The sequence below is a fragment of the Melanerpes formicivorus genome, unplaced genomic scaffold (genome assembly GCF_026170545.1).
Source record: "Melanerpes formicivorus ecotype bairdi unplaced genomic scaffold, bMelFor1.0.p_v2 SCAF_28, whole genome shotgun sequence".
Classification (NCBI taxonomy): Eukaryota; Metazoa; Chordata; class Aves; order Piciformes; family Picidae; genus Melanerpes; species Melanerpes formicivorus.
Genome location: NW_027142380.1, coordinates 1,725,492 through 1,845,781, shown reverse-complemented (window position 1 = coordinate 1,845,781; position 120,290 = coordinate 1,725,492). Strand labels below are relative to the sequence as shown.

The following is a 120,290-nucleotide window of genomic DNA, read 5'->3' as shown; positions in this document are numbered from 1 at the left end:
GGTATCGGAGGCAAACTCTTCTGGCTCCTGGATCACTGAGTCCTGACCGTTGGCCAAACTATAAGATCAAAAGCAGTTCCTTTGAAACCACTTGCACCTGCTAAGCTACATCTCTAGACTAATGACTGAGTAATTCTAGGTAAGTGTTGATATTTCTATTGTGCATATTGTTAGCATAAAGGCAGGAGAGACAATGGTATCAGAAAAGCTGTGCCAGAGGGAGTACTCTCAGGTATTACTGAAAAATTATTCAGCCTTGAAGAACAATCTTCAATGTTTAATATAACTGTGCTTGGCACTGGTGAGGCCATACCTCAAACATTGTTCAGTTTTGGGACCCTCATTTCAAGAAACACAGTGAGTTGTTGGAGCGTGTCCAGAGAGGGGCAACAAAGCAAGTGAAGGATCTGGAGAACAAGTCTTATGACAGGTGGTTGAGGGAACTGGGAACTAGTCTGGAATAGGAGGGATGGAGGGAAGACCTTATTGCTCTCTACAGCTACCTGAAAGGAGGCTGCAGTGAGGTGGGTGTTTATCTCTCCTCCCAAGTATCAAGTGACAGAAAAGAGGAAATGGCCTCAATCTTACATTGAATATTAGGGAAAATTTCTTGACTGAAAGTGTGGTAGGACATTGGAATATACTGCCCAGGGAGGTGGTGGCACCCTGGAGGTGTTCAAAAACATGTGGACATGGTACTTATGGACATGGTTTAATGGCTGTAGTAGTGTCAGGCTGATGGCTAGACTCAATGATCTTAGAGGTCTTTTCCAAACAAAACAATTCTATGATTCTATGAAAAATGAGTTTAACAGCAGACCAGCTGACCAGAGGCAAGTACTACAAGAATCAGAGTTCTACCAACAACCTTGTTTTCACAAAAGCCTCATCCCACAAAGACACACTTAATAAAAACTTAAGCTATTCCTCAGAGTTTTGTTATGATATGGTCTAGTTATTTTACTGAAGACCAGTCTAGATGAAACTATGGAGGTGAAAGGTAAGTGGTGAAGTAAGGAGAGCACTGTCAATAAATCAGAAGAGAAAAATGTCTTTTTGGATGGTCAACAGTAACTCATGTTGAATTTTGTCCCTTGCAACCAGAGAAAATCAAAATACCTCTAACCTTTTTTCATCCAGGAAAAAAGCCCTTTCTTAAGGAAAGGTATTTTTTTGCACATAAAACCTGCAAGAAGTATAGTCAGCATTGACATGTGTAAGGTTAAGATCCTGACAATTATTATGATTCTCTGTGCAGCTGAAGACTTGGGTTCAAAAAATCCCATTCTTTTTAACTTAGAGATTTTCCAAGGTCCTTCCAGCATACAAGTATAGCACATCTTTTGAATTATCCTGTCTGGTCAAAGTAACAGAATGATGACCAGATTTAGAGGATCAAAAGTAGGACTTTGATGTTACTGTAACATTCAATGGAGCTGAAGGAATGCTTGGCAGAACTTCAATTTGGTACCCTTTGTCCTATAGCTGAACAGCCTTCTCTGCTGAAGTACAGGACAGAGTTTATTCTTTTTCAAGGCTTTAAATAAAAGTATGGGTATTAAAATTCTAAGAGATCAAGTGTCACACAACAGTTCCTTTGCATATGCATTTAAGTCCAGCCTCTGAAAAATAGAGCGGTTTTGCACATCCCCATGTGATGGAACAAGGGCTGTATAACTATGCAACATCTATAGTGCTGTGATTGCCATAAAAATAAAAGGAGGTAATGATGAGATACAGAAAAACAGAGCAGTGGAGTTTATAACTGGGCAAAATCTGAAATCTCTTGAGTTACTGAAAGAAATGAAGGAGACCTGCAGTGATGTGGGAAAAAAAACTACCTAATTTGACTACATCGTAGGGAACAAGAGGAATTTCTCATCAAGACAGGCAAGCCTGGTCAGCTTTTCTCCTAAGCTAAGTGTCTGCATTATTACAGCCTGTCATTTGTTCACAGGTAAACCAAAACAGCTGAATTTACTTTGAATATTCCCTCTCCCCATAACATCCTACCTATATTGCCTCTAAGCCTTGGCTAGGGCCCAAAGCCATTCCTGTTTTCCATGTGTGCAGAGATGCTGAGCATTCATTATAATTTAATATCTTCCTTCAACTGTTCATCATTTACTTGTACTAATGGTGTGGTTCTGTGATGTAAATGTGTGCAACTTTATCACAGCTGATGTTAGAAATTCAACACTCCCCCGTATTACCTGAGTCTGCAGCCACATGAGTGACAAAAGAATCCTCTTCCTTTTAGTTCCTCTAAATGGAGTGACTGTTACATGAGCCTCTTGCTATGCCTAGAAATACAAAACCAATAAATTATGTTGAGCTTTCACTATAAGTTAATGTATAATTTAAGCAAAAAGTTATCTACAAACAAACAAAAAAAACCCCAAACAAACACACCACACATTATCAGTGTTGGATGCTTTACTCAAGTGTCTCCTGAAGCCATCAAGCAGTTGATAATGTCTGCTGAAAATATAATGTAGGAAGAACTTCACCTCATATGGAGATTTAGTAACCATGCACTCCTTTCTAACATCTTTAAATGCTACTCTGGAACCAGTGCTGATTTAGCAGCTACACTTTGAGCTAACAGAACACCTTCTTAATGACTTGGTGGCCAAGATGGCCAATGGTATCCTGGCCTCCATCAGAAATAGCGTGGCCAGCGGGAGCAGGGAGGTCATTCTGCCCTGTACTCAGCACTGGTTAGACCACACCTTGAGTACTGTGTCCAGTTCTGGGCCCCTCAATGTCCAGAGAAGGGCAGTGAGGCTGGGGAGGGGTCTGGAGCAGAGCCATGTGAAGAGAGGCTGAGGGAGCAGGAGTTGTTTAATCTGGAGAAGAGGAAGCACAGGGGTGACCTTACTACTCTCTACAACTATCTGAAGGGAGGTTGTAGACAGGTGGGGGTTGGTCTCTTTTCCCAGGCAACTAGCACCAGAACAAGAGTACACAGTCTCAAACTGCACCAGGGGAAGTTTAGGCTTGAAGTGAGGAGAAAGTTTATCACAGAGAGAGTTGTTGGCTATTGGAATGGGCTGCCCAGGGAGGTGGTGGAGTCCCCATCCCTGGAGGTGTTCAAGAGAGGATTGGACATGGCACTTGAACCTGTGGTTTAGTTAATCATGAGGTGTTGGGTGACAGGTTGGACTTGATGATCTGTGAGGTCTTTTCCAACCATATTTATTCTATGATTCTATGACTTTATATACCTTGAAAGCATCTTCTCCAGAAGACATTATAAATAATCAAAAATAAGGTTTCCAATTGATTTCTCTGAAACTCTTCAGGGCTGTCCTGTAATAGCTGAAGGAACTTCCTGTGTTGCCCCAGTATCATAGAAACTCCAATGAGAAAGACTCTCAGCCAGATTCTCAACTGGTTTAAGAATCAAAACAAGAAGTTTGCTGCTCACTTGTAATTAAATAATACATTAAATGCTGAGAAACAATTTTCAGATGGGAAGATTTCAGGTCATAATGCTGCAGCTTTCTGTTTGAAAGATTCAGGATGCAAATGTGGTTAGCTTGGTATCAACCACCAATAACCTGGCACAGTTAATCACTGTCACAGTAACTGAAATGTTATTAAAATTATTACCATAATACCTAGGACTCACAGCCAGGCATTACAAGTCCTTGATATTAGACACTGAAAAGAACTCAAGATAGTAACTGCTTTGTGAAAAGCTTACAGCCTAGGTTATTATATGAGACAACAGAAGAACAGATAAAAAGAAGCAAGAAAAAACACACACTGAAAATGTGTAAAGCTTGAAGCAGAATCCTCTGCAGTGATCCCTAAGTTTGTTGCTAAGTTCACACAAGGAAATTAATCCAACTCCTGGTCTAGCAAAAGGGCTGTGATCCTTCCAGCTGGGTGTCTGCAGCTCTTGTGCAGTGCAGTGGGTATCACACACACATGAAGGCAGTGACTTAATCATATTGATTCACTGCACACTCTTAAACGCTTTCAAACTCCATGTGGTCTCACTGGGACAGTGCTTCTCTATGCCCAAAAACATCAGATAGCATTACACTTTCTTAAAGTTCATCCAAGATCTTGGCAGCAAAAGATGACATATCAAAAAGCAAACAATATTGTTCCATTCACAATAGAATGACCCAAGCCCTAACACTCAGGCTTATTAGCATAAAGGCCGCAAGCTGTGAATGAGGTCATACTGCTTGAGAACCTGAATGTCTGCACTCATGCAGGCTGAACAACTGCAGGTCAGTCAGTAGAAGCCAAGGCTCCAGCAGAAGCTAACAGTTCCCATTCCCTGGAGAACAACTCACTCAGAAATTGAAAGTCAGTTGAACTGCTGCCAGCAGTTCAAATCCAGCCCTCTTTCCTTTGATATGTATGCTACCACTGCCAGCGCATGCCATTGGCTGCCACCAATGAGTTAGGTCATTATGATTTGTTACCACAATCTATTTTTCAGAGACATTTTTAAACCCTTAAAAACCATTTTAATCCTAAAATCTGCCCCTTTCCTCCTTATATGCAATTTTGGGGGGCCTACTCTGAAATCATCATGTGGTAGAATACTACAGTGTATGCTGGTGATCAAAGATAAACAAACTCCATATGTGGTTTAAAAGTTCAGCTACAATTTGAACGCTTCAGAGTGGAAAGTGATAAAAGAGCAGATTAAAAACAGGGGAAAAATATAGGATGAAAAATGCAGTTGAGGAGAGGAAAAAGAAAGTTGTAAATGAGCATAGAAGCAATTTAATTACCATATACAGCACACTTGTCAAATGCTACATTTCCCTGCTTTGATGTCTGATCTACAGAGGAAAGCTGTTTGCTCTTCCTTCCAAGGCAGTTTGGTTTTGCTTTAGTGATTCAGCAGATACCATTGGATCTCCTGCTCTGGACTTCTGCCAAACATAGCCCAGAGAATTTCACCAGTGGATTCCTGCTCAGAGCTCAATAACTTCTTGTTGAACTGGGGCATGTATTTTAGGAAGACATCTGTTCCTGACTGGATCCACAGGTGAGTTGTTTCAATTATTAATTTCCCTTGCTGTTAAAAAATTTGCACTTTATTTCCCATTTGAATTTACCAACCTTTGTTCTAACAGTCACAGGTTTGTATTCTGATGACAGCTCATCTATCAGTTCAGCATTAGACAATTCATATGTGCTAATGCAGTTATTGGGCAGGGGACAATTCTGTCTTTGGAAACACTCCCCTTTGGAGAGGGCAAGAAAAACAGTCTTTAATAGCATCTCCTCTGTAACTAAAGAGTGAAACAAACTACAGGGAGAAATGATACAGGGAGTAATCAGTAATAGCATTAGAAGCTAGAGTGACAAGCTTGAATGTGTGCAGCCTGAAAGGCAGCTGCTGATGCAAAACTAGAACACCCTCCAAATGATTTTTTAATGACTCAGCTGTCCTGCATTGGACTCTGCAAATCATCCCTAAAATGAAAGGGACGAGGTGCCCAAAAATTGTCACTCTTTATCACATAGACAAAGTTACTGTGGCAAAAAGTCACCACAGCAAAAAGTCACCACAGCTGCTCCCCAATGACAGCAAAGGGAAGTTTCAGAGTCCACTGTTGCTATTTGTAAGTTTGTTGCTACTTGCAAATATAACAAACACCACTCTATTTCCAAAACCAGCTGCCCCAAACAAAAAGTTTGTTTTGCTCCTCGCCAGGAGCAAGGAAGTGACTACATAAGGAGTCAGCTGTCTGAGAAAACCATCTGTGTGATCTTTTTGAGGAGCACTGTCTTGCTAAAGCTGACTTTGCAGAACAAAGGGTTTGACCAAAATGGACAATCTCCAGGGACACAGATAACTGTTTTGTTTCATGCATCTTCTCTTTCTCGATCAATGAAGATAAAATGCAAATATTAGAGCAGTGATTCTGCCAAATGCCAAAGATGGGAAAGAATATGGAACTATCTGGGGGCAGAATCACAATTTTTATAAGATTTAAGTACATGAGGGCATAGTAATACTGGATAGAGAGAAATTTGTATCAGGATAGCAGAATCTTGCCTATACACTCTAGGGCTTCACCATCTTGATTTTCCCAGTTATCTGTTAAAATGCATGCTACATGCTTTCCTAAAACTCAACCTGAAATCCATTTGTCTCTTTACTCACTTGCAAGCTTCACATTCTATTACTCTACACAAATTCACACATATGCACATGCTAGTTTCATTGTAGTCAGTACAGGATTTATTTTTAATCTATTGATCATAGAATCAATAAGGTTGGAAAAGACCTCAAAGATCACCAAGTCCAACCCGTCACCCAACACCTCATGACTACTAAACCATGGCACCAAGTGCCACATCCAATCCCCTCTTGAATACCTCCAGGGATGGTGATTCAACTACCTCCCTGGGCAGCACATTCCAATGGCTAATTACTCTTTCCGGGAAGAACTTTCTCCTCACCTCGAGCCTAAACTTCCCCTGGTGCAGTTTGAGACTGTGTCCTCTTGTTCTGGTGCTGGTTGCCTGGGAGAAGAGACCAACCCCCTCCTGGTTACAACCTCCCTTCAGGTAGTTGTAGAGAGCAATAAGGTCTCCCCTGAGCCTCCTCTTCTCCAGGCTAAGCAATCCCAGCTCCCTCAGCCTCTCCTCATAGGGCTTGTGCTCGAGGCCTCTCCCCAGTCTGATTGCCCTTCTCTGGACACATTCAAGAGTCTCAATGTCCTTCTTAAATTGAGGGTCCCAGAACTGGACACAGTACTCAAGGTGTGGCCTAACCAGTTGAGATGACTGCACTCTTACACACACTCCTTTATCTGCTCTCCATTTGAGTTTTATTTCAAGTCCACCTATTTTTCTAGTTTACCATTGGTTCACATTTCATGGATGGAAATCTCTGAAGTAAACAGAAGGTCCAGTTTGTTGCTAGAATTGTACAGCAATCTAACCCAATGTCAACCAACACTCCCTATATATTCCCCAATTCCAACATTCTGAGTCTGAGACATGTACACATGAGGTGGAACACCACCTTTTGACCTTGCATGGAAAGTAGACACAGAAGTGATTTTCAGCCAAAATAGTTCTGTTTTCTACTCTGTGTATCAGGCATGAAATTAAAAATCACTAGAGCCATGTCTCAAGAACTAAGTTCAAGTTGTCCTGCATGCATCTACAGTTTTGTCTACGAGAGTCTGGCAGACACATCACTAAGCATTGGAAGGTTTCAAATGAATATGCGCTTCTAATTGACAGATGGTCAACCACATAGTACAAAACTACTCCACATCCAGCCCCCTGGATGTTTTACCATAGCAGCTAAGAAGCTATTCAGGTTGATGTGGAAAAACAAAGTGAAAAGGCCAAATGTGAAAAGCTGTATATGAGCCAGTTACTGCTGCCTTCTCTAGAAACCCTCTCCAGAAGGTATGGTAGACCATACAGGACATGTGCTGGATTGCAAGCAAACTGTTGACTTTCTATGTGGAGAACACCAAAGCAGGATGAATGGCTGTCATACTGCAATTCAGCTTCTGCTCAGAGCACTTGTCAGATTGTGCTGGCTCGCCCAGATTCAATTACATACAAGCTGGCTTCCAGGAAGATTCACTGTGAAGTCCAAATCAGTTATGTCAGATAAAGGGTCAGTAGTGAAAGCCAAGGCTGATGAATGGCAGGCAAATGCTGACAAGCACCATATGTACTTATTTTATGATGGGCTCAAGGGGGTTTATGGACCAAGACAGAACATGACAATGCAGATCATAACTAGGGAGAAAAATGCACTGATCACAGATTGCTGAGGCATAAGGGCCCAACACTTTCAGTATTTGTTTAGCAAAAGCACAACCACCAGTAGGAATGTGTTGGACTCACTTTTGAGAAGGTTTGGTTGAGCTACCAGTTCTAGCCAATTTAGTAATACAATAGCATCAATGCAAGATGGGAAATGAAATAATTTCTTGAAATGTAGACTGTGAGCTGTTAGGATCTGCCTAAGTGATCATACCATCTTTGTTGTTGTTGTCGTCATCACATTTAGGATGCAGGCATCATTCCACGTTATTTCAAAGGCAGATACACCACCTATGGATGGAAGGAGCAAAACCTCACACAGAGCAATACCACCACTAGCCTTCACTAGCCAGTATTTTTCTCCTCAATCATTTGTCCTTCTGTCTGTCAAAGAGGAAATTCTGGGCGACACAGTACATCTGAGGAAACCACAAAACATTTTACACATATTTTGTGGCTCAGCAAATGAAGTATTCAAGTTTTATTTAATCTAAAACGGGGAGGTCAGCTTCACTTCTATGACTATGAAACAAAAGTTTCAATTGTCTTTAAAATAACTCTAGCACAGCAGAAAATGTCTCACCTGCTCCCTGTGACAAGCAAGGGTGAAAAAGGATGTAGCATTTAGACCCTGTACTACTGGTATTATTTTAAATGGCAAGGATGGATCAAAGTGACCTAAACGTTATTATGAATATTAAGATTTGCTTTTGAGCTGACATAAATTTGTTTAATCTATCAGATTAACACAATGTTCAGATGGTGGAGAATTGCTGCTCAGTACTTGCCAGACAGAAATCCTCTTTTCTACCATTCCCATATGCAGACCTAAACATCTGCCTGCTTAACTGCTCATTTTTCTTGTGAGAGTTTTGAATATCTGTGCCAATTCTGAAAGTCTATTGCATCCAAATCAATTTTTTTCACCAGACTGAAGGTGTACAAAGCTCTTTTGCCTACCACATTTTAAGTTCTGATGTTATTTTAGAGCCAGATTTAAAAGCTGGGTAAATTCTGCTCCAGCTCAAGGAATACTCAAGGAATGCTTTTCTGAATACAGTGGTAAGATTAAGTGATGATTTCTTGCAACATGCTGGTCCTATGCTCACAAAAGCTCTAATAATAAAGATACAACTGATGGGTCAAGCACACTCTCCAGATGTGAATGCTTTACTGCCTCTTTTATAGATCACATTTCACACAGAAAGAGGAAGCATGTTTGCTGAAGTGCAGTAAATACACACAAAAGACATGCATGTGCAAGTACCACTTACTGGCTAACCCTCTCAAGATATTAACTGCAAACAGGTAGCAATGGAGTGGCAATATGAGGAAAGAAGTAGGATGTTTGAACAGAAAGGACATGTCCTTGGGTAGAAAAAGAGGTGTACAATAAAAGACACAGCAGCAAAACCAGAATGTTTCAAATAATGAGTTTGTTAAATGAAGAAATGCTTTGGAAAAGCTTAAAAATAGCCCCAGTGCTGTTAAGGATATCCTTTTGATTAGAACTTTAGGAGTATTGTATTAGGTGTGGATACTGTGCAATAAACTGCTATTTTTAAGAAACAGATGTTCTCTCCTCACTCAGCATGTTCCTGGTTGATAAGCCTCCACAACAATTGTGCAGTGCATCCTTATCAGCTAGCTTTTATTTTTTCCCAGACAAACACTGACCTGGCATCCCAGATCACAGAGGCAAATTCTCAGATACACTATGTACTGCTGTGTACCTACATATTTATTTAATGAATTATAAACTGGATTTAGAGAAGAAAACCAATTTGTGAAACCTATAATTTAGTTATCACAGACCAGAATCAAAACACAGGAGTTAATGGAGGGGTGCATTCTCAGTTTAGTAATCTATGCCTTTGTTTCAGCTGTCAGTTCTGTTAAGCAACAGAAGCTGTGAATACACTTCGGTTTTCTACACAACTGTCGCAGAGTCAGTTACTGATTTTCCAAGCTTTAGAAAACAGAAATATACAACAATGTACAAACTTGCTTAGTAAGCAGCATTACACCTCTTTAGCATTTGCTCTTTGTGTGGCTGCTTTTGCGTGAGGCTTTGCACATTCAAACTTTAGACAACAGCAGTTTACAGTCTAAATTAAAAGGCACAGCTGGTATAAGGTAATCATATATAATGAAGTTATCAACTCTGAATAGCTTGCCTACAGCAGGTCTGGAATGGGAATCCTCTCAAATACTTCCAAGTTCTACAGGAGTAGAAATTTATTATTAAAACCAATTTAGAGTAGTCCTGTTTCCATAGATGCTTTTCATAGCAATGGTGGTGAGTTTGACAGGGCCCACAGTTCTCTCTTCCTGACCTGATCATCTGCCCTAGAACTGCACTCACCAGTGAGAGCAACAAGGACCCTGATATCTATCACCTCAACAACAAGGACATCAGGAAATCAAGTCAAATTAGTTCTTAATTGAGATATCACCTGCCCTGATCAGTGTCATGACTGTATCCACCGGTAATGTGAGAAACGGTATTGGATGATGTTGAAAGCCTGGAAAACAAAGATAGCAATTCTATATGAAAAACAAGTAGCAGAAGAGACATTCAACAACATCTCATTGCAATCAGCCCATAAAGACAATGACTAAGCCAAAATTCAACGTATACCTCTTCCTGGCCAGTTTTCAATTTGGTACCCACTTCAAATATATATAATTTTTGACATTGCTTGCCATTCTGAGCTGTTCTCACCATGGCTATAATGATACCATACAGCCAATGCAATGCTATATTGAAGAGGAGTCAAAGAAGTCCTATGGCAAATCTTAAGTTTATAGCATATCTACAATTAATTCCCAGCTCATAGGTGCTGGGTGACTCTCACATTGATTTTACATAGCCGCATCCATGCAGATCCACGGAATCTAAGCACACGTCATAAATGAATTCAAAAGATACAAGGCAAGAGTAAAGCCTGGCAAGTTATGCAACTTAATAAATTTTTAATTGTTTCCTAGTGTGTACATTTATTACTATTACTATTATCACTGCTGTTGTTGCTGTAATTATTGTTGTTACTATTATTGCCTATCGCTACTAAATGCTGATACCATGGTAATATTTACAAGCTACATTCAAACAGAGCTGTGCTGTGCTGGCCTCTGTACACATTTGCAGGTAGCTCAGCCTGGCCCAAAGGACATTGAACCAGAATTCTGGATCTTTCAAGGTTTGTCCTTCTCCTCTATTACCTTGGTTTCACATTTCACTTTGTATTGGATATTCCATCATTTTTCAAATCTTTCTGGTTATTCTACCTGTCAAGGAAATGTGCATTAGCCTTCAGCAGAGAAAGGCCATGTACCTGTAAGTGAAAAGCAATTAAGTTAATAATGAAAATAGTCAAGGTTTGTGTAGCTCTGTCAGAAAAAATGAGAGATTTATTAATGGTACATTGGCTGGGAAAGAGAAATGTTAACTCTTGTTTAGTTAACTTGTATGTGCTTTGTAAGCATTTCCTTTTGTAAGAACTGGAGAATTGAACTGTGTTAATAGATGCCTATTAAAAGGGCAAGTCTCTGCTCTCAAAACCTTTGACCTACCAATCAATATTCACTAGTCCCAGCTACACATTGGAATAAATGGAGTGCAGGCTTTTCCTATTGCAACAAGAGAGCACTTACACTTATGAGCTGTGAAGGTTTAAACAGGTTTATGGTGGGTGGAGGAGAGAATATGAACAACTATGAGCAGCAGATGTTTGAATTTGTCAATCTTTGTCAAATAGGTCATAAAATACTCCTGCTGTGAACAAACTGAATACAATACTGGAAATTTGGGTGCTAAGACTAGCTTCTTAGGAACTGATGCGTCATTACCATTCCCAGACTATTTTGCCCAGCATCCTCACTACTCAGCAACTTTACAACATGTTCTCACTCCAGTTAGCTTAGGTATAGCTCTGTGCTAGCAAAGTTATACACCTTTTAGTTCTGGAAAGCATCTGCTGTGGTGACTCACAAGTGTCTGCGACACATTTTCATTGCAAAAACCTTTTGGCTAGCAAAGGAAATCTCAGATCTATTGGCTGCCCTTTTACTAGCTGCCTTTCAGGTTTAGCACAAGGCAACAGCTAAGGGCTTGCTAGGGACAGGGAGGAAAAGGTTGAAGTGCACCACTCACTGTATTTTTTTTTTACTACTTGAAAATCTCATGGAAGTTACAGGAATCCTGCATGCAAGTTGGAGCAGTCTTGAAATCAATCTGGCTCATTGCAAGTCTCATAAGTATTGAGCTATCTCAATAAAAAGCAGTGCAAATATGGCCTAGAGCCACCTCTCCCTTTCCGCACTTGATTTCCTTTCTGATTTCACTCTTGCACTGGCATAAAGAAACAGAGCCATGCTGCTGAAGTATTTATTACAATCCATAACCACTTGAAATTAGAACTGACTCATAAATAAAGTGGTACAAGCAGACTTGGGGTAAGCATATCTGATTTACAGACTGCATTGCTACGCACAGAAATAGCCTTGATTAGTAACCATCTCAATTTAGTAGCTGCCTACTTATAGCAGAGTTTATAATAGACTTTGCCTTCATTCATTAGCTGCTCTTGTTTAGCACAATATTTGCTCCTTTATCACACACACCTTTAAGCAAAGCTGCAGGGGAAAGCAATTAAATGCAATCGAAGCTGTACCTTCTAAACAAAGATATACAGGATGTTCCCTCTGCTAACATAGCTGAAGGCCATGATTATAATTTATAAGTAAGCAAATGCCCATATGTATGACATTACAAGCTCTGAACCATGATGTGCAGGTAATGAAACCGTACAATCCTTATTTATGCTACGAAACAAGCTGTTACTTTTATTGCAAGTAGATAAACCCTTCTTCTGGTGCTGTACGCAGGTGCAGCTCACAGGGAGTAAAGTAGGATTTGCAAATGCACCACAGTGGCAGGTAAGGGCTGCTGACTAAAGTATCTGCTTGGGTTTTAAAACCTCATACTCATGGGAGATATCAGATTGTTCTGATGCTTACAGCAAGCAGAGCAAACTGGCTGGAAAATATTTTATTAAAACCCCCATAGTCTTGCAATACATGTTTTTAACTTCATTTGCCCCATCTGGCCCACCACTAAACTGTGAAAGAAAATGTTCAGTCTCCTTTGCAAATCACTTTGTGTTCAAGGGATACCAGGTGCTACATACTGCAATATCTAAAAGTAGGTGTATTACCATGCATTCATTGTCATTAATAACCACACCAATTATTACCAAACAAAAAGCAGTACTAGAATTTTTAATTGGGTGGATCCCATTCTGCTGTAATGTCTCCTGAGAATCGCTATCAAAAGGCACTGAAAGTTCCCCAGAAGGTCACCCCAGCTACAAAATCAGAGAAAATGTAGGAAGATTTTTGTATCTGCATTGTAACCACAAAACAGTGGTGAAAAAAAAGAAGTGTCAGTGTAGTAAGGGTTTAGACTGCTTGGGAGTGCTAGCAGCTGCATGTTGGCCGAGCCCTGAGGTCTCTGGGTGGCAGGTGGGCTCCCTGTACACTGGGTAGGACTTCTGTTTTATGCTTGTTTTGCAAGGCTTCAGCCAGAGCTGCCTGTTTCCCCACAGCAGCTAACAATGTCATCTTGTGTTACCATCTTTTACTTTTAGCTTCATACCCTCTTATTACACCTCTGTCTGTCCCTATTTCTAGGGCAGGCACTTTAATAATAATTAGACTTCCTAATACTTCCCTGATGCTACCTTTAATTTTAGCTTCTGCAGAACAGGTGTCATGAGGAATTAATACCATTGCATTCATCAATTCAATTAATAAAAGAGTATTAAAATTATGATAGTGATGAGTAACAAACTATGTGAAACTTCAGCAGTGTCAGAAGTCCAAAATTTAAGCAAAAATATGCTACTCTAGTGAATTAATATTAACCTGAGGAACAACATTTTAATTGAACCAGTTACTAATAATTTCTCTGATGGTGATGAGGGCTATTTTCTAATTTCATTTCAGCAGTTTCTAGTGGAGCAAAGAGGACATGGAGTTTGGTTACATTTTTCATCTCTAAAGACATGGATAAATTATCTGTGGATGCAGAATTTGAGCTTATGACATCTAAATGAATAATTTTCCCCTGTAAAAGAGATAGTAAGCAAAAGCCAAACTCTTATTGATCTTCACCTCACATTCACCACACTGGATCAGAGAATTGGCATCCAGAATCTGAATGTAAAATACATATTACTTTTTCTAGCATTATGACTTGAATTTAGACAGTAACAAAGCATGTCACAGTTACCTGTCAGCATATGTGGACAGTTTGAATGAAGCTCTAGAGGTGTCAGCTGCTCTACTCTTCTCCCTGACAGCCAGGCAGACCCTACAACTCTGCAGCTATACCATGTGTCAATTATCAAACATGCGAAACGCACCATTTTTGCTATGAAAATTGCCCTTCTCCTGGCATGATGTGATATGACTTCCTGCTAGAAGTGCTTGTACTTGATTCAGCTTTCCATCTTTCAGGGAGAAAGGTTTAGACAACTTGAGGATCATCTGGGAGGCAATGGAGCAGCCAGGAAGATAGCTCATAAAGCAATCTACAAGTTATCACAGATCTAAGAAAAATGGGATTAGCTGGATTGCTCAAAGAGCAGAATTTTAGAAGAAAAATCATAAAGTTCTTTTTCAAACCTCTGCAAGCAACCCAATCTGAAAAAAAAAAAAAAATGTCTGATGGAAACAGTCCTTCATACATTTTATGTCAGCTGCTGTTCTCAAATACAGGACAGTAGATGTGCATGCTTTGGTGACAGCAAAAAAGAGTGAGCATGGTGAACGCACCCTCCTAAGAGGACAAAGAGTAAAACATACTGGAATTATTGATATCTAAGGTAACATTGAATTCTGCAGAATGAGTCAGTTTTGCCACAGAAGCTTTGCTGAACTAAGCAGCTGCAGATGAATGGATTACAGGGTCTGATTAATTTAGGTATTCACTTAAAGTTTGGGGTTTTTTTAATCTATTGAGTTAAAATGCCAAAATACAACCCATTACAAAGTCCTAGCAGTGGTAAATGCAAGTGGGAGGAAGTGTGTTTTGGAACATTACTCCATATCTTCACACTTTGGACTACATGTAGTAAAAATACATATTTGACACAAAACCAAATCAATAGGAAAAAGCTCAGCATTTCCAGAGTACAGGGAATGTTTCATACCCGATCATTAGGAAGAAGTTCTTCACAGAAAGAGTGATTGCCCATTGGAATGGGCTGCCCAGGGAGGTGGTGGAGTCACCATCTCATGGAGGTGTTTAGGAAGAGACTGGATGGGGTGCTTGGTGCCATGGTTTAGTTGATGAGATAGTGTTGGATGATAGGTTGAACTCGATCTCAAAGGTCTCTTCCAACCTGGTTCATTCTATTCTATTCATTTAGATTCCTTTCAGTAGGGAATTTCCCATTGGTAGTCATGGAATCAAGGCCGTATCCGGAATTATGCAGAATATTTGCATTTTTCGTTTTAGTAATTGTGCAAAGTTCAGTTGTTTGGCTAAGTGCCAACAAACAGCCATGAGAATGTGGTCACCAAACAGAACAGATGCCAGGGAAGACTGGCACAGTCATGGACAATTAGTATTACTATATTACACAGCCAGCAAAGTTTCCAGTTATTTCAGACTTCTTCCTCTCCTCCTTAGATGGAAAAAAAAATCCCATCTTAAATAATCAGGAAGGGAAAACAGGCTGGAAAGCCAAGCCAGTGGACTAAAAGGTCTCTGGAACCAGAGTTTTAGCTACATAAAACAGCTGTCATGGATCAAAGTCAAGATGTATTGAGGCAGAAACCACCCAAAGGGATAGTGTTTTAAGCACTGAAGAATGAAAGGTCCACAGACAACTAATGGCATGTGCAGCATATGTAATAGCATTTCTGAGCTGGGGGCATTGGATTCATGTACATGTAATTCATCAGTCTAAAATGTGAGCAATGCTTTGCTCAACATCTGAGGCACTGTACTTTCTCAGGGCTTTTTTTATGTGAAGATCTTGGACCTTCAGTGAGATTTCCAGGACACTAGTTCCCTCACAATTGTTCAATACTTCACCTACGCATCACCCAGGAATTAGTTTTCTTAAGCAGCTTTATAATAGCTGATGCCACGACCTGACTCCAATGAAATTAATTCTGTAGCCCTTTTTAACTTAATCCAACAAAAACCTCCTTATCCCAACATGGACCCATGGATCATTTTAATATACACATTTATGCTAGTATAATTAGTATTATTAATGTAAATTAAATGAGAAGCCTACCATCTATTTTACACAGACCAGTGATAGAATAATTAAAGCCAGCGAGCATTAAAACTGTACAAATTATCTTTTAATATTAAAACTAGGTCATAGGTGTTTTAAAAGTATATGACCAGAGACAATTTGTGGATGTAAAAAAAAAAATTGAAAAAAAAAAACCCTTTCTTTTTGTTTCATTTCACATCAGTAATTTTTTATTCTTAAATGCTTGCACATTACATGTTATACCACATTGTTAAACCCCTCAACTGGAAGCGAAAGTCCTTAACAACAGACATCATTTTAATTTCCTTAACCTGCACGTCTCTACTCAGCCACTACTTTTCCTGATAGGGACCAGTGTACGTTTTTACTACTGTGACAGAGACCTTTAGAGCAGACCACTGTATTTCTGTGTCACTAGAAACATCAAAGTGCTGGCCAAGCTGTCAGCCCGTGGCTTGGACCACTACACTCTGTGCTGGGTTAGGAACTGGCTGGAGGGCCGGGCCCAGAGAGTGGTAGTGAACGGTGTCACATCCAGCTGGCGGCCAGGCACCAGTGGTGTCCCCCAGGGATCAGTGCTGGGCCCTGTCCTCTTCAACATCTTCATTGATGATCTGGATGAGGGGGTTGAGTCAGTCATCAGCAAGTTTGCAGATGACACCAAGTTAGAAGCAGATGTTAGTCAGTTAGAGGGTAGAAAGGCTCTGCAGAGGGACCTCGACCGACTGGACAGATGGACAGAGTCCAATGGGATGGCATCCAACAAGTCCAAGTGCCGAGTGCTGCACTTTGGCTACGGCAATCCCATGCAGAGCTACAGGCTGGGGTCGGAGTGGCTGGACAGCTCCCAAACAGAGAGGGACCTGGGTGTGCTGATCGACAGCCACCTGAATATGAGCCAGCAGTGTGCCCAGGTGGCCAGGAGGGCCAATGGCATCCTGGCCTGCATTAAGAATAGTGTGGCCAGCAGGAGCAGGGAGGTCATTGTGCCCCTGTACTCTGCTTTGGTTAGGCCACACCTTGAGTACTGTGTCCAGTTCTGGGCCCCTCAGTTTAAGAAGGACATCGAAACACTTGAACGTGTCCAGAGAAGGGCAACAAGGCTGGTGTCATGGTCTAGTCATGGGGTCTGTGTTGATAGGTTGGACTCGATGATCCTCGAGGTCCTTTCCAACCTAAGTTATACTGTGATAAGATGCAGCCATTCTGACCTGCACTTAATATCTACTCAATTGTTGAGTCCTTTCCCAACTGTAGCCATCTTCTCTGGAGGAGCCGTATGACAGTTTTCCAGTGACTCCCCATCACATCTACAAATTATACTTATCTTGTTGTTTTTTTTCCCCCCTCGTTTTTAAGGGGTGACCATGCCTCCCTGGTATTTAACAAGTCCAAGTACCAGGTGCTGCACTTTGGTCACAACAACCCCATGCAGCACTACAGGCTGGGGATAGAGTGGCTGGAGAGCAGTCAAACAGAAAGGGACCTGGGGGTAGTGGTTGACAGCTGGCTGAACATGAGCCAGCAGTGTGCCCAGGTGGCCAAGAAGGCCAATGACATCCTGGCCTGCATCAGAAATAGTGTGGCCAGCAGAAGCAGGGAAGTCATTGTGCCCCTGTACTCAGCCCTGGTTAGGCCAGACCTTGAGTACTGTGTCCAGTTCTGGGCCCCTCAACTTAAGAAGGACATTGTGATACTTGAACATGTTCAGAGGAGGGCAATGAGGCTGGTGAGAGGCCTCGAGCACAAGCCCTATGAGGAGAGGCTGAGGGAGCTGAGGTTGCTTAGCCTGGAGAAGAGGAGGCTCAGGGGAGACCTTATTGCTCTCTATAACTACCTGAAAAGAGGTTGTAGCCAGGAGGGTCTTGGTCTCTTCTCCCAGGCAACCAGCAGCAGAACAAGAGGACACAGTCTCAAGCTGTGCCAGGGGAAGTTTAGGCTGGAGGTGAGGAGAAAGTTCTTCCCAGAAAGAGTAATTAGCCATTTGAATGTGCTGCCCAGGGAGGTGATGGAGTCACCATCCCTGGAGGTGTTCAAAAAAGGATTGGATGTGGCACTTGAAGCCATGGTTTAGTTAGCCATGAGGTGTTGGGTATTAGGTAATAGGTTGGACTTGGTCTTTTCCAGCCTTGTTGATTCTATGACTCTTCACCTGTACTTCCATTGAGCTCTCATTATACAAATCCTTCTTTCTCCAAAAGACTAGCTGAGGGCCACCTCCTACCTCAATACCAGTAAGAGCAGTAAGCCAGAAGCCATAGAAAAAAATGAGGCTTCTTTGTAACACAATATCATCAACCACTTTCAATTCAACAAGCACAGGAAACAATGTGGGGGATTACAGTTTAGTCTAAACAAAAACTCAGATGGATCCAAAAAGCAAGAATTCACTGGAGGTGTTCAGGAGGAGACTTGACAGGGTGCTTGGTTTCATGGTTTAGTTGATTAGGTGATGTTGGATGATAGGTTGGACGCGATGATCTTGAAGGTCTCTTCAAACCTGGTTTATTCTATTCTATTCTAATATTAATTCAGTAAGTTTATGCAGCTTGAGAAGTTTAAAGTGTTATTCTGTTCTGTCTGGCAAAAAGTCTAAAACTGGGCACTAAATTTTATTCAACACCTATTTTCATTTCATAATAATTCCTAAAATAATAATAATAGATTTATTTTAATGGGTTTTCACATAAATTAACACACTCAGAGATTTACTGCATTTTCTGAATAAGGTAAAGACTGAATACTTAATTTAAACTCAGGTGGAGACCCTAACTATAAAATCACCACTAGTGCTTCCAGAAATCTGCATGGACAGATTTACTGGTGTGGGAAAAAAAAACACATACTACCTCACCAAAACTAACAGGGCCAAGAAAATTCATACGCACTTGGAATAGCTTTCTGCATAAACTGTGGTATCTTTGTAAGAAGTGGCATTAGAACATTCCTTAATCTTAAAGCTGTGGCTGAGAGAAAGTGAGATGAAGAAGCATGATTTCTTTAAACCTAAAGGCAAGTACAAATATCTAATAAGAGATACACCACAAGTATGTGATGATAAAAATAAAAAGAGGGTTTTCCTTGTCACGTACCATAAAAATAATAGCTGTGCTTATATTGAGGACAGATACCTCTCAGCAAAAAGGTGGTACTTGATTAAATGAGTGGAGAACATACACCTGACAGATTAATTATTTTTGAAGCAAAAGTAACAAGGAACAGATTCACACACGCAGCTCTATCTCTGTGCTTCTATAACGGTCCCATTAAGTAAATTCCATTTCCCTGAAACAATTCAGACTTACTGAACGGTCTTAAAAGTGTCAACAAGAGACAGGGAGGTAAGGGTTTCTGAGAGGTATTACTGTAATGTATATTTGATAATGAAATTTGCTGGTTAAGTTATCCAAAGAAAAAGTATAGAGGTCTAATGGGCTTAGTCTATACCATTCAAACAAGAGCACAACACTCTGTGCTGGGTTAGGAACTGGCTGGAGGGCTGAGCCCAGAGAGTGGTGGTGAATGGTGCCACATCCAGCTGGCGGCCAGGCACAAGTGGCATCCCCCAGGGATCAGTACTGGGCCCCGTGCTCTTTAACATCTTCATTGATGATCTGGATGAGGGGGTTGAGTCAGTCATCAGCAAGTTTGCAGATGACACCAAGTTAGGAGCAGATGTTAGTCAGTTAGAGGGTAGAAAGGCTCTGCAGAGGGACCTCGACCGACTGGGCAGAATCCAGTGGAATGGCATTTAACAAGTCCAAGTGCCAGGTGCTGCACTTCGGCCACGGCAACCCCATGCCTGGCCTGCGTTAGGAATAGTGTGGCCAGCAGGAGCAGGGAGGTCATTGTGCCCCTGTACTCTGCATTGGTTAGGCCGCACCTTGAGTCCTGTGTCCAGTTCTGGGACCCTCAGTTTAAGAAGGACATCGAGACACTTGAACGTGTCCAGAGAAGGGCAACAAGGCTGGGGAGAGGCCTTGAACACAAGCCCTATGAGGAGAGGCTGAGGGAGTTGGGATTGTTTAGCCTGGAGAAGAGGAGGCTCAGGGGTGACCTCATTGCCCTCTACAACTACCTGAAAGGTGGTTGTAGCCAGGAAGGGGTTGGTCTCTTCTCCCAGGCAACTAGCACCAGAACAAGGGGACACAGTCTCAAGCTGCGCCAGGGGAGGTTTAGACTCAAGGTGAGGAGAAAGTTCTTCACCGAATGAGTCGTTCGTCATTGGAATGGGCTGCCCAGGGAGGTGGTGGAGTCACCGTCCCTGGAGGTGTTCAAGAGGAGATTGGACGTGGCACTTGGTGCCATGGTCTAGTCATAAGGTCTGTGGTGATAGGTTGGACTCGATGATCCTCAAGGTCTCTTCCAACCTTAGTTATACTGTGATACTGTGATACAAAGACAGCTGCAGCAAAGATATGGATGCTTTCTACAGCAAAGCACCATAGCCAGCAAGGACAGAGATTAATTTACATGTTTGCAAGTAAGGCAATTTTACAAATTATTTCGGCCACCAGCAGGAACTCTCTTTGACAAACCAATAGCATTTACCATAGCCACCAGTTGAAAAGAAATATAAAAATCTATCTTTTCTCTGCATCATTGCAAATTGTCCACTTCAGGGATCCCGTACTGGATATTCACAGATCTCTCAGATCAAAGTGTTGCTACTGTTCTCATCCCTAACTGCATTATTGAAAATGGTAAGTGAAAACAGCAAAATCCATGTCCATTCTGAACTTCTGGATGCTTTCAATTTGTACTGAAATTTATATGTTAAGATTTTCAATTAAAGTGGAGGGTTCATAGACTTCTGGGGCTGTTCAGAGTACACACATTGGGAATTCTATCTCCTCAAAATTAACATAAATCAGACTCAAACATTTTACTTAGCAAAATAACTTCAAATCAATCTTGTTAATAGTTGATTAGCCATACCAGCTAAACAGTTGCAATGCGGTACTACTTATTACACTGGAGAACAGAGTTGCCTGAAAGTGGAAACCAAAATCTCTAGGATTTAAAGATGCAGAACACTGGGGAAGCCACTGGACCAGCACGGATTCCTACACTCAGATTGCACAACTAGTGGTTTATAAGGAATGATTCAAGTGGCAAACATAGGTCACATGTTATCATGCCATGTTATTTAATGTTTACCACTTTTGTTACCACAAAACTCATTGTCTAAGGAAAGGGGGGAAAAACAAACTAGTGCAATGTAGTAGAATGGCAATGGTACATTTATGTAACTGCATCCTTCCCATGAAACTTCTCCTCAAACAAGATGAATTATAGTTGAGAATTAACTTGAGACAAACAAAATATCGGAGTATTTTACAGTTATGCAATTATTTTCACCTAGAATAAACTAATCTGGAGGGATGACAAAGTAGTGGAAGATTCTAGGAGAGGGTTTCATTAGGTAAATACATGCTGGATTTCAGGAGAAACTATTTCATAGTTCTATATTAATATGAAACTATTTTTTAAACTCTGAAACATTACTGGTGTGTAAATGGATTTTATCTTCCACATAGCGGCCACACTTATATTTCCTTTTATGAAATGCAACAAGTCCTTTCAGATTCCTTCTGAGGTGAAAAGAATTAATGTCCATATCTAGAAGTGTGAGAAGTTATGCTTTATCTGTAAATATAGTACCTTTACAGATTCTACCAGTACATAAAATGTATAATACCCACTCAGATGTAGGAGCCATGAAAACTGAGTCATCTGCAAATCATCAGCACACCTCTGGAAAGTAACTGATGTCAACATAAGGTGGAATGCTTTTTCTCTATAAACACCAAAAAAATGTTCACTACATCTACCCGTTACCTTCACAACATTTGGATTTAAAATTTGAGATAATAGCTAGAAAATAAGATACACAAACTTTTGAGAGCAACAAAAATCATTACTGTGTTTAAAGAGGATACAAATGAGTTGTTACAGGCTCTGCAAAACAAACAGATCTAAACCATGAATATAATTATGGCACTGTCTCATGAGAAATGGTAGGGGCATATATTTAAACAACGATGTAGCTTTTAAGTGTTGCTAAAAGCAGGATTTGGGAAGTTGACAGTGAAGAAATCAGGAGCTGGTGAGATTGAATATAGGCAGACTCTCACAAATTCACATTTACTTTAAGTCCTCCTTTATTGTGGACCAGAAAGTGAAGGGCAAAGGATCCTCCCCCTGCACATAGGGAGGTTATGAATCATAGATAGGGTCACCAAGGGCAGATTGCAGGGGTGGGAGAAGAGTGATCTGCTGGACATCTAGATACAAAGCACCAGCAGGAGCAGCAATATGGGCACTGTACTCTCTCTTTCTCTAATTTTTCAGACTTCACCTACATTGACAATTTCAAGGGTTGAGTGGGGGGGGCACTTCATGTTTGCCACTTTAGATCCTTAGCTTCCTTTTTTTAAAATTACTGAAATGTGCTTTTCTTAATGTCACATAGGATGAGGATTACTGTGCTGTGGGCAGCTGCTAGACAGAAGTTTGGGTAACATGGCTACCACATGCCAAATATATTTATTTGAATCAGCCCCATGCATTTACAGCACATCACGGTGGGAATTTTCATCCAATTATCCATTATTTTAATTATCATTCTGTACTAGGAATTCTTAATTATACATTGTGAATATTTTAAAAAAAAAGAAAGAATTTTTAAACAGAAAATAACTTTGATTATATATCTTAGGGTCTGCTGAATCTAAGGAATTCTTCTGTTTTAAACAAAAGGTCACAAAAATAAGACCTTTGCTCATTTCCACTTGTTGGTTAAGATTACTCAGTATTATAACTTTTTGTTAATGGGTTTTATGAAACTTCATCCCATGTATTCAAGTAGTTCTTATGACAAAATATTAAACTTCCATACATTTAAGTCATTTGCCTCCATTCCATACAAGTTTTTCTAATAATTCACTTAGATTTGTATATCTATCCTAATTCTCATGATTCTCTTAAGCTCTCCTCAGGCTCTTGTTTTTCATGGCAAGTGCTTCACTCTGCCAATGAGACTGAATAACCAGCACCCACAGATCTAGGAGCTAGGAAGGTAGAAGATATCCTGAATACAATGTTATAAACAAAAAGATATATATAACCAAAAAAATATCCAAACCAAGACAGAATCTGTACAATATGTTTACCTGGAGCAGGAACTGAGTGGATTGGAGAGGGCATAACAGGTGCTCACTGTCTGATGTAGAGAACATCACAGCCATAGACTGAAAATGAGAGAACAAAAATGCCTTGCATCTGGCCATGGCTGGAGTGCCCGTGTTTTAGTTTTAGAGATCACAGAAGGAGAAGCAGGAATAGCCAGGGCAAAATGTCTCTTGCTTTTGTAGCTCTTTACAATTTCTTTCACATTTCAGCTCAGTGCCAATGCCCCCACATAACCATTCAAATTATGGCCTGAAAGGCAATTGACTTTGTTGACTGACCCTCAGAGTGTTCCCCCAAAGCATTCCTTCACATCTTAGGGGAAAATGCTGATGATTTACAGCATCTTGTACAGAAACCACAGGAGATAGAAGCCTCATTCTCCTCTCAATCACCAAAGGCTATATCTAGAAAAACTCTTCTCACACCCATTGAGCCTGATCCTACTTTGCACGCCAGCTGTCATTCACCATTCTAATAACTCCAAGCAGCCCTAAAGCCTCTTAGCCACTCCCTGGCAAGAAGCCCTCCCTTGAAGATTTTCCACTGCCCCAGGAAACAGGATATTTCCAGTGCCCCCTGAATGTACTGCAGACCCAAGCTGTCAGCACAACCTCTACAGACACCGACAGGCAAACCATGGGAGATGAGTTTTCACTGGGAATTGCTGCAGAAGTTGGATGGCTTTGGGGTATTTGTGGCATAAAAGGCAGCCTTTATGCCACCTTCACATGTAGCCACAAATGAAGGCCTGGTTCTTGGCACAGGACTAAATCAGAAGAATAATGTTTTAAAAGCAGGATACAAGAGCAAAGAAGCATTTTGTACCAGCTTGTCCTGCTCTCCTTGCTGTGATCTCCATGCTGATTGGCATGCTGGCCTTGACAGATGTGAAGCACTTTTTTCTTCCCTCACTCTCATTTTGCAGTGGTGGCACACACTACAAAATCACTGTGAATATATTAATCAATTACTCTCAAATATCCAACTCCTCCTCCTACTTGTGGCAGGATGTCTTTGCAAAGAAAATGTTTTAATTGCTTTTATTTGTAGTAAATAAAGAATTAGCAGTGGAAGCTCCCTGTAAGGTTTCAAGAGCATGCAGGACTTCACACCTTTAGGTAAAAATAATTTACTAGATGCCTTTGGTATCTTTAATAAAAAGATTTCTATATAGTTCAAAACTTTCCCATTTTTTAATACCTATCTAAGACCAGGTGCTGGTCAGGTCTTAAGGTCTTAATCCCAAGAAATGAAGAGACAAATACACATGAAATTGAATATCAATTCAATCTAAGAAAAAAGACAGAATGGGAAATAATCCACTCCTCATTTATGGCACCATGTCACAATAACCTGTTTACATAGCTTTGTCTTAAAAGACATTAGATGTACTTTTGTCCCCACAACTCTCCCAGAAAAGCTGTTCCAGAATTTTAGTCCAATTAAAAATGTCCTTCTAATTTCCAGATTTAATTGTATTTATGATTGCTTTATACTGCTTTGTCCTTTTGCCAGCATTGCTCTTTAGCACTTCTTTTGCTTCCTCAGTCATTTTCCATACATGAGCTTGCAAGTTATTAGTCTCCAAATGCATGACCTTGCACTACATAACAATGAATTTCAGTTGTTTTGGACTCCTCCAGGATATAAGTTCATACACTTCTTACTATCCGACAGGCTGCTGCTGCCCAGTTTTCTGTTACCTGTGCATTGTACGAGTACACATCTCCTTTTAGGTGCAATGATATTAACAAAAATGCCAAAAACAGTGAGTCAGTTCTGTAACCTCCACCTCAAACTTTCCAGTGTCTCCTATAGTTCTAAGACCTTTACATCATTCTTAATTCACTCTGCAACTTTCTTTCTGATGAGCCTCATCTCTAATTTCCCTAAGAGTTGCCAAATCACATACACAACTACAGTCCAGCTAGAGTCCAATTGCATTTTGTTCTATAGAAAATGAGTTACCTTATCAAAGAGGTCTCCATGGATTTATCCTCAATGTATTCCATCAAATCAATGCTGAGAAGTGGCCAAAAAGACAAGTTGCTGGAAGATTGTTTGCAAAAATGCCAGGTGCTATATTTTTTATTCAGCCCAGTTCACCTTCATTGCTCATAATCCAAACCTCTATTAGTGGCAAATCAGTGCCAATGTTTGCCACTGCTGAGATAAACCAAATTCCATCATCACTTGGACCTGAGTAACCCTATTTATCTCAGCAGCTACCCAGGGGCTGAGAACCTCCCCATCTCCCCTGCCTTTAGATTCACATGGTATACAAGTGCAGCATATTCTGTTGTAGTCAGAAAATTACATCTTTACCAGTAAGCTCCAAAACCAACAGAAAGTTCAGTCAGGGAAGCAACAAGGTAAAAATGTGACCTCTTTTCCCAGGTCCATAATGACATTCATGAAGAACTGAGCCTATAAATACAGGGTTTCACATCAAAGTGTCCCTGGTCTGCAGGACTCCTGTGAGCAGTTATCCCCTGAACTGCGCCAGCCTGATTTGTCCCACATACAGTTGTTTCTTCAGGATATATTTTCTTGGGAAGATTATTGAAATATACAGGAAGGAGGTGATGATGAAATGTATTATTACTATAGACAATGATTGGCAAATTATTGCCAAATTATTCTACTCTGTGGCACAGCCCCCCGAGCCAAGCAGATGCTCCATCTCTAAAACCACTCTGACCTGTATCCCAAGCTTCTACATAAGCCAAGGGTAACACAATAGAAGTTGCAGAGACCAAAAAAAAATTCCTATTTTAGCAATCCCTTAAGCCTATTTGTCCATAATTACCTTGCATTTGGCTTTATTCCTTAACACCTAACACCAAAAGCACATAAACTGTATTAGTAGAGTTCTGTTAAAACCATGACAGCTCAAATCATCACTGTACACAAAAGCATGGTGTACTTGCACTTCAACAATGCATACTGGTAAGAGGTAAATAAGTGTACCTCTTGAGAAACTAGCCACTCTCTGAGGGTGGCTGATCCTCCACAGTAACCCACAGTACTTAGTCAATTAATTTAGACTGAAATTCAGAGTAATTCAAGTTATGCTGCCTTTTTTGTTTTTTCCTTTAAGAAGAATCAGTTAAAGTCATACAAAATCCATGCTTTGGAAGAGAGCAATGTATTTATGTCTCATTGCCTACTACAAAGTCCCTGCAAGTAAGCATACAAACTTATAAAGGGCACATCCCATTCATTTCAGTAGGTTTGAGTTTGTTCACAGTCTCCTTGTGGCAAAAGAATTTGTCAGTTGCCTCTTAGTGATTTATAGAAGCATTTGTTTTAACTCTTTTTTAAGAAAAGAATCTAATAAGAAATTATGTAAGTCATGGTCCCTGTCCCTTGCACTCTGCTTACAACAGGAAAAATAGCAGACTGTATCTGAAAAAGGAACACAGCTTTAATCTTACCCATGCTTGGGTTTTGGATAGCCAACTGCTCAGTCGTAACACAGTAAATACAGATTTCTATTTCAGGTTGAAGATAAGAACAAAAGGCCATAGACAGTCAACTTCCAGAATATCCTGTACTGCATAGAAATGTAAGACATTACCTCAAGTACTCCCTGCAACATTATTTTAGCCTTGCTTCACATGGAATATCCTAAGATCCTACATGCCTGCAAGTTTCATGAAAATCAGCCACAGGATGGATAACAGATGTTACAAATGGTGTCATTAGTGAAAGGTGGGAAGAATTAAGGCACTACTCATTTTCTTTGGCAGCAGGCAGGCTAACAGACAGTTACTGGCTGTTCACCCAGCAGTACATCTACTGTGTTGGATAAACCACAGCACACACTTTCTCTTCTGGCTCTGTAAGTTTATCTGTATTTCAAGTATGCAGAGTTTTATTTGAAAGTACTTGCATTTCTGCAAAGCCCAACATTAATTAAAAAAGAATAATTTAAGAGATACCACAACAGAGGCATTTATACGTGGTGCATACTGTGAGAAACCTTAAGCTCTAACAACACGAACAATACAGGAAAAAACAGTGAACAAAACACTGAACAAAAATCTGACAAGTTGGATGAGCAATGTCAAACCATACACTGACTTCTTTTTCTATCTTGTCAGTAAAAATAACATTAAAGGTAGAATGAAAGCAAAAACAGCCCCGCTGTAATCAGAATGAATAAAGGCTCTGTTTATCCTGTCTCAGCAAAAAAGAACACAGGAAATGTCAGAACAGAAGAGACCATTTTGTTCCATCTCAACCAATATCTTGCCTTCTAATACTTCATGCTGCTTGAGAAGAAATACTCTGGCATTCTCCTCATTGTATTGTATGGTAGAGAAACAAAGAAATTCCTTGATCACTCCAGACAGCTGTCCATTTTAACCCTGAATGATGAGGCTGCTTGTGAAATTGCAATTTTTAATGCTCATCTATGCAAGTTACTGAAACTTCTTAGTTGTCATAAACTAAGTGCCTTAATATCCCAATAACAGCAAATGATTTTATGGTATACATATATATCACATTCAAACTGGTAAAGACCACCCATACATTTCTTATGTGAAGACCTCTGCAGTATTGAGACTAGAGTGGAGATGCCTTCATTCTGAGAATAGTATGATGATGGGTTCATTCCAGACAGAGAACACTATTATCCCATTTGCAATAGATAATGTGCTGAGTGCATAACACAGAAAATGTGGAATGATTTCTTAAGAAATCTTTGGCAACTAAGTTGTATTATAAAAATCAATAGTTTATCATTTAATGGCTTTACTGGACAGAGAAGAGTATCTATGCTATTTAAAGTTCCCAGTGGTCATCCAGAGGCTGTTTTTCTTTATTTTTTTTTTTTTTTTAAATAAAAGAAGAAAAAAAATCTCTGAATCAAAGAAGCATGGGGAAAAAATGTAGGAGACATTACATAAAATCTCCTCCTACACTGTAAAGCTGAAACAACACAACTGATAGATTGGTATCATTTGGAGTGTTTGAAGAGTATAATTACTGTAAAGCACAGTGGCAGGTGCAAAGAGAAGTTTTCCCACTTTAAGTTGCCAAACTTAAGCACAGCTTGCTTCAAGACTGTAGGAAGCCATGGCAAGCCATTACTTTTCCTATAACTTTAATTTACTACTTTGAAGGAATGAAGGACATTAGCACATACACTTCATAGAGCTGGTGGGTCTTTCAAAGAATCATAGAATCAGGCAGGGTTGGAAGGGGCCACAAGGATCATCTAGTTCCAGCCCCCCTGCCATGGGCAGGGACACCCCACACTAGATCAGGCTGGACAGAGCCTCATCCAGCCTGGTCTTAAACACCTCCAGGCATGGGGCTTCAACCACCTCCCTGGACAACCCATTCCAGGGCTTCACCACTCTCATGGGGAAGAACTTCCTCCTCACATCTAGCCTGAATCTCCCCACCTCCAGCTTCATTCCATTCCCCCTAGTCCTATCACTACCTGATATCCTGAGTAGTCCCTCCCCAGCCTTCCTGTAGACCCCCTTCAGATACTGGAAGGCCACAATAAGGCCACCTTGGAGCCTTCTTTTCTCCAGACTGTACGGCCCCAACTCTTTCTGTCTATCCTCATAGGAGAGGTGCTCCAGCCCTCTGATCATCCTCGTGGTTATTTTATCTGCAAACAGGTACACCAGTTGCTCCATATTAAACCAAACAGTGAAGAAAGAAAAGAAAGAAAGAAAGAAAAATTTAAAAAATAAAAATAATAAAAAGGAACTAACTAATAACTTTTTAGCTCTGTTCTGATTGTCTTTCTACATCCAAGAATACTGACTAACCAGTTAAGCACTCTCCTTAAACACATCTTCAGGATTTTTAAGGATTAAACGCCTGCCCTGAACTGAAATTTGGCCAACTGATCACATGAGTGGATTCCTATAAAGCCTGACAAGACATAAGCAGCCAATTTTCCAGTTTCAAGTCTGAGTGCTTTCTGGAGTGGTGCAGTGCATTTATTTCACAGAAAGAATACAGGGGTTTTGCATGCTTCATGAACAGAATTCGTCTGGCAACAGCGGGATACTAATGTCTTTGCTCTTACATCAGCACTGTCCAGTGTGGTGTAAAGAAAAGACAGATGCAGAAGAAATGCCTCCACAGCTTTCCCATCCATACTGCAGCTCTGTCCAGCCCATTAACAGTTCCTTTGGCCACGGCCCCCTCCAGAGTCCCCTCTTCTTGTTGTTAGTTTGAGCAACATGACTGCATAGCAAGGCAAGTCTAATCTTGGAAGTACACACGACAGAAGTTGGCCCAATTATTACTGGATTTCTACTGATGAAGTATTTTTCAGTCTTAGGAAAATAGGCTGTGAACTGATTCTCAGTTTTAACATAATCACTCAAGAATTGTCTTCTTTAAATTGTGTTACTTCATCCTTCTGATAGAAAAGCCTCAAGCTAATGGAGAGATAATATGCATCTCTCAGAGAAATGATTCTGTTCTAGAAGATCAAATAGAGACCCCCCAGGGTAACTAATGAATTCCACTGTTTTATTTATTTGTATCAGAAGACCAGGGTACAAATAAAAATGAGACAAAATTCAAAGTTCATGCTGAAGGAAGAAGCATTCTGCTGGAAAATATTCAGAGATCCACAAATGGTAGTGGATACAATAGTGTCCATGCAGTTAAATTACCCTGCATGATTAATCTTGGCAAACACATTGTGGCCGGTTGACGTTGCCCCCTTAAGAAAGGGAATATGGTGGACGGAAGTTGGTAAACGGAAGGAATAGTCTAAACTAATTTCATTGGACGAGTGGGAGGAAGCACTTCTGAGCTGGGACTATACTGGACATTTCCAGCACTTCTCAGTCAGTCTTGCTTCCGCCTCTTCTTCAGGCAACAGCTTTCTGTCCTGGGCTTTCTGCCAAGGCCTCGGCCTTGAAAACCAGATAACAGGCCTGTATACTAACTCCCTTCCAATTAACACGAACTGCTTCTAACTTTTTTTTCCTCTCTTCTCTTTCTCTTTCTATCCCATTCTGGGGAAAGGGGGGGAAGAGAGGGGAGAGCGGAGGTGGGGGACCCCTCTCTGCCGAGGGGGGCACTCTCATTTCTGTGTTACTCTGTTGTATATCTTTGTATATATTGTAGATATTGTAAATTTGTAAATAATCCCCTGCAAACCCTACATCGCTTTGTAAATATAGCTCCACTGCTTTGCTAATTCAGCTTGCGAGGTTTTTTTTTTTTTTTCCTTTCCCTTCAATTTTTTTTCCCTTTTACTTTACAAGGGGGAAGGGAGGAGGCTTCTCGGCCTTACCCTTCCACCCACCACATTTTTTTTATTGGCGTACCCAACGTGCGGCAGATAAATAGTTTAATTTATTATTTGATTGATTTAGTGTTTTCCAGCTGAATTAGCAAACATGAAGGTATTGTGGTTTGTGGAGCGATTATTCTTTTCAATTTTTGGGGCTCTGGTTTACAGGTATTGTTTGGGTTTGATTCTGGATTACCTGGGTAAATATTTGGTGCGGACAATTTATATGTGGGTTATGTATAAAGTTAAATTATGGTATGGAAAATGTATTAATTTATTATGGCCAGTGAGATACAGGAATGTTACCTCCACCACTCTCCCAATTGAGATAAAGGGTTTTAAGATTCCGCCTGAGGAGACAGTAACTTTAGGTGATGCCTGGGATCCAAAGGTGATTTATTTCATGTCTATAATTCTGCTGCTGGTGATAATTATCGTGTATCTCCTGATTTCTTTACGGCGAGAGAGAAAGGTGTCCAGGGCGTGTTTTGTTATTAAAACTAGATCAAAAAGAAAACGCCGTGGCTCTCGATCAGTCCCAGAGTCATCTAGTGACGAGGACTGTGGAGAACCCGTGTCAGTCAAAAAGAAGGCTAAAAAGTTAATTGGTAAAGCAGCTCTAAATGACTTTGCTGATTCTAGCAAGCAGCCAAGGGCATCGGCTGGTATCAACATGGCACCTACTCCTTCTCCCACTCCTTCTCCTTCTTCTTCTTCTCCGTCGGCCATTAACGGAGCAACGTCACTTCCACCCACTCCCTCAGTGGGACCGGAAGTCACTGCCCCAGCAGCTGATTTATCTCAGGACCTGTCAGCTTCCATTAAGGTGGCTGTAAATTCAAACACAGCTCCAGTTAAGGTGGCTCCTTTAAAGACTAGAGCTGCAAAGGCCCAAGATGGAGAAGAAGAGGTGGAGACTGATCCTGGTGAGGGGCCCTCTACTCTAAAAGATCCTGCTCAGGAGGAAGAGAAGGTTTGTTTTAAAGATCTAGCTAACCTAGTGAGATCAAAGCAGGATAGAGATGAAGCTAGGAAAGCAGCTGGCAAAGGTGGTTCTCAGCTTAAAGAGATCCTTAGGAGAATGACAGCAGGATTTTATGGGCAAAGAATTCAGGGAGATGAAGATGAAGATGACATTACGGACTGTTCGTCACCACGGGAAGAATTGCGAAATGTCCGTAAAGATTTCACCAGGGCAGATAAGGAGCCAGTTCTAGCTTGGCTTAGTAGGTGTTATGATACAGGTGCTTCAGCTCTAACAGTTGGAGACAAGTCAGCAGCTCAGTTAGGAACTCTCTCAAGGGACAATGGAATAGATAGACATCTAGGCGAAGCTCTCGGTAAGGTTAATCTGTGGATGCGCCTCTTAATGGCGGTTGCCCTGAGATACCCTTCCCGAGATGATCTTCCATGGAATCCTAAACCCTGGACTACCATAGATGAGGGAATTAAGCGCTTGAGAGAATTTGCTGTTAGAGAGCTACTCTATGGTGAACATGAAACGCTGAATCCTGATGACATTCCAGTGGGTATTGGTCTTGCTAAAAAGATCATCAAACTTGCTCCTTCTAATTATGCAAACATTCTGGCAAGCAGAATTGTGTCAAGAAGTTATGGTGGAGCTTCTCCTACGGTTGGCCAATTCAGTGATCAAATGAGACAATTGGAGGATAGCATGACACGTGGTTCTTTGGTGTCGGCCATTAAAACTATGTCTGGTGATATTCAAAATTGCATAAGAGAGTTAAAAGATTCCATATACCAATTGGCACAGAAGGATAATTTCAATTCTTCCTCCAGGTGGGTACAAGTCTCATCTGTGAGGAATACACGTCCTCCAAGGAGGTCATTCCAAAACAGGACATTCCAAAACAGGTCATTCCAAAACAGACCACCAAGGCAATCACGTAGAACTATTTGGATAACTCTGCGTGATCAGTTTGGTGAGAACATGAACCGCTGGGATGGCCAACCAACTTCTAATCTTTTCAGGAGACTGAGGGAATTGCAAAGTGGCAGAACCCAAGGTAGCAATACCAGAAGGGTAGCTGTTACTTCCACAGTTCCCCAGAACGACTCTTATGGATCCAACAGTGGCTCTAGTTATAACATGCAAAGTTATAACCCTGCACAATATGTGCAATGCACATGTGCGCATGTTCCCCATAACTAGGGGTGCCCTGCCTCCCGCCAGGGGGAGGAGAGGGATAACAGAGATAATAGAATCTATTGGGATGTGTACATCCAGTGGCCTGGCACTTCACAATTTCGGAAGTACAGGGCCTTGGTTGACACAGGAGCTCAGTGCACCATAATACCATCAAATTATCAGGGATCGGAGTCCATAACTATTCTGGGAGTCACTGGTGGATCTCAAGAGTTAAGTAAGGTAGAGGTTAATATAAGTTTAACTGGTAAACAATGGAAGAAGCATACAGTTGTGACCGGACCTGACGCACCTTGTATTTTGGGAATTGATTTTCTGAGAGAAGGGCGTTTCAAAGACCCTAGAGGTTACAAATGGGCTTTTGGAGTAGCTTCAATAGAAATTGATGGACAAAAATTGAAGCTGTCTGATAGACCTGAACTTTCTGATGAATCTGCAGTTGTGGGACAACATAAGATACAGGACATTAAATTGCCGGTTGCTTCTCAGACTGTGCATCACAGACAATACAGAACCAACCGTGACTCTTTGTTGCCCATTCAGAATCTGATTCGTCAGTTGGAAAGTCAGAAAGTCGTCAGCAAAACTCATTCACCTTTCAACAGTCCAGTGTGGCCTGTGCGGAAGCAGAATGGAGACTGGCGTCTGACGGTAGACTACCGAGCCCTGAACGAAGTGACACCACCTATGAGTGCAGCAGTACCAGACATGATGGAACTACAGTATGAGCTGGAATCCAAAGAGGCCAAATGGTATGCTACCATAGACATTGCTAATGCATTTTTCTCTATTCCCATAGCAGAGGAATGCAGGCCTCAGTTTGCTTTCACCTGGAGAGGAATCCAGTACACTTTCAACAGGCTGCCAATGGGCTGGATCCACAGCTCAAGCATCTGTCATGCAGTGATCCACGATGCTCTGGAGAAAGGAGGTGCTCCAGAACACATCCAGTTCATCGATGATATCATCGTCTGGGGTAAAACTGCTGAGGAAGTCTTCGAGAAAGGTAACAAAATCATTGACATCCTTCTGAATGCAGGTTTTGCCATCAAGCGAGACAAAGTGAAAGGACCTACCACAGAGATTCAGTTTCTGGGAGTGCGGTGGCAGGATGGACGCCGACACATTCCAGTGGATGTGGTAAACAGAGTCTCCACCATGGCAAGTCCCACAAACAAGCAAGAGACCCTACGTTTCTTGGGGATAGTGGGATTTTGGAGACTGCACATTCCTGGATACAGTCAGATTGTGAAACCTCTGTATGATGTAACTCGAAAGAGAAACCATTTCCACTGGGGACCCGAACAACAAGCAGCCTTTGACCAGATAAAGCAAGAGGTAATTCAAGCAATGGGTCTGGGACCTGTTCGAGATGGTCCAGACATTAAGAACATTTTGTACACGGCTGCAAGTGACAATGGTCCAACCTGGTGCTTGTGGCAAAAAGCTCCAGGTGAGACACGTGGACGACCTCTTGGTTTCTGGAGTCGAGGTTACAGAGGTTCAGAGGCTAACTATACTCCAACAGAGAAAGAAATCTTAGCTGCCTATGAAGGAGTAAAAGCATCTTCTGAAGTGATTGGAACTGAGTCACAACTTCTCTTAGCTCCCAGATTACCAGTTTTGAATTGGATGTTCAAAGGCAAAGGATCCACACCACATCATGCCACAGACTCAACATGGTCTAAGTGGATGGCTCTGGTAACACAGAGAGCTCGAATGGGAAATCTTGAAAGACCTGGTCTAGTGGAGGTGATCTCAAGTTGGCCTGAAGGCATCAACTGTGCCAAACCTCCAGAGGAGAAAGTGACTCGTGCTGAGGAAGCTCCTCCTTACAATGACCTTTCTGATGATGAAAAGAAATATGCTTTGTTCACAGACGGTTCCTGTCGTCTTGTTGGAAACAAGCGAAGGTGGAAGTCTGCAGTGTGGAGTCCAACACGCCGAGTTGCAGAAGCGAAAGATGGAGAAGGAGAATCCAGTCAGTTCGCAGAGGTAAAAGCTGTCCAGCTAGCTCTTGACGTAGCTGAACGTGAGAGATGGCCAAAGCTTTATCTCTACACCGACTCATGGATGGTAGCCAATGCTCTATGGGGTTGGCTAAAGAACTGGAAGAAGAGTGGTTGGCAGAGAAAAGGAAAACCCATTTGGGCAGCCAACCTGTGGCAGGACATTGCTGATCGAATCGAGAGAATTCCAGTAAAAGTGAGACACATCGATGCTCACATTCCTAAGAGCAAAGCTACTGAGGAACAGCAACACAACCATCAGGCAGATCTAGCTGCAAGAGTTTCTCAAGTAGACATGGACTCTAATCTTGATCTCGACTGGAAACACCGAGGTGAGATATTCTTAGCTCGGTGGGCTCACGATTCGTCAGGACATCAAGGCAGAGATGCAACATACCAATGGGCTCGTGACAGATCCATAGACATTTCCATGGATGCTATCACACAAGTCATCCATGACTGTGACATTTGTGCTGCTATTAAGCAGGCAAAACGACTTAAGCCCTTGTGGTATGGTGACAGATGGTCCAAGTACAAGTATGGTGAAGCTTGGCAGATTGACTACATCACTCTACCACGTTCTCGTTCTGGTAAGCAGTACGTGCTTACTATGGTAGAGGCAAACACTGGATGGTTGGAAACTTATCCAGTTCCACATGCAACTGCACGCAACACCATTCTCGGTCTGGAGAGACAGATCCTGTGGAGACATGGAACTCCAGAGAGGATTGAGTCAGACAACGGAACTCATTTCAAGAACAACCTTGTAAAGAACTGGGCAAAAGAGCACGGTATTGAGTGGATATTCCACATTCCCTACTATGCACCAGCTTCAGGGAAGATTGAACGCTACAATGGTTTGTTGAAGACCACTCTCAAAGCCATGGGAGGTGGATCTTTGAAAAACTGGGAAAAACATTTAGCACAAGCAACCTGGCTGGTAAATAGTAGAGGTTCAGTGAATCGAGCTGGACCTGCACATTCAGATTTGCTACGGAAAGTAGAAGGTGATAGAGTTCCTGTTGTTAGAGAAAAGAATCTGTTAGGTAAAACTGTTCGGGTATTTTCACCCTCAGGAGAGGCTAAACCTGTCCGAGGGGTGGTTTCAGCTGAAGGTCCTGGTCACACTTATTGGGTAATGCAAGAGAATGGTGAAATTCAGTGTATTCCACAAAGAAATTTAACTTTAGCTGAAAGAGGCTAATTTCAAACTGCTGTACAGCTACATCGCGTCCAAAGGAAGAATCAACGAGGAAATCTACGGTGCACGAACCCTGAGATCCCTGAGAGCCCTGAGTCAACTAAGAGACCCTGAGAATCCCTGTTTCCCTTTTCTTCGCTTCATCAGTGAAGAAATGAACTGTTTTCCATTTTTCTCATTTTCTGATTTTCTTGGACTTTTGAATCATCTACATCTGAGCATAGCCGGAATGGACTATGAACTTTACTCACGAACTGTAAATATCATTTTGGATTGGATGGACAGTGTGAACAGCCAATGAAATTATTTAGAAGGGGTGGACTGTGGCCGGTTGACGTTGCCCCCTTAAGAAAGGGAATATGGTGGACGGAAGTTGGTAAACGGAAGGAATAGTCTAAACTAATTTCATTGGACGAGTGGGAGGAAGCACTTCTGAGCTGGGACTATACTGGACATTTCCAGCACTTCTCAGTCAGTCTTGCTTCCGCCTCTTCTTCAGGCAACAGCTTTCTGTCCTGGGCTTTCTGCCAAGGCCTCGGCCTTGAAAACCAGATAACAGGCCTGTATACTAACTCCCTTCCAATTAACACGAACTGCTTCTAACTTTTTTTTCCTCTCTTCTCTTTCTCTTTCTATCCCATTCTGGGGAAAGGGGGGGAAGAGAGGGGAGAGCGGAGGTGGGGGACCCCTCTCTGCCGAGGGGGGCACTCTCATTTCTGTGTTACTCTGTTGTATATCTTTGTATATATTGTAGATATTGTAAATTTGTAAATAATCCCCTGCAAACCCTACATCGCTTTGTAAATATAGCTCCACTGCTTTGCTAATTCAGCTTGCGAGTTTTTTTTTTTTTTTTCCTTTCCCTTCAATTTTTTTTCCCTTTTACTTTACAAGGGGGAAGGGAGGAGGCTTCTCGGCCTTACCCTTCCACCCACCACACACATTCATGGGAAGGTCACTGACAGAGAAGGAATGCTCAAAGGAAATGAAGGTCAGCCTGGCAAATAAGACTCAGTTCCATGGCAGCTGTTACCAAGTGAAGGCTAAGCAGGCAGCAACACACACCATGTCTCCCTTCCCTGTAAGTCAACAATGGCAAGAAGGATCTACAGAAAATGTCACAGAATGTCTGGAAGTCTTCTTTCTTAGCTTAACTAGTATTTATAATTTATATAGCTCTCATAACATGGCATTTTGCAAAACAGCACAAACTAGAAAGAAAATAGATTTCCAGACTACAGGAACTGGCAGTTTAAAAAGGCATACACCAAACCAGCTCAGAACAATACAATGGAGAACACACTGGTGAATAGTCATTAGAGCTGCAATGGAGTTTTACACAGACAGGAAGAGAAGCCACTTGCCATATATCAGCTGTCAGGATGCTCCAAGTTTGAGCAATAGTGTGCAATAAGGCAAAATAAGCAACGGGTGAAGGAAATTCCAGCACTATGGATATAACCCAAGCTAAGTCAGTAAAAGTCCTTTAAAAAATGTCTGTGTTTAATATCACACATCAAACACCTAATGCACATTGAATACTCTCTTACATTAAAACAATTCCGTTTCCAGCAGGATGCAAAGAGTACTTGTGAAGCCCAATGTTGCCCTGAGCAGGCAGGTAGCTGCTTCCACACATTACACAACTACCTGCTTCAGATGCTTATATAAATTTAGGCTCTTCAGTCTGAATCTCAGTTTCTAACGGGCATTTCTTAACTACTCAGGCCTTAGTATAACTACTGTGACAAAGGACTCAAGCTTTTTAGATAGTTATGTATCAAATTTCAAGACAATTCCCTGTTAAACCATACGTAATGAACCATGCAGTTTCTGCTGGCTATAGAACTCTGATAGTTTTTTAACCTTTCTTTTGCTATCAACATCTCTTTTGCACTTGATCTATTAACAGGTTTTACTTAATAACCCACAGCTTAGTTTTAGTGGTTTTGTTTTCCTTATCTTAGAGCCTAAGAAATCAAATCAGTGTAATACAGTGTCCAATAAAACTACAGTGAGATGTGTGTCCAGTTCTGGGCCCCTCAGTTTAAGAAGGACATCGAAACACTTGAGCGTGTCCAGAGAAGGGCAACAAGGCTGGAGAGAGGCCTTGAACACAAGCCCTATGAGGAGAGGCTGAGGGAGCTGGGATTGTTTAGCCTGGAGAAGAGGAGGCTCAGGGGTGACCTCATTGCCCTCTACAACTACCTGAAGGGTGGTTGTAGCCAGGAAGGGGTTGGCCTCTTCTCCCAGGCAACCAGCACCAGAACAAGAGGACACAGTCTCAAGCTGCACCAGGGGAGGTTTAGACTCGAGGTGAGGAGGAAGTTCTTCACTGAGCAAGTGATTCATCATTGGAACGGGTTGCCCAGGGAGGTGGTTGAGTCATTGACCCTGGAGGCGTTCAAGGGGAGATTGGACGAGGCACTTGGTGCCATGGTCTAGTCATGGGGTCTGTGTTGATAGGTTGGACTCGATGATCCCCGAGCTCCTTTCCAACCTAAGTGATACTGTGATTTCTTTGAAAATCCCAAGGTAAAATGAGAAAGCTAAACAAATCTTAAAACTGACTTAATTTCTCCTCCTTGAGAAAACCAGGAGAGTACTTTTCAGGAGCAAAAACAAGGAACAGGGTGATGATGGGCCAAGATGCATCAGAACCCATCAATGGCCCAGCACTTTTCAGTTCATGCATTGCACCATGCAGCGATGAGTTACAGGGTTCTTAATAACTGTTCTTTGTAAAAACATTAAGATGCACTTTGAGGAAAACAAAACTATTAAATTCTTTTCTCATGAAAAGGCTACATAGTTTCACAAAGAAATGCTGTGATCAAAAAAAGCTATCACTTCAAGGACAGATCTTCTTTCACTAATATCTCATTATAAAAACCAGGATCAAATTGGTTCTCCATGACCTTCTTCCCAGAGGCTTTTGAAGCTATCGGGAGGTGCTTGCTTATTCTTAACAGAGATGTTAAACTAATGGGGCTGTCCTTCTCATTTCCTTCTCTTTGAGAAAAATGGCAGACTTGCAAATACATTCTAATTCCTTAAAAACCAAGGATGCTGGTGTGGCTGCTATGGCTTATAGCTACCTGCATAAATCTCAAAAGAAAAGAAAGGGAAAAAGCCAAAAAAAAACCCACACCACCACTTTGCCCAACAAAGCCTTAAAGAGCAAATGGCAAATGCTCAGGAGTTGAGTTCTCAGCAACATCTGCACTTGAAATGCCTCCACAGACCCCGGGTGTCACACTGCCATTTCCCATGGCCACACATCAGCTTGGGTGCCCCATGGGACACCGTGCAAGGGGGCCAGCACTGCCATGTACGCCAGCTTTAGCCAGGTTTATTCACTCGGTGAGGGACAGGGATGCCTGCGAACAGTGCAGCCACAGCCAACACCCCTCTTACCCTCTGAAGAGCTACCGTCAGCGGAACCCGAATGGACAGACGAGGGCCCGGCTGCACGCAGGTAACGGCCACCTGCCGTGACTGATGGAAAGAGCCGTGCGCCGCCCGCTGCCATTTTAAACGGTCCCGCCGCTCGCCTCCCCCTACCCACCGCCCCACGGCGAGCCCTAGGCCCGCCCCCTGCGGAGGTGCGGCTTCGTCCACAGCCACTCTCGCCCAGGTGAGACCCGGTGGGGGGCTGAGCGGCCCCGATCCGCTGTGGCTTGCGGTGGGGGCATGGCGGAGCGGCAGAGCCCCGGCGGCCAGCCCAGCCCTGCCCAGCCCAGCCCAGCCCAGCCTCGGCGGCGGGGGGGCGGGGGAGCCGGGCCGGTGGTGCTGCCGGACGCGGCCTTGCCGCTCTATTGCGGCAGGGAGATGAGTCTGTAGGGATGCTGGTGCTTAAATCATGGGTCTTGTGACAAAACAGTGTATGGTCGAATTTTTATAAAAGTGAAAGGCTTGGGTTTTGGGTTTTTTTTTTTTCTTTTTCTCCTTAATCCTGCGAGTCGTGTTTAAAGCCTAGCTGTGCCGCTTTTCACATAGCAACACCAGTACGCTTGGTAGAGTTTATTAATGGCTTTTCTGCCCATTTGTTATGTTAACTCGTGTTTTGAGAAAATATATAGCAGTGTTACAAACTCGGCTTTAAATATTCAATATGTGGAATTCATTTGTCTGGTAGATACTAAAACCCTTCATCAGTGATGAACTGCTTTCTCTGGTGTGTCCCAGCTTGCCATAAATCAGTGCTGGCTTTGGGCCCATGATGGTGAGTTATATGTATTAACAATCTTGGGTCCTAGCCTATGTTCCCTGCCAAATGTAGTGTATTTGTGTCACTTTACAATGCAAATTAGCAGAGGTGCAAACTCACTTTATTTTGCTTCATACTTTTGACTTTGGAATAGAAAATGTTAAATAAACACATCGTTTTCCACACTGGGATGTTTATCAGAAGAATGTGTATGGGCATACTTACGTTAGCAATCGTTTTAAAGTCAACTAACTGTTACTACAAAGGTTTTTAGGACTCTGTGAGCCTGACCATCTCTGTCTCCCTCGAGGTTAGAACACCTCCTTAAAAAATGTCCATTTGCTTTTACTGTTTGTGAAATAGTCATCTGCTTGTAATTTACCAGGAACTAACTGTTTGAATTGTGGGGCTCCATAAACACAACATGTTATTGAAATATTTGACTATGAAACATTTTACTTTGAAGAAGAAATATCTCCATCCTGTGACAACTTGTTCTGTGTATTTTTGCAGAGTCCTGTTTGCTTTATGTGAATGGAAAGATTAGAGTGTGCTTTGGACTACTGCTACTTTATTTTTGGTATGGGAAACATTGGGAAAGTAATGATCAAAGTCAGTGCACAAATCAAGACCTCGCTATGTAAATCCTGATAGGAATCCATTCTCCCAAAGATAAATATCTTTCATTGTCACTTAACTTTATAAACGACATGCTTGATGGTTTGTCATTGACACATTATGCCTGTGTTTCCAGTTGGACAGAAGTACTAAAGTACATGGTTCAGGGCAATAATAAAGTAAGCTTGATCTGTGACTGAAAAAAAAATGAATGAAATGCTACTTTGTGGCATTCTATAAAGATGTCATAAAATACCTATGTATTTGACAAATATGCACAAAGTAGAGAACTTATAATTCAAGATGCCGTTGCTTTTTCTGAAATAATCCCTCTGGATTTTAAACACTCTTGGTTTGTAGAATTTCTGGAGAGGCTAGGAGGAGGAAAGATGAAAAGGGAAAAAATATTGTAACTATCCATTTTCCAGACCATTCCCTCTTTTGGTTTTAACCATAGGTTACTATACAACAAAAGACAATAATAGCTGCTGAATAATGAAAGCACCTTGTTATATTATCTCAATGACATGACAAATATGTCATTCACTTGGTGTTTTTACTAGCTAACAATCTTAATAGCAAAGGTACCTTCTAGTTAATTAACTTGATGGAGATTGGGGTTACAACTAAGTACATGAGCAAAAATGTATTGCAGTGTCACTCGCAGTATTTGTTTTGCTGTTATGAAAAGCAAACTGATATTTCACTGACGTGGGCGCAGTAATCAGTTTGGCTTTCACTGAGTTTAGGAAAAGCCATCAGTTAGGGAGAGATGTCTTAATAATTTGATAGTGAGAAGGGGCATCAGTTTTCGGAGTGTCTGAAATGTTCTGCAGATTAGTAAATAACCTAACTTGCTCATACATATGTCAGTTGAAAAAAAAACCAACACTGAACTGGTGATAAATTTTAAGCTAAATTTTAAGTGTGCTTTATCTGACTGTTTGAAATGTGAAGACTTCTAGTGATGGTATGCGATTTCTAGTCTTTCAGTAAGTGTTCATCATTCACAGTTCCTGTATTTCTTTTTGCTACCATATATTTCCTAGTAGCAGATTTTTGTGTGCATGTGTTATAGGCACATCTTCATGATATTTTACCAGTGCACATATGTTTGCTTGTTGCTCAGAGCTAACTAAGCTATTTCCGTACAATACAGCATGGAGATAAATTCATGATGTCAAGCCAAAGCTAATAAGCACTACTGAGAGGCAAAGTGTATTACCACAGTATTGAACTCAAGTTAATATATCAAGATGGATTCCATTTGCACTGCATGCAGAACTATTTGCATCTTCCTTCAGATTCCTGTGTGATCTGCCATTAGTGAAATGGAAAACTGGATGTCCTTTATGATAAAACAGTGAAGAAAGAAATAATACTTTATATGCCTTATGTGTAATTCTGGCTACAGTAATGTCTGCAAATACTGTTGCTGTCCAGCTTACTAGATATGGTAATGAATCACAGAATCACCAAGGTGGGAAGAGACCTCAAAGATCATCAAGTCCAACCTGTCACCACAGACCTCATGATTAAACCCTGGCACCAAGTGCCACATCCAATCCCCTCCTGAACACCTCCAGGGATGGTGACTCCACCACCTCCCTGGGCAGCCCATTCCAATGGCTAACAACTCTCTCAGTGAAGAACTTTCTCCTCACCTCGAGCCTAAATTTCCCCTGGCGCAGCTAACTTGATCTCTGCATACTACACACTAAATGCTTGTTGCAAAATACATGTTAATAGTCAGCATAAAACTTCAGACCAAAGCATTAGTAGTGGCCTCTGAAGAAGATGAGTTATTTTCAGTCTCAGAACTTTTGCCATTTTCATACAGTGACTTTCAGGTCAGGATCTCTTACATTTATTTAGTCCTAATATTTTTCCCTGAGATGTAGCGAGGCACAAACAGAACTGGAAAATGCGAGGGTTGTTAGGTGCATGATGCATGGCAAATCTGGGATTGAATTTTAAAGTAAAGGTACACGAGACGAATTTGCTCCAAGGGGAAAGTAGTGTCTTCCTTCACTTAAAAATAATAATAAAACCTGGATGATGGTGAAATACTTAGTGTATCAAGGACAAGTGCCTCACTGTGTGAGTTAGAGTAAACTACACATTTTAAAGGTATACTGTAAGAGGCCATGACTTCTGCCTCTTGCACTACCAGTCCTTCACATTTATCTCTGGCAAATGGAACAATAATAGGGCAGTCTGACTTGTTTTGCTTTTTACTAAGGCATAAATCTTGCAATTTTGAGTGTTTCTGGCTTATTTAAAGGCTGTAGATAATAGCAAAGACAGGTCTGCAGACAAAAGAAAAGGATGAAAGCGATTCCCAAAGCAAGTGCTCTGTATGTAAAATTAATATATACAGAAGGAAGAAAAATGCACTTCCTTCAGAAGTGCTTTCTTGAAAAGGCATTTTAAAATTTCTAGTTCATAATTTAGCACAGTTAAATACAGCTATTAATGTAGTCATTCTTTAAACACCCAAACCAATTATGCAGCCAAACAACTGGGAAATTTGTATAGGAAATGGTCTAAAATGCAGCATAATGCAACTAGTACTTTAGATATGCAGTGGCAGTAGTAAAGTAATATGATAAAAAATAATAGTGATGGGGCTTTATAGGCTTGTTACTGTGGTTTATAAATGTAATTTACCTTATAATTAGAGTTTAAAATGAACTAATCTTTCTGGCATTGCTATTTGTTATTATATATGCTTTATACATACAATTATTTAGTTACAACGGTGAGTGAAAAATTATTGTTGCTGATTAAAATAATTGTGATTCATTATCAACAGATTACAGAATGCTGCTCTAATCCTTTAAGTGTGTACACTCTTTAGGAAGTCATTCATATTGACACTGAATTTCTAGCTCATTCGCTGTCATAGAATCATAGAATTGTTAGGGTTGGAAGGGACCTCAAGGATCATCTAGTTCCAACCCCCCTGCCATGGGCAGGGACACCCCACACTAGATCAGGTTGCTCAGAGCCACATCCAGCCTGGCCTTAAAAACCTCCAGGGCTGAGGCTTCCACCACCTCCCTCATATCTTTTCATAAAAATTTTGAAACGTTTTTTTCATCTTCTGGCTGTGAGAGATGAAGTGTTCTTGATGAAAAGTTTTTCTTCTGTACTCCTGGTCAGTATATTGTTTGTAAGAAAATTGTTTCAGCCTAAAAAAAAAAAATAAATATTAAAAATCCAGTAATTAAAAGTAATTTAATTTAGGCTGGATGTTAGGAAGAAGTTCTTCACAGAAAGAGTGATTGGCCATTGGAATAGGCTGCCCAGGGAGGTGGTGGAGTCACCATCACTGGAGGTCTTTAGGAAGGGACTGGATGGGGTGCTTGGTGCCATGGTTTAGTTGATTAGATAGTGTTGGATGATAGGTTGGACTCGATGATCTTGAAGGTCTCTTCCAACCTAGATAATTCTATTCTATTCTATTCTATTCTATTCTATTCTATTCTATTCTATTCTAAAGTGGTTGGTGCCTGAACTGAAGCAATGAACACAGAGTGTATCAAGTAAGTGAGAAACAGACTTGTGAAAGGATTTCTTTGTGAGCTGACAAGCACTTTCAGTTTTCCCAGCAAAGGTGTATGTTATCTCTTGTGACTGGTTCTACCTGTCTGTGGAGACTGACAACTACCTTTTATGTTTAGGATCCCTTCACTTTCTGTTGACTTCAGGTAAAACTGCAGACACTCAGCATGATCAAAGAGGGATGTGGGAGGCTTCCAGCACCAGTCCCTTCGCTTTCTACTGTTCTGATTTTCCAACTGCGGGCATCTCTTAATTCACATTGATTTCAGCAGCCTTCAAATAATAAAGTGCTTAGTTTGAGTCTTATAATAGCCATCCTGAAAAAAAATAATATTGAATGTGAAAGAAGATAATCTGTCTCAGAAGTCCCTTCCAACTGCCTCTAGGTGAAATGGTTCCTTTTACAACTGTGCCATATGTTTTCCTGTCTATGTTGAATGTTAAGTTTGTCTGTAATGGAGTCTAATGCTTTCCAGTGGGCATTTGATAACATAGAATAATCTCCAAAAAGTGTATTGAAGATGATTTTTCAAGTACTTGTAAAGCATGAGAAAACCTTCCTTGTTAAAAATAAGGGCTAATACAAAGTTACTGTTTTTTACTGGGAATATAAGGAAAGGCAGCCCTGAGTACTTGATGCATAAAGAGAACATTTTCCAAGACAATGTCAACGTTAATCTTTTTTCTTATCTTAATTCCTTTGTGGTAGCACTGTAATGCAGTTGATATGCATTCTGTATTCCTGAAGAGTATGTCAAAATAGTATTCATATCTTTTAAAATATGTCAAATCCCAGACAAAGTTTTTTGTTTGTTTTGTTTCCGCACAGTTTGTGTCTTCGCTGATTGAGAAGCTGAAATTACTTTTTGCCAGCAAAAGCCAGAATATGTTCAAAAATCAGTATCAGGTAAAACAAAAGCAGTTTGAGTTTTTAACCCCTTTCATTTCACCTCTGAGAGAACTCAATTAAAGTGGCTTATTCTGAGGGGCAAAAAGTCCAGATACAGAAATGTTTGGTTATTCTGCATTTTTATAGAAATGTTATGAAAGAGTGGGTAGCTATAGATGCTCTGAGGTCTAGAATGGACACCATCATGGTGTTACTAATGGTTTTCTATCTGTCTTCACTGTTGTGGGCCAGGCCAGGCACACCATCTGGTCCCACCCAGTCATGGAAGCAGGCCCAACTCTTCAGGTGTAGTCAGAAAAGTGGGCTTGGTTTACTCTCCTGGTCTAGAACAGGGTTGTGATAACACCAGTCACATCTCCCACAAACCTTATTATCCCTGTTACTGTTTCCTGCTCTTGCTTTTCACCACACTTTGTCCCCCTTTCTCTGCACCAGTTCACTCCTGTGATACTGACCCACCTTTAATTACTTTTTCTCCACTAGTCCCAGATGTGCTACATCTCTACCCAAAACTGTATGTCTGATGCTGTTGCCCAAGTGCCAATGGCTTTGCAGGATTGTGCTCCCCAAAAGATGCCACATGCTCCCCTCCAGCTGACTGTGGATTTTGGGAGTTTGTTGCTTAACTCCCCCTTGGCTACCTGTGACATCCAGCCATCTTCCATGGCACTAAGGAACTTCAGTCAACTTCTCACATCAGTTTGTTCAGCATTTTCTCATGTATTTAGCAGTTTTCTGCATCCTGTTCAGTTAGCTTAACCTCAATTCAGGGCCTGCTCAAGGGCTGCTTAACAAAATGTGTTTGTAGAGTAGAGTAGAATAGAATAGACCAAACCAGACCAGACCAGGTTGGAAGAGACCTTCAAGATCATCGCGTCCAACCTATTATCCAACCCACCTATATATGGGAGAAAAAAACAGTGCTGCTAAGGTTTGCTACAAGCACATGCAGCTTGTCAGTTAAAAATCCTTTTTTTTGTTAGCCTTCTGGGGGCTTGATCCTGTAGCCTTTAAACTTTCAAACTGATACTGTGCCATATTTTAATACTTTTTGTCAATTACAGATGTAAAATATTCTTTATGAGAGCAGTTTGTGGAATGCCTTTTTGAATCTCCAGGTATGGGTGGGGCAAGGAAAATACCTAATTTATGGATGGTGCAGAGTTGATGCTTTCTGAAAAAATTATTTGAAGAGCATTTATTTTGCTGGCAAGACTGCTTGCCTCACTTGCTTAATCTGACTTATGTACAATTGTTTGGGCGGCTGAGCATTAAGAGGGGTGCAGGCACCTGGGAATGGGAAGAGAATAGTGGATTTGTAATGATTGATTAGGTCAACCATCCTGCTGAAAAAAATCCTTATCAAACTATAGGCTGAATACATCAGATGTCACCAAAACAGTGATATCAAATGGGAAAAATATTTGAAGCAAATACTTCCCTAGGCAGAGGTGCCGAAGCTTACCTCCCCAAGAGATTGTGCTTACATTCTTTGATGTCTAACAACACACATGCTCTGTGTAGGGAGTTTTCACTTGGCAGAGTCATTTATGATAACTTTCCAATATTAATTCTCTGGTACCTCATCAAGGCTGCAGCACTTAAGTAAGCCCAGAAAGGAAGTACATTTTTTGTGAGTTTTCCATACTGTTTGGTCAAATCATGCTGAGAAATGTCTTTGACATACTCACATGTGTAGACAGAGCCAAAAATATTCACATATGTAGACAGATTGTGTACACTTCTTTTCGATAGGAAATCAGACTGAACATCCAATCTGCAACAGTTTGGGGGTTTTAGCAGTATGTTTTACAACTCACTTCATTTGAGTTGTAGAAATAAACCATATCCAAATAAATCACTAAGAGTACTAAAAAACATGCCAGAGATGGAAATTTTTTGGGTTTTAAAGAATTAGATAGATAGATAGATAGATAGATAGATAGATAGATAGATAGATAGATAGATACTGACTGATGAGTAATACTGACTGTGGTAACAGTGGTACTGACTTTGGTAACTGATGTGGACAGGGTTAGTTTTTATGTGGTCATCTTGATTATTGATAACTTAATGCTGAATATTTGGTTGTGTGATGTATCCTTAAACCATTTTATCATAGGGTGGCCCATTTGTGGAAATATTCAGTGCTAAAGGCAAGAACCCAGTAGCAAAATGGAAGATTTATGGCAATCCATCAGCCATACGGAAAGTAAGTTTTTAAAGAAACTTATAAAATGTAGAGCATAAAACAGAAAAAATGTGAATGAAGCTTAAAATTAGGGGTTAATGAGGGCTTTGACCTGACAGTAGTGTTGTCACTTGCAGTTCTGTCATTATGACAGACTAAATGATTACTTAAATGAGTTCTTTAAGCCTGTTTGCTGACTAGGTTCATTGCAGTATGATTTTATGGTTTAAATATTTAGAAAGCAATTTTGCTGTTTTGGTAACTGATGGCTTGAATTGGGCCCACTGGGTCGTGAGTCCTGTTCATCTGCATTATTTGTTCATGAAACATGCAAGCAAAAGACATTTCTATGGATTATATTAGCATCATTTTGGAACTACTGTCATGTTTGCAGCGCTGTCTGCCATTTGTGGATTTCATTGTGTCACAAAAAATTAGCGTTTCAGATTATTGGCTTTGTTGGTAAGAAGGAGAATTCTATCAGGATGTTTATGTTTATTGTTCTTTTTTTGTAGGAATACGATAAAGAAATCAAAAGCTTTGTTTTTGTACTTGAAGGAAGCAGTCAAATCAACAAAATGGAGCTGCCAAAGGAAACTACACAAACTTGTAAGTCTCAAATAATTAAATGGTTGTGATGTTCTGACTTTTAAATCAATCTTACATTAGACTAGGAAATTTGGATTGTTCCCCCTTACTTTGGGTTTAGTTCAGCATTAGCAAAGTGGGTTTTCATTAGCGTATTAGAAGGTCAGTTGCAAATAAGTAAAATGTATAGAAATGCATTATTAAAGTAAGTGCTTTAGGGAAGGTCCCAGTTGGTACATGTCCTACTGCCGCTAGGTTTGTTTCTGTACCTGATCCTGCTACAGACCAGTATCTGACAAATTACTTCTGACTTGTTCAGTACTTTCTACTAAAGTCAGTAATTCTATTCACATCAGAGAATGCAGACTAGGTTCCTGTCCCCTTTCACCTTTTACTTTTCAAAGTATTTTTAATATTATGTATCAAATATCACAAGCAGTACAAGGAAGTTATACCCAAATGTCAGCTGTATTTATGCATAGAATGTTTTCCCAGATTGTCTATTACTAACACCAGAGTAAACCAGAATCAAAGCTATTTCTGGTTTCTGTTTCTTGGGGCATACAGCAATCATCACAATTTATGCCTTGAACTTCACTGCAGGTAATTGTACTTTATAAGGCTTGTAGTAATGAGCTGGTTTAGGAGTAACTGCTTACTTTTGAAGAAAAACTTGAATGTTGATTTTAGTCAAATGGAATAGGAATCTTCTGGTGTACTTCTTATGCAGGGTATATAATTGCAAATAGGCTTTTCCAAATGAACACAAAAGACCCAGGAAATTATATAGGCTTGCCATGCACTAAAGCCTTGAAGGTTAATCTCATTTTTATGTTTCACATGAAATTTACTGCTGTCTTCAGTATAATAAATATTAGTCTAATGTATCTTTCTAAGGCATCCAACTTGAATTTGTTTATTGCCAACATTACAATAAGCTATTACAGCCTAAAATGAGGACTGAATATTGGTGTTGTAGGTTATCACTGCTATGAACAGTTTGGTTCATAGTGTATCAATACTACAGTTAAATTTCCATCTGTTACTCTTCTGTCTCCCTCTGTTGAGGTGTATGTACCTCAAGTATTCCATTTATATCAAGTTTGCAGTCTCCTGGTTGTACTGTAATGTTTGAATTCTCTTCCAATATAAGATGGCAGATTGTGGTGGGTTGATCAAATATAATTTGGAAACTTAAAGTGTCATTTGACACACAAAAAAAGGGAGTTCTGAACTGACACTCTTTAGAAAAGGAGCTAACGTTGCTGTTAAGTCAATGAAGAGCAGCCCATACCCTCCCTGATAGAACAAATAAGAAAACCACATGTGGTTCAATTCAGACACTTTTGTACTATCTGTTTTCCCTTGATAGGGAGCTACTTGAATTATGAAAGATTTCTAGTGTTTGTTCCCTCAGTTAAGCTCCTTTGCCATTGCTCTGAACATCAGAATCCCCCATTGAGCATTGTTGTCCTGATCTGGATTGCATTTTTACCCAGCGGTTTTATGAAGTTGTTTAATATGGTGTACACTGTCACAAATGTGAGCACAAGTTTCATATGACTATAGGATAATCTTGATAGGAAAGTATTACTTTATTTTATAATTCCTATGGGATATTTGAGGTCTACATGCTCTTGGAACACAATGTAGAATTTTAAGAAGAGATTCCTTTTTGTTTTTCATGAGAATTATCCCAAAGCCACAGATGGGACTTTTAAAGCAACACTTTTATTGCAGTTTGAATTGGTTTTCTTCAGGTTTTTGCTGTGTTCATATGTTGTGTGAGCCTTGGGAAATAGTGTTGCAGGAGCATAGCTGTATGGTACAAAATTGAAATGCTTGTTGGTGAAATGTGCATCTGCACACACACAGCACACGTATTTAATTTGTTTTTCTCTTTCTAGTGGGACTGACTCAACCGTTTCTGACACTTCAGGTTTTTGTGCCATTGGGACAAGACTTCTCCACTGTGTTAATGTAAGATGCATAAAATTTGCTGGAATACTTAATGTAAAGAATGCCTGATTGCATCCATTAATTGTGGTGACAGATTTTACATTAAATCATGGTGGCTTGAGTCAATAAGAAGTAATTAAGCTAATGAGATCATTGTTTCTTGGGTGTTTTAAATACTGGCATTCATTTGAAGACAGAAAAACCTAACAATCACGAATGAAGATGGGGAAAAATCTGAAGAAACGAGACATGATATGGTTTTAATTGCTGCATTACAAAAGGGACAAAACAAACAGACCATGTCATGCAGGAAGCAAACTAACTACATAGATTTGCTTCTCATGGGGCTTCTATAGACAGATGACAGGGACAGGAATTCAGATTTTCTGTGGTGTCATTGATATAGTTTTGGATCAAATTGATAAGCCAGAAATATAAAATATGAATATGATTTATTACATATAAAAATTATTTTTCCAAGCCAATTTGATCCAGGTTCCTTTGCCCAGTCGATGATAGGTTAATTATGCACAATAGGATGCTAATAAGCAGTGGAATAACAGTCTAGGAAAATCAGAACTTGGAATATAGAGGAACAAATTGGAAACTTCTTATAAGCGCAAAAACAAACAGCAACGCCACCCCAGGTGGCAAGATGGACCTCCTCAGGTTGACAACAGAGCTAACCAACAGGTAAACAAGCTATAAACCTTAGGAATAACCAGGTAAATTAGTGTAAGTTACTCACTAACCGCCAAGCTATTAACTACCAAAACCTTTGCTGAATGAAGCAATGCTCTGAGTTTGTATTTGTAATCCAAAGGGCAGGAAGAATAGAATAGAATAGAATAGAATAGAATAGAATAGAATAGAATAGAATAGAATAGAATAGAATAGAATAGAATAGAATAGAATAGAATAGAATAGAATAGAATAGAATAGAATAGAATAGAATAGAATAGAATAGACCAGACCAGACCAGACCAGGTTGGAAAAGACCTTCAAGATCATCAAGTCCAACCTATCATCCAACTAAACCATGGGACCAAGTGCCCCATCCAATCTCTTCCTAAACACCTCCAGCAATGGTGATTCCACCACCTCCCTGGGCAGCCCATTACAATGGCCAATCACTTTTTCTGTGAAGAACTTCTTCCTAACATCCAGCCTAAACCTCCACTGGCACAGCTTGAGACTGTGTCCTCTTGTTCTGGTGCTGGTTGCCTGGGAGAAGAGACCAACCCCCACCTGGCTACAACCTCCCTCCAAAAGGTAGTATCCAAAATTAGAGGAAGTGAGAGAGAGAGTGCACACTGCTGTGGTGGAGATACATGACTCAAACACTATGCTGCCAGGACAAAAGAAGCTCATTATGGCACATTATCTGCTCATAATCCCGCCAATCAGTTCAAAACGTATGGCGGGCAAAACTGCACATGCCTTCTCTCATAGCCTCTGACATATGCAGTTGCCTCTCTGAAACATGAGGCTTGGGGTCTAGTTTACACCCTCTCCAGGCAGCCTTAATGGTGCCTGCCTATTGGCTCTTTGATCCCCAACTTGGACCCTGCAATGGGGAGGGAGGAGAAAGGGCAGTGGCCAAACAGGTTTAGCTGGCTTTTTAATGCCTTTTCCAGGACAGTCATATTGAGTTTGGTTCCACTTGGGATCTTTTCACCCATCTGTACCTCTTACTAAGAACCTCTCCTCCACTTCTTCTGCTCTTCTCTTTTTCAGCACTTGCTTTTTTTCCATAACTGAGAAACCACTTATTTTCTACCACCTCTCCCACCTTTCCTTGCCCTCTCCCTTTCCAGCTCATACTTAGACTTCATATTTCCTTCATCTTTTCTCACTACTTCCCATTCCTGCCATTACTATGTTCTTCTTACAACAATATATATTTATTTCTATAGTATTCATAAGTAGTTCTATAAATACATTTATTTTGTTTTTGCTGTATATAGTTTATAAAAGTTGTAACTGTTAATATTTCACTTTTTCCTTTTTGCCAACTTTCCTAAACTATCATTATCAGGGAGCCTGGTACAAAACCTGATTCTCTCTCCTCTTAGATACAGTGATTTCAGTGTCTGTGTAGATGAAGTAGTCTCACTGAATACATTTCCATGTAATTTGGGGGGAAATAATAGATGTTTAATTCAGTGTAACTGTTTCATTAATTATTTGTCATAATCAAATCATGCTTATTCTGAAAGTTGCAGAAGTTCTTCAATGCATTCAAAGTAACTGGAGATACTTGTACATGCCTAAAAAGTACAATCTCGTTTGTTCCACACTTAATGCAACTGTATGTAGAAGGTAGTACTGATTTTATTTTTCAAGAAGCTTTATTAAGTTATGTATTAGAAGTCAACTAACTTACTGATGTACCTATAAACTCCTTTAAGGCTTGCAAAATAAAGTGCATTTTACCCTAACAGACTCCTGATAATCCAGTAAATAATGAAGACAAGTCCTTCCTGCTTCCTGTGACTGCCATTCAGTTTGTTTCATTTTAGATATTTTTGAAAGGAATCTCCTGCTTGCTTGTGATTGCCCTGTTGCTTCCTGGGGCTTAACATTTGGTTTCTTACATAATCTGACTGTTTACTCCTACTGAATTTTTGAGTAGCTTCAACTGAAAATTGATAGCATACCAAGCCACCAAAAGTGCTTTATCTAAGAAAAAAAAAACAAACAACCACATAACAAACACTTCAGCAAGTTTTGTAAGAGCTGCACATGATGCTTTATGGTACCTTTTTTTCCCCTCTCAAGGCCATCCATCACTGCTGGCATCAGTGAGCTAAACCCTCGAACTTGCTGCTATCAAGCAGTCATGCAAGCCTCCTGTCATAAATACCAAACTTGCAAACAACTGTTTAAATTAGCTGGTTTGCTTTCTCTTTGCAAGAAATTTTAGTAGAATTTTAGATACTTTAAGTGGCATGATTAGATTAATATCACCAACAAACAATCAATATATTGATCTGCATGAAAAATATGTGATATAGATTGTGGATGAGAAATTGGGTGAAGAATAATAAAATCACAAGTAAGGTAGGGAGCATGTAATTTATGCAACCTTTTTGAAGCAAATAATAGTAAAGCTATTAGCAATGATGAATATAACTGTCTGTTGTGAATGTAGTAGCCAGTTGTTAAATCTCTGCATTATGTATTTTGCTATCTTTCTGAAAAAGAAAAAGTAGTTCAATGTTTGAAAAAAAAAATAGTGTAAAAGAAAACAGCATCTGGCTTGTGTTGGTATTGTTTCAGTATAGGGACATGACCAGTTAGTAACACTTCTGCTTGGCATTTTGACAACCACACTACCATTCATTTTTACTAAAATACTGTAATGCCAGTCATTGGCATACAGGGTTACAGGATGTCAGGGGTTGGAAGGGCCCCAAAGAGATCATGGAGTCCAACCCCCTTACCAGAGCAGAACAATACAATCTAGCTCAGGTCACAGAGGAACACATCCAGACGAGCCTTGAAAGTCTCCAGAGAAGGAGATTCCACAATCTCTCTGGGGAGCCTGTTCCAGTGGTCTGTGACCCTTACAGTATCACAGTATCGCTTAGGTTGGAAAGGACCTCGAGGATCATTGAGTCCAACCTATCAACACAGACCCCATGACTAGACCATGGCACCAAGTGCCACGTCCAATCCCCTCTTGAACACCTCCAGGGATGATGACTCAAACACCTCCCTGGGCAACCTGTTCCAATGACAAATGACTCGCTTGGTGAAGAACTTCCTCCTCATCTCGAGTCTAAATCTCCCCTGGTGCAGCTTGAGACTGTGTCCCCTTGTTCTGGTGCTGGTTGCCTGGGAGAAGAGACCAACCCCCTCCCAGCCACAACCACCCCTCAGGTAGTTGTAGAGGACAATGCAGTCACCCCTGAGCCTCCCTTCTCCAGGCTAAACAATCCCAGCTCCCTCAGCCTCTCCTCATAGGGCTTGTGTTCAAGGCCTCTCTCCAGCCTTGTTGCCCTTCTCTGGACACGTTCAAGTGTTTCGATGTCCTCCTTAAACTGAGGGGCCCAGAACTGGACGCAGTACTCAAGGCGCAGCCTAACCAAAGCAGAGTAAAGAAATGCCCCCTTGTGTTGAGGTGGAACCTCCTGTGCTGCAACTTACATCCATTGCTCCTTGTCCTATCACAGAGAGCAAGTGAGAAGAGCCTGTCCCCTCCCTCCTGACCCCCAGCCCTCAGTTATTTGTAAACATTTATTAAATGTCTACTTTGTATCTAATGTTTATTTTCAGTGTTAGGTATCACAGGAAATCAGTAGTCCATACATTAATAAATTCAATAGCAAATGAATTTGTGCACATTGCCTCTTTACCATTCTTCAGATACTGCTGAGGAGAGTTTAGCTCAGCCTTCTTTGCTGCTTCCCATTAGGTAGTTACACACATTAGTGAGATCTCCCTTTGAACCTACTCAAGGCTAAACAAACCCAACTCCCTCAACCTCTCCTTCTAAGTCAGATGCCCTAGTTTCTTAATCATCTTTGTTATCCTGTTTAGCATAGTAAGCTGATGAAACACTGTGTGCAGCCTGTACAGTTCCCTTTGTTTCCGCTATTCATTTCAGTCCAGAATCAGGAACACCAGCTTTCTGTCTTGCAGTATTACTGCTTAAATTTCAAAATACCCTGAAATTGTTTTAACCATTAACAACTTTGTTGAAATGTGTCTTGGATCTGTTGGAGCTGATGGCAGGGTTGCTCTAAGTTTTAACTTGCTAGATAGTAAATTTTAACACATCATTTGTTATGCTATTAAATGAATACCGTGGTATTATGTGTTGTCCTGGTGGTACTACAGAATAAATTATTACATTCTAGGACTTTAGCAAGTCATAGATCAATTGAAGTAGCACGAAGTAAACTGAATCCTGGTTGGTGGGTTGGTAGGGTTTGTTAGTCAGGATTTTCATGTGTCAGATAAAGTAAATGCATGCTCCAGTTTTAGCAAGAAAACAGGTTTGTCTTTTTAAAAGAAAGTCTTCTAGCAATGATAAGTAGTTAGAACAAATGGTTTAAATGTGAGAAATAGGCTGCACTTTAGTGAACTGTTAAACATAACAGGTGTGAGCGTAACCTTTGTCTTTGAATATAGAGGGGCAGATTGTATTTTTAAAACAGATACATTCAGGGAAAGAAAAACAAAGGAGAACGAATAACAACCAATAAACTAAAAAGCCAAGAGAATTAGTTCCAGACATAAATAACTGCATTATGAGGATAACTTGTTTAGACTCTTGAACAGTAGGCACTAAATTTCCACATATTAATACTCATTAGAGTACTTTGTACTAAAGAAAAACTATTTTCTAGGATTATGGCTTTCTAAATGATTTGGCACAGTTAGCCATGCTTCAGAGGAATGCATCACCATGCCTTAAAATACAATTTATTAAATACTTGAAACAAAGATAAAGATGAACTCATCTCAAAACCAGATATTGACAGAAGCTTCTAGAATACATGTTATGAATATCAATGACCAATTCCTGAATGATTTTGAAACATGAATTTCTGAGAGTAATAAAACCTTCACAACATATTATTCTTGATCAGTAAAAATACCAGGTCATTCTTTCAGTTGGAGGATTGATTGCAAATGTCAGTGTCTTGTGTGAAGAGGTCAAGAATCACCAGTTCTTTGTAATTGCTCATGTTTGGAAAGTTCTTCTGTTCTGGCAACCAGATTTGATGATTGTCTTTTTGCACTTGCCACCTGTATTACTGCCATTTTATGGATACTGTTTCAGGAGATTTTGGTGGGTTTTTCCCACCCCCTCTCTCTCCACACACCCCCCACACCACACCCCTTCACCTCCCCCAAAGAATTCTCTCAAGAAAAATATTATCCATAGAAAATTCCAGTGTATAAAAATAATGTCATTCTTCACAACTCATTCAGTAGGTCCAGGTGATGTATCAGTCTTTCCTGGCCTCTTATTGTGCAGAGATTTGATTGATTTCCGACATAAGCAAGTCTGGGTTTGTGAGAGCAGAATACAGTGCTCTGGATTTCTAATATCAGGCAGCCAGTTCAACAGCCTGTCTCCTATCAGACCAATTCACGGGTAGCACATAAAAGATAGGTGAAGTACAGACTGCTTCTGAATAAAGAAACATAAGATTATCTGCAAGTGTGGCAGATCAGCTGACCATTGCTATTGCTCTTGGTTTCTATTTTTAAAATGGAGATGATGATGTTATTTAATGTTTCTGAAGAACATATGTTTTGCAGAGAAAATGGCACTACAGTTGCTAAGTACTAATAACGTACCAATAGCTAAGCTTAGCAGAGGATTCTGTCTTGATTTTTGACCAGGATACAAAGAGATTTCCATGAATAATAAATTGTGTAGGAGTTGCTCTTCGCTTAGGAACATCAATGGCATACCTGCTTTTATGTTTGGTAAACTTGCAGTTTAAGTCATTTTTAAGGAGAAGATCACTTTCATTTTAAGAACAAGTAAGCTTGATAAGTGAAGCATCCTTTCAACAGTCCAGCATTTTTTCCAAGTTCATTTTAGGGTTTGAATTGAGCATTAACAATTGGTTATAAATTATTATGTACACAGAAGCACAGCGAATAGGTAATCTGAGAAGAAGACTTTATCTGTGCTCTTGGGTAGTTACTACCATTTACTTGCAATCTCACTATAGTTACCATTGTGAGGAGAATAGTCAATCAAAGCTGAAGATATAAAATAAAATCGAAAATTGAATTGGAAGGTAATTTTACTTTCAAATGGTCTGCAAATGTAGATGTTAAGTGTGAAATGAATGCAGTTAATGACCAGAGCTGGGAGAGTTATGCACCTGCTGATCACAGGAATATTATTATAAATGAGGTTGATTTTCCTGTTGACTACCTCATTTTTCTCAACCTGGTCTCATTACTTTTCTATCACGTCTGACCCTTGGATATAAATACTCAAGCACAGACATAATAAAAATATATTAACTGCTATATAGATTTTTTTCTTTTAAATGCATCTTTGGAAATCAAGATGTGCTGCAGATGTTTTTTGCACTTGTGGGTTGAACACAAGTCCTGCTTTTTGATAACAGAAAAAAGTATTTCATCACAAGTACTCATTTAACAAGTGAGAATTCGAACACTCTCACTCCTGTTGTCTGAATTACTTCAGAAAAGTTTCATCTAAGTCTGAAAGTTACACCGACTCTCAAGTATTTCTGCCAGAAAATAAATTACTTTACGCACTTTTAAGGCAATCTTCTTTCTCCAGCTTTGCCTATCCTTCAAATGCCTCACCTGCTTTTGCCTGCAGAACATAAATATTTTTATTCTTTACAATTTATTTACTGAAATAAATGTTAAGCTTCTTTAGGTGTGATTGTAACTATGTATCTAAGGCTGACTGCTTTTTTGCAGCGTAAATGCCATCACAAACCCCGTATTATTTTAGACTTATGCGACAGAGTCTGATATAAATGTGTGTATTTGTGTTTAAATGGATGTGTTTAGTATTGCACTTCAGAATGTAACTGAGCTGTACATTTACTAATGGCCTTTTTATAGGTGAGGTGCCTAATATTGTTCAGGAAAGAGAAAGATAAAACTATTCATATCAAAATAAATAGTAACTTTTAAACATTGAAGTACTAGAAGGTGAACTTAGGTTTTTATTGCCAACTGTTTGGAGATACGCATGACTTAAGTCCAGGCTTCTGCTGCTTTGTGATAGAATAATTTGAAGTAACATTCTCCATTGAGAATGATGCAGGAGTTTCTACCAATCACTACAATTCTTTGAACTTTATGAAGGATTAGAAGTGAAAAGTTTCTAAAAACTACATCCATAGGTTTTTTGTCAAAGCATTATAGGAGAAGCAAAGTGCTGGATGAACCTAAGCCTTGAACTGGGGCGCGCTTGCTTTGCATGACGGTCATAATGACTCTGGGGACACGAGAAGATGCTGCTGTGTTTTTATCATGTGTCTGCACAGCCTTCTGATGTTTACATACTTGCAGTATGTTTTGTACGCTTCTTGGCTGAGCTCTTGAGTTGACAAAAATATCTAAATTAACTTGCTCTGCAGTTAATGCCCTCTTAAGGTGACCTATGGAAACCTGAGAACATTTTAGACTGCTTATCTGGACATTTTGGGTGCCAACATTTCATTAGTTAAGTTGCAGGTAGCCCTTACTAATGAAAAAGTGTTTTCAGTAACAGAACCAAATCTGCAGGGCAGTCTCACAATTTTGAAGTAAAACCTAGCATTTAAAGATAAGTAATTACTTCTAACAACACTAATTGGTGACAGAGTTGTTTGTTGTCATTATTTGTCATCTTCTCAGAGGGGCTGCTAATCACAGAGAAATACTCATCTGTTAAAAATAGGTATATTCAAGGTAAATTAATCATCATTTCCTCATACATCCTTTAATGTCTCTTCTCTGGTATGATGAGGTAGGACTGCTGGGAAATGTCAAGGTTGTGCTGCCATTGCAGTTTAAACCCAGTAGGGAGCTAGGCCACACACAGCTGCTCTCTCACTCTTCCTGCAGTGGAATGGAGGAGAGAATTACAAGGGTAAAAGTGCAAAAGACTGAGGGTTGAGATAAAGACAGCTTAACAGGTAAAGCTAAAGCTACACACAAACAGAGCTAAATAATGCATCTGGTACTTCCCATTGACAGGCAGGTGTTGAGCCATCGCTAGGAGAGCAGGGCTTCACCATGCATTATAGCAACATGTGAAGACAAACACAATAACTCTGAACTTTTCCCCTTTATTCTCCCAGCTTTATATGCTGTGCATGACTTTATACAGTATGGGATATCCCTTTGGTCAGTTTGGGGCAGCTGTCCCAGCTGTGTCCACTCCCAACTGCTCGAGCACTCTCAGCCTACTCACTGGTAGAGTGATGAGAAGCAGAAATGGGCTTGATTCAGTGTAAGCAGTGCACAGCTATAATTAAAATGCCCCTATGGTATCAACATTTGTTCACAAATCTAAACCAGCACTGTGCAGGCTACTCTGGAGAAATTTAACTCTATTCCCACCAAAACCAGTACAGCTGGTCGCAAGACTTTAAGGAAACAGACCATAAAAATTAGTCTCTTTATCAGTGAAGGGAAACCTAATCTTTGTGATCACGGCTGTAGTCTGAATCCATTAGAAATGTTCAAATTCAGTGTCCTTGCTATCATTGTGAGATGACCTGAACAGTAAGCCATAAACTTATGTATTGTAATTCACATTTGATGAGTGCTCAGGAAGTAAAAGAGACAGAAAATGCCTTGTGTCTGTCTTTAAGGTGACAAAGAGTCTGTATAAAATGACAGAGGTGGTTTTAGGAAAAGAAAGTAAATAATGTTTTTCTAGTTAGCAGGTGACAATGTGTCCCAAGCCAACATAAGCTTAAGGGGCAGAAACAAGTGTGATTATTAAAGGCTACCAGGTTCTCAGTTCGTACAAATTGAATTCTTTTATAGTCTGAAGAGCTGTGGAAATCTAGCAAAGAGTGTAGACTGTTGAAATAAAATTAGCATGTAAAGTGATTTTCATATATGGGGGAATATAGCCACAGAGTTTGAATTTGAGGAAGAAATCTCATTACTCATCTTGTAAAAGAAGTAATTCTTAAATTCCACATTTGCTGTCACTGACACAAAGGTTCTGCATATGAATTGGTTTTTGGTGATTGCCCAAAGATACTGGATTATTGAATTGACAAAGATCTGTTCCATTCTCTCCTGCTTTTTTTTCTTGTAGAATAACTGATTTAGGAAATATTAAAAGAAGATTGTATTTATCAACAGTCCGCAAGAAGGTGTCTGTAACCCCTCTGCATGCAATAATTCCTCTGGTTATGATCAAGCGCAAAATAGTAGGTACCTTGAGAATATTCCTTGAACTGTGCTTGAGCACGCTTTTATATCAGAACCATTTTATCAGTTTATAGACCTGTTGAAATTACTGTTTGGTTTAGAATTCAGTTCCTGCTGATTAAAGATAAGTGTGTATGTCCCTGGATTGTATCAGAACCACTTAATAATGCTACTGTTCTACCCTTTTTCTAACATAAGGAGGGCATTCCCATTTTCCAAGATTAATGCTGTTCATGATGTGTTTATCTTTCACCACTGCTGTCTGTTCAGCCCCTGTAAAGTTCTGTGTCACTGATACTTCTTCATTGTAGCGCTGCTGTTCATATGTACCTTCTCCTTCATCGACCTGTTATTACATTCACTGGAGCTGCAAGTACACCCTGCCTGATGGCTACTTTCACATGCTTCAGAGTATTTCAGATTCTGGCATGTATAAAACAATATTTATGTCAAATTGATGAAAATAAAACATACTTTTCTCCTCTGAAGTTATGACTTCATCTAAGAAAGTTTAGGTGAAGGCAGCTGTGAAAATTTTAGATTTCAGGAATTTTCTGCTTTGTGGGAAGAAGCAGTTGGATATTTTTTTCAATTTCGTGTGCATCAGATCGTGCACCTGAATTCAAGAGCCACTGAAATGGAACCATTTTTCTCTAAGTATAATTTCAGTCAGTGCATCTCAATGTCAGGCTAGTACCAGTGGTTCAAGATTAAAGTATGCATTGACGTACACCAAGTTAAACTCAATTAGAATATGAACTTCAGCTGTGTATTTTAATCTAGATAATAAAACATTAATCAGAGATCTAAATGCTCTGATCAGTTTTAATTAGAAAACATTTTAATAACCTTACTGCTTGACCAACCTTACAGGGTAAGTCTATATTTCTTAGCATATCTGAATATTTCTCTGTCTTCTTATAAATGGTTTTCTGCCTTTCTATTGTTGCTTTTACTTGAAGGAGTGTGCTGCTTTCAGTGATTAGGTGAATCTTTTACATGGCACGGAGAGTTTCACTTATATTCACAAGCTGAGCGTTATTATCAGTATGATCTGTTGTGAGTAAGGGTATGATACGTTGTTTGTTCCATCAGGAGAATATAGTTTACATCTTCATATGCTGGCTTCTTATAAATGATGCTATTTTTTCAACCTCAGCAATTGTAATTAAATCCTGCATTTTCCATTCTGTTGCTTAATGTATTCAAAGCATTCCTTTCCTTCCAAAATATCAGACTTGGAAGCTGAACAGTTGTGTGTGCACCTGTATTTCTCTCAAGAAAATGCCGTTTGGCATTTAGAAACTAGTACTTTTACCTTGGCTTTATAAGGAAATGAGGCATGCATAATCATAATGTCTTAGTATTCTTCTCCCTTAATAAAACTTCAACCCATTGGTCAACTAAATTTTACACATGACTAGTCATATCAAATATATTAGCTCGGCAAATTTCTTGAAAATGGTTGCATTTCTGCTCAAGGCCATCTCTGTTTATTTCCTGGTAATAGAAGATGCATTAGCTTCAGCTCATCCCTCACTAGAGGGAACCAATCAGAACGAATGAGGGGAATTGTTAGGGACACCAGAACTATGAGTTTATGTGGTTTTAAACATCAGAGACTCTAAGTGGAAAACATAACGCCACAAGGAAACAATGTTCGGTTAGTTCTTCTGCTTGTGATATTAACCTGTTTTATATGAAACTGGGGTTTTTTTCTAGGATGATAACAGAATTGTAATGTGCTTCACTTGCAAAATAGATACCTGTAAATGGCCATGGTAAAACCCAGCAATATATTTTCTCCTAAATTAGCTGCAAAATTCAATATGGATATGCTAGGTAACAGAGCTCACTTGGGCTGGCAGTCACTGGGTCACATGTACTGATTTGTTTGTATAAATAATTGTTGTAAGTACAAATACAGGACTATCTTTTGTAATACAAACACTTTATGCATTGTGAAGTACAGCCTGTGAAAAGCTAATACTCCATGGAGATTTCATTTATAGAGAACTATACACTAATACTCTTCTGCAATGATTAGTGTTTGGCTTTTAATAAAGAGTATTGTCTCTCTTTTCTAGTGGTGCAATATGTGTATTGACTTGATAGCATTCACCAGTGAAATATTCAGAGGAGCTGTTTTCCAGTCTTTGGATGGAATTACTGTTTCAGCCAACTGTAAACTGAGAAAGATCTTCACTTTAAAATCCAAGCCTCATGATACATCTGAGGAAGATGGTATGTTATATTATTATGTAATCTTAATCATAACTCATCATAGTATGAAATCAAAAGCTTCTTATTCCTCAGATTAGCAATTTGAAAGATTACATCATTTTATTAAATGAGGTAGAGGTAGTACAGCATAAGTAGTCTACTAGGGTTGGATTTTAGATGACAAATTAGATATATATGTACTTCTGTTTTAACCATTTACTTCCTTAGAAATATTTTGTTGTTGAAATTCTGGCTAGATTTACCATGTAGAAAGCTTGTTTAATGAGGGTATCTTATGCTGATAGAAATAAGGTTTTGTCCAAGAAGAAAATGTCTGAAAGGAAAGAAGAATACTTGAACTTGGGTCACTTGCTGTTTGTTTTCTTAATTTTGGAAATCAGCAGCCAAAGTAATACAGCAAGAAAGCAAGCAAGAAAGAAAGAAGCAGAGCTATGAAACCATCAAAAAACCTCTCTGTGATCTTTAATCCATTTATCCTAAAGTACCCTTGCTCATTGGGAAAGTAATATTGGTGGTGAGCTGAAAAATGAGAGATTATATGTGAAATAGGGCGGGATACTGGCCAAAGGTTTAGCAGCATCCAAACTAGTCTCATAATCTGGAATCATTATTTTCCAAGGGAGACAACTTCAGACCTCACTGATATTTGCAGTAATAGAGGGGGATTTGAAAAAGCATAGCTGGCACTTTCTTATTGTAGAAAAAAATGTAAGCATAGTTCAGCTTCAGTGTCATCCAAGTTTTCATTTTGTTGCTTTTGAAGAAAGCATCTGAAAAAAAAGGGTTCTGGTTCCTGAAGAAGGAATAGTTAGCTGTAATGTAAGTATAACAATGTATTTTCCATTAGGAAACCTATACCAATAACTGTGATTATATGATCATTGAGATTACTTCTCTTTTTTATTGGTGAAGTTGGAGAAAAAAAGGTTAATTCAAAAAATTGCTACAGAGAAAATCTGGTACTTTCTCATCAGAAACTGCAGCTAAGGCCTCACTGGCTTTAATTTGGTTCATGCAATTTTTTTTCTGTCCTCCATTCTAAATAGTGTTTTCAGGATGCATAAATGTTCTAAATGAGTCCCAAAATTCCAAAGTGTAGCTAACATAATGAGTAGACAGCTTTAATAAACTGTATGCGTGGTAAAATATTGCACTTTTAATTACTGGATTATCAGTTCTATGATTATTACACAGCTGGTGGGCATTAGTATTTTCTGTATGCTCACAAATTTCCTTATCTAGGCAAGTCTTAAAATTATGTTACAGCTCAAGACTTGTCTGCATTAAAATAACTCTGTACTTCATACCCAATTACAGGGAAACAACAGTTGGGTTTTGTTATTATTAATTAACTTTCAGTTAACTGTTGTGATTTGATAAAGCTTTTTTTTTCCTCTCAGATGATTGGATCAATTAGTGGAGCTCCACCAAATGCAATGACATTGCAACTTGAAATGAGGGTTGAATTCTCTGCTTGAATCTCTTAGGTGGTGGAAGTAATGATTTCAATGTGCAATGTGTGTATTGTCCTTAGTAGTCCATACACAGTGTGGTTTATGTTCTTAAAATCACAGCAAGTAGAAAGGAGAAACCACATACAGGTAGTTATTATTTCTGTATGAGATCATTGAGATGAAAGAGGAAAGAGTTCATCTTCTCTGTCCCATGATATTGAAGCATACAACTTGACATATACATAGTTTGTGGTTTCCATAGTAATCTCAAAGTCACATATGGGTGTTTTTATCACTGAGCGTTTTCCTACATTAATGAATAATATACTGACTTAATGAAAACATGGTTGAAAAACTGTGTCTAGTGCTGAAATATGACATGGGACTTTTGAATTTTTCTATTAGGTTCTCTTTACTTGATCCATCTTTTGTGTTTGATTTTGGAGATATGCTTTCCTCTACTTATCCTTGGCAAAGAGGTTAATGTTCATTACCAGTCTTATAAATTTGGAATGAATTTGCATCAGAACATCAAGCATGGTTCTGACCCTAGATACCTTTCTTCATGTATTGCTTAGCAAAGGCAAAGCAAAGACAATCAGATAAACCTGGAATCATTAAGGCTGGAAAAGACATGCTCTGCTTGTACCTGGTGTCACAAGGATGGATAGATGGACAGCTCTTAGCTTAGCATGGAAGTATAATGGTGTCCAAAATTTGGAATTAAAGCTTGTCAGATTCTTTCTTTGCATTCATGGGATTTCTGTATTTGCTAGTTCAGTCCCACTGTTATCAATGTATTTTCAAGTATTCTTTTTATCTGAAAATAAGTATATCATCAGTGTTGGAATTAAAGCCAAGTTGTAATAAAAATGAACAACATTTATTCTGTGATTCTGTTTTGCTTGTTCATGTACTCAGACAAGGAAATTTATTTCCTATGGCCATTTCAGCCCTTGGTGCACATTTCTTAGTTTAAATATATTCAAAAGATATTGGCCTAAAAAAAAATACACAATATGTTTCAAAAATTTACATTCTTACTGCCTTAAAAGTGAATGATTGGAGCAAAGAGTTCAAATTACTGTAATCTATTGAAGTGTTTAAACCCATGAAGTTCAAATACAAATAATTTAAGTGGGATGTAGTTACGTTGTGTCATCTGAGTGAAGTAGAGCCTGTGGTTTTTTGATTGTAGGTGTATGTGTCCCATTTGTGACGTGTGACCCCACAGATGTTATTCCTCAAACCTGCCAGCTAAATACTGGTGTGCCACAAGTTACACAATTGCTGAACTTGACTAAAATTCAAAAGCCAGGAATGAAATCCAGGAAAAATCCAGTAACAGTGCAAGACACAGGTATTCCTTCGTATTCAAATGCTATGAATGTTTTCCATATAGTATCCATAAAAATATTGGAATTTCTTGTGTAAAAGTGCATATTAAGAGTCACAGAGTCTTAAAATAACACAAGACAGCTCTTGAATAGCTGTGTTATCGTGAGCCCATAGACACATCTGTCTATGGACTGTATGGATTCAGAGATCTCTGCATCCTGAACGATTCTAATTCAAGCATGGGATTTATAACAACAATAATTGAGGTAGGTCTTCCAAATGTATTTTGAAGTGTGGCTGTTCAGTTGCTACAGTTCTTTTTAGAGTATGTTTTTATTAATGAAACCTCTAACAATATGACCACAAAGTCTCCTCATCTTATACTCCGAAAAAAGGAATTTTGTCCTACTGGTGTCTTGGTGTTACTTGAATAGCTAGAAGTACTCTAGAAATAATGAAATATACCATGTGGATTTTGACACCATTGTATAGAAGAGACTTATTAAAGAAGCTAGGCATTCCTGTGCCAAAATACAAACTATTGACAGATTAAAAACTAAATGACAGAAAGCAAACAGAAGATCAAATTTTAAAATGTTATTAAAATCAATTTTACTTAAAGGCTGACTGCAAGAGGCCTCAAAAGTGAATAATGTGGGAGCAAATTTTCATATCATAGAATCGTAAAATCAGCCAGGTTGGAAAAGACCTGAGAGATCATCAAATCCAACCTTTTACCTAATACCTAACACCTCATGACAACTAAACCATGGCTTCAAGTGCCACATCCAATTCTTTTTTTAACACCTCCATGGACAGTGACTCCACCACCTCCCTGGGCAGCACATTCCAATGGCTAACAACTCTCTCTGTGAAGAACTTTCTCCTCACCTCCAGCCTAAACCTCCCCTGGCACAGCTTGAGACTGTGTCCTCTTGTTCTGGTGCTGGTTGCCTGGGAGAGGAGACCAAACCCCACCTGACTACAACCTCCCTTCAGGTAGCTGGAGAGAGCAATAAGGTCTCCCCTGAGCCTCCTCTTTTCCAGGCTAAACAACCCCAGCTCCCTCAGCCTCTCCTCATAGGGCTCATGCTCGAGACCTCTCACCCCCCTCATTGCCCTTCTCTGGACATGTTCAAGTATCTCAATGTCCTTCTTAAATTGAGGAGCCCAGAACTAGACACAGATACAGACACTAGGTTTGTAAAGAGCAGGACTTCAGAGAGAGTTAAACTTGTAAGATGAGCAGGCCCTGTGTACTTTTGTCATGAAAAACTACAGAGCAGGTAAACATACAGCAAACATCACATTTTGCTGAATGAATTTCTGTTTTCTGGGTTTATTTCTTTTGTGGACACTGTGTTGAAAAATTCTGAGTTAGAGAACACTGTACTAGATGAATGTGTAACATGATACCATGTAAAATCTCGCTTTGATAAATGGAAAGGATTGTGTATGGGGGACAAATGTTAACTACAGTTGAGCTTTAAAGTGTCAAAATTAAATGACTCGAGGAAGAAGGGTCGTCATCAGCATAGATAACAGCTCAGTGGAATTCTCAGATTAATATGTAGCTACATTTTTTCAAAACTAAGATACTGGCTAGCAGGAAGATTAAATTAATATGAAATAGAAAAGATATCAAACCTTTAAATAAATCAGGTTTGCATTATTATCTGAAATAATACATTATCAGCTAAACCATCTCAGATTTTACAGACAGCTAAGTGATTCAGAGAGAAGCGGCATGAATGAAAAACTGCCGTGACGATATGCTCAAACATTAAAAGTTGAGATAGTTTATAAAGGAACTAGTGATTTGGGGAAAAAAAGGCTGTTTTTCTATCTCATGGCATAAAAACAAGACATTATTTAAATGCATTTAAAAATTAAAAACTGATAAAAGAAAATACCAGGATCCACAGAATATGGCTTAAAAAATGGAATCTACCACTCCAATAAGCTAGTGAAGTGAAGGAATTAATAAGATTCTAAAATCAGTTGGCTTTTTATATGAGTACAAGAGGACAGAGTCTCAAGCTGCACCAGGGGAAGTTTAGGCTCGAGGTGAGGAGAAAGTTCTTTACAGAGAGAGTCATTCGTCATTGGAATGGGCTGCCCAGGGAGGAGGTGGAGTCACCATCCCTGGAGGTGTTCAAGAGGGGATTGGACGTGGCTCTTGGTGCCATGGTCTAGTCATGAGGTCTGTGGTGACAGGTTGGACTCGATGGTCTTTGAGGTCTCTTCCAACCTTGGTGATACTGTGGTATTGTGATACTGTGTGAGTAAGAGTAATATCCATATCATAGTATTTAGCACCAGTGAAAATATGAAGGGAAAATTTAGTCTTGTACTTCTAGGTGTTTCAAACCTTCTTCTGAGAACTGTGTAGAAGGCAGATTATTTCATAAATCCCTACTGAAATTATCTTGGGCCATTTTTGGAAGCATTTGGATTTGGCCATTGTTTGAAGCTGGATTTTGAACAGATTATTGGCCTGTTGTAGAAGGGCACTTCCCGTGTTTTTGTATTTAAGTTGGCATGTCTGTCTGCATAAAATCTGTATGCCAAGAATCAGTAGAAGATGAACTATAGAAGCAAATGCCAAGATCTGAATTGCTTAACCAGACTTGAGTTATACAATAGCTTTTTTAGTAAAGCTGCTATTTTGGTTTAAAACTGCATTGCTTACTACCTGCAGTAAAGTCAATAGCGTGATTTCATTAAGGCAAATGTCTTTACAGTCCTTAATGTTTTGATTCAAAATAATGGATATCTCTTTAAAATGATTTTGTAATGAAATAGATCACCATTAGATGATAGCAATAGAGTAAGATACATAGATTTTGTGCATTAATGGAACTCGGTAATGAAATTGTTCATAAATAGTAGTGGTCTTAAGATGACTCTGTAAAGAATGAAATAAAATTTTCAGCTATTGACAGGTTTTTTTTTGTAGTTGAACAAAATCAGATTCTTTTAAATCAGTCATTGAGTTTTGAAGACAACAGCTACATTTTCACTGAGGAAGCAAATCAATGTCAAAAAAAACCCATATTTTTCACTAGTACATTTCATTGATGAGAATTCTAAACATGACAAAATACAGTTTCCTCACTACTGGGATATTACTGTCTCTGTTAATCCAGTTGCACATAACTAATCTCTGTACTTTTTTTTCCAAAAAGTTATTCTTGCAACAGTAAATACCCTGGAATATGTGAGGGTTATAACGGATTTTAGAGTGAGAATATTATCCATGCTCTGATTCGTGTCCTTCATTGAGAACTGAGAGGTTTCTCCCTTTTAAAACGTTGAATTGATTGTTACTTTCAGCCCAAACTTTAAAAAGACATAAACGTTTTGCTGCTAAAGCTTAGAAAAATACACAGGTGAAATCTCTCTCTACAGGCATGTTCTTTCCTCTCCTGTTTTGTTGTTACCCAGCCTTTAATCTGGCCCATCTAATAACTGAAATGTCTTCCACTTTTTGTTTTCCCCTTACTCTATACCACCTTTTATGAGCCATTGATGTGTCATACTAAAGCAGGGTATTAGAACATCTTTTGAGAAGGAAGTAGGTGTGAAGAAGCTTAGAAGCGGGTCAGAGCAAGCAAATTAGATAAAGAATCCCTTTCCAATACAACTTAATCAGTGTAGGAAGTGTTAGAAGTGTTGCTGTGGACAAGGAAGACTTTTTTTTCTAATGTTTTCAGTACTTTTTCAGTCTTGAGGATTCTCATCTTTATTGTTTGATTTCAGTTAATAATCATTTCCATCATTTCTGTTAAAATGCTCTGCAAGTACGTGTGCAAAGTATTGACCAAAGGAATAAGAGAAGTTAGAGAATGATAACTGTGAAATTTGGTATTGTAATAGACTAGACTATTACAGACAACATTCGTATTTCAGGTGTAGCATCTCATGAAACTCTAAAGAAAAATGAACTCTGAATAAAATTGTCTCTTTTGAGAATAACTTTAAGAAAATGCTTTTTAAGCTCCTTTAGTTCTGCTCTTACTAGAATATGGAAAACACAACTGCTAAAGATATCATCTTCACTAAGATGCCTTGGCAATGCTTTTTTGACTAGTTAACTTTGGCTGGGGTTTGATACACCTCATAAGCAAAAGCAGTCTTATTACCACGGCAGTCTTTGTACGACAGCAATCAAAATCTATAGAAGGGGATTTAAATTTTTGCTTAGAGTAAGACACTTTATACATTTACTTGTTTAAATTATATTAACTTTATTTTTCACATGCAAATATCATTTTATAGTATTAAAAGACAAATATTTTTTTTAAATGTATAGAATAGAATAGAATAGAATAGAATAGAATAGAATAGAATAGAATAGAATAGAATAGAATAGAATAGAATAGAATAGAATAGAATAGAATAGAATAGAATAGACCAGGTTGGAAGAACATACCCACCTAATCAATCAAACCATGGCACCAAGCACCCCGTCAAGTCTCCTTCTGAACACCTCCAATGATGGTGACTCAACCACCTCTTGGGCAGCCCATTCCAATGGGCAATCACTCTCTCTGTACAGAACTTCTTCCTAACATCCAGCCTAAACCTCCCCTGGTGCAGCCTGAAACTGTGTCCTCTTGTTCTGGTGCTGGTTGCCTGGGAGAAGAGACCAACCTCCGCCTGCCTACAATCTCCCTTCAGGTAGTTGTAGAGAGCAAGAAGGTCACCCCTGAGTCTCCTCTTCTCTAGGCTAAGCAATCCCAGCTCCCTCAGCCTCTCCTCATAGGGCTTGTGTTCCAAACCCCTCACCAACTTCGTTGCCCTTCTCTGGACTCGTTCCAGCAAGTCAACCTCCTTCCTAAACTGAGGGGCCCAGAACTGGACACAGTACTTGAGGTGCTCTACAGGTAGTCAAGCTAGAGTTTTCTTATGAAGTTTAATCATAAGTTTGCTTTTGAATTAGCAGAGGAAACTCTGGAATTCCATTTCTCAGTGACTGTATTCAAAAGTCAACACATCATGGCTGTTTTTCAAAATAAAATGTACTGTTAAACTTAAATGAGCACAGTAGTGTGAATGATACATTGAAACAGAAAAACTAAAGTCCATTTAAAACAAGGCTGAGGGTTTACCATCTGGGCTGCAAAGATATATAGCCCCTAAGTATACATAGTAAAATAATAAATTGTAAGATCCCTGACCTGCATGAAAGTGAAATGCATTCTGTTTAAGGCTTAACCTTTATTGTTAATCCCATTCTATGAACACAGCATGTGTTGTTCCAGACATGCTATTCAAATTTGCTTTCTTGAGAATGGGGACTTTGATAAGTTTGGGGACGTTTCAGTTGGAAAATGTTCTTTCTCTGTGCAAAACTTTTTGTTTATTTGATAATCAAAAGCCCAAATTAGTTTTAGTATCATCCATTTTTAACTAAACATATTATTTCATTATGCTATCAACACACTGTTATGTGTAGATGTAGGTAATTAATTGCAGTCAATTAATGTGTTCATAAAGAGAGATTTTCATGCAAATCAGCTTTTATAATTGGAGCTAACAACATCCCAAGGTAGTCAGCAAATTAAAGAAATTGATGTTAAACCAAGACAGGTCATCTAATCTTGTGAAATGGCAGCTGTTAGCAGCAACCAAATGCCACATCAGGAAAAAGGGAAGAATGTAATGGCAGAAAGTGGCTTCTTTTCTGCTTATTAGTACAGTAAATAATGGTATTTGGTGGCTCATGCGTGGTCTTTTTTCATTTCTTTGATGACACTGGAAATAAAGCTAGTCTTGAAATTAGATTAAATAATTCCACAAAAAAATTGCTTAGGAGACTCAGCAATATGTTTTATTTCTACTTTATTGTTTTATGAAGGTATCAGAACTCTGAAGTGAGTTTTTTACACTGAAATTGCCGCAAGAAAAAAGTCCTCTGACATTGTAAATTTTACCTATAAATTAATGTGAAGAGACACTTTTTTATCAGCTCTGAAAAGGCAAATTCACTGACAATCTAAGTGAATTAAAAAAGAGGAAAATGGGTAGTCCTGGTAATAATACATAACCATCTCTCTTGATTTTTTTTCAGAACACTCACCTGCATTCCATGTTTAGATTTTGTTTCTCATTCAGACTGGTTGGCATTTTCTGTGCCTTTTAAACAGTAAGAAAATAAATAATGAAGGGCATAGAACATTTAAACAGGAGTAGAGTATGTTTGCAGTATTAGGGCTCAGCCCTGGTAATAGATTCAGTAATTTCAGAAAGTAAGCTGCACATAAATAGTTCTCCTCTGAGCTGTGAGTGATGCCTTGATGACTTTGCCTCAGTTTTCTTCGCTATTATTTATTTATTCTGTTATTTATTAATTAGAGTTAGTTAGTCTTCCTGTCAGAGCTTAGGTTTTGATTGAAGTTCTAAAGAAATCATGCACACCCTTTTTTTTTCCTTCTTTGTTTATAAATAGCCTCTTTATAAATAAGTCTTTAAAGCAAGGAGATTAAAAATATGTCTGTATAATAAGCCAGAATTTTCTTGCTTGTGTGTTGACACACTTTTATAAAATGTGTGTTTGCTATTCCTACATAGTCCTGAGGATTTGCTGTAAGGGGACAGAAACTGTATGATGTTTAGCAATCAATATTCTTTTATTTCTATTGATTTGGACAAGCTATTAACATTTACTTCTTTTAAGTAATGTAAATATTTTTTTCTTTTCCTTAGGTAGTCCAGTTAGTAGGGGACAAGGCAATATATACAGCAGTAAAGCTCAGGTTGTATCACATACTGCATTTGGATCAAAGATCCTTGGGACACCTCCATCTACAAGTAGAAGAGTCAGTGCAAAGGTATCTGGAAAGGTAAGAAGGCTTAAATTACAACAAAACTGCTGGCACTAAAAGGGAAGAGATGGACAGAGAAGCTACACTACAGGGTTTTTTTTCAGCAGCGATGTGAGGCTGTGTCTGGAATACTGTTTGGTTGTGAACACAGTGCAAGAGATGTCATAACATCCAGTGGAGGGCAAGTAAAATGCCCTGGTGGCTTCCACAGATGGCATGGGTTTGTTCAACCTGTAGAAGGCTAAGGAAGAATCTAGCTGCTTCAACTAATGCAGGGTTGTGAAGGTCACAGTCCCAGATTCTTCTAAGAGGTGCAGTGACAAGGAAGAGGCTGCAGGCCCAAATTGCAGGGAAACTGACTGGGTATACCAATAAAGTAGTTGAGTACTGCAACAGAGTCAGAGATTCTGACATTTCAAAACTTTCAAAGATAACAAAACTTGACTGGAACAGGCTGATCTAATTCCAGTGTTAGGCCTACAGAGGTTTTTTCATACTGAAATTACTCTGTGATTTCTTATCATTGTTATTTTTCTGAATTTTTTGTTCTACACTGCTAAAATTTTTCTCTGTGTAAATATTTTTTCTTATGATGGGAAAATGCAGAAACTCTGCATTTTGATATGCTCTAAGTGGATGATAGTCAGCCATACAGTAGCTCATGAGATGTAGTCAGTTACAATGCCAGAGAAAACAGCTGGTCTCACTCTGTCAGCAAACAATATGCAGGTTTTAGGAATCTGGTCGGTTCTGTAATTTCCAGCTTAACACCAGGAATAAAGGATCCAGCCAAAGGAATTAGACCCTTCTCCGGGAAGTCAGCTGAAAGCCGAGATAGAAAATGTGATTCCTTTCTCCAGAGAAGTAAAGACTCCTTTCTGAGGTGTAGACTAGCCACAAGATGCATTCTTTTTATCCAGATAGTGAATTTTAATGTTTTTCTTTGCCTTGCTTTCCTTTCACTCAGTTGAAAAAAAAAACCAACCAAACACAACATACCAAAACCAAACAACCCTGCCTGATACTAATCTGTGAAGCCTGAAGATAACACACAGACCTCTACCTACAATAAGGTTTCCTGAAAGGACCATGTTTTTAAAAGAACAAATTTGGAAACATTCATTTGAGAAACAAGCTTACTTCAAAAAGCATGTTTGCCTTTGAGTGTTTTGAAAGCTGCTGTGGTTTTGTCTTTCATTAAGAAAATAATGTAAGAAAATAATGTCTTTCAAGGTAACAAAGACCTGGGGTAGCAAAGATAATAGAACGTGCAGACTTCAGAGTTCAAGAAAGGAAACTGAATCCATACAAAATGTTGAGAGATTGGAGCTATCATTCTCACCATGCAGAGATTCTTTTGATGAGGCAGTCAAAAGAAATACTCATAAAACAATTAGAGATCTACCTCTAAATGGTAAGAGCATAAAGTAAAGCATATGTAGAATTCACAAAGTGCCCTGCTCTTTTCATTATTCTGTCTTCAGAATGTGAGATTTTATTCTGGTTTTCTAATCCTTTATCTTCCTTGTTAGTTACTGAAAACATTTATATTAAATCATGGCTTATTCTCTTGGATGAGATTGAATAAATGCTTGTTCCCTTTGCAGGTGTTTGTATTGTGTTTGAGCCAGGGATCACCACCTGCTGGCACTAGCCACAGATTATACATGTGTTACACTTTCCCTCATACTGTGCATATAACTGGGCTACTGCAGTGGTTCTTGATGATTTTGCAGAGTTTTGCAAGCCTGCTTTTTATAGTGTCTATGGTTTGCCCTTCTTCCATACCTAGTGTTACATTTTTACTTTCTTGTGACTATCAGTTCCTGCTGCCCTACAAGATTCCTGTACTTCCTGAAAGATATTTGTATGCCAGGACTACGCTCTGTAGGCTTTTTTCCATGCCTGAAGTAAGAAAGGTATACAATGTGACCATTAACAGGCATTTCATAAGCTTCTGTGTTGTATTTCAGACCTTGCAATACTGACTGAGAAAACTTCTGAGAGTGAAAGAGCGTACCTTCAACTCCTCTCACCACAAGGCCCATCAGCAGGCAAGAACAGTCATAGAAGATTATCTCCAGAAAATACAGCCAATGACACATGGGAGATAAACAGTGGTATGGTGCTCATTTTATGTTATGTGTGGCATAGAGGACTGTCTTTTGTAAATTTCAAAGGACCCAAAAGCAGTTCACATAAAATAAAAATGTCTGTGTTGGGGGGGGATTATGGAAATCAAACACCCTGTGACAGAATTGCTTTTGAGCAGTGATAAAGATTGGCAGGATTAAGCAGAGTACCAGAGCAGTGAATGAATAAAAAAAAGATAAATTCCATGCTTCATGATTAAAGGCAAAGAACTAAAAATAATTTATTCTTCAAATCCCTATTAAATTCAATGCTAAAGACTCCAAACATCAAATACACAAGAAATTTTACTTGTCCCAGATAAGACTTTAGGATATTAATTATGGGGCCAGTGTAATATCAGTTTTCATTTGTTTTGGTTTTAAAGTTCCATTGTGAATGTTCTTTTTTCTTCTTATTCACAGAAAGAATATTCTCAGCTTATGATTATTGCTTTTTTCCCTTTCACACCTATCTGAAGAAGGTGTGGATGTTTTTTGTCAGACTGCACCAGTCAGCTTGCTTTGTGTTTGGAAAGGACATTATTGAGGCAAAAATAGCCCTTGTCTCTATCAACAAGTAGTGTGACTTTCTATTAAAAGGCATAGCCACCAACTTGTAAAGTGGGCAGACTACTCAAATCTACTCAAAACTGATCAAAGACATTTTAGTTCACATTGTGAGTTATTTCCATTTTGTTTAATCCTTGGGATGTTCAGAAGCAATTATATGCTATGACAATGCCAGTTATCTATAGATGATATTCTGGGTTTCATAATTCAGATTAAAAAGGTGCAAGATGCTAAGGCAAGTAGAGTCTTCCAGAGAACTTTTAATTATGTCCTGTTTCCTGAATTTTGAGGCAGATATCACAGTGTTTCTTGTTCCACATTCCCCAAGCAAATTCAAGCTTTTATGACTTCTGACTCCCTGTTTATAGTGTGGTTCAAACAAGCTGGATGAACAAGACCTATAATATACCTCTTATTGTATTCTTGAGTGCTGTGCAACCATGTCCTGTGGTGATCTTGGGGCAGTGCTGCACTTTTCTGCTGTTAGCTTGAGTGAAAATGAGTTTACACTTCATGGAGGGAGGGGAGCTTTCATAAGCAATTGTTATTAGTACCTTAAAGGTTAGTGACTCCTATTTATAGTAATAGATTTGTTATAGACCACAAATCAGCATGTCTTCTGTAGCAAGTGTGCAGTACCTTTATCAAGGTAAATGGTTTCCAAGCAATGGAAAAATACAATGAGTGAGCACTGTTTATAGTTTTCCAATCTTATTTGTGCCATGCTGAAACCTTCATTAAAATGTTAGCTGCAATTAGAAGCTTCAGCATAAGTCTGATTGTGTAGAGAGCCTAATTAGATGTTCAGGTGATCATTCTTGCGTTTATCTTCTTTGCTGCAATGTTGTGATTACACAGAAATTTGCATATTTGACGAAGAGGGGACTCCAGTTCGTTCATTACAATTGACATACAAATGCTGAGTTGAAAAGAAATTCCAGCAGAGTTTGTGGTGGAGAGATAATGGGATTTGGTTTGGTCCAAAACACCCCAATCTTTCACTTGTAGACTATGAGCAAAATGCTACACTTACTATGGGTTATGGAACTTGCCGAGCTCTGTAGCCAACACAAAATGTTATCTTAAAGCCTTCCAGACTTTTCTGCCCTCCTTTGCATATTTCATTAAGTACTGTGGTATACAAACCAATATTTGCATTTATCTTATTAAACCAAGTATATTTCTTCAACATCTCTGGAAACAGATGCTCTTTACAGAGAAGGTTAGACTAAAAATTTAGTATTCAAGCTAAATATTATGCAGGCACTAAATCTTTTAAAGCAGTTCTTTATATTTCTGGGGTATTTTAGATCTGGGTAAAGGCATTACTTCACTCACATCATTTTGGATGTCTGTGGCAATGCCACACATATCCCTTTTTGATGGTACACTTAATGTATAACCATACCACAGAAGGCTTGCTACAAAGGCCTGAACTGTTACTGCATACTGAAAATTTCAAAGACAATATGATACCTGTCAAATCAAACTTCATGATGGGGTAAATGATCTTGTGACTACTAAACCATTGCATGTTATATAGGTCTTGGCCTTAGTCAAGCCACTGTTATTGAAACCTTGTGTAACATGCCTAAATTAATTTGCAGAAGGGTGGGTGCCACATGGGTCAGAAGACTGCAAACTGCTGAAACAAGGAAAACTGCAAAAAGACCAAAAGTTTTCTTAGCTGGTTAAGTTTTGATGATATTTTTTGTTTTGAAAACTGCAGCAGGTTGAAAAGTTTAATATCACTGCCTTACAAAAAAAAAAAAGACCATTTTAGATTTAGCATCAAGAATAGATTGGGGAAAGATCTCTTTATATACAGTTATCCAGCTAATTGTCATTGGAGAGTAAGTAATACTTTTGCGGCACTTCTGCACAGTGATTTCTGGGACTGCAGGGCCAAAGACATTCAAAACAATTTCAGGTTTGGTGGGTCATACTTCTAGTGGACAAATGATTGAGTGTTTAAAATACTGATTTAGTGCAGGAGAGATTTTTAATCCTGTTTGGTTACAAAATCAGCTGGGCACAAATGTCCCTGAGTCATTTCTCTTGACCATGTTAATACTGTATTCAGCTTCATGTTAAAAGCTCAAGAGAAGAGCCCTCTTTTGTTTAATTTTTGTAGAGTAAATGATTACCTAAAAGCAGCTTATGGAGATACTAAAATATAGGGAAAGCATAAAAACAGTGAAAATTGAGTTCAGGATTGTTTCCTCTTATGATTTCATTTGTTTTATTTATGTACAACCTTTCAAATGTAATTCTAATTTCCTGACTAAGAAAAACGTTTAGTCAGAGGAGCATGACATAATCTTGAGTAATCAAAGACAGGAGAATTCTGCTAAAGCTTGTTGTTGGCCAGAATGCAAGGTCTTGAGTTTACTCAAATGAAGGGTGGTCCTTAAGTTTTGAATAGTCTCACTCATTTCTTGAGACTCTTGAAAAAACAGTCCAAAATATTTGTAAACAAATGGCATTACTTATCAGTTCATCTTTCAATCCTGTTAGTAATTAAAAGCAAGTGATTTCTGTATATTTACAAAATCTACTTTATGTACAATAGAAAATTATCTAAATAAATTGTTTTAAGCCAGCATGATTATCTAATCTAAAAAACCCCTTGGGATTTCTGATTATAGATGGTCTTCATGTAGTCTGAAAAATAGTCTCATCTGGAAGAAGGAAGTGCAAACCCTCAATGTGCAAGATGCATTAAGTCCCTGGTTCTCACTGGTTCCTAGTTCAAGCTACTTTTCAGGGTATTAACTGAAGTTTGGTAGCTTCACTAGCTGTCTTCAGTGAACTGGAACAACCCAATAAGAAGACAGCTGTTTCTTCTGGCACCTCATTCTTCTTTCTTTTGCCTTCATTTATGATGGTTCAGACTTTTTTTCCCCCTCCAAAGCCACTGAATCTGCCAGAAGTAATAATTATCTCTTAACAAAACTATAAAGATTAGAATATCATAGTAAACCTGCTGTCTTTTGTGATAGCAAGTATTTTATTATTGCAGTGCTACTTTATTATTACATTTTCAGTATTTTTTATTATTATTGAGGCTTTTTTATATGGTTGGTGGTAACTTTGTTTTATGGAGCCAGAAAGTTCCAAGATCTAGTGAATAATCCACACGACACTACCTTTAATGAAGATAAGGGAGTACTGCATACTTGAGCAACTCTCCTTTTCTCAGATGTTGTTTGAGATTGGGTTTAATCAATCAAATTGACAATTTTTTTTTAATATGCCATAATTCCAAACAGTAAAATACAAGTTAACAATAAAAGTGTAAAAGTCACCTATTATCTGGCGTAGTCAGTCTTTAAATCTATTTCTGTAGTTTATTGTTTGTTTTAAAATTGGCAGGTTGGTACTGCCTGCATTCAGGGAAACTTGGTGAAAGCGTTATCTTCATACATATTTCATGTGACACGTTTTCATCAGCACTGTAATTGGAAATTGAGATTTAAACATGAGTTCTGGACATAAAGAGTAGAAGTTCAGCAGTAAAGAAGCAGCAAATAATAATATTGTGAACTTTTCACCAGCTCTGTGTGGTTGTTTTTTAAAATGTCAGCCACAAAATATGCCAATAGAAAAAGATAAAATTATCTTTTCCTAGAATGAAATCTAGTTGAACAGTATCAAACCTCAAGAGCTAAATAGTTTCAGATTTGCAAATTGCAGGCTTGCATTTCATATATCATAGCTCATGGAGTCGTAGAATTGTGATCTGGAAATATTTAGAAGAGGAGGCTCAGGGGTGACCTCATTGCCCTCTACAACTACCTGAGGGGTGGTTATGGCCAGAAAGGGGTTGGTCTCTTCTCCCAGGCAACCAGCACCAGAACAAGGGGACACAGTCTCAAGCTGTGCCAGGGGAGGTTTAGATTCGAGGTGAGGTTCTTCACCGAGTGAGTCATTCGTCATTGGAACGGGTTGCCCAGGGAGGTGGTGGAGTCACCATCCCTGGAGGCATTCAAGAGGAGATTGGATGTGGCTCTTGGTGCCATGGTCTAGTCATGGGGTCTGTGTTGATAGGTTGGACTCGATGATCCTCGAGGTCCTTTCCAACCTAAGTTATACTGTGATACTGTGATACTGTGATTTTGATTGACCTTACTTCACTTAGAAAAGCAACCACATCTTTTTGTTGCCTCCACACATCCTTATCACTCTTCCAACTGTATAAATCTGTTTACCAGGGTGTTTTTACATTAGAAAAAGTTACTTTGCTGTACAACTTCCAGAACAAAGATCAGGGTAACATACACTTTACATATTTGGCATTAAAATCAATATTGTACATTTCAGATGAATGCCTGTTACCAGAAAGTTTCATGAAGAGTATTCAGATGGATTGGAGTGAGCAGTTTATAGCTACTGAAGATTCAGCCTGCTGTAATTTAACTTCACCACAGAATACCTCTGTTGAAGATCGCAGCAATGAAACAGGTGATCACCAAGTGAATAATAAAGAGATTTTCACATTTTCATCAAGGCCTCCATCAGCTCCTCATGAGATGTCTCCCAGTATGTCACCAGAATCTTGTATTTTCCCTTTGGATTTGAAGCAAGACAGTAATGGAATACATGGAAAAACCCAAATTGAGGATAACTTTGAAGGAACTGACAGCAGTGAAGAGGTAGGCCACTTTGTACATGTAATTCTTGATAGTCTTCCTCCTAAAACTCCTACGTTGAGATTCTGTCTCCAAGCTAGACAGAGAGGATAAATCATCTTTTCCAGATATACCTACAAGTTGATTTGTCTTTGTCAGGTTTCTGTGTCTAACAGGATACAGGAGCAAAAATGCAGGTATGCCCTCTGTAACAAGTAGACAAAAGAAACCTAGCTGTCTGTCAGCCCCTGTGCTAACAGGGAGATGAGAGTATTGTGCTTCATTACAGCAAAAGATCTTAGGGAAGCCTGCATCATGGATTTGAGTGAGATTGAAGTCCGTTACGGTTGAGCAAGGGTGCAGTACATACAGCTTCATTGTGCTTTCTAAACTCTAAGCAGGGAATGTTTTGCTCACCAAGACTGTCAGAAGTGAATTAGGAAATTTCAGCCTTTTAATGTCACTTGACGATTGGTATTTCTGCTTTATATCCTGTCTGAGCTGTGTCAGCATCAGCACCTTTTGCAACGTGGAAATCTTTCAGCAATAAAATTAATGAAAGGAAAGAAATGTTTTTAACAAATGTATCAGCTGATACTATAAATGGAAAGTCACCAAATTGCCAATGCACTGAATAGTTGCATTGTGTCATTACAGTAACTGCTAAAAGTTTCCACCTTTGAGAACATTCTAACATACTTTTTAATTATAAAATGTTTTTCTTAGCATTCTGATCTGTTGCTCATAGCTGAGAAGTAAAATGCAAATGAGTTGCATAATAGATGGAATAGACGGAATGAAATTAACTACTCTGTATTCTGTATTTCTGCAAAACCAAATTTGCTGATGGGGGGAGTGGGGAGTGAGGAGCTGTTAAAGTCCTTTATAAAGATCTGTCTCCAAAGCAGCATAAAAATAACAAACAGAAAATTCTGAAGAGGTACCAAACAGGTAAAGGCTGGGCTACGGTAAATGAATGAAGATAAAAGTGTCTTTCAAAACACAGTGCATGTGGCACACTTAAATGATGAACTGTAAAGCAAACTAAATGTTTACATTAATCAAAGCTAAATTGGTCACCAAACTTTGCTGTTGCTTAAGCCATTTTTGAAGACAGTAGCTAGCCTTCAATCTATCATCCTGCCCCAGAGATCCAGTGCCAAGCACAGGAAGAGAGAGGAGTAACCAAGTACTTCTGCTTCTGTCTCCCTGACTTCTTTAAAAAGATTTAAGGTGATATATAAACTAAAAATTATCTTTGACTATGTCAGAAGTGTGCTAGGGACCAGCCTTTCATTCATTACCTTTGGATGCAAACTGCATTAAATAGTTTCAGCACTGCAGCTGGCAATGCATTAGACTTAGGAAGCTAGAAGATAATTACATTCAACGAATCTACCACATGCTAACAAATTATGATTATTTTTTTTCAGTGTAACTACTACATTGGTAATTCATAGGTAAGCCTTTCTTTCATGTGAAAGAAGTCACTGAACCAACAAATTACTTAGCAATCATATTTTGCCCATATTCGTCCTCCTTGTGGAGGTACCTCCTTGTGGAGGTACGTTGTGGAGGTACATCAGCAAGTTTGCTGATGACACCAAGCTGTGTGGTGCAGCAGACACGCTGGAGGGAAGGGAGGCCATCCAGAGGGACCTTGACAGGCTGGAGAGGTGGGCACAAGCCAACCTCATGAAGTTCAACAAGAGCAAGTGCAGGGTCCTGCATCTGGGTCGAGGCAATCCCAGGCACAAATACAGGCTGGGCAGTGACTGGCTGGAAAGCAGCCCTGAGGAGAGAGACTTGGGGGTGCTGGTGGACAAAAAGCTCAACATGAGCTCTCAGTGTGCACTTGCAGCCCGCAAAGCCAATCAGATCCTGGGCTGCATCAGGAGAAGTGTGGCCAGCAGGTCGAGGGAGGTGATCTTCCCCCTCTACTCAGCCCTGGTCAGACCCCACCTGGAGTACTGTGTCCAGTTCTGGAGCCCCTATTACAAGAGGGATGTGGAGGTGCTGGAACGTGTCCAGAGAAGGGCCACAAGGATGATCAGAGGGCTGGAGCACCTCTCCTATGAGGACAGACTGAAGGAGTTGGGGCTGTTCAGTCTGCAGAAGAGAAGGCTCCAAGGTGACCTTATTGTGGCCTTTCAGTATCTGAAGGGGGCCTACAGGAAGGCTGGGGAAGGACTTCTCAAGATCTCAGGTAGTGATAGGACTAGGGGGAATGGAATGAAGCTGGAGGTGGGGAGATTCAGGCTAGATGTGAGGAGGAGGTTCTTCACCATGAGAGTGGTGAAACCCTGGAATGTGTTGTCCAGGGAGGTGGTCGAGGCCCCGTCCCTGGGGGTGTTTAAGAGCAGGCTGGATGAGGCTCTGGCCAGCCTGATCTAGTGTGGGGTGTCCCTGCCTGTGGCAGGGGGGTTGGAACTAGATGATCCTTGTGGTCCCTTCCAGCCCTGAATGAAACTATGAAACTACGTTCTGTCTTAGTTCTTGAAGTCAACTTTATACTGATAGTCTGGATAAACATTTAATATTCAGATTACAGTAAACTAGAAAACAGTTTTATTTAAAGCACTGAAAACACAGGAAGGAAAAGCCCTGATATCTGAACATAGACTGCTGACTTAACAGTATCTACTTTAGCAGAGTTTAGGGTATCTTTGCAAAACTACCAACATTCTTTAGCTCAACAATAACATTTCCCAGTTCACTTACGTGACAAAATATTTATTTGACTAAGTTATGCTGAATCTTTCAGTGCTTTTTAACAACATATATTAATCTTACATGCTGGAAGTAAGCTATATTGCAACGGGTTTTAACACTATTACTGTTTCTCATGGTCATTGTACTAAAGCTTCCTTTGGAATTCAAACACATTACCTTTGTGTGCAACAGATAGATATGTGGAATGGAATGGAATGGAATGGAATGGAATGGAATGGAATGGAATGGAATGGAATGGAATGGAATGGAATGGAATGGAATAGACCAGATTGGAAGAGACCTTCCAATCGTGTCCAACCCATCATCCAACACCATCTAATCAACTAAACCATGGCACCAAGCACCCCATCAAGTCTCCTCCTAAACACCTCCAGTGATGGTGACTCCACCACCTCCCCAGGCAGCCCATTCCAATGGGCAATCACCCTCTCTATGAAGAATTTCTTCCTAATGCTCTGGAACTATATCCAATAAGATACATATCTCAACCTACAATTTAAATAATGGCATGTGAGCATAAATTGTCTTCCTCCTGGAAAATAAGTAAAATAGTTCTGATTAACAAAAACAGTCAAAACTAAACAAAAACCAGGAGATTTTTGCATATATTTTTAGTTATGTATAAGATGCATAAATGTCTTAGACTGGTAAAAAGGCCAAATGTTTTCTTTGGGGTTTTTTATGTCACTACATAATGAATTAAAAAGGTGCAGTCCAAGGGACTAAATCCCAGTTTCATCCTACTGTACATGAGAAGCTAGTGGAGCTGCAAAGGAGAATTATGTACTTTTTTATTAAATCTGTGTAAAGTCAGTATTATCTACAAAAAGTATTTATGGAATTGTAAAATATAAGAGACAGGTTATGCATCAGAATAAATTTCAAATCAGTGAACATTGACTCTCTTTATGTTGCATATATTGAGAGCCATAAGATATGCCCAGTAACTGACAGAATTATATGGTTTATGTATCTTTGGGCTTTTGGGGAGGAGAAAATATGTATAAATTACTTTCAGCAGTTACTAATCAGTCACTGAAAGGGTTCAATGCTGCTACTCAATTATCAGATTCAAATAATCAGTAAAGGATAAAAATTGTCTTCTCTTTGAACCACTCGCCATCAAGTGACTTATTTTGTAATTATGTGAATGTCCATGTTTTCAACTCATATTTCTGTCAGAGACTTTGTATAATTAAACTTGTCACGGCACCAGATATGCATCCTGTGAAACCCAGAGCAAAACTGAGAAATCCTGCTGGTTGCTGGAGTTGTATGTGGAGTGACAGGTGTATGTGGAGTGATAGGTATGTGTGGAGTGGCAGGTGTGACCACATCACATAGTTCTGTCACAAATACAAATATTTTATGTGTAACAGGCAAGTTAATCCATGAAGCTTTCAATGAAGAAAACTGATAGTTTTTCTGCCCTTATACAATTTGAAGAATAAAGGAAAAAATAAGATAATGTACCCTTACAAAGGCTGATATTTGCACTCAGATATCTCAGTATTAAATCTCAGTGTACAAAGGAGTTCTATCCCATCTTCTCCTGGTGACCATCTAGAGGCATTAGAATGATCTTAAAATTACAACCCAACAAGTGCAATCAGTTTTATGTATCCAGAAGTGCCCATCTGCATGTTCTTTCAAGGAATGCAATCCATCAGTGGAAGTGCTCATTCTCATCTTTGGTTTACATATGCTGCACTATAGTTAATCAAGCAAATTTTATTGCTGTTTCTGGTACCATTTCATGCTTTAGTATTTGAGAAATTATCATAGAACCTAAATATATAAGACTTAAGAGACATGAAAAGGTGGGAGAGATACAAATTTCTGATCAATCAGTTATCCATTTATCTCTATGGGGGGAAATACAGTGTTTCCTTTAGTAATCTTTCATCTTAAATTGGAATGGAATGGAATGGAATGGAATGGAATGGAATGGAATGGAATGGAATGGAATGGAATGGAATGGAATGGAATGGAATGGAATGGAATGGAATGGAATAGAATGGAATGGAATAAACCAGGTTGGAAAATACCTTCGAGATCATCAAGTCCAACCTATTACCCAACACCATCTAATCAACTAAACCATGGCACTGAGCATCCCATCCAGTCTCTTCCTAAACACCTCCAGTGATGGTGACTCCACCACCTCCCTGGGCAGACCATTCCAATGGCTAGTTACTCTTTCTGTGAAGAACTGCTTCCTCACATCCAGCCTAAACCTTCCCTGGTGCATCTTGAGACTGTGTCCTCTTGTTCTGTTGCTGGTTGCCTGGGAGAAGAGACTGACCCCCACCTAGCTACAATCTCCCTTCAGGTAGTTGTAGATAGCAGGTCTCTCCTGAGCCTCCTCTCTCCAGGCTAAGGAACCCCAGCTCCCTGAGGCTTATGCTCCAAACCTCCCAACAGCTTTGTTGCCCTTCTCTGGATGTAACATGACTATAATTTATGGCAAATAAAAATCCATGAAAAAGAGGGAAATACAGGTTTGTGTTTCAAATAAGTTATTAAGTGAGGGAATAAAACTATAAATTTCCAAAACACATCATTAATAACATTGAGGGATTATTTTCTTCAGTGTGCTTTTCATTTGTGTAATCCAGTCCTGAGCTCACTGAAGTCACTAACAAACTTAATTTGCAGTAGAACTGCACCTTGGCTGTGATAGGAATCCTGAGGATGATATTTCGGTGTCTTACTGACTCTTGCAATATATAATGCCTTACATCCAGTGTGTAGCATATGGCAGAGAATTGGCATGAAGAGATGAAATGAGTGTATGCTCATCATTTCTTCCTTGAGAATAAGAACACTGAGGCAAACACTAGATGTGCTTCCCTACTCTCTTTCTTTCCACGTATTAAAACTTGCTGTTTGTGTTGAGGTGGAGTATGAGTGAACATCATATGCTTGATTCACGGGACGCTTTGCAGAGACATTGTTAGAAGCAGTAATATAAGGTTAACAAGCCAACCTCCAAAATTCTTAAGTGCTATTCAAATGGTGCTGAGTATGATGTTCAATCAGGTTGCTGCAGGTGAGCAAAGCTGTATCAACAGGAATTATTCCTTCTGTGTTTAAGCTCAAGGTACCATGTGAAAACACAGTATAGTAATAATTCAATGGAAAGTTGTCATTGTTATGGACTTTTTGCTTACTCTTGGTTTACAGTTGTAATAAATCTTATTGAAATTATAGTTGTAACACACAGGTTTGGGAGGTTTTGGGAGCATTCTAAACTTGAAACAACATTTTGGAAAGTGTCATCTTGTCTCCCTCTTCTTCTCTTTCTACTTTACACAACTTGAGATGTAAGGATGTGTTTATAGTATCCTTAATAGAGTTGCCAGGAAAAGCAGCTGGTTTTCACAATCTTTGCAAAGTCAGAATTTGGCAGTAGGGATTAAAAAGCCATTTTGAAATGTTAAGGTAATGTAGAACTGTATTGTGTGATGATGAGAGGGAATTGCTCTTGATTTGTTTCCTAAATTTAGGATGACAACAATGAATTGATCCATGGGACTGAGAAACTTGAGATCAGTAGCAGCAGACAGGAAACATCTGATTCAGCAGTTTTGAAAGAGAGCACCTTAAAGAGGATGTCATGGGGAAATGAATCCTGGAAGAATAAGGAACACAGCAAGCATTACCTCGAAGAGACCATCTTATCAGAACCACAAAGTTCCACTGTGAGAAAAACAGATTATCTTAGCTCTCTGAGATGCTTAAAGCCTACCCTTTCTCTTTCTCCACCTAAATTCCTTACAGGAATACCATATGGAGGCAAAAACACTGAAACATGTGAAGAAGTTCCTGGTCAGTTAAAAAGATCCATTAGTAAAATGTCTCCGATGGAAATTTCAAGAGAAAATTCATGTCTGACAACACAGACTTGTGTAAGTAACTTTTAATTCAAAATTAAAGCATTCTATTGCACAGAGGAGCTATATTAAATAGATCTTTTTGCAGAAAGTGAGAAATAATACTTCTTTCATCCAAATATATTCTGGTTTCATAACAATATCTCCTGAGCTGTCTGTTGAAAGTTGATTTTGTAATTTTTGTGGCACACAAAATAGTACTCCAAACAAAACAGAAATCACAGAGGGTTATAGATAAAAAGAAGTATCATTGAGCAACTCATATCTTCAAAATAGGTGAGTTCAAGAGTAGTTTTAAGATGAATGATTACAAAGGAAAATTGACAGCCTTTGAATTGATATATTAACAAGTGACCATAGAAAGAGCATTAATCTAGGTACTTCATAGCCTTCCTGTGACAGCTTTGGAAAATAATAAATTACATGATTGAGAGCCAGTGCTAAGGCTGTGTCATAGGCTAAACTGCCAGGTTGGCTAAAGGAATTCATATATTCACTGAAGTGGTGTTTTATTCCTTGACTTTTCTTCCTGGTTTCTTCTTACAGAACATGCAATAATTTGAAGAACAAGTTTGTGTTGGAAGAGGTTTTTGTATAGCTTTAGAAGACTATAGGAAGCTGTAAAAGAGGTTGTTTTCAGATAGCGTTGTAGGACTATAGGGAAGATTTGCCTTTGCTCGAGTAAGAGAAAGCTATGTTTTGTCCTTGACTCTGAGAGTAATGTAAACACCTTGTAACTGAAGGAGAGAAGCTTGGCAGAATTTGGTTGGATGTGTTAAAATATTATTTTGTTATTTTGACCTATTGTATGCCTTAATTACACGTATGCCAGTAGAAAATGACCAATTGAGATGTGACACATGTGCCTCCTGATAGACTATATAACTTTGCTGTGTAACATAATAAACATCTTCGCTTGCTTACATCTGCTCCCAAAAGCATTACTCCGAGGCGAATCCAAACATCTGTACTTTTACAAGTTTGTCTGAAGCTGATTATGGTTTTGAATATTTTCTAATAGCTGATTCCTGTATTTTCAGCTTATAATTTTGGGCTTTGAACTGTGCTTTGAATCAGAAACCAGAGTTTAAGAATCAAGTGTATTCTGTAAATCTCATATGAGACAGTATGTTATTATTCCGTGTTTTCGGATAGAATTCCTCTGGGCTTAGAATTACTGCAGATACATGTCCTTTAAGATGTGACCTCTTCTTTTAAATGTTATGAATGGATCTGATTTATTGCTGAGCATCCCTGGTTGTCCAGGGAGGTGGTTGAGGCCCTGTCCCTGGAGGTATTTAAGACCAGGTTGGACGAGGCTCTGGCCAGCCTGATCTAGTGTGGGGTATCCCTGCCCATGGCAGGGGGGTTGGAACTAGATGATCCTTGTGGTCCCTTCCAACCCTGACTGATACTATGATACTATAATACTATGATCTGAGAGTAAAACAGGACAAACTTCTTCCTCAGGCTTCAGAGATCTCTTTTCTCAGATGTCAGCTAATACCCCGTGATATCAAAGACTTACATAGCCAGCATATTCTGTCCAGCAGCAGTCATAGATAGCAAGGGAAAAAGGACAGAGCGAGGACAGAGCAAGCATTCAATGATACCTTGTCAGCTTGCCCTGCAGGCTTCCTTCCAGCAGTCCATAGCTTAGCAATTTCTTCAGTGAAAGATGGCTCAGTGGTAAATAACTGGGGGTGGAAGTTTTTTCCAAAGATTTGTGTAGTTGCTTTTTTTATCTATATGGCCTTTGCCTTGTGACAGTGAATTTCAGAGTTTAACTGCTCTATCTCCTTTTATTTCTTTGAATACACTGTCTCATTCCTGTTACTTTCTCATTCTTGTGTTTGTTATAAGAAGCAATAATCTGTTCTAGTAGTAGTAGTAGTAGTGGTGGTGTTATTATTAATCTGTGCCTTTTACTATTTGATGGCTGTATGTCATATTCCCCTGTCTTTTCTACAAGTCAAAGAGTCTTGTTGTGTTTAGTCACAGGACAGCTATTTTGTGAAAATACTTATGGATACTGACTCTAGCTACTGCATGATCCTTGGTGTGAGAGTGGGTTTTGGATTGTAATATCTTGAACCAGGGGTTGCACCACACTGCTGTGGACTAAAAGAACAGACACTTCTCCTTTCCATGACTCTGAAGCAGTTATGTGTTATTTGGGAAAATGTACATACAGAAATGTCTTACAACTTGACATGTATCTCACTGGTGTGAAGGAATTGGATCCTCCCATCATTATTGTGTTTCCTGCCCTTGGAGCTTGTCTTATGTGTGATGGGATACTTGCTAAAGGATAATGCAGTTGCCATACCAGTCAGGGGATGTGCTGTTCTGCTATAGGAATTTTAGACTGTAGTGATTTTGTTACCTGTTGATACAATGAGTATAGTTATCTGATCTGCCAGCATCTGTGAAAGGGGAAGCAGGAGTGATCACTTCATGAGACAAGGCTGCTACTGCCAGAAAAGCATCATCATGCTGAACAGTTCCACCTACTCTTGGCTGCTATGGCTGCTGAGGATGGACCACCTGCAGTCAACTGTGGATATAGAAATCTAGGCATTGGATTAGGAAGAGTAATCCAAAGTGGGCATCAGAGTGAAAAATAATGTCTGGGAAAGCATAAGTTCAGCTTTTGTGTATATTTTTAGTAGGGAAATGTTCATCTGCTCTGCCACTGATGCTTCAGTGCTTTTTTGTGACATGAGTCTTTCTTAGTACCAGTGTAGGGATTAGGTTTCACATCTCTCACAGTCCTGAGCGACTGTCTTTCTGAGTGAGGCTTTTAGAAGTATCTTCCTATATGCTGCAAGTATCTTATTGGCCTTGCACTTTTCCTGATAAAAACAGAACATCCTTTACCATGAAGGGTGTAGAGACCATTTACCTTTTGGAAGGAGGCCAATCAGGAGGAAGCAAGGGGTATGAAATACAATAACGCAAGTGAAAATCTGAAGTAATGCTGAGACCTCATGGTGATGAAAAATACCAATGGCTGATGATCTTAAAGACAACAAAAAGGGAAAAGTATTTTTAAAAGCAGAGAAAATCCTACCAATAGCAGCATATGATCTATGTATTTGTTATCTGGAAAAGACATAAGAATTGCCACTAGGAATGTGGAAGAATATAATGCATGTGTTCTTTTCTATTTGTATCTGGAATTCTTAGTTCTAGGAAACCCCCAGCTGATACTCAAAAAGTAGTTATCTGTTTCTTAGATGTATTAATATTCATGAAGTGCATAATAAAATTTGTTTGCATTTTACACTCCCTTTCTCTCCTAGTTTTATCTATAGGACTATTTTTTTTTGTGTGTGATTTCCAGTGACTTTACACTTTCTTGTCATTAAGATACTCCTTCCTTATTTTCTGATTTCTTTCAGTTTGGGAAAATTGTTCCACTTAAAAGTCAACTATGTTTATTACCAATCATAACTGTAATCTATGTGTCCAGAACAAACAAAATATGTCGATTGCTTTCCCAAGGGATGTTATCAGTATTTAATGCAGTGAACAACTTTGTCCTATAGAACATAAGTAAACATAAACTACCTAGGTGGATTGCAATTAGGTTTTTTAAATGTTAGATATATTTTGCTCTTTTTTTATTATCATTTTGTTATAAAAGATGTGGGGAAAGAGCTATCATTTTTCCTCTGCTTAAGAAATAGATGATTACTAAATTAGACAGTAGGTTTATTACCATAATGCTCTTGTAGCTCTAAGTGTATCGCACAGGTAGTATGTTGCTTGTAGGCACTTTTTCAAGGACAAAGCCTGTTATCAATGCATAGAAATTCAGGAGTTACAGGCCTTGTGTGATTGCTACAAAATAGAAGATGAAAGTATCTGGCAGATGTAGCTCTCATGCTTGATTTGATAAAGTAATAAAATTTTCCATTTTCTCGGAGTTCTTCGATACTTCTCTCTGTACTACGCCGTGGTCCAAATTTGAAGCCAAATTTGAGTGCCACTGACTGCCTTTTAAACAGTGGTTGCTTATATTAGAAAGTATGTTTACTTAGCACTGACAGAATAAAGCCAGGTATGTATTGTTGTCATTGTTTTATTGAGAATATTTCCAACAATTTTTAAATTACTCTGAGAAGCTGTTTCAATGTGGCCTTTTTCTGACCACATACTTATGTAAAGCTTTTTCTATATATCTGCTGGAGTGGTTTCGTAGGAAGAAAGGAATATTCTGGATCCCCACAAGCATCAAGAAAAGAGGTGATGACATATGATATTATTAACAGCAGTGAGAGAACACTGAAAGGATAGTTTTGTATGAAAAGGTATTAGAGTGAGAGTTTACAGAGAAGTAGTCTCTTCTAATCTACTCATACAGTGGAATGGTAAAGAAAAAAAATGGCTTAACCAACTCTTCCTGCCATCGATTTGCTAACTACTTAATACACTTTAAGGACCTGGTTGCTTGCAATGTTTTATTCATGTATTAATAGAGCTCTCTATTATTAAGTTCAAATATTTTTAATTAAGAAAGAAGTACAGCCCTCTGGGTAATATTGCAAGCATTTAGATAGCTGGTAATTAAAGTTTTCTGCACATATAACTACATTCAAATAATTCTGAATAAATCATTTGAACCTAGAAGAATGCAAATGTCATTGTATAGGGGGAGGAAAAAAATTCCTTTCAACAACAGGTTTTGTCAATCTAGCAAAAGTTTTAAGTGCTTAATCAAAAATACTTTTTCATAAGGAGAGGATATGCAAAAATACAAGATAAGCTTTTAATTACTAAAATGAAATATTAATTTTAAACAAATTTGTGAGTATTGCAGAATTGCTTCTTACATCAAAAGTTTCTCCTAAATTACGAAGTGGACTTAAATTCAGTGTTCAAATTCTCCCTTTGAAAACTGACTAAGATATAGTGTAAAATTTGTGAAGAGACTTTTTCGTAGTAATCATCTGAAGCTACAGTATAAATAGTCCAAACAATTTCTTCTTTATTACAAGGTGTTTATTGTACACTATGTTGAATACAAAAAACCTGTGACGACATCTATTCTCCTTTCTGAGTATGGCATTTCCAGAGTGAGACCATTACAAGAAAAGAAAACAGAATGACAGTTTGAAAGAAGCTGGAAGGAAAAAAAATGCACAACACAAACCACAAGTGTTTAGAATTGTTTTAAAAACTTCAGAAAAATCTACGCATCTTTCTTCACAGATGTAAGGGGAAAGACAAGCAGGTCTGGACAATGTTTTGTCTTAATTAAAAAGAGAATGAGAAAAATGTTCCTTCAAACTCTTGGTGCTTTTATTCTGCGTAGCACTAGTTCATGCTGTCATTTTAATGACTACATGGCAATTACTTCTTCCATGAGGTAAAAAAGATAAGCTGAAGTTTCTCTTATAATCAGATAAATGCAGAAGGCATCTATATAGGAAAGTTAACAGGAAATCAGCATCTTCGGTGAGATCAATAAAAGTTAGAGCAACCGTAGATCTGGTAGAATACTAATACATGACAGCAAAGCAGAATATCCAGGCATAACATAGCAAGCTTCATATGAAGTGAACAAACTAGTAGTAACTGAGCCAGTTGCATATGTTGAGTAAGGGCCTAGAAAAAGCATCATGTATTATTTTGTGATGAAAACTGGTAGGAATAATCACATTATATGGGAATAAACCTTGGAGCTCAAAAGCTAGAGATAAAAAAAGGTGTGCCAGCTGTGCTAGCACCGTCATCATATGCCTTGTGCAAAATGGCAGACATTCATCTGTGCCAAAAAGCAGTCACCGAGAGTTTGCAGTGAATCTATAGGAAAAATCTTGCAAAGACCTTTGTCTTTGCAAAGAATTTGAGATGCATAGTAAAAAGTAACATATGTTTGTAATAGGCTTTAGAGTTGTCTTTCTCACAAAAATGTGCATACTTGCCCATGCCACTGTTTCCATGTGAGCACCCTCCAGTCATACTTCTTGGTTTATATGAAATATTTTCCTGCTGATTGTCAGCTTGCAGGCGCGCTTCCCATCAAGCATGGCTTACTTTATTTCAGTGCTAATTTTATTTTGGACTGATTATTTGAAATAGATGGCTTTAAGTGAAATCTAATAGTGTGGTACTTCAGAGTGAAACATCAAAAATATATGATAGAGTTGCTGCTTCCAAAACCTTAATGTTTTCCTTAAGTTCTTTAAACAAAGATGATGTAACTGCAAATTGGGTGAACTTAAACTATATTATCATTAACTGCTTTTGGCCTGTGGGTCAAGTCTGATAGAACAATTAGAGCTGCATTAACAATTAAACCAATTAGTCTAAAAGAAAATGGAAACACATTGATGTTTATTTTAAAGTGGATACACTAGCAAGTTACCAAAATAACTTCCAAAGTTTAGTGCTGATGTGTGTAGTTTTTCAGAGGAATTTTATGCTGCTCTTGGCAAATAACTAAATGTTACGTTGATGATGTTTATGATACTATGATAACTGTGTGATTTGGTTTGTTTCAAGAGTTTTATTTAATGCTTAAGCAGTTTTAGCTGCTGGATTTTTGAACTTTGGAAAGTCTGCTTTTATCTTCTTTACCAAACACCCTGGAACCAGACTCCGGTCCATAACAGTGTTTGCATTTTTCTTCTTTCCTGTAATTATGTGTAAATATGTTTGATCTTCACAGCTGAACAGAAATCTATTAACTAATTTTTCCCAGTAAATATTTTGTTTCTCTTTTAGTAGCATAGCTTTTTGAAGGTTCCCAAAGAGAGGTATCTGTTTCATTCTTGTATTCTGTTCCATGATTCTGTCTTTATTGTTGATTTTTCCGTGTTATCTTGTAGGAGTATGACTGGAAAAAAGACCAGTCAAATAACCAGAGTTCATCTGAGCTGCTAGCTGAGATGCTGGCTAGCATGAAGAGACAACAAAATGAAGAGTTCCAAGATACTGAGATCTCACATGGGCTGAGCACTTCTTCACAGGTAGATAACTTCAATGTTAGTGATGATACAGCAACCTGGAACTCTTGTTTCCCACCAGTAAGTCTAAATCCACAGTATATTCTCTCTGTAGTTTCTATCAATTGTGAGACTCACCTCTCTTAAATATTAAAATTTCTTTGAGTAGCTTTGAAACGTGAGATATCATTACCAAAGGTTTTTTAGAACTTACCAAGTAAAACACGCAACAAAAACTCATGCACCTCTAACAGGGACAAAGAGCAACTCCATGATATATATATATTCCTTCCTAGAAACCTGAATAATCATGTAGGCTGTACAGCTTGTCGTAATACTGGCTGACAACCTGCAGGTGTGTGATATAGTACTTAAAAATAGTTCCAGAATGAATGAAAGCCAGCTATACCAGTCAGCAACTGCATTACACTGTAATGGAAAATAATTGCTTCTTACAATGATAAAGTCTCATTACTGAAAAGCTGTTTAAAGACCTGAAGCAGGAGAACAGCAGCAAAAAGCTGCAGCAGTTCCAAGCACCTGAGTATGTGATCCTCCTGTATTTTATACCTTGTATCATTATTTGTCCTGGTACAAAGTGGGTACAAAATCACACACAGCTGCACTAGGTGACAGAGTACTGTTAAAAAGAGGCAAAGAAATATTTGTTACAGTCCACCAAACAGTATTGAATATATGAAATCACAGAATAACATTTCAGCAACTATATAAAGGTACTTGCAGGGAGCTACTGTAAAACTAGGTAACCCCATACTCCATTTATAGCTTGGCAGCATAGTTCTTATAATAGATGAAGCAACCATAAACAATTACTGTGGCACACAGCACAACTCTTGGAGGCAGGTCCAATATTAGAAGAGTAAACACTGCTGTGTGGCCTCAGTATAAACTATTATAGAGTAGATGCTCTAAATTGTTAGGTTCAAATTACCTGTAGGGCCCAAAGGCCAGCAGTAGCAGTCTTCCAAGGGGAATTATCAACACAGGATTGGAACTTTGCAGTACACTGGGAAATTGACTTTTCAAAGGTGAACACATGTATTGATAAGTGGATAATTGTACAAATAAGAACTTGGTCTACAGATTAATATGTTGTGGGATATCAGAGAAACTTAAGTTGGTTTTAATATTTTGAGATACATCAACATTACAAATTTAGCTGATTTCATCCTATTTCCAATGCATCTTCTTCAGTCTCAAGCATGGTGTAAGGCTGCAAGGCTGGACAAATGGAACTCAATTAAATAAAGAGAATAGCAGTCTCATTAATTTTTGAGTAGTTTAATTATAAGGAAATTGATAAGCCTATTTAGACATGTCAGGTTTGGTTAATACAAATTACATGACTAAACCCAAATGAACTTTTCGAGTGAAATATACTGCTCCAGTATTCAGTGAAGCACAATGTGATTGCAAAGATGGTTCTTTGATCTTGCTGCCTTGATCAGCTTCTGTAGCTTCAGACTAATAGAATCAGTCTTAAAAAGTGTTTAGATTTAATAGGTTAGTCATTTAAATTGTAATGCAATATAGCTGTAGTTTTTCCTAACAGCCTTTACACAAAAGGGACTCTGTAGCAGTACCATGTTGATTAGTCCACATTGATAAAGCAATATTGATATTGAATGACTTTAGAACTGGTCAGCTAGCAAATATCACAAGCAGTCAAGGAATTACTTGGATCCACTCCAACAGGTCCATGTCTTTCTTGTTCTAAGAACTGGACACAGCACTAAGAGCTGGACACAGTCTCACTAGGGAGAAGAGTAGCAGAATCCCCTCCTTTGACCTGCTGGCCAAGCTGCTTTTGATGCAGCCCAGGATATGGCTGGCCTTCTGGGTGGCATGCTCACATTGTCAGCTCGTGTCCAGCTTTCATCCTCAGGTCTTTTTCCACAGGGCTGCTCTCAAACCCTTCATCCCCCAGCCTGAGTAAAGTGACTATTTCTTCAGCCTATGGTTCTTATCATAAGTGTTCCTTATATCTATGTCACAATCCTTATATCTATATCTGTGTCACAACCTATATTCATTCCTTATATAGGTTATGTAAAACATGTGGAGAGTAAAAACAAATTTTCTTTGTCACTGATCTTTAGTAGTACCATCATCTGAGTTGAGTCAAGAGAATTTGCAAATCACCAAACCTTCCAAAATCAGATGTACAAACTGCAAAAGAAAGTTTATATATATCTGTAGCCATCTTCCAGTTGCATAGGCAAATAATTGTATCAGTGCAGTATATAGAAGAGGAATAGAAATAATCCTCATCCTGCAGTTTGAGAAAATAAAGGACAGCTTGAAATTCTTGTCATGATTAAACTTTCATGCTTACATGTGTTTCCAGGTTATATCTTAAATCAGTAGTATCTATTGCTTTCTCTTATGTTCTTCAAAGATAAGTAAAGAGTATTTTTATTCCTAATTTTCGTTCATTTTGTACAACATTTTTATTCCTTAGTGGAATCTATGGCAACAGCACCACCAGAAGGCAGCTTTTTGTGTATCTTTCATTTTGAAATATCTGTGATGTTTTGCAAGGCAGGGCAGGATATAATCATATTAGGTAGTGAACCTATGTATCAAAGTTGTATTTTATATATAAAAGAATATTTTTATGATTTTTTTTTATCATGTGTCATTGTTAGTCTGATTTCCAGATTCATTGAAAATTCTCCTGTTACTGACTCTAATGAATCTAAGAACCCCTTCTGAATATAAAGGCATATAGATCAATCATATGGCTAAGCTGCTGTTAGAACAGATGGCCTTAAACCACTATAAAACAGATATAATAAAACTTTATTTTTACATCCTGTGATAGTTTACCAAGAACTGAATACATGCCATGAGGAGAAATTGTTGAACTGTAAGTTGTTTAGCAACTGCTGTAAACTACGACAGTCTAAAAGGAATAAAATGGCTTTGAATATTATACATGACCCAGCATAGCTATCAGCTATAAACATTAAAAACTTCTGTTTTAAAATGAATGGTATTTTTTTTTCCTCTTTGAAGAATTTTAAACCCTTTTAAGCTGTGTGAAGCACAATCAATAATGTGTGTATGTAGGACTTCAGTATTTTAAAAGGCTTTGACTGTGTCTTACCTGAATGTTTTCTTAAATCTATGAAATTAAGTCTATGAAATTCCATGTTAGCAACAATATGAAAGACACAGTTCTATGTATTGAAGAGTAGCATGTCGAGTTTATACCCACACATATAAACCTTTTTCAAGAAAACTTGCAAAGCTTACAAAATATTTCTGCTTAAATGCCTTGCTTTATTCTAGAGATCTTGTAAGGCCTTCCCACTCTGACAGGAAATTGGCACATTCAGCTTCTTGGGTAGCTGTTTCCATGCTTAAAGCACCACTTCAGACAGAATACAAAACATTCTGGATAAAGATCATATCTAAGAGAGTTCCTGATATCTTACTGCATATGGTCCCAGTCAGATATGCAAAGGATAAGGAAGATTTTCCTAGATTGTTCTTTGATACATCCTAGAAGCTTGTAGTGGCAGAATGCTCCATTAGCAGACTCCAAATTATGCTCACCACTAAGATCTGTCTCCCAAATAAGGAGCACTCACAGAAAAGAAAGATTAACTTGTTCCCCAAGCGACTACCGAAATACAAATGCAGTCACATGAGCCTTGATCTGCAAAATAGTTGAAAGGGTACTTGTGCAGGTCCATATCTAATTTGTGGAAGGTCTTCTGGCCTCCTTTGTGATGCTTCAGAAAAGAAAGCTACTTAACACAAAAATGATCTGGCAGAGCTGAAGCCTGACAGACAAAAGGAGTGATATTTAAACCCAGAATTATTCCAACTGAGAGCTCAGTTTGACAATCCCTGAAGGGATCTGTTCATATCAAGTCAAATTGCAAAACTGAGGCAGACTATCCTTTACTATGAAATAAGACTAAAAATTATTTAGACAGATATTCTGGTTCATAGACTGACTAATTCACTTTCTGCCTCATCCTCAGTCTTCCACTAGCCATCATTTGGGAATTGCACTATTCACCACCAGGCAGTGACTCATATTTGGCAGTAATTAGGATGTCATTCATCCTGAACGTATATTTTACATCCTTTCTCACTTCCTGGAACCATGAGAACATACTCATTTTTATGCTGATTTCTGTAAAAAAAAAAGAGCAATTGCTTTCTTTGTTTAGCATTCCTTTTTAGCATTTCATCTAGTAAATTGTACAAGTATTGATAATACATGGTTGTGTTTTCACTGCTTTTGCATTCGCTTCAGTGATTTGTTTGGCATTGCCTTTGAGGTGTGTAATAATGGCAGGGGGGTTCTCTCTCTTCTGGAAGCACTACATATATACTGAAAGAAAACGTATTTCTGAATGCTTGATCTTTTTGTATCACTTTATGAATGCTGACCTTCCTTGCAAATAACAGGGTTTCATGCCATAAACCAAAGGTAGTTTGAAACCTTTGGGGCACATGGTTACAATGGGTAGGTAAGATTAGAAGGCTGTGGAAAATTACCATCTTTTGTATGAATATTCATACAGTTCACCATTAGCTATTCATCAGCAGCTTAATCCAGGTGTTAGACTGACAGTGCCATAGAGAATCACAGATGCTTCAGCAAACTATTTGGGGCTGCTAAGATAACTGTTAATGGTGCTTTTGAGGAGAGATAAACCATGCCTGCTAGCCCTCTTAGCTCTGGCTCAGTCTTGGCCAGTTTCGTGAAAGGTTGGCCATGCTCAGATCCTACTGAATTCCTGCACCGTGCTTCCTGTACATGCACAGCCCAGATGAAGAGAAGAGAAGAGAAGAGAAGAGAAGAGAAGAGAAGAGAAGAGAAGAGAAGAGAAGAGAAGAGAAGAGAAGAGAAGAGAAGAGAGAAAGAAGAGAAGAGAAGAGAAGAGAAGAGAAGAGAAGAGAAGAGAAGAAGAAGAGAAGAGAAGAAGAGAAGAGAGAGAAGAGAAGAGAAGAGAAGAGAAGAGAAGAGAAGAGAAGAGAAAAGAGAAGAGAAGAGAAGAGAAGAGAAGAGAAGAGAAGAGAAGAGGAAGAGAAGAGAAGAGAGAGAAGAGAAGAGAAGAGAAAGAGAAGAGAAGAGAAGAGAAGAGAGAGAAGAGAAGAGAAGAGAAGAGAAGAGAAGAGAAGAGAAGAGAAGAGAAAGAAGAGAAGAGAAGAGAAGAGAAGAGAAGAGAATGAGAAGAGAAGAGAAGAGAAGAGAAGAGAAGAGAAGAGAAGAGAAGAGGAGAAGGGAGGAGAAGAGAGTAGAATTAACAAGGTTGGAAAAGACCTTTGAGATCATTGAGTCCAAGTTATCATCCAACACCATCTAATCAACTAAACTGTGGCACCAAGTACCCCATCCAGTCTCTTCCTAAACACCTCCAGTGATGGTGACTCCACCACCTCCCTGGGCAGTCCATTCCAATGTCCAATCACTCTTTCTACAAAGAACTTCTTCCTAACGTCCAGCCTAAACCTCCCCTGGCACAGCTTGAGACTGTGACCTCTTGCTCTGGTGCTGGTTGCCCAGGAGAAGAGACCAACCCCCACCTGACTACAACCTCCCTTCAGGTAGTTGCAGGCAGCAATAAGGTCTCCTCTGAGCCTCTTCTTCAGCACCAGAACAAGTGGACACAGTCTCAAGCTGTGTCAGGGGAAGTTTAGGCTCAAGGTGAGGAGAAAGTTCTTCACAGAGAGAGTTGTTAGCCATTGGAATGTGCTGCCCAGGGAGGTGGCGGAGTCACCATCCCTGGAGGTGTTCAAGAGGGGATTGGACATGGCACTTGGTGCCATGGTTTAGTAGTCATGAGGTCTTGATGATCTTTGAGGTCTTTTCCTACCTTATTGATTCTATGATTCTATTCTATGATTCTATGTATCGGACAAGACCCTTGCCACTCTGAAGTTCCCTGACTGTTCTGACTCTCTCCCAGGCAGCAGAGAAGTGTCCATATGGTCAACTCCCTAATGCACATGTATTTCCATCTAGACAAAAATCACTGGCTAGGTTGTACTTTTGCACAGCTAGGCTATACATATCCATTTTAAATTTCACAGGTAAGAAAAAAAGAAAGTAAAATTCTAATACCAGAAGCTGCAAATGTGTATGCTCATGGAGATCTCTTGCATACCTGTAAACATTCTGAAAGAATATTTGCAAAATTATTTTCTCACTATCGTTTTTTGTTTTCCATAGGCTGTCAGTCAGGAGCATCACTATCAAAAAGAGAGGAGCCCACTTTCTCTTTCCAACCCACGGTAAGGATCCACTAATAGCTCAGGCAGTAAGGATTCAGTTAGAGTGGTCTGAATATTAAATGTGACATTCTTTGATTAAATCTTAAATCCCTTTTCAATTGCAACCTCCTCTAAGAGGGCTTTGCAGTGGCTCATTTTAGTCATTGTCTGCAGTGTGTCTACATTGTCCTGCAATGCAGAACTGAATTCTGCATGTTTTGGATGTACCATTGTGTATTTAAAGTAACTGACATAAGCCTTGCTCCTACATCCGCTTTGATGCATGATTCAGCAAATCTTCCTCATCTGACACACATACACTCTCACCTGTTTCTTTCTCCTTCTCTCCCTCTGTACTTTGAAGTCTTAGAATTAGAATTCTATACATGACTGTAGGTGTCAGGGAATCCATTTGTTACAAAACATTTTAATGTTTCTTATTTAGACAGATTTCTCTCAATAGCTAGCCCAGTCAGCAGTGGGTATTACAACACTGCAGTAGTTCAAAAGGATCCTGTCTCCGCTATATTTTGACTGTCAGGTTTTTGGCTTGATCTGTTTTGTTTGGAATCAGCAACGAAATCCCTGTGACTTTAATATAAGGTGAGATGAAGACAAAGGGAGAGGCTAAGGAGAAATAATCAAACTTGAGGCAATCAAAATTGTTTCAGAACTGCCTTGCAACTGTGAAACCTTAACATCACTGTCAATTTTTTAAGAGCCTGAACAAGAGATGTACTTATCTTAAAAAGTAGTCTTATTTCACATTCACTTAATGTGGATTTTGCTTGTCCATGTTTTAACTGGACAATGTATGTGTGTCGAGAGGGATAGGAGGAGAGAACATTTCAGATACTTCTTTATTCTTAATCAACAGTCTGAAACGTTTTGTGTTAGCACTCTGCTGGTCAATTGTGCAGGATAGGTCTGCATTTCTCCTCACAGAGGTGTTTTCAGTACCTTGTCTCACTTACCATCCACATTCTTTATGGATTAAAAAATGTCTTGTTAGATTCTATGCAATGAACAGTATGAAACTGCGCAAGTTCACTCAGATCAATCAGTTATTGCAACATGCAGCCATGTGTTTCCTAGTTCACACAATGTATTACTGGACTTAAAGTATAATCCTAGATTCCTGTTCCCTTTCATATGTAATTAAAGTGCTCTAGCAAACCTCTCTGCCTCGGGTGCTGGTTAACAAAGGAACTATCTATTGTTATGACTTTTTACAATGGATGAAGTAGATGGAGACACTTAGCTGTAGTCCACAGAGTTAAGATATCAGGTCCCTTGTGAATGACACTTCAGATTCTTTATTCCAGAATTTATTTCACTGGATTTGCCTATATTTTAGTGCAAGCAACATTCTTTTGTCTTCTTTTCGCCCATACATTGCTCAAGTCAGGGTTCGTGAAGTTGTTTTTATGCATGTGCTAACGCACTTTGGCTCTTGGTACATTTTATGTGCTGAAAACCTGAGGAAAGACCACTATCTGTAAAAATAAATCATTTCCTCATATCAAGTTATTATGATCAGCAATGAAAACTTGTATTTCGGTAGAATTTAAAACAAAAGAGTATAAATTATGACTTGGTTCTTATGCTACTTTACTCCAGCACACACAGTAGCCTTAAACTTCTCTAGAAATCATTGTGGAGAAATGCATGCAAAGTATTTGTAAAATACCTGACTTGCAAGAGCCTCATAAATTCAGTAGCCCTTGTGAACCGCCAGAAAAGCATTATTGGGCTGTAAATACCGAAGATGACAAAATTATGAGGTCAGTTTGCATCATGATATAAAAAACTGGAGGTGATGTGACTTGAATACCATTATTCACATCATTACCTTTCATTTGTAATGGAAGATACTGCAATATTTTTCACAGAGGGTGTGTACCTAAGTGAGAGGGAGATAAAATTAATAGTAATTCTATAACTTCATTCCTAAATTGTTTTTAAGGCCAATTGTAACAATTAATGCATGAGCAACTGGAAACTATCTTAATTCTGGTAAGCCTGCTGTAGCTATGTAGGGAAACACAGAATACTTGGAGAATCGGTGTGTTCTGTGTAGAATAGTGCTTATAAATGTCATGGCATGAGCACACTTATGTGATGCACGTAGTGAAACAACAAATGGTTTGTTGTAAAGAGTGATAAATAATTTGACAGGTCTCTGGTAACTTTAAAAAACATGGTAGTGATATTTTCTGGGAAATGAAAAGGGAGCAATGAGGAAGCTATTGTCCAGTAAATGTTGCTTCTGTCCATAATAAGATAAAAGGACAGGCCAGGAAAGAAAGCACCTGTGAAGCTAATGGGAATGCAGTCAATAAAAACACCCAGCTAGCCTCATTTTCCATTGGTTCCACTGGGTATAGGTCATAAGTCTGCCAAGAATATTGCTACTGCAATACAAATCACCTCCACATCATGCCGCTTCACAACGCGTAGAACCAGGTAATGAAAGGAGACAGGCTGACTGCAGAGGCTACAGAGCCAGATGAGCGAGGTGACGTGCAGTGTTTCAAGTCTTAGCTATGCACTTCCCATTGACTGGTGTGCTGGATGGTCCAAAGTGAGCTTGAGAATTGCTTTCTTCTCTCCAAGCAGGGAGCTGTAGCTATTTATGTTGCTTCTTCCACCAGTGCAGGGGCAGGAAATTGTGATGTACCCTGCATCTCCTTAGCAAACATTTGTCCTCCAAAACATTTGTGTGTCATAGAAGGTTTGGAATTTTCACTGAAGGAAATACCGAAAGAAATCAAATATTCTAGAGGAATTTTAACCACGCTGAACTGCAAAATATGGAGCTGCTCTCTGCAAAAGATCACTTCAGCCTAATTTTATCAATAGATTTCTACAGATGCTTTCCAGAAAATTTATTTCTGATAATCAGATCCTTTTTAATATGAGAGAGGGTTTTTAAGAAGTTGAAACCTATCTTTGTGGCATCCTACTCAACTCTTCCCAAGCTACCAAATAAAATTTGTTCCTCTGAAATTCAAACAGCTGTTGCCCAGAAACTACACTGAAGTAGGACACCAATATCTCAGCATTTCATTGCATATCCTCTCATAAGAGGTATATTTCACTTAAGTGATTTCATACAAAATGTACACAGCCAGATTTTCAGTAGGTTTTACCCAGGCATGTAACTCTAAGTGTTTATATATATATATATATATATATATATATATATATATATATATATATATATATATATATTTCTGTAGTGAATTGTGGACACAGAGACCTGATGATCATGAATGTCTGCCTGATTTGGACAAGAATATAAGATATCTCTCTCTTCTCTCTCTCCCTCTCTATTTTCTCCCTCTCCCCTTCTTATTTCCACATTATTTATGTAATAAATAGTCTAGCTGTTGATATTTTGGCCTCGTTTGTGCCTCTAATTTCACATCACGGGAATATTCTATAAGAACTGAGTCTCTTTCCCTCTCCGGACCGAGACAAGGGGAAAAAAAGGAATTATCTTTTTTTGCCACCAGATTAAGGCATCTACAATTTGATAAATGCTCCATGGAGTGGCCACCCATTTGGAGAAAACCCAGGCTTGAATTTCGGGTGCTCTAAGACAAGATGAGCAATTTGCAATAGGCTGCTTAAGTTGCATCAACAGGTACCCAGCACAGCAAGGAGTGACCAGAGACATCTCTCTCAGTTTTGGAGGCACACCACAAGGGCAGCAACACAGGCAGATTGCATTTGGAAGCTCTAGAGCAACGTCAAAGGACAAGGTGGTACACATTATCCTCTTGTGTGTGTATCCTCTCGTTACCCTCTTGTGTATCAACTGAGGTCTCTCAAAAGCTGTGCCAGGGAGGTTTAGGCTGGATGTTAGGAAGAAGTTCTTCATAGAAAGAGTGATTGGCCAGTGGAAAGGGCTGCCTAGGGAGATGGTAGAGTCACCATTACTGGAAGCGTTTAGGAAGAGACTAGATGGGGCACATGGTGCCATGGTTTAGTTGATTAGATGGTGTTGGATGATAGGTTGGACTCGATGATCTCCAAGGTCTCTTCCAATTCTATTCTATTGTATCTGTGCATGTAATACAGGAATCATTTTATGAGAAAGGCTATTGGTTGTAAATTAAAGAATGAATTATCAAGCTGGTTTTAATTCCCAAATGAAGATAATTGTTAAACTGGAATTTAATATGTTGTCCTTCTAGTGGATGGTGTGTTTCATATGTGAACAGCTCTAAAATCAACAGGCCTCCCAAACTACATATGTGGGGCTGAGCACTTTGCCAAGGGTGGTTGGAACCTACAGAAGTTAATTAGTCAATGAAAATGATGTTTTGAAATATTGGCTGTGCCTCTGCTATGGGTTTGGTCACAGTTACTTGCACAGAAATACCAGGAGTAAATAAACTGTACTCCCTCATTATCTTCACCTCTGTCTCCTTTGCCCTGCTGCAGAGCACTGCTCATCCTTGACAGGCCGGTATGGGAAGGTGTGCATGTGCATCAATCTACGTGCACCCTACCCATTCAGCCTTATGTGCTGGAGTTCACCCCACCTTATGGATGATCACAACCCAGTGTGGGGTCACAAGGAGAGTGTTAAGCCTCCTTCCTCTGGGTGCCTCAGTTTAGGAAAGATGTTGACTTGCTGGAACACGTCCAGAGAAGGGCAACAAAGCTGGTGAGGGGTTTGGAGCACAAGCCCTATGAGGAGAGGCTGAGGGAGCTGGGGTTGCTTAGCCTGGAGAAGAGGAGGCTCAGAGGAGACCTTACTGCTGTCTACAACTACCTGAAGGGAGATTGTAGCCAGATGGGGGTTGGTCTCTTCTCCCAGGCAACCAGCAACAGAACAAGAGGACAGTCTCAAGCTGCACCAGGAGAGGTTTAGGCTGGATGTTAGGAAGAAATTCTTCATGTAAAGAGTAATTTGCCATTGGAATGGTCTGCCCAGGGAGGTGGTGGAGTCACCATCACTGGAGATGTTTAGGAAGAGACTGGATGGGGTGCTTGGTGCCGTGGTTTAGGTGATTAGATAGTGTTGGATGACAAGTTGGACTCGATGATCTTGAAGGTCTTTTCCAACCTGGTTAATTCTAGTCTAGTCTAGTCTAGTCTAGTCTAATCTAATCAGCTTTGAGACTACCATTCAAGTACTTTCATGTATCCCAGATGAAAACCAAACATTCCAGTAGCTGATGTACATCCTTATACCTTTGAGAGATTCAGCATGATTAAACTCACCTGCAGAATGGTGCAGTAGGAATGTAGCCATAACTGTTCTTACCACTCAGCGGAACTCCCAACATGCCTGCTGTGAAATTTAGAAACAGTAAGCCTGATTCCCATATTTCCAAGCAAAGGCATAAAGAGCAGAATAACTTAAAGAAGCACATGTAGAGATTGAGTATTGCAAACAAAGCAGCGTATGTTTGATTCATTGTAAGATCAAGTCATACAACTTCATTACTTCTGCAAGACAGACAGTGCTACGTTATGAAGTATTACACCAAATTACACAACAGTTGTCAAAATAAGTGAACAAGAGCCATGTATCACAAAGTGCACTTTAGTTTATCATTGTACTTGTTCAGTTACTTTACTCATCCACAAAATAGAGTAATTTGCACTAGGTCCTCCAGTCGTTAATCTGAATTAGTGAAGTTCTGCTGCATTTGTCAGGCTATAATATGCATGAAAAAGAACATGACAAAAGAAGCAAATGACACAGGAGTCACCTAATTGAAAAGGTTACATTTTTTAACTGTGATGGTAAAAAGCTACAGCAAGCTTGTTTAGAACCAAGTGTAGCCATGTAAAAGCTTGCTAAAATATTTTTTTTTTACATGGCTTTCCCTTCTGTGGGAATCTGAGAACATGAAAATGTGACAGCATATATGCTAAGGGTTTGAATATAAACCCTGGCAAATGCATTCCAACATACTGTTGCATCTCTGCTAACATAAGTTAGTTTATATCTTCTTCTTCTTCCTGAGAGAACATTTTTTTGTTGATTGCACTCCTTTTCTGAATACTCCTGGGCCATTCAAACAGAGCTCTTTGACCATGCTTGTATGTACAGGTGGAGAATAGACAGTAAAATATTTTACATGCCTCTGAGATTTCTTAGATTGAAAGGATGAGATGGGTGTTATCTTGTAACGCCAGGATTCTTTGTTCATGGAGCGTTGGAATCTTTCACTACTCAGCTAGCTCTTGCTATGGATCTTTGCCAGTGTTTCTCCAGGGGATCTCTAGTGTCTGTGGATGACAAGAAACTTCAGTTCCAAGCCAGGTTCTAAGATCTGAGTCTAACTTCTGACAGCTCTCAGAGCCTTAGGATTTTAGGGTAGCTGACAGAATGGCCCAGCTTCCGGATAGGTCTGTACCATTTGTGTTGTCCCTGTTTCTGGAGAGACAAATCTTACTACCACTAACTAGCTTCCCTTCTAAGGAAATATGCATTTATTCCTCTATCCTCCTTCTGAACTGGAAGCTTATTTAAATGCAGACAATTCAGGCTCCTTGCCTGATGTTGCATATGCATACAACATTGTTCTAAAGAGCAAAACTGTCTGGGTTCCCAAGGGCTCAAATGCCCAACCTTCCCTCTGTGGTGGGTTGAAAATTCTCCCCAACATTAAATTTGCCAGACCATCTCAGGCTGGAAGCAAACAAAGCTGTATTCACAAGCAAAACTACAACCTACAATGAAATGCAATGGATATGTCAAAATATACAATATTTACAGCTATTTACAATTTTATAAACAGCACAAGAACCCCCCTGGCCAAAAAACAGGCGAGCTGATAGCTTCTCCCTCCCTGCTTCTCCCCTACCCCCTTAGACACAAAGGGACAAGTGAAAGAGCAGAGAGAGGGACATTAGAACTTCACCAAAACAATGCAGCCAAGGTCAAGCAGAAGCCAGCAGAAGCACAAAGTTAATATTTCCCAGAGCAAAGAAGCCAAAAGAGAGAAAGATTGTTTACCAAACTAATTCTTATGGTAGGTCATTATCTTCCTTTTTACACCCAATGGTGATTTATTTACATTTTACTCCTTTCTGTTCAAGATCTGTGGAAAATTTTAAAGCTACAGCCTAGAACTACCACACTCTGCCATTCCTGTATCACTGTGCAAGAGTGTTTGGGTTGATTCCTTTATGCTATTTTACCTTTGTTGTTGACAAAACTTGATGCTTTTGAAAAATGCAAGTGAGAGAGCATACTGCTCCCTTTACGCTGATGATTAAGTTTTCAGCTTCATGCTGTACCATTTATTGCATGAATATACTAAAAGGTCAAGAGTTTTCTTGGGTGTTTTGGTTTTTCTGTAGCTGCCTGAAAAAGAAAGGTAGTTTTCACAGGCTAGGAACATTCAACAGGATCACCTTTAGCAGGTCTGATATTAAATTTAGTGCTCTGTTGAGTCTTGTCTCCCCACTGATTTTTAAAAACCATCTGTCTCCACATCATCCATTAAAAATTAAATGGGATGCAGTCTACAGCCAGGATGCACAGAACAGTAAGATGCCAGTAATGGCTAGCTGTGGAGAAAGGGAATTACTTTAATTGCAACAAGACTCATTAGGTACTAGAGTCAGGTGTTTCCTGAACTGGTGGAATATAATTTTTTTTTTAAATGAGTGGTTTATTTAATTGGTAAAAATATGTGAAAAAGGCAGCACGCCTTACCTAACAGACACTTCATTAGATGTGGAAATCCATTTAATACACTGAGTAATGAGGATCTGATGGAGCTATTAGAATTTACTTAGTTAAGATTAGATTAACATGGAGGAGTTTTAACACACAGTTGCAAATCTTGTACTTCCAGTTTATACAGCTGATTTTCTGATGAACACATCAGAACTAGCAAAGAAAGGGCTAAAATTGGACTTAGATTAGATTATAAAATGCTGGTTTTCTCAACCACTGTCATTTCTATGGCTGGTGATCAGTGAGATTATAACCTAGCCAGCAAGCTAACATGGTGATGAACTAGAGGTTTAGTATCACAGTATCACACTATCACCAAGGTTGGAAGAGACCTCAAAGATCATCGAGTCCAACCTGTCACCACAGACCTCTTGACTAGACCATGGCACCAAGTGCCACGTCCAGTCCCCTCTTGAACACCTCCAGGGATGGTGACTCCACCTCCTCCCTGGGCAGCACATTCCAATGGCGAATGACTCTCTCCCTGACGAACTTTCTCCTCACCTCGAGCCTAGTCTTGAAGTAAATTCCAATGTTACTGTCATTTGACAGAAGCTATGATAGAAGTTTCATGTATTCAGCTACAAAACAGTGACCACATAGAACAATATATTAACTACTAACCTGTCAAATCTCCCAATTCAGGTCATTCATATTTTTACCCTCATGTAGATGACTGTGTATGTTTTTAATAATCTGCACAAAGTTATCACTGAAGCTTTGCTAATGAAAGAAAAATGGGATAGCATTAACAGGTCAAACTTTAATCTAATACCAGTCAGCATGACTATCCTGTACACACTTGTCATAGCACCTTACAGTATCTGAGTATCTTGGATAAGTAGAATGCACACTTCCTGTGTTATTCTTGAGTATTACCTAAGCCACTACATTTAGAGATTTAAGGCTTTGAGAGCAGGTTCAAGTCTTCCATGCTGTGACTGTTTGAGGCTGTGCCTTTAAGAAAGGGACAGTGCTGGGCCACTCTGGCTGAATGTTTTGGTGAAGACAATGAAAACATCGATATTCTAAATGAATTTCATTGGTAGATTGGTAGAATGCAGTTTTAAGTTTAGCGCAGCTGGAATTTTTTCTCAGTTCGTTCCTTTCCTTCTCCCTTCCAGCTTGCCTGCCTCTGGGCTCCTTGCCAGAGTGATCTTGAACAGATAAGCAAGTAATCCTACAAACAGGCCTACTAGAATTCTTCTTTATTAATAACTGCCTTTTTCTCTCTTTCTAACCCTCTTTGGGGAAAAAGGGAGGTAAGGGGAAAGAAGGGGGTACAGGGGGGAACCCTTCGGAGGAGGAGGGAATTTCACTCCTGTATTCTTGGTTTTTTTTACTTTGCTATATATTTCTGTATATATATTGTAAATACTGTATATTGTGTACATATCTTGCATTTTCCACATTGCTTGTAAAATATAGCATCCCTTCCGCTTCTCTGGCTGAGGTAGCTGTGGATTTTTTCTTCCTCTTTGTGGGGGAGAGAAAGCTGGGCCTTCTCTCTCAACCCACCACACATGCCCAATTGCATTTGTGCTTTTTACAATCTCTTTTTCACTTACTAACACCAGGTTCTGCACATTGACCACAACAACCCCATGCAGTGCTACAGGCTGGGGTCAGAGTGGCTGGAAAGCGGCCAGGTAGAGAGGGACCTGGGGGTGCTGGTTGATGGTGGGCTGAACATGAGCCTGCAGTGTGCCCAAGCAGCCAAGAGGGCCAATGGCATCCTGCCCTGCATCAGGAACAGTGTGGCCAGCAGGAGCAGGGAGGTCATTCTGCCCCTGCACACTGCACTGGTTAGGCCACACCTCGAGTACTGCGTCCAGTTCTGGGCTGCACAGTTTAGGAAGGATGTTGACTTGCTGGAACAAGTCCAGAGAAGGGCAACAAAGTTGGTGAGGGGTTTGGAACACAAGCCCTATGAGGAGAGACTGAGGGAGCTGGGGTTGCTTAGCCTGGAGAAGAGGAGACTCAGGGGTGACCTTATTGCTCTCTACAACTACCCAAAGGGAGGTTGTAGACAGGTGGATGTTGGTCTCTTCTCCCAGGCAGCCAGTACCAGAATAAGAGAACACAGTCTCAGGCTGCGCCAGGGGAGGTTTAGGTTGGATGTTAGGAAGAAGTTCTATACAGAGAGAGTGATTGCCCATTGGAATGGGCTGCCCAAGAGGTGGTGGAGTCACCGTCATTGGAGGTGTTCAGGAGGAGACTTGATGGGGTGCTTGGTGCCATGGTTTAGTTGTTTAGGTGGGTTGGACTGGTTGTTGGGTTGGACGCGATGATCTTGAAGGTCTCTTCCAACCTGGTCTATTCTAGTCTAGTCTAGTCTAGTCCAGACTATTCTAATTAAAAAAAAAAAAAAAAAAATTACCTCTTAAGGAGGTCTCTCTACCTCCATTAGAAGTATGGTGTTTGGCAGGCTGGACTTGCTGAGGTGGTTGGGAGAAAGGAAAAAGGCATTCTGCAAATATGGCTGTGATTTTCTAAATCGTAGCGCTAGCGGAAAAAAAAGAAAGTTCCAGTAGGGCATACAGTAAATGAAGATATTATGTATTAGGATGGAATGAATCTGTCACTTTGACGGATTGTGAGGCAAAGAACATATTAACAGATTACTCATAGTCAGAATGCAGCTCCCTGTGAAAAATGTGCAGGAAATGATAAGTGTTGGTTTGTGCTGATTTAATGATATTTTGAAACTACAATAACACTCCGGGAGAATAATGCAATGTAGCTCATGGCTTGCATTTTTTTAAATCATCAATGTATTGCCAGATTGCCCTGAAATACTCTTTAAAATAGAGCTTTCAATCCATGCAAAGTCATGTATATTTATGTTATTTTCCAACGTTTTTATTGAAATCTGGTCTCAAAAAGTCTTCATTTGTATGTAGCAGAATGCTCTGTATCTCTCCCAGAGAATATATCTTCTTCTTTTCCTTCTGTATATGCACCCAGTTTTCCATTTTAAAAGATACTGGGTTTCACCTGGAGCTGAGGAGCACTAAACAGTTATTGATGTATAAATTAGCATTGAATATTTCTTGCTTTATGGCACATTTATGGAAAATCCTTAAGTGTGTTCAAAAATTGAAATTGTTAGGAGGAAGTTTTACAAAGAGAGAGTGGTTGCCCATTGGAATGGGCTGCCCGAGGAGGTGGTGGAGTCGCCATCACTGGAGGTGTTCAGGATGAGACTTGATAGGGTGCTTGGTGCCATGGTTTAGTTGATTAGGTGGTGTTGGATGATAGGTTGGACACAATGATCTTGAAGGTCTCTTCCAACCTGGTCTATTCTGTTCTATTCTATTCTATTCTATTCTATTCTATTCTATTCTATTCTATTCTATTCTATTCTGTTTGAAGTACTGAAGACAGACAGCTTCACAGTTATTACATACATTCATAGTGGCAGGACCTGAAACTGTTTCAGAATGTTTTCAATTAGTAAGATTGTATTTTGTACCTACCACAAACAAATATGATTATTAATAGCCTACCTAAGTTCTTGCCTCACTATTGAAACTATTATTGAAGGGTTTCTTTCTATGGAAACATTTCTGTTTACAAATAAAACAACACTCCCACTATGCATACATCATTAATACGTTATGAAGCACAACCCAAATATAGGGGTCGGTGTACAACTCTAGGTGTGGAGGTAATCTGACATAACTTAAGGAAGTTAACAAAGTTCAGCAAATCTGTAAATAACTGAAAATTCAGGTCTGCTAATCTAGAGGAAGCTAACAAGATATGCTCCAAAAGAGATGTAGTAGGGAATAGGTGAGGGGTCTTACAAAGCTAAGTGACTGCTTCAGCAGTCTTCCTGGTAGATATATTCTAGTTCTTCCTTGGATCTCAGACATGACTGTCTCTTAAAAAAGCTCCAGTGAATTTGGAAGAAAGGGTAGCTTGGGAAGCAGAGATCAGATTAGAGCTAGTAGTTCTTCCATACCTTCTCTAGAGTTGCCACAGTTTCTCCAAGAGATTGCCTTTGCTGACATTGTGTTAACAGTGGAAATGTAGAGAATCAGGTACGAATCAGATAATATTTTTGGTATCTGACCACATCCTGTGAGCATGGTCAGATTCTAGTGTTAGCTGATTCTGATGTTGGCTGATTCTGAGGCAGCACACACCACACATGACCGTGGCAGAAGTGGAAAATATATCCTGCCATGCCACTGGGTATCACAGTATGCATTCAACTGTTATGCCTAAAAGTTTTTGAAGCTTTGGTGTAAAGAGAGTGCTTGGCTGTACTCAGGGAATGCAGATATGGTGAGTAATGACAGAGAGCTGCAAACAAAATATCCAGGCAAGCTTATTGCTGTGTGGATTGGTTGCAACAGTTCTCACTGGCGTTGGCTGAATAGCAGAAGAGAAGGATTGGTTTTAAAGTTGGCCATAGGTGTGAAAATACTATGATGGTGTAAAAAAACTTCTAAGTATTTTTACATATTGAAATGATGGAAAATTCAGTATCTCTTGCTTAAAATCTGCTATGCTACTTGCTGGATTTCTACACCAGCAGTTCTGTTTGCTGAGGCATAAAATTAGTTTTTTCCATTTTTACTGCAAGCAGATAGGTAGTTGTCCCCTGATTCAACCCAGATTATGTGTACATGCCAACAGGAGGTGATGTGGAATCAGTGACAAGTCCAGAAACAGCAGAAAAACTAACACAACAAAACAAAAAAAGCAATTGGTATATTTTAGCAATGTAACACATGACTGAGCCTTGCCAGATTTCTTTGTCAGAAGCAAATCTTACATGAGATCATCAGGGTTTTTCAGAAAGTAGAAGTATATTTCCTGTTTGCTTGGTGTTGGACAACTGAGTTGGGACAATTACAGTCTGGCAATGTAAAGAAATCTGTCAAGCTTTGGAAAATTCAGCTATGGATGTTGAAGTAACCTCTACAACTCTGGCTAATCTCCCTAGCCTCTAGCACAACTTTGCATGAATAATGATTAATTTTTTTTGTCAGCTGTTGGACAGACAACAGCCATGAATCAGTTGAATCAGCCTAAACCAAGTTGAGTTTGCTCTGTTGAGCTGCACTGTTCCCATCAGCATGAAGCAAACAAGGGAATTTAAAGACCCCTTTTCTCATCCCTTCCTCTTAACCTTGCAGTGAAATACAGTGGTCAAAAAGGATGGATCTGAATCTGTTGAAATGAGATTATTTACTGAGGTCCCTCAAATTCTGTGTTCAAGTGTTAACACATTTAGTCTAGATAATGATTATATGAAACTTTAATGCTCTTTACTGTTGGAGAGATGGGAACTTAAGGAAACATTAGATATGCAGAGTGTACATGGATTAGTTGAAAAGAATTGCAAGACATGGTCACCTGCACAAGGAATGTCTTCACTTTGTGACTTAGATGTGTCTTTCTAAGGCTGTCTTTCTCTGATTCATAGTATAATATGAGTGGCTTTTTCAGTGACAAAATCTGCAGTTCAGTTCGCAGTAAAAAGCTGTAACAATAACAACAAAAACAACTGTTCTGTTTTCCTTTCTTTGAGCTGTAACAATCAAAGACATAAAGTATCATAAAGTCGTGTATGTGAAATGAACATTGAACTTCACATGAATGTATGATAACATAAAAATCATTTTCAAAAGCTATCACAAAGCAGTGTCCAGGAGAGACATAGATTGCCTGTTAAATTGAATAGGTGAAGAAGGTCCATACTCCATCCTCTATGATAAAAACTCCATCAGATATTTTTTCTTTACTGAAGCAAGATAGATTTGTGACAGCTGTGATGAGTCCTCTGTACAGTCTTGCCAGTAGCTAAAGTCATGTTATGCTCTATTGCAAATATTTATTAGTAACATAAAATATGTTATGATAATAGAAAATGTTACAAATGTTCATAATGTATTTACCCATCAAAGCTTTTTACCAGTATCAGCATTAACATCCTGACCCAATCCAATGTTAGCTTCTTAAAAGCACTAGAAAACTGTTACTGTATTACTCTTAGCCTTTACTGGAAAGAAAAAGAGGGGGGAAAAACTAAGTTAAATTAAACTGTAAAGGTTAAATTATGTAATGCAAATCAGCTGTCCCACAGTTCATGAGCACCAAACTGGTATCACACTGGTAGTGGCATCCATTTCATGTCTAAACTCATCTCTAACTCATCACCCATCCCAAGTGTGAATGATACACTACTTGCAGTGTCACCAGGTTACAGGGGACTCCAAGCAGTGCCAATTCAGTGGTAACCAAACACATCTCTTGTGATTGTCTTTAAGCCTTTTTCCTTGGAGAGGGCAAGGGGGTTTAATTAAATTGATCCCCACAGCCTCTCATCAAATACAAGCTGTTCATCCCAAGTGTTTATTCCTCAGACTCTCATGAGTCCCATAGGCTTTCAAAGGATAACTGTGGATTATGGCTCACACTTCATGTACACCTTTTGCTGAGAGAGCAATACCAGCTGAAATCTAACTTAAACCACAGATTTTAGTGTGGACAGAACAGGTGAAAAGGCTAAGGATGGAAGAAAGCCTTAACATTTAAGAATTTTATTAACTGCAAAGTTTATTTTTGTAATAATAAGATCCAGCTTGTCTTGTTTCATCACACTTGACAACCAACTGTTTGGGCTGTTTAAAAGGCAAAACCAATTAGAACAAATGGGAACACAAATGTGCTTTTATGAGTGATATTTTGGGTTTATATTTTTCAGGGACTGGTTGAACATGTTGAGTCCCTCTGTTAGTTCTGGAAGCCAGCATCTGGAAGAGCACACTGAACCTTCGACAACACAGAATACTCCTGGTAGGAATTTATGAAGTCAATGAAAAGCACCTCGTGAGAAAGACATTTCAAAATGCTGTTTCTGTAATGCTGGTGCTGACTTTTCATAGTTTTCCATACTGCTGCATTTTTGTTCCAGATTCTCCTATTTATTAGTCTCAGCTCAAGCGAGCAAAATTTTCCATGCCATATTATTTGCTCTGGTAGAAGAATTAACTTATGCAATGAGAGTTTCTGAAAGTTTGGGCTCAATGTGGCTAACTCAAAAAATGCTTCTTTTTTGTTTGGTTTGTTTTGTTTAAAAAGAGGAATCTATGCTATTTGGAGTGGCAAACTTGTGAAAGAGAGAACACGAAGACTAAGCATTCTGAGTCAGAAGCACAATGACACTTACATGATACTTCCCTTATGAAGCAAAATGTTAGATTTAGCCTTAAATGAAATCTCAGTGTGATTTTCTGAGGAAAGAGCATTGTTACCAGCTAAAGCGTCACAGGGTTTTGTTTATTAATGTTGTTGGCTTAGAGAATGGCAAAGAACTTAGCTGAAACAGGAAAGTCAACAACAGAATAAAACAAATACCTTGTTTCCTTCAAATGCCCTTTTTTCTTCTTGGTTGTCTTAGTAAGCAGGGAAGAGATCTCCATTTTTCTTCAAGTCTGGGGAATTCAATGTGAACTCTCTTAAATCTGACCTGTGTATTTGGGCTGCCTGGGGGGTGAAGATGTCTCAGTGATTCACTGTCTGGAGTAGATTATGTCCCTCAAACTGGGAATGTTTTCATAGATGTATATTTGTAATTATTTATGGCAGCAAAATAGAGTTGTGCTGTCAGGAAGGGCCTTGCTTTGAAGAATCATCTAATATGTTTTGTTAAGGGCCCTAAGTAAGCTAAACAGAGTTGGACAGGAATCCTTGAGTTTAAGGCATCTTGGATATAAATTTGTGATAAGTCTGAGCTTTTTTGGTTAATATTATGAAGCCCAAGGCTTGCTGCAATAAAGCTACAATTTCTGTATATTTAAAAATTGTATCATAGCATCATAGTATCAGTCAGGGTTGGAAGGGACCACAAGGATCATCTAGTTCCAACCCCCCTCCCATGGCCAGGAACACCCCACACTAGAGCAGGCCAGAGCCTCATCCAGCCTGCCTGTATTCTAAAAGATAGTTTTTTTGGGGAAAAAAGGAGTAATTCATTGCTTGGAAGTATTTTTTTTTTACTCTCTAGTTCCTTCCTTAACATTGGAACCATTCATAAATAGGGAGATGTAATGAGTAGTCTTCTACAGGTTTCACAAGATGATCAAGAGAGAAATTGAGACTCAAAAATATGAGTCTAAATAAATATGATTTTTCCTTGGCGGTCATTGATATTTGTGATTTATAGACAATTCTTTCTATAATCTTCAAACTTCTATAATCTTCAATCTTCTCATAAGTCACACAATATAGTTTCCACAGTAAGTGACAAAGGTAGACATAAATACTCTGGAACTTTACTGTATGTAGTTACTTGTGTTAAGATAGTGCTCTGGGAACCATGGCACTCAATACTTCTGATTCTTGGAGTAGAGCTGTTGATGATGGTCATATGGTAACCCTGCAGTACACAAGCACAGTACAGATTTGGGCATTGTAGTTCAATGTTCAAGGACAGTATCAGAGAAAATGCTAGAAGTGTTCTTTTCAGCATCCCTTCTGCTGACAGCTGATCCAGTGCAGCTGAATTATATCAGGGTCAGACTATGAGCTGTGTATCTTAAAGTGAGATTTGCTACAAGCCATTTTCTAATATTAATATCTCAAACACAGTAAAAATATATGCCTGTGGAAAGGAGAACTATTTTAGCTCTCCACACTGTAGAATAAACCTTTATTTAGAATAAACCAAACCAGGTTGGAAGAGACCTTCAAGATCATCGTGTCCATCGCATCTACCAATCCAACCCACTCAAACAGCTAACCCATGGCACCAAGCAGCCCATCAAGTCTCCTCCTGAACACCTCCAATGACAGCGACTCCACCACCTCCTTGGGCAGCCCATTCCAATGGGCAATCACTCTTTCTGTATAGAACTTCTTCCTAACATCCAACCTGAACCTCCCCTGGTGCAGCCTGAGACTGTGTCCTCTTGTTCTGGTACTGGCTGCCTGGGAGAAGAGACCATCATCCGCCTGTCTACAACCTCCCTTCAGGTAGTTGTAGAGAGCAGTAAGGTCACCCCTGAGTCTTCTCTTTTCCAGGCTGAGCAATCCCAGCTCCCTCAGTCTCTCCTCATAGGGCTTGTGTTCCAAACCCCTCACCAACTTCGTTGCCCTTCTCTGGACTCGTTCCAGCAAGTCAACATCCTTCCTAAACTGAGTGGTGCATAACTGGACACAGTACTCGAGGTGTGGCCTAACCAGTGCAGTGTACAGGGGCAGAATGACCTCCCTGCTCCTGCTGGCCACACTGTTCTTGATGCAGGCCAGGATGCCATTCACCCTCTTGGCTGCCTGGGCACACTGCAGGCTCATGTTCAGCCTACCATCGACCAGCACCCCCAGGTCCCTCTCTGCCTGGCTGCTCTCCAGCCACTCTGACCCCAGCCTGTAGCTCTGCATGGGGTTGTTGTGGCCAATGTGCAGAACCCGGCACTTGGATGTGTTCAATCTCATGCCCTTGGACTCTGCCCATCTGTCCAGCCTGTCGAGGTCCCTCTGCAGAGCCTCTCTACCCTCCAGCAGATCAACTCCTGCCCCCAGCTTGGTGTCGTCAGCAAATTTACTGATGATAGACTCAATGCCCTCATCCAGATCATCAATAAAGATGTTAAAGAGGATGGGGCCCAGCACTGATCCTTGGGGCACACCACTAGTGACTGGCTGCCAGCTGGATGTGACACCATTCACCACCACTCTCTGGGCTCAGCCATCCAGCCAGTTCCTAACCCATCGCAGTGTGCTCCCATCCAAGCCATGGGCTGACAGCTTGGCCAGGAGTTTGCTATGGGGGACAGCGTCAAAGGCCTTGCTGAGGTCCAGGTAGACTACATCCACAGGCCTCCCCACATCCACCAGGCGGGTCACCTGATCATAGAAGGAGATCAGGTTGGTCAGGCAGGACCTGCCCTTCCTAAAGCCATGCTGGCTAGGCCTGATCCCTTGGCCATCCTTTAAGTGCTGTGTGATTGCACTCAGGATGACCTGTTCCATGATCTTGCCTGGCACTGAAGTCAGGCTGACAGGCCTATAATTCCCTGGCTCATCCAACCGGCCCTTCTTGTGGATGGGCACCACGTTGGCCAGCTTCCAGTCCTCTGGGACCTCTCCAGTGAGCCAGGACTGCTGGAAAATGATGGATAGTGGCTTGGCCAGCTCATCTGCCAGCTCTCTCAGCACTGTAGTGACTATGTAAACAGCATCAACATAATCCAAATTACAGCACAGTCATTGGTACATGTATTTCAGAGATCAGGAAAAGCTGCTGCGTGCCTCCTCCATTCTTTGTTTTTCGGGTTTAGACATCTTGAGCGAAAGCCTTTCTCCATAAATACAATAGCTTCCCTGGTGTCAGTGGGGCAGCAATGCATTTAACACAGCAGGTATTTAGAGGTACTGTCTTCGGTCTTCTTTCAGCTCAGAACTAAAAACTACTCATCCTTCATAATATCTGTCACATACTACACTTTCCATTTAAAATCAAGTTATTCTTGGGTTATTCATGATTTCATTTTACAATGATTTAAGAGTAAAAGCTTTGATTCTGCTTTCACCAAATTAAGCTGCCAAGAGGCTTTTTCATGCAATCCTGAGCAGCTTCAACCCCAAAAGTGTGGATAGTGGCAGCATAAACAGCTATGGAAATGTCTTTGAACGTGAGCTTTGACTGCATACAATTCAATCTTATGCATGGTCAGGTTGTGCACAACGCAATATTGGGTTGCTTAGCCTGGAAAAGAGGAGGCTCAGGGGAGACCTTATTGCCTGCCTGAAGGGAGGTTGTAGACAGGTGGGGGCTGATCTCTTCTCCCAGGCAACCAGCACCAGAACAAGAGGACACAGTCTCAAGCTGTGACAGGGGAGGTTTAGTCTGGATATTAGGAAGAAATTCTTCATAGAGAGAGTGTTCCCAGGTGTTTAGGAGGAGACTTGATGGGGTGCTTGGTTGCATGGTTTAGTTGATTAGGTGGTGTTGGGTGATAGGTTGGTCACGATGATCTTGAAGGTCTCTTCCAACCTGGTCTGGTCTATTCTATTCTATTCTATTCTATTCTATTCTATTCTATTCTATTCTATTCTATTCTATTTGAAAGTGGAAGACCCCTTCTAACAGAACCATTGCGTGTTAGTTGAGTCTTGTAGAAGCATGTCAACTTAATTAGCACTTACTTTTAGGATGTCGAAGAACAGAAGTGAGGTTTTCAAACGTTGGTTTGGCCTTTTTAATCTGTTACAAACTGAATACTCCATGCTGCCATTTGAAATCTGCTGCAACTTTTAGAAGTGCCTTCAAATTAATATATGAGATTCTAAAAGAAAGAAGCCTACTTTCACAAACAAGATACAGCTAGAGGACTGAGTTTTCTGCTTGTTCACGGGAAAATACATACAGGGAATTATGGCTGTAAAGCCATAAATCCAGGTAGTCCTGAATGCAATATAATTCTGATTTGGTATGAATTCAAGGCATACAGAAAAAGACGTATGTCCCTGATGAGACTGAAGAATTTCTTATCCCTAAATCAAACCAGGAAGTATATTGAAAGGTCAGTTCCAAGGTAACGAGGGAAGGAGATTTAAGCTTGGAGAATCATTTGGAAGAGATGCATCAGCAGGGAAAGGCAAAAAAATAAAAGGAAGGTTTCAGTGGAAGTAACAGCATGGTTTCAGGTGAAAATGAAAGGCTGTGTGAGGGAATGAGGCATGAATACCATTTGCTTGTGTACTATGATCTGAAGTGTAGAGAGCAACTTTTCAATTCTGTGCTTTCCTTCTGCACTGCATAATGTTCCCCAAGAGCTATCCAAACAAAATATCTCAGTTAACCTCATTTAGCTTACAGGCCTGATGGAGTACCCATAGCAGGGAGGGCAACAATTTAGCTTCACCTTTTTACCTTTGGTTACAGTATAAGAAACTTTCTTTCTGATGCCATTTGTTAATGCTACTGAGGAAACAAATTTGAAATCTCTTCTGAAATGATAAAGTACACACTTCTTCTATATGCATTTACTGCACCAACCTACTTTCTGGCCTCTAGATAATGTAACCTATATATCGTTGTGTGCTCCTGGGCTGTAAATAGCTCCTGAGCACTGTGAAACTGCTGCTGTTAGCATAACAGGCCATTACTTTCTGTGAAGTGTTAGGGCACACAAAGCATTCAGTTTGTATTAGCAGTCTGAGAAGGAGATGAACATTTATGATGAAATTCAAGATACAGATTGCTTTCAACTGTGAATTATTTCCTATCAAAAAGCTATAGGTCTTAGCTTATATGAAAGACAGACAGGTTTAGAAAAAGAGCTACAATATATAATGCTTCTGTAACAAAAGTCTCTGTGGCTCTGTCAGTGTATTTTAGGCAAAGGATTCATTCTGTTCCCTGAAAACATTCTTGCATTTCACATAACTTTAGACAACCTGGGGTTAAAATTTTTGTTCTCTGAAAGAGTTTGGTATTCTCATATTCTTCTCTGATACTGAAGGCTCTTTTGTACGGATTTCCCTATACTGGACATTTAAGTGATATGTTGGCTCTCAGACGTTCAAACTCTTCCATTTTTCACAGGCCATAAGTGCACAGTAACTGTCTTTGTTCCTGCTAAAACATTATTAAGAAGGTCATTGAGAAAAATATCACTTAGGAAGACTCTGATCCACTGTCAGTAAAGGCACTTCTGGTCAATTGCTCCACTGGACTTCGTGAAGTCCTGTTGTTAGCCAAACTGACTGACATTGTTTCACCTTAGCATTTTTAGCTAAGGTCTTCAGAAATACAGTAAAAAAATGTGAATCCTGGAGGTAATTCAGAAGTCAAAAGATTACACACTTCAAAGAAAAATTCTGTCACAGCTGACAAAAGGGTATTTCCATGTTATTGTCTCAGTGAATAAGAGCAATTTATTCTTACTTTCCCCACTTGACACAGGTGAAGATGAACTCAGCACTGAAGAAGATGAAGTTTTGACTCTTCTCTATGATCGGTGTCTGAACTGTTACTTTGATCCAAATTCTGGGAAGTACTATGAACGGGCATAGCCACATCATTGTGTATTCAGAGTAGGGTTCTCTCTTAACTCCTTGAAAAGTGTGGCTGATCTCAATAATTTGTATAACTTAAAACCTGAATTAAACTATAGTTCTGCAAACAAATGCATGCATTTTGTAAATAGTGCCTCATGTTTATAGTTTTGTATCAAGTTGCAATGCAATGGAAAATCATAGAATCAATAAGGTTGGAAAAGACCTCAAAGATTATCAAGTGCAACCTGCCACTCAAGATCTCATGACTATTAAACCACAGCACCAAGTGCCACATCCAACCCCCCCTTGAACACCTCCAGGGATGGTGACTCCACCACCTCCCTGGGTAGCCCATTCCAATGGCTAACAACTCTCTCTGTGAAGAACTTTCTCCTTGCCATGAGACTAAACTTCCCCTGGTGCAGTTTGAGAGCGCATAACATGTAAGTTTCTTGTCAATAAGACATTTATTTGTTAGGTTTATAGTCAAGATATTCAATATTCAAAGGTTCTATGTGGAAATCAGAGACGGTGTGCCATGGTTTAGTAGTCCTGAGGTCTGTGGTGACAGGTTGGACTTGATGATCTTTGAGGTCTCTTCCAACCTTGGTGATTCTGTGATTCTGTGATAGTTGAAGG

General features: G+C 39.4%; 1 protein-coding gene across 1 annotated transcript; it reads left to right on the top strand.

The window, feature by feature from the left end:
* The first annotated feature begins 39,517 nt into the window (after positions 1-39,517).
* On the top strand, positions 39,518-119,798 carry CFAP20DC (CFAP20 domain containing). Its single transcript, XM_068154414.1, has 17 exons — positions 39,518-39,569; positions 45,157-45,234; positions 47,360-47,449; positions 47,944-48,037; positions 49,924-49,996; positions 59,757-59,871; positions 61,960-62,116; positions 64,769-64,930; positions 71,620-71,756; positions 72,972-73,152; positions 73,712-73,858; positions 78,764-79,095; positions 85,314-85,715; positions 92,540-92,737; positions 98,874-98,935; positions 113,350-113,441; positions 119,557-119,798. Exons 2-17 carry the CDS (start codon positions 45,214-45,216, stop codon positions 119,664-119,666), a joined length of 2,373 nt encoding a protein of 790 aa, XP_068010515.1. The 5' UTR covers positions 39,518-39,569; positions 45,157-45,213; the 3' UTR covers positions 119,667-119,798.
* Positions 119,799-120,290: the final 492 nt, after the last annotated feature.

What these genes read in the sequence shown, in the direction of transcription:
- CFAP20DC (XM_068154414.1), top strand. Translation starts at nt 45,214, where the DNA reads ATGTTCAAAAATCAGTATCAG. An exon ending in ATCCATCAGCCATACGGAAA is followed by an intron (nt 47,450 to 47,943) that starts GTAAGTTTTTAA and finishes CTTTTTTTGTAG; the next exon opens with GAATACGATAAAGAAATCAA. An exon ending in GTCTGACAACACAGACTTGT is followed by an intron (nt 85,716 to 92,539) that starts GTAAGTAACTTT and finishes GTTATCTTGTAG; the next exon opens with GAGTATGACTGGAAAAAAGA.